Raw genomic sequence first — 141,425 nt, 5'->3', positions numbered from 1 at the left:
CAGTAAGCCAAGATTGTGCCACTGCACTCCAACCTGGGCAACAAGAGCGAGACTCAGTCTCAAAAAAAAAAAAAATTAGTGGGGCATGGTGACATGCACCTGAAGTCCTAACTACTGGGGAGGCCAAGGCGGGAGGATTGCTTAAGCCCAGGAATTTGAGGCTGCAGTGAGCTGTGGCTGTGCCTGCACTCCAGCCTTGGCGACAGAGACTCTGTCTCAAAAAAAAGTTTCGGAAGAATGTAGAGAAATTGCGACCCTCATACATTGCTAGTGCAAATGTAAAATGATAGGTACAGTCACTTTGGAAAACACCTTGGCAGTTCCTCACAAGGTGAAATATAAAGTTGCGTATGGCCCAGCAACTCCATTCCTAGGTATAGACATAGGAGAATTGGAAACATACACCCACAAAAAAACTTGTATGCAAATTTTCATAGTGGTATTATTCTTAATAGTTAAAAAGTGTTAACAACCCAAATGTCCATCGGCTGATGAATAATAGCTAAGTAAAATGTGGTATATCCTGCCGAGCGCAGTAGCTCATGCCTGTAATCCTAGCACTTTGGGAGGCCGAGGCAGGCAGATTGCCTGAGCTCAGGAGTTCAAGACCAGCCTGGGCAACACGGTGAAACCCCATCTCTACTAAAATAGAACAGAAATTAGCCGGGCACGGCGGCATGTGCCTGTAGTCCCGGCTACTCGGGAGGCTGAGGCAGGAGAACTACTTGAAGCCGGGAGGCAGAGGTTGCAGTGAGCCGAGATGGCGCCACTGCACTCCAGCCTGGGCGACAGAGGGAGACTCTGTCTCTAGAAAAAAAAAAAAAAGTGGTATATCCATATAATGGAATATTATTGGGCAGTAAAAGGAATGAAGCACTGCATATGCTACGATGAACCTTGGAAACGTGCTAAGTTAAAAAAGTCAGACATAAAGGCCACAGAGCATATGATTCTATTTACAGGAAATGTACAGAATAAGCAAATCCACTGTAGAAGAGTGGTTGCCAGGGCTGTAGGGAAGAAGAAGTTAGGGCTAACAGCTAAGGGATAAGGATTTCTTTTTGGGGGTAATGACAATGTTGTAGAATTACATAATAATGATGGTCGCACAAACTTGTGAACATACTACTGAATTGTTTGGTTAAAAGGGCCAGTTTTATGGTATGTGAATTACATCTTAATTACAAAGTTTGAAATTTTTAAACAAGAAAAAGCCATGCCCGGCCTAGCACTTCATTTTTTAAAAATCACACCTAGTTAGCTATGTTTTTTAAAAAATAGCATGCTTATTTTAAGAAAAGGTGGAAACGCCGGCTTCCCCAAGTCACCACCACCAACTTGTGAACACGTCGGGATCACAGCTCAAGGAAGGAGGATCATACCCCAGAGTTGTTTCTGTTGCTAGTGGAAACAATGTCTCTGATCCTCACGCCCTTCCACTCACAACACACACAGAAGCTGGCTGAAAAGAGGGAAAGTAATATTAGCCCTAAAAATGCCAGTCCTTCCTCTCACAGGACTGGATGTCTCAGACACCTGGCAAGAGCAGGGGTGGGCCTGGAGGAGCGTTGAGGGACAGGTGCCGGGACCTGGGGGTGCCCTGAGGTAGGGCTTAGGGGCCTAGGGGCTTAGGGGCGTGGTGTGAGGGCGTGGGCGGGGCTCAGGAGCCTCGGGCACCGGGTGGAGCTTGGAAGCCGCAGGGGCGTGGCGGGGGCGGGGCTCAGGGCCCGGGGCAAAAGGGTCGAGGAAGGGCACCGGAGCGGGGGTCAAGGCCGGGAACACAGGGGCGTGGCGGGGTGCGTGGGCGGAGCGGGGCGCGTGGGTGAGGCTCTAGGCCCAGGTCTCTGGGCTCTGTGGACAGGGATCGGGGCGCGTGGGCGGAGCTCTAAGTCCCGGTCTCAACGCGGGGACACAGGAGCGGGGTGGCGGGGCGTGTGGGCGGGGCTCAGGGCCCTGGACGGCGGGACGGGGCTGGGAGTGTAGGCGGGGCTTAAAGGCCGGGGTACAGGGGAGGGGCGGGGCGCGGCGCGTGGGCGGGGCTCAGGGCGTGGGCGGGGTTCAGGGCCCGGGGCCCAGATGGGCGGGGGAGCGGCCGGACGCGGGCGGGGCGGGCGCCTGGACGCGAGCCTAGGGCGCCTCGCTGCCCAGACGGCGGCGGCGGTGGCCGCACGCGCGGCCCGGCTTCTGTCCTCGCGGCGCTCCGGCTCCTGGCCCCCCACGCCATGCAGTCGCTCGCGCCGCCCACCGAGCTGATGCCGTCGGAGCGCGCCGTGGTGCTGCTGTCGTGCGCGCTCTCCGCGCTCGGCTCGGGCCTGCTGGTGGCCACGCACGCCCTGTGGCCCGACCTGCGCAGCCGGGCACGGCGCCTGCTGCTCTTCCTGTCGCTGGCCGACCTGCTCTCGGCCGCCTCCTACTTCTACGGAGTGCTGCAAGACTTCGCGGGCCCGTCGTGGGACTGCGTGCTGCAGGGCGCGCTGTCCACCTTCGCCAACACCAGCTCCTTCTTCTGGACCGTGGCCATTGCGCTCTACTTGTACCTCAGCATCGTCCGCGCCGCGCGCGGGCCCCGCACAGATCGCCTGCTTTGGGCCTTCCATGTCGTCAGGTGGGTGGCGGTGGCGCTGCTTTTCCGGGAGCCCCCGACACAGGCCGACCTCTCCCGGTCTTGCCCTCCCAGAGGCCGTGTCTAGGTTGGACCCTCCTACCCACAGCAAGCCGTGCCTGCTGGCGCCCCCAACGCAGTCCTGGGCCAGCGGGAGGAGGCCAGACTTGCCCGAGATTCGCTCCCGAGGGAGCCCCTCTGTGCCTGCCCCAGGGCACAGCCCCTTGAGGTAGTGGGGACAGAGTTCGCCCCCAGAGCCGGGCCCTGGTTCCTTGGACCGGACTGGGGAGGACACTCTGAGCCCCTTGTGACCTGCTTCACTGTGTCCTGGCCGTCTCTGCTGCCCATGGGGAAACAGGCTGGGAGACGAGTTAGGTAACTGTCCCGGGCTGAAGAGCCGGCAACTCCCAGTCCCACGCCACCACCCCACCCCAAGCCACAGTGAGCTTGGTGCACTCCGCCACTCCCGAGCTGCCGTGTCTCTGCTGTACAGTTTACAAAGGACTTTCCTTTTTATTCTGTCTTTGGTCGTTTCTAGCCTCAGGCCCCAGCCCCTTGTATTTCTGTTCTAGGTGATCTTGACTTCGCAGAGTTCAGCTATTCTGAGATTGAGGACAGGGGCGGAGGGCTGGTCTGGGAGTCTGGGAGTCCGCCTGGAGTCTCTCTGGGAGTGGGGAAAAGCCGAGACCTTACTCTGCGGTTCAAGCATCTTTCAAGTAAGCCTCGCTGAAGAGGGTCGGCCCTTCCCTGGGGAATGTCAGGTTTTGAAAATCTCATGGCGTCCTGTGCTGTGCTGAACTGAGGGCAGGAATCCTAGGGGTTGTTTTCCTTTTCTCCTTCTCCCAGATCAGAGCATCAGATACTGCCCTAATTATAGGTCCTTTCTATTAAAAAACTTAAGTGCCTTCCAAGGACTGCGAGCACAGTCAGCACTTTGGCAGAGACAGGTCACCTGGGTGTCACACGGCGAGGCTACAGGGCTGTAAGAGTCGCTTGACCTTCAGTTGTGCACTGAGGCCGGCTGGTCCTTGAGAAACTAAGTGACCTGCTTCTCAGCTGTACAAGTGAAAAATCTTTGCAACACATCATCCAAACCGTGGCTTAGATGCTGCAGATGGAATAGGGCCCTGCCTTGTCTTCCCGGCAGCATCCCATCTGACCCTGTCTGGGTCCCGTGATGGCTGGCTGGGTGTGGGCCCCGAGTACACGGGAGATAACGTGTGCTTGAAGGGAGTCGAGGCTGCACCTTTCTTTGCAAGAACCTGTTATCTTTCCCTTCTTGTCTTTAAAAATATTGAATACAGTATTTTTTTAAATGATAACAGAACCTGGTCCAGCTTCTGTGGAAAAGAAGGATTGCCCAGCAAACCTGAGTTGGGGGTTTTTCTGTTCGGTTCTCATTAGGGACCCTCTAGGGGGGTTTTCTGTGTTGTTCAGGAAGGGCTTCTTTGATAAAGAAGTAGGCCCAGTGTGGTGGCTTGTACCCATAATCCCAACACTTTGGGAGGCCGAGGCAGGAGGATCGCTTGAGCCCAGGAGTTCAACTGGCCAACACAGTGAGGCTTTGTCTCTACTCAAAATTAAAAAATTAGCTGGGCATGGTGGTGCATGCCTGTAATTTCAGCTACTTGTGAGGCTGAGGTGGGAGGATCGCTTGAGCCTGGGAGGTCGAGGCTGTAGTGAGCTATGACTGCAGACAGAGCAACACCCTCTCTCAAAAAAAAAAAAAGAAAAAGAAAAAAAATAAAGGAAAAAGAAAAGAAAAAACAAGCAACGTATTCATCTTGTCTGTTGAATGTGACCTGCCTGCATCTTCAAAGAAAATAAAATTACCTGTATCCAAGCTAGAGAGGGAGTTTGACAATTTATTCTCTGGAGTTCTCAGCACTCAGACTTCGCTAGTCTAAGGGAATTGGTTAAACCTGTCTAACAGGTTCATCTATTAACCTAGATCTTCCCAGACTGTATTGCCAATGACCTTACTAAGGACTGACTCTCCAGTGTATTTCTTTGGAATATTAGTTTATTGTTTGCAGGATCTATTGATGTGAGAAATATCACCTTGAGGCATAGACTACATGATTATCCACTTTTTAACCATTTCATACTACCGGAAGTCAGTCCTCTTCAAAGCTTTCAGTTTTGGAAAGTATTTTAAAATATGACAACAGAGAAGGTTGACATCCTTATTCTAATGTGCATTTAGGAATTGTTTTAAACCCACAAATATCCTGAAAAATGGACAAAGGACATACTCAAGCAAAATAGTAACAGCAGTTGATAAATATATGTCATATACCATTAATACTCAAAGCAATACAAGTTATAACAATAAGGTACCATTTCCTCATTTAATTAGAAGGAAAAAATAGTAAGGCAGGGCTGGGCACGGTGGCTCATGCCTGTAAATTCTAGCACTTTGGGAGGCCAAGGTGGGCGGATCACTTGAGGTCAGGAGTTTGAGACCAGCCTGGCCAACATGACAAAACCCCGTCTCTACCAAAATTACAAAAATTAGCTGGGCGTGGTGGTGCATGTCCCAACTACTCAGGAAGCTGAGGCAGGAGACTCGCTTGAACCTGGGAAGTGGAGGTTGCAGTGAGCCACGATCGCGCCACTGCACTCCACCCTGGGTGATAAGAGTGAGTCTCCATATCAAAAAAAAAAAAAAAAGTAAGGCAGAATACAAACATGATAAATGCCAGTTTCACTGGCATTTTTCTACAGTATTATTGATGGTGTGAATTGAAATAGTCTTTGTGGAAAGTATTTGGTTCATACCCCTTGATCCAATAATCCTATTTACCAGAGCCTAGTCTAATGAAACAATCTAAAATATGTACAAAGCTGTATGTACAAAGGTGTTTGTGAGGCACTTATGATGAGAATTTGGAAGTGACCTCAATGTCCAACAGTGGGGGAACAGGAAGTTAAGAGTCTACCCTCCCCTTCTGAAATGGTATGCAGCTCTTAGATACTGGTTTTGAATTCTGTAAGTCATTTTTTTTAATGATATGATACAATGCGAAGTGACAGAAACCATCGCTAACACTGATTACAGCCACATAAAGGCAGGAGGTTAGAGAGAATCCTGCACGTGCACAAGTTCCCAGGAGAGCACCTGCATGGCCCCCTTTACAGAGAGAGGAGGGCAGTTTAGACCTCATCCTCAGGAAATCATACTTCAGCATGAGCTGTGTCTGGCCCCTGATGTTTGCAGAGTGCCGTTCCATTCATTAGCTCGCTAATCACCAATAGCCCAACAGGGCCAGGAGTGGTAGCTCACACCTGTAATCCCAGCACTTTGGGAGGCTGAGGCAGGAGGATCACTTGAGCCCAGGAGGTTGAGGCTGCAGTGAGCCGAGACCACTACTGCACTCCAGCTGGAGTGACAGAGTGAGACCTGTCTCACAAAAAAGAAAAAGAAAAAAAAAGTAACCCAACAGAATGGATGGGTGGGGTGATTACCCTCATAGCAGATGTGATGGCCCAGGGCTACATAGCTAGTAAGGTATTGCAGGATCTGGCCAGCAGCCCACAATGCAATGGGGCTCTCTTTGTTCCCAGGCGGATCGGCAGGTCGAGAAATAATAGACACACACAAAATAGTGAAAGCTGGGTCTACGGAGGTCACCGCCTTCTGGTTCCACAGTGCCAACAATGCACTGGACATACCAGCATTTATTATTAAGTTTAGTGAGGGCGGGGGTAGGTTAGTGAGGGATTTAGGGTCATTTGATTATGAGGTGAGATGGTCACATGGGGATAAAGTAATTCTTTAACATAACATCTGTATGCAGAAGTACAGTATACAGGGATAAGAATTTACAATATAGTGTGTGCATCAGTAATTTCTAACAGCCTTAAAACAGAAACACAGTCTTTCCATAACCTATGATTAGCAAGATATTAATCAGCAGTAAGAGTTGCAGCAAAAGCTGGTTACAAACAATCCATAGCAACAGGACGTGAAGCTAGACAACCGGTTAGACCAGAAATTCTCAGAAGGGAGTATGCTGTAACCCTAAAGAGGCCTAGAAGAGCCGTGGGGTGTTTATAGGTGAGGGCGTTTATAGCCCTATCTTGTCCATATGGACAGGTGCCCCCCATATGTCCGTTTATAGGCTCTCCACAAGGGTCACATTCCATTCCCAGAGCTATGAACATCTGCTTTTCTGGGATAGGAATCTTGGTGATGTGAAACCTCCCTGACTGCACATCCATTCATAGGCTCTCTGCAGGGGGAAGCACATCACGTGCTATTGGCTCATTCTGGCAGTCCAACCTGGCATTGTCTTTACACAATCCTGCATGCAATTTTGTATTTACAATAATCAGGAGCATTTCATCTTTTATTCTGTAGCAGTAGTTTCAGGGGGTCTCCCTTCAGTAAGGGAGAGGCTCAGAGTTAGAATCTACTTCTGACCCAGTCCAAGACTCCTTTTAGGAGTCTATGTTGTCTTTTGGCTGTAACAGGTTTTAAAAACTGAGATACAATTTCAACAATAATTTATTTTTAGGCTGGGCATGGTGGCTCACGCCAGTAGTCCCAGCAGTTTGGGAGGCTGAGGTGGATGGATTACTTGAGCCCAGGAGTTTGAGACCAGCCTGGGCAACATGGCAAAATCCTGTCTCTACAAAAAATTTAAAAAACTAGCCGAGCATGGTGGTGTGTGGCTGTAGTCCCAGCTCCTCAGGAGGCTGAGATGAGAGAGAGGATCGCTTGAGCCCAGGAGACAGAGGTTGCAGTGAGCTGAGATTGTGCCATTGTACTCCAGCCTGGGTGACAGAGCAAGACCCTATCTCAAAAAAATTAAAATTAAATATATGTGTAGATATTTAAAATTAAATATATGTATAGATATTTAAAATTAAATATATAAATAATATATAAATAATATATAAATTAAATATATGTATAGATATTTAAAATTAAATATGTAAATATATAAACATATTAAATATATGTATATATTTAATTATATATATTAAATATTAAATATTAAATATATTAATAGCAACTATATATTTAATATTAAATATATATTTAAAATATATAAATATATAATATATAATATTAAATATATATTTAAAATATATAAATATATAATATATAATATTAAATATATATTTAAAATATATAAATATATAATATATAATATTAAATATATATAATGTATATATTTAAAATTAAATACATATATATTTAATATATATATATATTTATTTTTTCCTCCCCACCCAAGACAGTTTCACTCTTGTTGCCCAGGCTGGAGTACAATGGTGTCATCTCTCGGCTCACTGCAACCTCCACCTCCTGCATTCAAGTGACTCTCCTGCCTCAGCCTTCCAAGTAGCTGGGACTACAGGCATGCGCCACCATGCCCGGCTTATTTGGTATTTTTAGTAGAGATGGGGTTTCACCATGTTGCTCAGGCTGATCTCAAACTCCTGACCTCAAGTGATCCACCCACCTCAGCCTCCCAAAGTGCTGGGTTATAGGTGTGAGCCACTGCAGCCGGCCTTTATTGAGATTTTTGTCCATGGACTAACAGTGTCCCTGATAGCAAAGGAAAATCTTGGCTTGTATGTTGACTTAATTTTCATATATCTTTATTCTCCTTCCATCGGAAACAGTTCTCCCACCTTTCTTGGTGTTTTATGATACTGACATTTTTGAAGAGTTCAGGCCCATTATTTTATAGAAGGCCTCTCAATTCGGGTTTGTCTGCTGCTTCCTCATAAGTGGGTTCAGGTTGTGCATTTTTGGCAGGATATCCCAGAAACATGTTTTTCTCATTGCTTTCTACCTGGTGGCCGGCAACTTGGACGTATTCCCTTACCGGTGATGTTAACTCTCATCGCTGGGCTAAGGTGATATCTGCCAAGCTCCTGCACTGCAAGTTAACTATTTTCCCCTTTGTAGTTAAGAAGTGTCTTGCTGAGCGACATTGGTGGCTCGAAAGCCTATCACGTCTCCAGCTTTCACCCAAGGGTTTCGTGTCCACTGATTGTGACAGCATTTTGAATTTTTTGGTGGCAGTTGCTTTTTTAAGGTTGTGTGAGATACTCAGTGTTCAGGGGAAGTCCCCGTGTTTAAGGCGTCCCTTTCTACTCTGTCTTAGCTGGTGAGGCAGATGCCCCAGACGTCCTGTCTTTGACTTTCATGTGGTGTGCCTGAGTGGCTGTGTGTTTACCATGCCCACCTGAGGGAGGCCAGAGCTGCTGGGGAGGGGGTCATTTCCCCACCTCCCACATAAGGGGACCTGCCTTTCTAAGAGCGGCGCAGCCCTTCCTCCCCGCACGGTGGTGGGCGCCAGTGTGATGCCAGACCAGGGTCAGCAGGGGCGAGGTGACCACCCTCTCCACCAGGACCTCCATGGGGCCAGGCATCAGCTGTATGGCCTGTGAGCATGGGGGGCAGCTAAATGGTCGGGACAGCTCATTTAGGGGTCAGAAGGAAGAGTCCTGGCCGACCCGGTTCGCCTTGGGCATCTCTGAGTTTCTTCTGGCCCCACTGAGCTGGGGGCAGGTGTGGGTATGACTCCAGTAGGGTCTAGCCCCCGTGCCTGTCACACACACATTCATCCACCCTTTAGAGTTATAGAGGAAGCAAGAGTCTGTGACCCCCATGTTTACCATAAAAACCCTGCTCTGTGGGGAGCGGGAAGTCCCAACGTAGCAAAAAGGAAAACCTGGGCCTAGAGCTGGAAGGTTCTCAGAGTTCTCTAATTTGTTGTTTGTTTGTTTTGAGATGGAGTCTAGCTCTGTCACCCAGGCTGAAGTGGCGCGATCTCGGCTCACTGCAGCCTCCACTTCCTGGGTTCAAGCCATTCTCCTGCCTCAGCCTCCCATGTAGCTGGGAATACAGGTGTACACCACCACATCTGGCTAATTTTTTTGTATTTTTAGTAGAGACGGTGTTTTACCATGTTGGCCAGGCTGGTCTCAAACTCCTGACCTCAAATGATCCACCTGCCTCGGCCTCCCAAAGTGCTGGGATTACAGGTGTGAGCCACCACACCTGGCCGGTTTTTTTTTTTTTTTTTTTTTTTTTGAGACAGAGTCTGGCTCTGTCACCCAGGCTGGAGTGCAGTGGTGTGATCTCTATTCAGTACAGCCTCTACTTCCCAGGTTCAAGTGATTCTCCTGCCTCAGCCTCCCAAGTAGCTGGGATCACAGGCGTGTGCCACCACACCCGGCTAATTTTTGTATTTTTAGTAAAGATGGGATTTCACCATTTTGGCCAGGCTGGTCTTGAACTCCTGACCTCACGTGATCCACCCACCTCAGCCTCCCAAAGTGCTGGGATTACAGGCGTGAGCCACCGTGCCTGGCCTGGGTTCTCTAATTTGAAACGAGCTCACCATGGCACTGCAAGGACAAGCCAGTGGTAGAGTTGGCCCGTCTCCCCAGGCAGTGGCATCTGAATGGGGGATGGATGCAGTGGCCACATGAATAGTACCCCATGTCAGCCACTACTCCCGAAAATATCAATCATTGAACTGGTTTCGCTTATTTCCCCATAAAAGTTTTCCGAGGTGACTGGTGAAGGTGGCAGTGCTGCTTCCCTGTGTGCAGCACGAAGCTCATGGCAGAGGGCTGAGCACCTGCAACTTGGCAGGAGGTGTGAGAGCTCAGGCTGCCCATCCCTGAGCTGAGGGCTACAGACGGTGGCACTAGGGCATGAGTGTGCATCTGAGAGTTCCTTTAGACATTCCTCTCCCCTTCTGCAGTTAAAGCTGCAGAGTGACCTCGTGGTGGCCTGGCCCAGGGGCTGACTCCCTGAACTTCTCCCAAGTCCTGACCCTTCTGCCCCTGGAGCTGGACAATAAGTGTCCATTGTTCCCAGGGAAGAAACCTCCAGGCAGCCTCTCACCAGGCCTCACTCCCTACAGCTGGGCTTCCCCCAGCCCTGCTGTGTCCTGAGGTTTTTAAATTGGCATATTGTTGCACAAGAGTTTAGTTCTCAAAGCATTTTCTGAGTTATGTTAACATCCCCAGGTCTCATGGTACCTACACCAGGCATTGTGTTTGGCCCAGAGAAGGGGCCTGCTTGTTTTCCTCGCAGCAGGTGCCAACCCCCAGAGATCTGTAGGAAGGATGAGGTTTGGGGTGGGGAAAAGGTACAGGAATCCCAGGGTGGGAGCAGGTGATTGAACAGACCCTGCCTTGAGCCCCCTTCAGTCTAACCTCTGACCCCTTCCTGGCAGCGGGGATGGCATTCTAAGGGTCTTTGAAAACCAATGGGCCGCTTTTCAGTATAACTGTCCATTTGTGTGTGAAGTGGAGGTGTGTCTCCCTGTCTGCAAGTGCCCCCACCCTGACTCTGGTGGGGACAGGTTCCAGGAACCACACAACAGAAGATCCCCAGTTGGGCAGCGCTGGGAACTCCCAAGGACCCACTCTGAAGGGCAGGGAAGCCAAGAGCATTGCTGTCCTGGGGACAAGTGGCCTGCCTGTGGTCGTCTGACCGACACCACGACACCATGCAGGGGAATTCAGATCTGGCAGATGGTTTATTCACTGCTTGGCTAATCCCCGGCAGTATTTCCACTTCCTTTCTCTGGAGGACATTTAAAAACAAAAGGAGTTCCAAAAAGGGCTAAGCTCCTGACAAGTATGAATGGCTTTTTGTCAGTTTCTCCTCCATGAGCTGGTGGAGGGTCCCGGCCCAGCTTTGCCAATCTGGGCATTGTGGGGGTAGGGAGTTTCCAAGTCATCCCTGACCTCTGAGACTGGGGGCCCTAGGAGCTGGGATAGTACCCCCTGCCGAGACACATGTCTCTCCCGCCTAGTCTGTAGAAAGCCTCTGAGATGTTTACTCAGGCTGCCCTAACAAAGTACCACAGCCTGGGGGCTTAGGCAACAGAAATTTATTTTCTCACAGTTTTGGAGGCTGACGTGCAAGGTCCAGGTGAGGGCAGGACTGGTTCTTCCTGAGGCCTCTCTTTTTGGCATGTATATGGCCATCTTCTCCCTGGGTCTTCACTTGGTCTTCCCTTTGTAAAGATCTGTGTGCTCATCACTTCTTGTTTTTGTTGTTGTTTGTTTTTTTAAGACAGAGTCTTGGCTGGGCATCGTGGCTCACGTCTGTAATCCCAGCACTTTGGGAGGCCGAGGTGGGTGGATCACCTGAGGTCAGGAGTTCAAGACCAGTCTGGCCAACATGGTGAAACCCTGTCTCTATTAAAAATACAAAAATTAGCTAGGTGTAATGGTGGGTGCCTGTGATCCCAGCTATTTGGGAGGCTGAGGCAGGAGAATCGCTTGAACCTGGGAGGCGGAGGTTGCAATGAGCCGAGATCACGCCACTGCACTCCAGCATGGGAGACACAGAGATTCCATCTCAAAAAAAAAAAAACAACAGGGTGTCGCTCTCACCCAGGCTAGAGTGCAGTGGCACAGTCACAGCTCACTGCAGCCTCAACCTCCTGGGTTCAAGCGGTTCTCCCGCCTCAGCCTCCTGAGTAGCTGGGACTTCAGGTGTGTGCTACCACGCCTGACTTATATATATTTTTTTGTAGAGACAGGGTCTCACTCTGTTGCCCAGGCTGGTCTCAAACTCTCCTGGGCTCAAGCGATCCTTTCGCCTCCCAGAATGCTGGGATTACAGGTGTGAGCCACCATGCCAGGCCTTTCCTCTTAAGTTATGACAACAGAGTCGCATTAGCTTAGGTTCCACTCTGATGACCGCATTTTAACTTAATCACCTCTTGAAAGACCCTCTCTCTCAAATACACTCACATTCTGAGGTTCTGGGGATTAGGACTTCAACACATGAAATTTGTAGGGGACACAATTGAACCCTTAACGACCTCTGAGTGGGGAGGAAGCCAACTTGGAGTCTGGCTTTCATTTCTAGGCAAATACAAGTTGGAACTGGGGCCCAGGTACCTCTGGGAGAAGCTCGTGGTGCCCCTGCCAAATCAGAGTTACACACGAGGTGGCTGTCCCAGGCTTCCTCCATCCAGGCAGGCTCAGCGTGGCTCCTCCCAGCCTCAGATTCACAGGTTTAGAGAGGAGGGGCCTTATCGGTCACCTACTCTTAACTCACATTCCCACCTTGCACCCCCACCCAGCACCTGTCATGGCACCCCCTGAACATGGGCACTCACCTTCTCTCGGTGGAAGCTGCCTATTCAGCCCCCGGGTTTAGGATTGGGCAGGACCCCACCCATTCCTCTGGCATCTAACCACTTCTCCACCACCAGGTCCTCTTCAAGACTTTTTAACCATTTGAGGATAGCTCAAGGCCCAGCGTCTCTTTGCATGCTCCTCAGGTGACCTGGCACTGGCGCCAGCTTGCCAGTCTCAGGTTTAGAATGTGAACTGCAGATGTCCACTCACAGGCAGACAGCACCAGCCATTGGCTGTTCTGAGCCACCCACATCTGAGCAGCAGGACGACCCCTCCAACCACATGAATTTCTAGGTTGTAATCAGCTAAATCCCTTGGTCTTTTTCGTATGTGCAGTTATTAAGCCCTGTGTTGCTTGTTCTGGCTTTATTTTTTGTGGGGTGGTGGCTTCCCTTATGAAGGGGGGAAAAACTGTTAGGTGTTACATGTCAGAACTGTGTTTTTTTTGTTGTTGTTTTTTTTTTTTTTTTGCTTTTTCTTAAGACAGAGTCCCACTCTGTCGTCCAGGCTGGAGTACAGTGGCGCAATCTCGGCTTACTGCAACCTCCACCTCCCGGGTTCAAGTGATTCTCCTGCCTCAGCCTCCCCAGTAGCTGGGATTACAGGTGCCCACCACCACACCCGGCTAATTTTTTTGTATTTTTAGTAGAGATGGTGTTTCGCCATGTTAGCCAGGCTGGTCTCAAACTTCTGACTTCAGGTCATCTGCCCACCTCGGCCTCCCAAAGTGCTGGGATTACAGGCGTGAGCCACCGTGCCCGGCTACATGTCAGAACTGCAATACGCATTTCTAGAAAGCAGGATTTATGCCACACATGTGTTTGTGGAGCACCTATCAGATTTAGACTACCTGCAGCTCAGGGTGTTCCCCTGGCTGGAGAACTGCCCTGTTTATCCTTCTGAGAGTTCCAGATACACCAACTTTCTCCTTACCCTGTAGTCAGGAACCTGTGGCACTGTCATCTCCTTATCGTTTTTATCCTATGTCTGGTGGTGTCCTGGAGCCAGCTTGAGAGACCCGATTGTTACATTTTAGGGAATTTTGTGAGCTGATTGTTAGATACGATCAGTATTAAAAACTAGGTTATATTAAAAATAGAGCTGGGCATGGGGCTGCTGCCTGTAGTCCTACCTCTTTGGGAGGCTGAGACGGGAGGATCACTTGAGAAAACATAGTGAGATCCCATTTTAAAAAATAATAGACCGGGCATGGCGGCTCATGTCTGTAATCCCAGCACTTTGAGAGGCCAGGGTGAGAAGATCACTTGAAGCCAGGAGTTCAAGACCAGCCTGGGCAATAAAGCAAGACTTTGTCTCTACAAAAAGCAAAAAATAAGCCGGGCATGGTAGCATGTGTCTGTAGTACCCCCTACTCTGGAGGTTGAGAGGATTACTTGAGCCTGATATTTGGAGGCTGCAGTGAGCCATGACTATGCCACTGCACTCTAGTCTGGGCAACAGAGCAAGACCCTGTCTCTAAAATAATAATGCTTTTTTTTTTTTTTCCTCTGTCACCCAGGCTGGAGTGCAGTGGCACGATCTCGGCTCACTGCAACCTCCACCTCCCCGGTTCAATCAATTCTCCTGCCTTAGCCTCCTGAGTAGCTGGGATTACAGGCATGTGCCACTATGCCCAGATAATTTTTTTGTATTTTTAGTAGAGACGGGGTTTTACCATGTTGGTCAGGCTGGTCTCAAACTCCTGACCTCATGATCCGCCCGCCTCGGCCTCTCAAAGTGCTGGGAATAATAAAATTAAAAAAAAAAAAGCCATAAATACTCAAAGCTCATCGTGTCATAGCTGTTTTGCTCTTTACATGCTTGAGGTTGTTGCATCTATCATATCTCGTGTGGTGAAAAAATATGTATATATAATTATATTAAAAATATATATATATAATGTATATATATAATGGTGTGCTATGTGCATCTGTTCCCAACTACGTGTGTTGGTGGCTGGAAATTGGCCATGGTGGAAGTATTTACACATGGAAGTTGGCAAAGACTACAAATCAAGGCTTGATTTATTGCTTTGTTGATTGTGTAGAGCAGAGGTCAGCAAAGTTTTCCTGTAAAGTAAGTGTTTTCAGCTTTGTGGGCCATGCAGTCTCAGTTGTAACTGCTCAGCTCTGCCTGAAAGCAGCGGTAGACAATCTGTAAATGACTGGGTGTGGCTGTGTTGCAATAAAACTTTATCTAAAAAAAAAACAAACTGTGGGCCAGATTTGGCCTGAGAGCCATAGTTTGCTGGACCCCTGATCTAGACTTAAGAAAGTAATGGAGAAGACGTTAAAGGTATAGATTAAACTTAAGTGTTACTTATCTCTGAGCTTAAGAAGAGATGGCAGCTGTGTTGGGGCAGGCAGAAAACCTGCCTGTAAAGAAGAGGTAAGGAGAAGAGACAGGATCATGGAGCAGAAAAAAATTGAGGAAACAGTCTCCCAGTGTGGGGGGAAGAAAACTCATACCTGATTCAACAAAGAAGTTGCTCATGTCACCAACCAGTGACATGAGCAACCAGCATATGTCTTGTTTCCTATTTCTTCCTTATTTCATTTTCATCTCGTTAAGGGAAATGAAAGCATCAATTAACTTCATGCCGCGGAGCTCTCTCATTTGCTGATTGCATCCACAGGTTGGCAAAATCCAGGGTTTGGCTGAAATCAACAAAAGCATTCTGTGAGAATCAATTGGCTGCATGAAATGGACAATAGAGAAGGAGTATTATTATTGTATACTTTATTATTTATAAATTGTACGCTTCACATCCTGCAGGTGAAATTTATACATTTAAACGTGTGTGTGTAAACATGCATACATGCACACATGCATGCGTCTGCGTTTTTCTGGAGAGCCAGTTGTGAAATGTTCCCAGCACACCACTGTCCATGCCTGTACATGAGTCAGTCTTGCCCAGCCTGCTTTGCAGGATCATTGGACCATTCCACCCTCTCCATTCCCATCGGCTCCCTGATTCTACGTCTTACCTCCTCTCTCTCAAATACCACCCTCTGGCAGCTTCTGGCCCTCACACAGCTACTCCTTCTGTGTGTTCAAACAACCCCTCCCTGTTGATCAGGCCCACATTCTTCTATTCTTTTTTTTTTTTTTTTTTTTTTTGAGACGGAGTCTCGCTCTGTCACCCAGGCTGAAGTGCAGTGGCACAATCTCGGCTCACTGCAACCTCTGCCTCTCGGGTTCAGATGATTCTCCTGCCTCAGCCTCCTGAGTAGCTGGGATTACAGGTGTGTACTGTCACGCCTGGCTAATTTAAACCCACATTCTTAACCCTTTCAAAACCCTCTGCCTATTTGACCTTCCCTTTGGTTATTTCCCAGCACAAACTCAGTATCACAGAAGAAATCTACTGCTTTGTAGCTTTAGTACTGCAACCCTAAAGTTACAGAGTGCAGGTCCGTGTGGTCCCCTGGCTTCCCATAAGGCCTGTCGGGATGCAGGGGGAGCCCAAAGGAGTGCTGTGCCGACCGTGACCCTCCCAGCCCCAACTCAGAGGGGAATCCCCTATTTGAGTGACCCCAGCTCCAGACCAGCCTCCTGAAGGGAGACTGTTCCTACATACAGTGCTCACCACCTTCCCCGAATTCCTTAGCGGAGTCCTGCAACTGTAAAGTAACAAGGAACAGCACATTATGGCTGGAGGATTGGCGTGGTGGCACTTTAAGAGCTGCTTACTTTTTTTTTTTTTTTTTTGAGACAGAGTCTCACTTTGTCATCCAGGCTGGAGTTCAGTGGCGCAATCTCAGCTCACTGCAACCTCCACCTCCTGGATTCAAGGGATTCTCCCGCCTCAGCCTCCCACTAAGCTGGGATTACAGGGACGCACTACCACACCTGGCTAATTTTTGTATTTTTGGTAGAGACGGAGTTTCACCATGTTGGCCAGGCTGGTCTCGAACTCCTGACCTCAGGTGGTCCACGTGTCTCAGCCTCCCAAAGTCCTGGGATTCGGGCGTGAGCCACCTCGCCCAGCCTGTCATGAGTTTTAAAACAACCTTTCTTACCTTTTGTGGGTGGTGTGTGTGGTTTTTGTTTTTTGTTTGTTTTGTTTTTTGAGACAGGGTCTTGCTCTGTCACCCAGGCTGGAGTGCAGTGGCGTGATCTCGGCTCACCGCAACCTCTGCCTCCCAGGTTCAAGCAATTCTCCTGCCTCAGGCTCCCAAGTAGCTGGGATTACAGGCATGCTCCACCACGCCCAGCTAATTTTTGTACTTTTAGTAGAGACGGGGTTTCACTATGTTGGCCAGGCTGGTCTCAAACTCCTGACCCCAAGTGTTCTGCCCACCTTGGCCTCCCAAAGTGTTGGGATTACAGGCATGAGCCACCGCGCCTGGCCTTTTGTGGTCTTTTTGCTCCTGTGTCTTTGTGACTTCCAACAGGACATGCTGCCTCCTGCCACCGAGGCCACTGAGGGTGACGTGACTCTGCCATCAGCCCTCCTGCCCTTCCCTACAGAGGCCAGTGGGGACTGGAGAATGCTGCAGAGGGGATGGTTGGCCAGGGCCCCTCTGTTCTGGAAGCATCCTGCATGAGGCCTTCCCAGTCCCAGGGAACTGACTTTTCCCTCCCATCCTCATCCCTGCCCGGCCTGCTCTGCCAGCCCTGCAGCATTTGGGAGAACCCCTTGAAGCACAGTTCTCCTGGCCTCATTCTGGCCTCAGATTCACGTTGAACTCTGATCTCATAGTTATCATAGTATCATTCCTGTTTACCTAAGGCTTTGCCCTCCAGGCGCCTGACCTAGGACAGGGGTACTTGTATCTTCTTCCCAGGACAGAAACCAGACGGGCCCCACGCAGCACCAGTGTCTGCACCACAGGCCTGAACCCTGGGACAGCAGGACGTGACTCACAACAGTCACGACAGCCGCAAACACTCACATACCTGCCTGGCCATGTGTTCTGTACACACATGTATTTGTTTATTCTCATAACGACCCTACAATGACACCCCGTAGTCACTGTCGTCACCTACACTTTGCAGAGAACCTGGCGCGTTGAGGCTAAATAACTTGCCCGAGCAGGGGCAGAACTGGGACTTGGATCCAGCCCATTACAATAAAATCCAAGCCCACTACACTGAAATCCAAGCTCTTAACTACCCCACTACCTGCCTCTCTCAGGAGCCACTGTAGCCTTTGTGTACTCCACTGCTGTGTAAGGAACAGACTGGTTCAAGGACCACAGGGAAGGGGCCTACTCCTGGCTGTGTGGCTGGCTGTGGGAGAGCGCTCTAGAAAACTGAGCCTGGGCTGGACATGGTGGCTCAGGCCTATAATCCCAGCACTTTGGGAGGCTGAGGCAGGTGGATCACCTGAGGTCAGGAGTTCAATACCAGGCTGGCCAACATGGTGAAACCCTGTCTCTACTAGAAATACAAAAGTTAGCCGGGCGTGGTGGTGCACGCCTGTAATCTCAGCTACTTAGGAGGCTGAGGCAGGAGAATCGCTTGAACCCAGGAGGTGGAGGTTGCAATGAGCTGAGATTGTACCACTGCACTCCAGCCTGGGTGACAGAGCGAGACTCCGTCTCAAAGAAAGAAAAAAGAAAACTGAGCCCAACACTGCCCTTGGAGGGGCCCCTACCTGAGCTTTATGCCTTCAAAGGTCCCCGTTGACCTTTGCCAGGTTCCATTCCCCGCCATTGTGTAAGAAGTCCTCAAGGCCAAAGGGACGCACTGCCCAAAGCCCACGTTCCCCCTCCTAGAGCCTGCCGAACGTAAGCAGAACCCTGGAATTCCCCGCCCAGGCAACCCTAAGCCCCTGATGTGTGCACTCCTAAACCCAAGGGCTGACCACGGGGTGCTGATCGTTTGTGGCACATTTGCACGAGCATGGGCAGGTGTTCGCATGCTGGTGCCCAAGGCTTCCCGGAACAGAAACCAGACAGGCCTCACGCAGCACCAGTGTCTGCACCACAGGCCTGAACCCTGGGACAGCAGGACATGACTCACAACAGTCATGACAGTAGCAAACACACACCTGCCTGGCCCTGTGCTCTGTACACACATGTATACAAAACTCTTTTCTTTTTTTGAGATGGAGTCTCACTCTGTCACCCAGGCTGGAGCGCAGTGGCACAATCTCAGCTCACTGCAAACTCCACCTCCTGGGTTCAAACGATTCTCCTGCCTCAGCCTCCCAAGTAGCTGAGATTACAGGTGTGCACCACCACGCCCGGCTAATTTTTGTATTTTTAGTAGAGACAGCGTTTCACCACGTTGGCAGGCCTGGTCTCGAACTCTGTACGCACATGTATGCAAAAGAAGCTGGGCACACGCTGGGAGCTGGCTGTCCCACGTCACTCCATTCTAATGCCAGTCCCTGAAGAATTCTAAAGTACAGCCAGGCTCCCGGGGCAACACCTACCCCTTCTTATTTTCCAGGGCCACTGTGCCATCCAGACTCCGGAGAGCATCCCCTTTCTGAAGGGCGTCCTCCGTCATTTTTGCGAGGGCTGACATTGCCGGGAGCCATGGCCTGACCCTGATGCCTCTTTCTCTCCTCCTTCCTCAGTTGGGGGGTCCCGCTGGTCATCACCGTGGCAGCCGTCGCCCTGAAGAAGATTGGCTTTGACGCCTCGGACGTGTCTGTGGGCTGGTGCTGGATCGACCTGGAGGCCAAGGACCATGTCCTGTGGATGCTGCTGACGGGGAAGCTGTGGGAACTGCTGGCGTATGTGCTGCTGCCTCTGCTGTACCTCCTGGTCCGGAAGCACATCAACAGAGCGGTAGGCGCTGCCCTCAGAGCTCGGGGCCCTCTGCATGGCCCCTGTGCCCAGGTGCAAGGCCTGGCATTGAGTTTGGCCACCCGAGGGGACAGGCTGCATCTCTGGGGACAGAACCAGTGATGGGCCAGGGGGGACCAGGCACTTACTGTGCACCAGACACCATGCAACATGCTGTGTTACACGGATCGTGTGTTGGTTCCCGCTGCCCCGTTAGGAGCCGGGTCCTGTTACTCCTTTGTAGATAAGGAAATGAGGCTTAGCCGATTAAGAGCCTGTTGGGGCACAGGGCTGCTGCGGACAGGGCTGCTGTATCCTCGGTCATGGCCCTCTCCTGCCCCCTGGTGGACGGCCTGTGGTGGCTGCTTAAACTTGAGGAATTTAGCTAAAAGGTGAGGATGGACCCAAGGCTGGGCTGCCCCAGGGGAAGGGATGACTGTGGAATTTCACAATCGATGATGCAAATAACTCACCTAACTTTTCCTAGTGATTTATTATATCCTAAATGGCAGGAGTTTCCGGAATTCAGAAATGAGTAGGCTGGGCTGGCTGGAGAGCCTAGGAAAGAATGGCTTTCCTCTGACACCTTGGCCCAGTTCCTCCTTGTTCTTGCCTCCCAGTCTGCACATGTGAACTAGGGGCTTCCTCCTGGCCACAAGCAAATGCCTGCAAAAGGCCACAGATTAAGCCATTCTTTGATCCACTCAGTCACTCATTCTGTATGTTATTTTAGTTTTATTTATTTATTTATTTGTTTATTTTTGAGACAGGGTCTTGCTCTGTCACCCAGGTTGGAGTGCAGTGGCACAATCTCGGCTCAATGCAACCTCTGCCTCCCACGTTCAAGTGGTTCTCCTGCCTCAGTCTCCTGAGTAGCTGGGATAATAGGCACGTGCAACCACGCCCAGCTAATTTTGGTTCTTTTAGTAGAGTCGGGGTTTCACCATGTTGGCCAGGCTGGTCTCGAACTCTTGACCTCAAGTGATCCGCCCGCCTCAGACTCCCAAAATGCTGGGATTACAGGCATGAGCCACCGTGCCCGGCCTCATTCAGTATGTTTTTACTGAGCATCTCCTAGCACCAAAGTGCTGTATAGCATGGGAGTTTATCTTGAGGACTCAGACATGGATCCCACCCTCCTGGAGATAGGCAGAAGTGCAAGTAACTATGGGCAAAGATTCAATGTGAGGAGTGGCTGGGACAGTAAGATAGGTCCAGAGGAAATGCTCTAAATTAAGCCTTCAGGCTTGCTGGCATGAGTCCCTGTGTTTCTATTTGCCCTCTGAGTTTTCAGGGCTGAAATTGTAGGAGGGTGTGTACCCATCTTGTAGGCCATTCTGTCCACCCGGCAGCCATTTCTGAGTCAGGATGCATCTTGTGGCTGTGGCCATCTGGACACCTAATCCCCGCCCTCCACTCCCGTTGTGTCTTCTCACGTCAAGACCTTTAGTTTTCTCTTTTCTTCTTGCTTGGAAATGTAACCAGTTCTCACCCGCCCTAGACCCCGCTTCTGCCTCAGGTGGAGTCCTTGCTGGAGATGGCTGTGGGACTTCCCATTGGTCTGAAATCCTCTTTTTGGACTGGGTGCGGTAGCTCATGCCCGTAATCCCAACACTTTGGGGGACTGAGGTGGGTGGATCACTTGAGGTCAGGAGTTCCAGACCAGCGTGGCCAACATAGTGAAACCCCATCTCTACCAAAATACAAAAATTAGCTGGATGTGGTGGCACACGCCTGTAGTCCCAGTTACTCAGGAGACTGAAGCGGGAGAATCGCTTGAACCCAAGAGATGGAGGTTGCAGTGAGCTGCGATTGCGCCACTGCACTCCAGCCTGGGCGACAAAGCGAGACTCCACCTCAAAAAAATAAATAAAAATTAAAATTAAGGCTGGGCACAGTGGCTCACGCCTGTAATCCCACCACTTTGGGAGGCTGAGGCAGGTAGATCACTGGAGGTCCGGAGTTTGAGACCAGCCTGGCCAACATGGTGAAATCCCATCTGTAATAAAAATACAAAAATTAGCCGGGCGCCGTGGCAGGTGCCTGTAATCCCAGCTACTCAGGAGACTGAGGCAGGAGAATCACTTGAACCCAGGAGGCAGAAGTTGCAGTGAGCTGAGATTGCACCATTGTACTCTAGCCTGGGCCACAGAACAAGACTCCATCTAAAAAAAAAAAAAAATTAAAATTAGGGCCTGGCGCAGCGGCTCACGCCTGTAATCCCAGCACTTTGGGAGGCCAAGGTGGCTGGATCACGAGGTCAGGAGATCGAGACCATCCTGGCTAACATGGTGAAATCCCATTTCTACTAAAAATACAAAAAAATTAGCCGGGCGTGGTGGCAGGTGCCTGTAGTCACAGCTACTCGGGAGGCTGAGGAAGGAGAATGGTGTGAACCCACGAGGCGGAGCTTGCCGTGAGCCGAGATGGTGCCACTGCACTCCAGCCTGGGCAACAGAGAGACTCTGTCTCAAAAAAAAAAAAATTAGCTGGTGTGCTGGTGCATGTCTGTAGTCCCAGCTACTTGAGAGGCTGAGACAGTGAGGCAGGAGGATCACTTGAGCCTGGAAGTTCACTGTATTCCAGCCTGGGTGACAGAGTGACACCCTGTCTCAAAAAAAAGAAAAAATGAAATCATCTTTTGTCTTCTTCTAGCCTTTTATTAGTAGTCGGTCTCCTGCCCGGGTGATGGATGCCCTTCTCACCTCCTCTTCTTTTCCACTGCCCTGGAAAGTTTCCGGGACCCCTGATGAAGGCTCCTGGGCGCTCCGCCAGACCCTGCCCAGGACTCTCCTCTACAGATGCCCTTTGTGTGTCTTTCTGCCTTTCCTTTGGCAGGGCAGGAAGCCTGCGGGGCTGAGGCTGACCCCTACGGGTGACAATGGGTCCTCTTTTCCAAATCAGCAAATGTTTCAGAAAAATGGGATAGAAGTGGGCAGGGAGCTGAGAATGTGCTAGTTGCCTCTAGCTAGGAAAGAGCCAAGAATCGGTGAGCTGGGACAGGCACCGCTAGGAGCAGACGGTAGCCAAGCTAGTGGGCAGTTCCTGCAGCTGCCCCACCCTGTAGCTCCCCTACTGGTTTTGGAGGGGTGGAGCGGGACTGCCGGCTCCCTGGGCTGCTGCTAAAAGCCATAGGAGGAGGGGGAGGGGGAGGGGATGGAGGAGGGGGAGGAGGAGGAGGAGGGCGGCTCTGAGCAGGTTAGTTGCAGAAGATTGGGGGCTGAGAGATACCACGATGCACCAGTGACTCCACAAGACACCAGGTGCTGGCAGAATACCTTGGGCATCTCCCCTCCCCTGGGCCTTCAGCGTCCCAGGCACAGGACTGGCTCAAAAATGCATTTTTTGTTTTTGAGGCAGCGTCTCACTGTGTTGCCCAGGCTGGAGTGCAGTGGCTCAATCTTGGCTCACTGCAACCTCCACCTCTGGGTTCAAGCTATTCTTCCACCTCAGTCTCTTGAGTAGCTGGGATTACAGGTGTGTGCCACCACACCTGGCTAATTTTGTTTTTGTTTTTAAGGCAGAGTCTTGCTCTGTTGCCCAGGTTGGAGTGTAATGGCAAATCTCAGCTCACTGTAACCTCTGCCTCCAGGGTTCAAGCAATTCTCATGCCTCAGCCTCCCAAGTAGCTGGAACCGCAGGCGTGTGCCACCACGCCTGGATAATTTTTTTTGTATTTTTAGTAGAGACAGGTTTCACCATTTTGGCCAGCCTGGTCTTGAACTCCTGGCCTCAAGTAATCCAGACCACCTTAGCCTCTCAAAGTGCTAGAGGGATTACAGGCGTGAGCCACTGCGCCCACGCCTAGCCTAATTTTGTATTTTTAGTAGAGTCGGGGTTTCACCATGTTGGCCAGGCTGGTTTTGAACACTTGGCCTCAAGTAATCTGCCCGCCTCAGCCTCCCAAAGTGCTGGGATTACAGGTGTGAGCCACTGCGCCCGCGCCTAGCCTAATTTTGTATTTTTAATAGAGTCGGGGGTTTCACCATGTTGGCCAGGCTGGTCTTGAACACCTGGTCTCAAGTCATCTGCCTGCCTCAGCCTCCCAAAGTACTTGGACTACAGGCATGAGCCACTGCTCCTGGCCAACGCCCAGCTAATTTTTAAACTTTTTGTAGAGACAGTGTCTCACTCTGTTGCCCGAGTTACTCTCAAATTTCTGGGCTCAAGCGATCCTCCTGCCTTGACCTCCCAAAGTGCTGCAATTTCAGGCATGAGCCACCACTCCTGGCCAAAAAAAGCACATCTTCATCATGGGCGGTTTCATCTATTTTTACAAATTCAGCTTTGATCTGGAAGGAATCTCCTCCTTCCTCTCATGAAAGACATTCCCAGGAGGAAAGCCAAGGCTGGCTCAAGCTCACGTTTTTGTTCTCCTCCTGGAGAGGAGGTGGGTGGGCTGGGGGTACAGCAGGCCATCCCTGTGCAGGGAGGGGGCTTGCATTCTGGAGGGGAGGACGATGATAAGCAATTAGCCCGAGGAACAAGGGTGAATGACATCCTGGGACTGAGGGTGAGACAATCTATGGGAAACAGACTCAAATAAAGAGTGGAACGTGAGGATGGGACTATCTAGGAAGTGCCTGTGCGGTTATTTATGTATTTATTTACTTATTTATTTTTGAGCTGGAGTTTTGCTGTTGCCCAGGCTGGAGTGCAGTGGCACAATCTCGGCTCACTGCAACCTCCATCTCCCAGATTCAAGCGGTTCTCCTGCCTCAGCCTCCCAAGTAGCTGGGATTACAGGCACGTGCCACCACAACCAGCTAATATTTGTATTTTTAGTACAGATGGGGTTTCACCATGTTGGCCAGTCTGGTCTCAAACTCCTGACTTCAAGCAATCTGCCCGCCTCGGCCTCCCAAAATGCTGGGATTCCAGGCATGAGCCTTTGCGCCCGGCCTCTGTGCAGTTTAAATAGGGGTGTCAGGCTTTATCCAGATGGTGCTGCTTGAGCAAAGTCTTGAAGAGGGCGGGAGGGGGAGCCTAGGGACAGATGGAGACGGGCATTCCAGAGCAAGGGAGCAGCCAGTGCGGAGCCCTGGGGCGGGGGTGCTGCGTGTCTGCAGCATAACAAGGAGGTCGGTGTGGCTGCAGGGTTGGTCCCGCTGTGACCGTAAGGAGCGTGTGGAGTGGGGAGCGCTGAAGAGCTCCGAGTGGAGGACTCACTGGAGCAGAATCGGGTTTTCAAGCAGCCCTGCTGCTTCTGTGTTGAGAATGGACTGCAGCGGGGAGCAGGACGGGGTGGCAGAGGCGGAGGAGGGAGCCCATCCAGAGATGTGGTGACGTGGCCTGGACACGGGGGCAGTGGCAGAAGGTGGCAGAAGTACCCAGAGTCTGGATCTGTTTTGAAGTGAGAGGTGGGCACGGTGGCAGCTCATGCCTGTAATCCCAGCACTTTGAGAGGCCGAGGCAGGAGGATTGCTTGAGTTCAAGAGTTTGAGATCAGCCTGGGCAACACAGGGAGACCCTGCATCTATTTTAAACAAAAAAAGGGGGCTGCAGGACTTGCTGGGGATCGGATGTGGGCTATGAGACAAAGAAAGGGGTCCCAAGGCTTTGGCCTGGGCAGCGAGAAAGCTGTTGTTTCCATGAGCTGAGACCGGGAAAGGAGCATTGGCCTCAGGGGTCGAGATCCGTCTTCTGTCTTGGATGTGAGCTGTTTCAGATGACTTTGAGACCTCCATGTGGAGATGGGGACTGGGCAGAGGATCTAGCAGTCAGGCTTCAGGAGAAGGATCTGGGCTCCACCACACATCTCCGCTACCTCCCTGAGCTAGTTCAAGTCCCTGGGAAGACCTGGGCAGCCTGGGTGGACGTGGCGGGAGGGTGCCCATCCACTCAAGTCTGCCCTCGCTGTCCCCACACAGCACACAGCACTCTCTGAGTACCGGCCCATCCTCTCCGAGGAGCACCGCCTGCCGCGCCACTCCTCCATGGCGGACAGGAAGCTGGTGCTCATCCCGCTCATCTTCATCTGCCTCCGGGTTTGGAGCACCGTGCGGTTCGTGCTGACCCTCTGTGACTCCCCGGCGGTGCGGACGCCGGTGCTGGTGGTTCTGCATGTAGGTCTGCCCTCCCTGGCCCTTGTCATCCCTGCCCCCAGAGGAGGCACAGCCTGATTCCTTCCCGCAGCACAGTGACTGCACCCCAGTGTCGGCCAAGGCACAGCCACAGGGAGGAGCTTGGCCCCACTGTGCTGTGCCTTCCTCTCTGCCCAAGACGGGGCCTTGAAGAGAGAAGGCAGAGTGGGATCAGTGTGGTCTGGGGTGGTGAGGTGCTCACCAGTGACCTAGGAGTAGCCCCAGGAGAGTTGACTGATCCTGGGTCCTTCCCAGCCAAGAAGACCTGGAGCCCTGCTGAAGGCCCATTGCCAAGGTCATCCCAGATCAGCCATGGTGGGGAGGATGGGGGGAGGTTCTGGGGTCCACAGCACTTCCCAGCTACCCCATGTGTGTGCATGTATGCATGTGTGTATGCGTGTGTGTGTGTGTGTGTGTGTGTGTTAGCCATTTCTCTGTCTTTTTTGGGGGGGTACAGGGACAGAGTCTGGCTCTGTCACCCAGGTTGGAGTGCAGTGGTGGGATCTCGGCTCACTGCAATTTCTGCCTCCTGGGTTCAAGTGATTCTCCTGCCTCAACCTCCGTGTCGCTGGGACTACAGGCACCCACCACCACACCCAGCTAATTTTTGTATTTTCAGTAGAGACAGGGTTTCACCATGTTGGCCAGGCTGGTCTTCAACTCCTGACCTCAAGTGATCCGCCCACCTCAGCCTCCCAAAGGGCTGGGATTACAGGTGTGAGCCACCGCACCCAGCCTAGCCGTTTCTCTTAATTGGAACAGTGCGTGTGTTTCTGAGACCAACTCCAGCCCCATGCTCACAGCTCCTTTTCTCCCGGCAGGGTATCGGGAACACGTTTCAGGGAGGTGCCAACTGCATCATGTTCGTCCTCTGCACCCGCGCCGTCCGAACTCGGCTCTTCTCTCTCTGTTGCTGCTGCTGCTCTTCTCAGCCTCCCACCAAGAGCCCAGCTGGCACTCCCAAGGCTCCTGCGCCTTCCAAGCCAGCAGAATCTCAGGAATCCCAAGGGACCCCAGGGGAACTTCCAAGAACCTGAACTTTTGTCCTTTCTAGTTCTGTGCATAGGTGTTGCCTTCCTGGGGGTAGGCACTTCTGTGAGTCCCTGCTGCAGGGGCGGAAGTGCATGTCTGCTGCACCAGAAGCCCCCGCTATTGATGCTCTCAGCTCCATTAGGAGAGCAGCTGCCAGCTCAGCTTCTTCTACCTCCTAGATCCTCGGGCAGCAAGTTCCACCGGTACCAGTGTCCTGGCCCACTGGGGTGGGTGTTCATCTGCATAAGGGTAGCAATGAGATTCAGGGAAACCAGTGGTCCACGACTGCGGCCATGGTGCCTCCACCTGGTGGACCTTGGTGTCCTGAGGACCACACTGCACTGTTTACAATTTGAGGGACCTGCATCTGTGCACCTATCTTCTGTGTGATTAAATAAGCTGTCAGGGGCCCCAGAGATGTGTCCCCATCCAGACATCATGGAGCAGATTCCTGGCTGGTCAGGGTGTTAAGATTCTCTGGAGAACCCGGCTTTCCTTGGAGACTTTGCTCAACAGAGGAACCAGTTGCCATTCACCAGGTTGAAGGCTCCCCTGAGGTTGCGTGGTGACCACCGGGGTGAGCACAGCCCAGCGCAGCTGCTCAGGGACAGCAGTCTCCCCGGGCCTCCTGGCCTCTCCTTCCGTGAGCTGCTAACCCTTGCTGTAGCTTGGGTTTGAGTGTCAAGCACAGGCCCGAATCCACACTCCTGTCCCCACCTGTCAATCACTTCAGACACAGGTTCCCTCCTTCCAATTCCAAGGCTGGAACAAGGGCAGGAAGAGGTGTCTCAGGGAACCCCCAAAGATCCCACTGTCTCTCCAGCAACTTTCTTAGAATCCTCCTGTTCTTGGGGAGACCAAAGGGGGTGAGTGGGGAGGGGTTCTGGCTTATTTACTTCTTAGTTTAGTTTTTTGTAAGTAAAGTGGCCGGAGAGATGAGTAATCCAAATACGATTCCTCAGGCCGGGCACAGTGGCTCACACCTGTAACCCCAGCACTTTGGGAGGCCAAGGCGTGTGGATCACCTGAGGTCAGGAGTTCGAGACCAGCCTGGCCAACATGATGAAACCCTGTCTCTACTAAAAATACAAAAATTAGCCAGGCGTGGTGATGCATGCCTGTAATCCCAGGTCCTTGGGAGGCTGAGGCAGGAGAATTGCTTGAACCTGGGAGGCGGACGTTGCGGTGAGCCAAGACCACACCATTGCCCTCCAGCCTGGGCAACAAGAGTGAAACTCGGTCTCAAACAAACAAATACTATTCCTTCCTAAAGGTGAAGGTTTTAAGATTCAGAGTCAGCTTTTTTTTTTTTTTTTTTTTTTTTGAGAAGGAGCCTCATTCTGTCGCCCAGAGCTGGTGCGGTGGTGCGTGCCTGTAGTCCCTACTACTCAGGAGGCTGAGACGGGAGGATCCCTTGAGCCCAGGAATTTGAGGCTTCATTGAACTAGGATGGCACCACTGCCACTCCAGCCTGGGCAACAGCAGGACCCTGTCTCAAAAAAAAAAAAAAAAAGGATTCAAAAGGATTCAGCTGTTTTGGTATTCAGTTGGGGTAAGTGGCAGCATGGATCATGGAGCGATTATTTACATTTAAAAGAAAAGAATTGAAAGTAAGCACCTGTATCTCTATTTTTATTCTGTGGCTCTTCCACAAACGCTTTCGTCTTATTTCAGAAAACAGCTTCTGTGTTCAGTCACAGGAGCCACCGGCAAAGAATGGAAGTGGAAATGCTACCTCCAGGGTCTTGGTGAGAGAAAGTACAGCTTTACCTGATAGGTGATTTCCCTTGGAATCCATCAGAACTCGACAAAGCATGATTTTCTGAGCCTAGTAAAATGGTTCTGAATCAAAACCAAAGTCACGCTGTGCTGCCGATCCCTGTTTGACTCTCAAAACCAAAATCTGTATCAGGAAAGGAATAATCATTTAGCAGACTGTGTCCAAAATGCTCATTTTTGGTTTCCTGTGAAAATGGATTTCTTTTTGTTTGTTTGTTTCTTTTCTTTTTTTTTTTTTTTTGAGATGGAGTCTCACTCTATTGCCCAGGCTGGTGTGCAGTGGTGCGATTTTGACTCACTGCAACCACCACCTTCCAGGTTCAAGTGATTCTACTGCCTCCCAATCCCAAGCTGCTGGGATTACAGGCATGTGCCACCATGCTCGGCTAATTTTTTGTATTTTTAGTAGAGACGGGTTTTCACTATGTTGGCCAGGCTGGTCTCGAACTCCTGACCTCAGGTGATCCACCCACCTCAGCCTCCCAAAATGCTTTGATTGCAGGCATGAGCCACTGTGCCTGTCCAAGAAAACAGATTTCTTGATGGAAATTAGCGAGACAAACATCCCCTTAGGATTGAACAACAGCTCTGGGCTGCTCCAGGGAAAGCCACTTGGCAGAAACAGCCTCTGTAAGTGAAATCTGGATTCCCCGAAAGACATTACAACAGATCTCTGGGTATGTCTCTGGTAAAGACCCTCACTTGAGCTTCTAGAAGGGAGCAAAAATTCAGGAATTTGCTTGCTGCAAAAGAGAACATGATTTACAGGTAAAAGAGAAAAGACAATACTAGGCCACAGAGGAATAGTGTTAGAATCAACCCGGCTCAGCAGGGGCGTCTGCCATACCCAACCCAGGGCTGAGACATGGCTCCCCAAATGGGCTGGCTGTGGTCAGGAAAGGCCTGTAGAGGGAGCTGAGGGCTCAGAAAACACCCGCTCCGGGTGCCTGGGCTTAAGTTCTCGTTCCATTTATTTGATGCCACTGGCCACTCTATCTGCTTTCGTAAAACCTCCAAAAAGTTACACATCGGTTATCTCTATTCCGCTTCCTCCGCTGCCCACCTCTTGCCACAGATGAATGATCACTGTGAATGGTTGGTGACCAGGTGGGCAGGGCGGGGGCTTGTCTGAGTGCCTTAGCCCAGGCCTCTGGCCCACCGACCTCGAAAACAGCAATATCGCCTCCTTCTTAGATCCAGTTACCAAGTCAGTCTAGCTGGGTGAGTAGTGCTCAGACAGAAAGGCTGGATGGGAAGGGAGTCACATCCTAAAAGTCCAGGAGGGGGCCAGGCGCAGTGGCTCACGCCTGTAATCCCAGCACTTTGGGAGACCAAGGTGGGCAGATCACCTGAGGTCAGGAGTTTGAGACCAGCCTGGCCAACATGGTGAAACTCTGTTTCTACTAAATATACAAAAAAAAAAAAAAAAAAATAGCTGGACGTGGTTGCATGTGCCTGTAGTGCCAGCTACTCAGGAGGCTGAGGCAGGAGAATTGCTTGAACCCAGGAGGCAGAGGTTGCAGTGAGCCGAGACTGCACCACTGCACTCCAGCCTGGGTGACCGAGCGAGACGCCGTCTCAAAAAATAAAACAAGTCCAGGAGGGGCTGTTACTTCTGTTACTTCTTTTTAGTTTATTTATTTTTGTGAGGCAGGGTTTTGCTGTCTGGAGCATCACGCCCAGTCTGGAGTACAGTGAAGCAATCATGGCTCACTGCAGCCTCCACCTCCCAGGCTCAAGTGATCCTCCCACCTCAGCTCCCTGAGAAGCTGGGACCACAGGCCTGGCTCAATTTTGATTTTTTTGTAGAGACAAGGTTTTGCCATGTTGCCCAGTCAGATCTCAAACTCCTGGGCTTAAGCGAGGGGCTGTTACATCTGATCAGGGCAAAAGGGGCCGTGCTCCTTGGACACTTTGCACAGCCCCAGTGGGCTTCTTTCTCCTGTTAGTGTGGTTAATGTTCATCTGCCTGCATCCCTGAGTCACCCAAGTGTAACCTCAGCCATAACACGTACTGCAGCCGGAACAGTGTCCTCAGCTCAGCGTCCCTCTCCCATGCACTTTCTGAACTTTGGTCTTTTAACCAGGTTTATCAGCCGCTTTCTGCCTCTTTGTGCTTTTGAGGTTTTTTTGGTTTGTTTGTTCTGTTTTGTTTTTAAATAAAGATTATTATTTGGCCCAGGCTGAGGGTGCAAACAGAACTCTTCACGTGTCCACGACAAGAAAAATTGTTTTTACAAACTTCTAGTCGTGGCATCAAAAGTGTGAGGTTTTGCACCTGCAAAATTGTAATGCAAGCCCTGACTGGGTGGAAGCTGAAGTCTTGCTGTTTTAAATTAAATAAATAAATTATTTTTCTCCTATGTGTTTGGTAAACTGATTGCCTCCTGATGTGTTGTGCAGGGCGGGGAGGGGGCAGTTGCAGGACAGGTGGCTCGCATTGGCCTGTGTTGCTTTGGTTCCAGAGCCTACCATGAGGCTGAGACCTGGAGAAGACAGCTCTGCCCTTCTCTCTTGGCAAATGTAGCTAAAGAGGCAGCCGCCCTGTTAGCATAGCCAGCTTCCCCTGCATTTGCCTAATAAAGATCATGGGGGTGGAGAGATAGGGAGAGGGTATTAGAATACAGATTCCTGGGCTTTGTCCACAAAGTTGGTGCTTACCAGGGGAATGAAAGGCACTCCTATAGCAGGACCCTAGTGTAACCACCCAGTGGGTTCACCTTGCCTGCTGCCTGATAGAGCCGATGAGAATCAACAGGCCCAAGTTCCAAGCACCCATGACTTGGGGCTGAACTTGATTAAGAGAGATGCTCCAGGGCTGAGCTGCTGACCCCTTCACCCTTCATGCATGGTTGTATCACGCACATGGTGACCCGCTGCAGCTGCATCTGCAGGCCTCATGGTGGTCAGGGACTGCTGGGACACCAGGGTCTCTTCTTGGAAGGGAGCAGCCTTCCAAACGCATCTATTGGAGCTGGCTGCCTTGCTTTGTGACTTACAGGTCTGCACTGGCCATGCAGCCCCACTGATCATAGTTTTCTTGAAACTGCTCACCTTGGGAATTTTGCTGCCAAAAGCTCCTAAACTTTCTTCCACTGTCTGGATTTTGTGCAGTTAAAACTGCATTGAGGAGAATGGCTTGAATCCGGGAGGCAGAGATCGCAGTGAGCCGAGATCACGTCACTGCACTCCAGCCTGGGTGACAGGGCGAGACTCCATCTCAAAAACAAACAAAACAACAACAAAAACTGCATTGAATGGCCTCTAGAAGTGGCATCTTGAATTTGGTTATTAAGGTACAACATACACAAACTTAAGTAATACTAAAATAGCAGGCCTGGTCCTGCTTCTTCGAGGCGACCACCCTGAGGTTTGTTAACTATTCTCTCTTGCCTTTGTCTTTGCATCTCTAAACTTGATGCTATGTGCTTACCTGGGAGAAAATGGAAGCATCCCCTCCCGGCCCTCTCCTGTGACCCTCCACTCATCAACTGCCATGCGCCTTTCCCTTTCCATCTGTCTCCCCTCAGTGACCTTTTGTCACCTCTTCCCTGACCTCTTCTCCGGAGTTCTCTTCGCCTTCCTCACCCCAGCAAATGCAGCATGCATTCAGAATCCAGGCTCCATGTTCCACACTGCTCCACACCATTCCCTCTTGCCCGACCTCCTGCTTCTGCCCATATGCAGCTCACACCCCACAGGGTCACCTCCTTCTGCTCCCATAGACTTCTAAGCGGGTCTTTGGGATGCCACAGTCTCTGCAGAAACCATAAGTTCCAGGGACCACTCTACCAGGCATTTTCCCCAGAGCCTGCCAGGCTCCTGGCACAGAGTCAGGCTGTATCCAAGGGTCAGCCCAGCATGCAGCTGAGGCTTAGGCCTTGCACATAGGAAAAGCTACAGCAGGGGAAGCTTTGGGGGAAAGGTGGACCACTTTCTGAATGAAGCACGTGGGTCTAGAAACAATTACTCACCTGTTGGAGGAGAGTCCAGAATCCAGGCTCCACGAGGAAAAGGATTTGCCAGACGTGGCGGGGTCAGGACATCGTCACTAGCTAATAGCTGACGTTTCCTGAGTGCTTACCCTGTGCCAAGCCAGATATGAAGTTGCCCTTCTGTGGGCAGGATCCTGGAACCTGCACAGGTCACAGGCCCATGGAGTTGGCACTGCCTGTACATAAGACAAAGCTGGTGCTTACCAGGGAAGTGAAAGGCACTTCCATTTCAGGGCCCTAGTGTAACCGCCCAGTGGGTTCACCTTGCCCGCTGCCTAGACAAAGCCGATTTATCAAGACAGGGGAATTGCAATAGAGAAAGAGCGATTCACACAGAGCCAGCTGTGTGGGAGACCAGAGTTTTATTATTATTCCAATTGGTCTCCCAGAGCATTTGGGGATCGAGTTTTTAAAGATAATTTGGTGGATAGGGAGGGGCCAGTGAGTCACGAGTGCTGATTGGCTGGGTCAGAGATGAAATCATAGGGAGTCGAAGCTGTCCTCTTGTGCTGAGTCAGTTCCTGGGTGGGGGCCACAAGATGAGATAAGCCAGTTTATCGATCTGGGTGGTGCCAGCTGATCCATCAAGTGCAGGGTCTGCAAAATATCTCAGGCACTGACCTGAGGTTTTGCAATAGTGATGTTATGCCTAGGAGCAATTTGGGGAGGGTCAGAATCTTGAATCCTCAGCTGCATGACTGCTAAACCATCATTTCTAATCTTTTGGCTAACGAGAAGGGGGGTCTACCTTGAGAAAAGGGCTGCTATCTTCTTTTTTCTAAACTATAAACTAAGTTCCTCCCCAGGTTAGTTCAGCCCATGCCCGGGAATGAACAAGAACAGCTTGGAGGTCAGAAGGAAGGTAGAGTTGGTTAGGTCAGATCTCTTTCACCGTCTCAGTCATAATTTTGCAGTGGCAGTTTCACTAGCAGGGTCTCAGAGTAGGAGAGAACAACATTGGGGTATTTATTCTTTTTTTTTTTTTTTTGAGACGGAGTCTTGCTCTGTCGCCCAGGCTGGAGTACAGTGGTGCTATCTCGGCTCATCGCAACCTCCAACTCCCAGGTTCAAGCAATCCTCCTGCCTCAGCCTCCCTAGTAGCTGGGAGTACAGGCACACGCCACCACACCTGGCTAATTTAATTTTTATATTTTTAGTAGAGACAGGGTTTAGCCATGTTGGCCAGGCTGGTCTCGAACTCCTGACCTTGTGATCCACCTGCCTCTGCCTCCCAAAGTGCTGGGATTACAGGTGTGAGCCACCACGCCTAGTCCATATTTTTGAAGATCAAAACATATAGTTTCAGATGAGTCTTTCAGCCTCCTTGGGATTAGCAAATCATGATGTAATCCTTTCACATATGTCAGCACAGCATGATAAGGATTTGCTGGTGGCTAGTTGAATGAGTTTTGAGTCTAAGCTATCATTGGATGCCTTCCATTGAAGAGCTGATGAACCTTTCCAGGAAGTTCCTGGAGTGAACCATAAAGTTATTTGCAGCATTTGTCTTGTAGGACAAGAATCTCCTGGGCATACTGAAGTGATATTGATGAATGTAGCCATGTGTTTATCAAGTCATCTTACGGTAGACAAGCTGAGGGGATGGCTTTGATTCTCCAAGGAAAGGAGAAGCAGGTGGGTCCCAACGACCAGGTTTGTGAATGATGAGGCTCTAGAAAGAGACTGGGTTCCAACTATGGCTCCATTGTTTATTATACTTGATCTTGGCCACAAGGCCAAGAAGTGGACTCCACCATTTATCCTTTTTTTTTTTTTTTTTTTTTTGGAGATGGAGTCTCTGTCGCCCAGGCTGGAGTGCAATGGTGTGATCTTGGCCTACTGCAACCTTCACCTCCTAGGTTCAAGCGATTCTCCTGCCCCAGCCTTCCATGTAACTGAGACTATAGGCACGTGCCAACATGCCCAGCTAATTTTTGTATTTTTAGTAGAGATGGGGTTTTGCCGTGTTGGCCAGGCTTGTCTTGAACCTCTGACCTCAGGTGATCCACCTGCCTTGGCCTCCCAAAGTGCTAGGATTACAGGCATGAGCCACTGCACCTGGCCCATTATTTATCCTTGTATTACTCTGAGAAAATGTTGACCTCACTCAGCCACAGGTTCATCTAAAATGGAGTGATACTGAGGCTTAAATGAAATCTAGTGCTTCTAAAACTGCATTTGCAAAAATTATGACACTGAGAGAAATGTCTTGGATATTGGTCTTGGACTCATATAAGGCTTTGGGCCATATCTTCTAATGAATCCTGCTATTTTGTTGACAGAGCTTTAAAGTATGTTAAGGAGGTGGTTAATCCTCCTGCTCCCAACCCAGTCCCAGAGGTTATACCTAAGGTGGCCATTAAAGGAATGACTTGGATGGCCCTCCTTTTTCTAACATACTGGACGGATGGGATGGGTAAAGGCTGATTAGGAGGAACTAGGCCGATGGTGGGAGACAGAAAAACTAGGGTACAGGTTCCGGTCCAGTTGGTGGGGAGACAAAGATATGTGTTGGTGCCACACAAAAAGAATGCCTTTGTCATAAATATAGACAGAGATATGGAAAGAAAATAAGTGAATTAAAGATGGGATATTTTTTCTTTCGCGTGGTTCATTACTCCAGGTGGACAAAGAGGAGGCCAAGGAGACACACCTACTATAGTAGAGATACAGGAGGAGTATAGGAGGAGGGTTTTTTGTTTGTTTGTTTTGTTTTGTTTTTTGAGACGGAGTTTCCCTCTTGTTGCCCAGGCTGGAGGGCAATGGCGCGATCTCAGCTCACCACAACTTCTGCCTCCTGGGTTCAAGCGATTCTCCTGCCTCAGCCTCCCGAGTAGCTGGGATTACAGGCACACACCATCACGCCCAGCTAATTTTGTATTTTTAGTAGAGACAGGGTTTCTCCCTGTTGGTCAGACTGGTCTTGAACTCCCGATCTCAGGTGATCCGCCCGCCTCAGCCTCCCAAAGTGCTGGGATTACAGGCGTGAGCCACCACGCCCATCCGGAGGAGTTTTTTTTTTACACATCTAATGCAATCGGATGTTGCACCACTGATATTGAGCCACGGAAAAAGGTGAGCACTAGGGGAAGCAGAGGTTAGGCTGGGGGAGAGGCAGTAAAAGGAGCAGTTGCAGGAATGCTCCGTTCGCTTCAGGCAATACTTGGTAGTCAACCGGGTGAGTGTGATGGTCAGAGGGGTGCTTAACAATGCTAATGCAGCTGCATTAGTTAGAAGTTAAGAACCCTACAGGGAAATCTCCCCCAGAGGCTGAAAAGCAAAGTGAGGCTTGTTGTAAAAGGGGGGTGTGTTTAGTTACGGGCCCTTCAATGGGAGGGCCTTGCGGCTTAAGGCGTTGTAGGGAGTAGTAATAGGTTTGAAATAATTTGTTGGCCTGATCTGCCCTGGAAATGGGATAATTGCCAACCAGCAGGTCAGCTTTTTCCAAAAACGAAGCTCCTTTTTGGAGCTGATAGATTAGGGTTATGTTTCCTGTTAAAAGGTCATGAAGGGATGCAGGAAGGGCTGTGTACGCTGAGGAAGACAGTGGTAAGCATGTCCAGGACTCCAAAGCAAAGGAACAGCCTTGCCACAAGAGAGATTGTGTAAGGTTTATAGAGCGTTCTAGTTTGAGCAGTAAGGAGTGGTTGTATTGGTGAGGTTGATGTGATTAGGGAATTTATATTGAAAGAAACAAGCAAAAAGAGAAAAAAGTTATTTGGGTAGGAGTAAAGTCCTGGAAAACTCCTTGAAGCCATAGGTCCCATAGAACACTGAGGAGCTGATCAGGATGTACAGTGGGAGTTTCGTAAGTGTACCACTGAAGGTCTGTAGTAAGGTTGGTTAGGAAATGATGAAAGTTTGGGAGAGAAAGAGACATAAGCGACTTATGTTGACTCCTCCTCCTTTTCCTCCAGGATTTGGGTGAGGCGAAGGGAAGTTGGTCCTATGGAGATGTAAGAGAAGGCTGAAGGGGTTTTAGATTTGTTTGGTTATGTGGTGAAGGGAAGTCTGTTTTCTTTTTTTTTTTTTTTTTTTTTTGAGACTGAATCTAGCTCTTTTGCCCAGGCCGGAGTGCAGTGGCGCTATCTCGGCTCACTGCAAGCTCCGCCTCCCGGGTTCACGCCATTTTCCTGCCTCAGCCTCTCGAGTAGCTGGGACTACAGACGCCTGCCACTGCGCCCGGCTAATTTTTTGTATTTTTTTAGTAGAGACGGGGTTTCACCGTGTTAGCCAGGATGGTCTCAATCTCCTGACCTCGTGATCCGCCTGCCTGAGCCTCCCAAAGTGCTGGGATTACAGGCGTGAACCACCGCGCCCGGCGGAAGTCTGTTTTCTTGAGAGAAGTAAAATGAAACCAGCTGGGGAGTCCCTGGAGTTTTGCTGCTCTGGGTGTAGTAAGGATGACCTGGTAAGGTCCCTTCCATTTAGGTGTGAGGTGGGGATTGGGGGTAGGGCTGAGATCTTTTACTAGAACCCAGTCTCCTGGCTGTAGGAAGGGATTAGAGGAGTTGGCGATGGGTTGTGGCAAGTATTTGTCAGCGTACTCCCAAATGAAATGGTGGCTGGTATGCAGAAGAGGAGAAACGAGAGGGGTTGGTAGAGGTGGGGCTTGACCCTGAGGTGCAGCAAAAGGGGCGAGTGGTCTCCTATACATGAGTTCAAAGGGTCTGAGCATCAGAGGCTTACTTGGGAGCACCCGAATTTTTGGAAGGGCTAAAGGCAAAAGGGTAACCCAGTCTTTATGTGTCTGGAGTGAGTACCTGGTGAGGGTGTTTTTTAGAATGCCGTTCGTTTTCTCAACCTTTCCTGAAGACTGAGGTTGATAGGGGATGCATAGCTTCCAGGAGATTTGTAGGGCTCCTGCAAGTGTTTGAGTAATTTGAGAAATAGATTCAGGAACATTATCAGATTGAAAAGAAAGAGGCACCCTGAACCTGGGGATAATTTCTGTTATTAATTTGGAGGCGACAGTAGAAGCTCGTTTGTTTGTTGTGGGAAAGGCCTCAACCCATCCCGAAAAGGTATCAACCAGAACTAAAAGAAATTGAACCATTTTTACTGGGGGCATATGGGTAAAATCAATTTGCCAATCCTGTTTTGGAAGGTGTCCTCTGGCTTGGTGGGTTGGGAAAGAAGGGGGTTTGGTACTGGAGTGGGGTGAAGCTTTTTGGCAAATAGAGCATTGATGGGAAATGGCTTTTAACTCTTCTTTTATATCTGGGGTTAAGTGTGTATGGAAACTTAAGAAATGGTGTAGAGAGGAATGGCTAGTGTGGAGGAGGTTGTGAATGTCCTGTAGAAGAGTTGTTTATTCAGGGTCAGGTAGGACTAATTTGTTTTGTATGAACCAGTATGTAGGGTTTGAATTGTGCCCCTATCGTGATTAGTTGTTGTGTCTGGTGTTCTGGATAAAAAGAGGGGATGTGTTGTATAAGGGGAAATAGATATTGGGGAATTGGGTGATTGGTTGAGGCATGTTTTACCCAAGTCAGCCTCATAGTTCCCTAAAGAAATGTGGCTTTTGTCCGATTGATGTACATTGCAATGGATAACTGCAACCTTTTCTGGAAGTAGAGCTGCCGTTAATAGATCATGGATGGGTTTTCCATCAGTGATAGGGGTTCCCTGAGCCATGAGATAGCCCCACTCACTCCAAATTTGAGCATTGGAATGAATAATGTTATAGGCATATTTAGAATTGGTGTATATATTAAATTGTGTGTTTTTTGCTAGAGCTAGTGCTCTTATTAGGGCAACTAGCTATGTTTGTTGGAAGGATGTGCCCAAAGGCAAGGGAGCAGCCTCTATGACTATTCTAGGTGGGAGAAAGTGGATATTATCATGATACCCTTCAATGATGGCATACCTGGGTTTTTTGATGTGCTGCTATCTATAACCAATACGGGGCTCCTTTTATGTGAGTGGAAGTAAGGTGGTAAAACATGGTGAGAGAACTTTCTTTTTTTTTTTTTTTTTTGAGACGGAGTCTCGCTCTGTCACCCAGGCTGGAGTGCAGTGGCGCGATCTCGGCTCACTGCAAGCTCCACCTCCTGGGTTCACGCCATTCTCCTGCCTCAGCCTCTCCGAGTAGCTGGGACTACAGGCGCCCGTCACCACGCCCGGCTAATTTTTTGTATTTTTAGTAGAGACGGGGTTTCACCGTGGTCTCGATCTCCTGACCTCGTGATCCGCCCGCCTCGGCCTCCCAAAGTGCTGGGATTACAAGCGTGAGCCACCACGCCCGGCCAAGAGAGAACTTTCAATTAGATTAGGGCATGAGTGTTGGTCAAGGTTTTAAATTGGCGTTGAAGGTAAGAATGGCGGGATTGGCAGGAGGCATCATGAAGAGAGATAGAGGGTTGAAGGAGAGTTGAATATAGGGCTTGCACACGAGAGGATGAGATGGAGGTGAATGACTTGTGGCTGACCATATCTTGTAGACTGTGAGAAGGAAATACCTGAAGAGGTTCACAGAACGTGAGCTTTTGTGCATAATTATTGAAGCTGTGGCCAAAAATTGTAAGCAAAGAGGCCAGCTTTTATAAATGGGGTTCAGTTGTTTTGAAAAGTATGCCACTGGTTGGAGGCAGTTTCCCATGGGTTGGGCTAGAAGTCTAAGGGCCTGATTATGAGAACTATGTAAATATAGATGAAAAGGTCTTAGGGGGTTTGGAAGGCTTAAAGGGGGGGCCTGTAATAAGGCACGTTTTAGGTGCAAGAAAGCATGATAGAAGGTCTGGGATGGGAGTGAGTTGTTGGTCAAGATTTCCTTTAGTGTGTTAATAAAGGAGTTTAGCGATAATGGCAAAATTTGCTATCCATATTCAGAAATATCCCACTAATCCGAGGAAGGAAAGTAAGTCCCTTTTTATTTTAGGAAATGGGATTTGTTGAACATGTTGCTTTTGTGCTGACAGAATATCCTGTATATTCGGAGTTACGATTAATCCTAGGAATGAAACTTTCGGAGATGTTAATTAGGCCTTTCTTTTGGATACCTAGTACCCATTTAGCCAAAAAATTTAAAAGCTTGGTGATTTGCTGAATACAATATTTTAGGGAAGGGCTGCAAAGGAGTAAATTGTCCACATATTGAAGCAAAATGCTAGGTTGTAGAGGTAGTTGGGAGAGGTCTAATTGAAGTCTCTGACCAAAATAGTGAGGGCTGTCCCTAAACCCCTGGGGGAGGACAGTCCACGTGAGTTGTTGGGAGCAGCCTGTGTCAGGATCAGTCCAAGTGAGAGCAAAAAGATTTTGAGAGGAGGGATGTAGAGGGATAGTAAAAAAGGCATCTTTAAGGCTTAATACAGAGAAGTTGCTAGTGTTGGGAGGAATTCATGATAGGAGGGTATAGGGGTTTGGGACAACAGGATAAACAGGAACAAGAGCAGAGTTGATTTGTTGCAAATCCTGAACCAGTCTATAGGAGCCATCCCGTTTTTTAATTGGGAGAATAGGATTATTGTGGGAAGAATGGCTGGGGATTAAAATATTGGCAGCCAAAAGTTGGGAGACCCCGTAATCCATTCAGGATTGAGGGGATATTGTAGGACCACTAATATAGTGCTCAGGATTCTTCGGTGAAATTTGGATTGGAGAATGGTGGGTAGCTATTATGGAGAAGTCAGTGTTCCATACTATGGGGTTTACTTAGCTGAGGAATTTGGGATTTAAGTCTGTTTGATGTTGAATGTCTGAGGAGGGGTTCTGTTCTTGACATGATAATACATAAGAGTGGCTTTGGGGTAGGGCCAATAAATGAATGATTCCCCCTAGTTTGTGTAGAATGTCCCTCCTTAATAAAGGAGTGGGACAGTGAGGAATGACCAAAAAAGAGTGAGTGAGGGTGAGTCCCTGAAATGAGCAGTATAGTGGCAGTGTTGGTTTCTAATATGCCCTTCACGCCAACAGAAACGGATGAAATGTTCTAATGGGCCTTCATATTCAGTTAATACTGATTGGCTCACCCCAGTGTCCAAAAGAAAGGAAATAATCTTAATGGATACCGTCCAAATTACCCTGGGTTCCATGGACTCACTAGATGTGGGGGTGAAGAATCTCAGGCACCCTCATTCCTCCGTGGGCAGCACCAGCTGTGAAGAGATTTCCTCCTGTGATGGTCAGGGGGCTTCATTATGAGTGGCATCCAAACGGGGAAGGTGTTCCCATTGGGGGCAGTCCATTTTCCAGTGTCCCCAAAGACTGTAAGTTGGGCACAGTTTGGTGGGCAGCCGGGGGTTTGGCCAAGCCTTTGGCCAGTGTCCAGGGTTGCCACATCAGAAACAGACTCCCAGAGAGGTGGGGGAGTTTCCTTTTGGGTTGTTGGGAGGCTTTTGTGTAATTGACTTTTGGACAGCAGAGGCAAGCATCTGGTATTTTAAACAGAGATGCTTGTCTTTTTGAATTTTTTGTTCTTTGTCTCTGTTGTTAAAGACACGGAAGGCTGCATTTAGGAGGTCCCACCAAGATGTCTGGGGACCCTCCTCTAATTTTTATAATTTTTTCTAGATATCTGGGGCGGATTGTGAAATAAATTGGAGGTGGAGAAAAGTTTGACCTTCTCTAGATTCTGGGTCCAAATTGGTATGTTTTAGCATAGCTTCAATGAGGTGTGATAAGAAAAGGGTAGGATTTTCCTGGGGCTCTTGTGTAATTTCTCTAAGTTTTTCATAATTAGCTGCCTTATGGGCATTTTTGTCCATGCCCACAAAGAGACAGGTAATCGTGTGGTCTCTTTATCTGATGCCAGCGTCTCCCTGTTGGTAAAGTTCAGTTTGGGTCTCTACTGGGAACTGCATCATTAGCCACTGGATTTTGTATAGGGGCTTGATTATGGAGTTTATTTGCGTGTGTTTCAGCTGAATGCCAGATGCACTCCTTTTCGTCAGGAGTGAGGGTGGAGGTTAGAATTATATGAATGTCATGCCAAGTTAAAGGATTGAATTATGTGCAGGAATTTCTTGCAATAATGAGAGGAATTTTCAGAGAAAGATCCCAGACGCTGTTTGATTTGTGACAAATCAGAGATGGAGAAAAAGACATGAATGCAAGTGATACCTTTAATCCCAACCACTTTCCAGAGGGGAAGAATGGCAGGAGTGGCTTGACTGGCTGAAGTAGTTTTTGTTGTTGTTGTTGTTGTTGTTTTTGAGATGGAGTCTTGCTCTATCACCCAGGCTGGAGTGCAGTGGCACGATCTCGGCTTACTGCAACCTCTACCTCCTGGGTTGAAGCAATTCTCCTGCCTCAGCCTCCTGAGTAGCTGGGACTACAGACATCCGCCACCATGCCTGGCTAATTTTTTTGTATTTTTAGTAGAGACAGGGTTTCACTGTGTTAGCCAGGATGGTCTCAACCTCCTGACCTCATGATCCACTTGACCTCCCAAAGTGCTGGGATTACAGGCGTGAGCCACCATGCCCAGCTGAAGTAGTTTTTGAGTGGGTAACGGGTGAAGAATGCAGGGGAGAGTGGCAGTTGGCCAGATGCCGAGCCACCACCAGGGGTGGTCGGCAAACTGCAGCCACCCAAGGGGCTGGAGTAGTTTTCAAACAGGTAATAGGTGGAGAAAGAGGAGGGAGCGGGTTTGGTGGTAAAGGCTTGAGAGCAGGAGGGGCCAACTGGGTAGAGGGTTCAGGTGGGTGAGGAGTGGATGCAGAAGGTTGAGAATATGGAGGGGGTTTATCTGCAGGGTCAAAAGGGGTTTCAGAGGAGGGGTTCTGGAGGAAGGAAAAACCCAGGGAGGATTTTCATTAAGAAAAGGGATTTCATGAGGGGTGCAAGCTTGGCATAAGGAGGGTCAGGATCTAAGACAGAAGAAAGCCCGAATACAGGGAATCTCTTGCCATTTGCTCTTCCTGGTTATAAAGTCATTAAGGTCTCTGAGAATTTGAAAGTCAAAGGTGCCGTTTTCAGGCCATCAACTGTCATTATCTCATTTGTATTGGGGCCAGGCTGTGTTGTAATAAAAAAACTAAATGCTTTGGCTTTAGGTTCCCCCATAAGCCAAATGTTGGATGTTCCAGTTGGAATTGGCAAAGGGCCTCCTGGACTGGAGGCACGAGAGGAAGAGAGAGAGAGAGAAGAGGAAGGAAGAGGGAGCAAGTGCTAGACAGCGAAATACCTGTTGCGGGCAGTTGGAGGTGGATTCCTGAGATCTGAGGGTTTTGAGAGCCCACCAGAGAGTAGCCCTGGGCCGAGCCTCACAGTCCCCTTCAGATTAGTTGTCCTCTCACACAAACCACTTGAAAAGTGAAATAAGAGAAAAGACAGGGCGGGTGTCCAGAGGCTCTCAGGATCCAGGAGTTAGCTCAGGATGAGGGCTGCTGCTGCCCACTGCCTCTTGGGTTGCAAGACAGCCTCTGCCGCCAATACTCATCCTGGGTTTTGGCACCAAATGTCCAAATGTAAGACTTAAAGAAAGAAGAAAGAGGCCGGGCATGGTGGCTCACACCTGTAATCCCAGCACTTTGGGAGGCTGAGGCGGGCGGATCACAAGTTCAGGAGATCGAGACCATCCTGGCTAACACGATGAAACCCCATCTCTACTAAAAATACAAAAAATTAGCCAGGCGTGGTGGCAGGCTCCTGTAATCCCAGCTACTTGGGAGGCTGAGGCAGGAGAATGGCGAGAACCTGGGAGGCGGAGCTTGCAGTGAGCCAAGATTGCACCACTGTACTCCAGCCTGGGTGACAGAGCGAGACTGTCTCAAAAAAAAAAAAAAAAAAGAAAGAAGAAAGAAACACAAAATGTGGCTTGACAGTTAAGGACAGGTTTATTTTAGAGAAAACAAACCTGAAAGGGGCTTCTGGCCGAGTTAGGTGAGAGAGCTCTTCTCTCTTACAGACTAAGGATATTTAAGGGTTTTGAAAGAGGGGACTTATCATAGGTTCAGAATGTTTCTATGTGAAGGAAAGTTTATAGTGGGGTTGGAATGCCTCTGGTCACAGGGGAGGCTGTCTTGGGGTTGGCATGTTTCTGGTCAGAGAGGGATTTATCTTAGGGTTGGAATGTTTCTGGTTATGCTGACATTAGCCATTAGGCTGATGTTTTGGGGCTGGATTTAGGGGTTTTTTAATCAAGTGGAACTTAGGATGGTGGTGTTTGCTCAAAATGGTGATGCTCCTGCTGTGTCAAGCACCAGTACCATTTTCCATACCCTTATGATGGCATTCCACAACCAATCAATAGCACCCATTCCCTAGTCTACTGCCCACCAAACTATCTTTGAAAATCCCTAACCTCAGCCAGGCACAGTGGCTCACACCTGTAATTCCAGCACTTCGGGAGGCCAAGGTGGGTGGATTGCTTGAGGTCAGGAGTTCAAGACCAATCTGACCAACTTGGTGAAACCCTATCTGTACTAAAAAAATACAAAACTTAGCCAGGCATGGTGGTGCATGCCTGTAATCCTAGCTACTCAGGAGGCTGAGGTAGGAGAATCACTTGAACCTGGGAGGCGGAGGTTGTAGTGAGCTGAGATCGTGCCACTGCACTTTAGCCTGGGCAACAAAGTGAGACTTCATCTCAAAAAAAAAACAGAGAGAAAAAGAAAATCCCTAGCCTCTGAGCTTTCCGGGAGATTAATTTGAGTGGAAACTCCCTCTCCCTTAGGGCGTGGCTGGCCTTGCAGCAATTAAACTCTTTCTTTACTGCAATGCCATGGTTTCAGTCAATTGACTTTGTCTGTGTAGCAGGCAGGAAGAACCCATCGGGCAATTACACTTCAGGCAATGACTAAGCTAGAGAAAGTCCAGCTGTCATTATCGCTGCTAGTTAGCCTTTCTTGCATTATCCAGGTGATCATGAAGATTGAACACCCTGTCCCACCTCATATTAACTAGTTCCCTTCCTTTGTTCCCAGGGCCCCAGGCCCACCCTCAGCAGTCAACAGAGGACCTGGGAGGGAAGACTTGCTCTTGTTGGGCAGTACCTGTTAGTGAGGAAAGCATTTCCAGCAATTTCTTAGGACCATGATACCAGAGATGGGATCACACCCTTCCTCCCTTTAGCTTTTCTCCCTGGCAGACAGCAGAACCCAGGACTTTCCTGGGCCCGTTGCATCAGGGAAAGCTTCTCAAATACCAGCAGATAAAACCTTTCTGCAGCCAGCACTTCTCTTGGCCTGGAGGGGAGCAAACCTGCCCGTCCTGCACCACAACCACCCCAGTGTAAATCAAAAATAAAATTCTAAGTCGCCCTCTCCCCTCCAACCATCTGAATGAACTTCCTCCTCAGCCAGGGCTCTTAAAACTTAACCTGAGAGACTGTTTCAGGCCATAGTGGAAGTGGGGTTCGAACATGCCTCATCAAACCTCTCCAGCACCAACAGCGACACAGACTTTAAGGCTGATAAGAGGCCGGGCGCGGTGGCTCACGCTTGTAATCCCAGCACTTTGGGAGGCCGAGGTGGGCAGATCACGAGGTCAGGAGATCGAGACCATCCTGGCTAACACGGTGAAACCCCGTCTCTACTAAAAATACAAAAAATTATCCGGGCGTGGTGGCGGGCGCCTGTAGTCCCAGCTACTCGGAGAGGCTGAGGCAGGAGAATGGCGTGAACCTGGGAGGCGGAGCTTGCAGTGAGCCGAGATTGCGCCACTGCACTCCAGCCTGGGTGACAGAGCGAGACTCCATCTCAAAAAAAAAAAAAAAAAAGGCTGATAAGAAACATTTGCAACTTATTCTCTCTGAAGCCTGCTAGCTAAAAGCTTCATCTGCATGATAAAACTTTGTTCTCCACAACCTCTTATTTTACAGACATTCCTTTCTGCTTAATCCCAGGTCTTTAGACAAATTCAACCAATTGTCAACAAGAAAGTGTTTAAATTTACCTATAGCCTGGAAGAACCCTCCCCCACCTTCGAATTGTCCCGCCTTTCTGGACGAAACCAATGTATTTCTTAAATGTATTTGATTGATGTCTCATGCCTCCCTAAAATGTAGAAAAGCAAGCTGTACCCTGACCGCCTTGGGCACATGTTCTCAGGACCCCCTGAGGGCTGTGTCACAGGCCGTGGTCACTCATATTTGGCTCAGAATGAATCTCTAAAAGTATTTTACAGTTTGACTCTTTTCATCAACACCAGCACCACATTATCCCAGGAGGAAAAGCAGACGCGTGACACAGTCGGAGAGCAGGCACAGAGTGCTGTCGGCAGTCAGCCAGCGCCCACATCAACACCACGGAGAGTCCTGCGGGTGCTGTGCAAGGCCAGGGGTAAGTCAGTCCTGGTTGGGCACAGAGGCCTTGGGGCTGGGACGAATCACTGGTGCGCCGCATTCAGGAAAAGCCTAGAGCAGAACTTCTTGAACTTAAATGTGAGCTTGAACCATCAGGGATGTGGCCAAAATGCAGGTTCTGATTCAGCAGGTCTGGAGTGAAGTAGATTTTGCATTTTTCTAACCAGCTCCCAGGTGATGGGGCTGTTGCCGGTTTCCAGACCAACGGGGGCTGGAGGGTGGTCTGGTTCCAGGGTCACCAAGGGTGTGGCCGATGCTCACGTGGTGTGGCTGCCCCCATAGGGCTGCTGGCTGCCAAAGCATGTTCCTCAAGATCCCAGGTGAGATGCAAGATGTGTTATCTGGACTTGGTGCCTGATGTAGTACCAGAGTCCCTGATGTGCTGGAACATGTTCAATAGGCTGGGATGGTAGGCCAGGGGCTGATTTATAGTGTGAGCTGATTTGTGTAATGTTTCTGATGCCAGTGGGCTAGGGGAGGTCCCCAAATGCCAGTGGGACCTTAACCTCAAGCGGTGTCCAGGCTCTTGACACGTTTGCCAGAAGGAATTCAAGAACAAGTCAGAAAATAGTGAAAGTACAGAGATTTATTGCAAAGCAAAAGGTACACACTCAAGAAAGGAGAGTTCGGGCCTACTCAAGAGAGAGTTGCACCCAGCGGGGTTTGGAGCTTCCACCTTTATGGGTTTCTTTAACCAAGCGGTGGGATATTTATGAAGATTCCTGGAAAAAGGTGAGGGTTTCTCAAAATTGTGGTGTTACCTGTTTTTATGCCAAATATGGATGTCCCAGGAACTGTCATGGCACTGGTGGATGTGGGTTTAGTATGTTTTGTTTGTTTGTTTGTTTGTTTGTTTTGAGACGGAGTCTCGCTGTCGCCCAGGCTGGAGTGCAGTGGCGCCATCTCGGCTCACTGCAAGCTCCGCCTCCCGGGTTCACGCCATGCTCCTGCCTCAGCCTTCCGCGTAGCTGGGACTACAGGCGCCCACCACCTCGCCCGGCTAATTTTTTGTATTTTTAGTAGAGACGGGGTTTCACCGTGTTAGCCAGGATGGTCTAGATCTCCTGACCTTGTGATCTGCCCACCTCGGCCTCCCAAAGTGCTGGGATTACAGGCGTGAGCCACCGCGCCTGGCCGGGTTTAGTATGTTTTGTTTGTTTGTTTCTTTGTTTTGAGATGGAGTTTCACTCTTGTTGCCCAGGCTGGAGTGCAATGGTGCGATCTCGGCTCACTGCAACCTCCGCCTCCCGGGTTCAAACGATTCTTCTGCCTCAGCCTCCCGAGTAGCTGGGATTACAGGCATGTGCCAGCATGCCCTGCTAATTTTTTTGTATTATTAGCAGAGATGGGGTTTCACCATGTTGGCCAGGCTGGTCTCGAACTCCTGACCTCGGGTGATCTGCCCACCTCAACCTCCTAAAGTGCTGGGATTACAGGCATGAGCCACTGAACCCGGCAGGGTTTAGTATGTTAATGAGCACATAATGAGGTCCTACGTGAAACCTAGGTCACATCCAGCGCTATGTTGGTTCCAGTCAGCCTTAGCCAGCTTGGCCCACATCCTGTTTTCCAGGGCCCCTACTTCTGCAGCTATTTCAACAGTTTCCTTTTGCTTAGTCATGCAAAACTGCTGCCTGGAATTTTCTGTTCTCCTGCGACCACCCTGTATTATTCCTGTCTCATTTTCACCATGGCTAATTTCAAACCACTGTGGAGAAAAATGTGCGCTTTCGTGGAAAATCGCATCGCCTCAACCATACTCTTCCCGATTCAGCAGGGCCCTGCCCTTGCGTTGCCTTTGAGCTTACAGTTCTGTAAGTTGTAGATAAATGATGTCCCAGCAAAGTAGTGGTCTTTAAAACAATTTTTTTGAGACAGAGTCTTGCGGTGTTACCCAGGCTAGTATTGATTTCTTTTTTTTATTGAGGTGAAATTTACATAACATGAAATTAACAATATGAAGGTGAACAATTTGGCAGCATTTAGTATATTCACGGGGTTGCACAATTAATGAATAACTTCATCTATTTCTTCACCCCAAAAGGAAATGGTGCCCATTAGCTGTCACTTCTCATTCCCCCTGCCCCCAGCCCCTGGCAACCACCAATCTGCATTTTTTTTTTTGTCCTGTTTGCAGTATCATACACGATCATCGAACTGCTGCTAGAATGCCCACAGCTGTTACTGCAAATTCAAAACCCAGGAAAGACTTCTGGGAATTTACTTTAGGTCAGGGTTGGGCTGCCTGGTACAAGACTGCACCCACAACTGGGCAGGTTCAAAAACATAGGAGCCTTTCCCAGACCATCAATCTGCATTCTCTATGGATTTATCTATTCTGTATTTTTCATATAAATGAAATCTTACAATATGCAACCTTTTTCTGTCTGGCTTCTTTCACTCAGCATGTTTTTGAAGCTCATGTAGCACGTATCAGTACTTCTGGTTTTGTTTTTTTTTTTTTTTTTTTCCTTTTAGAGACAGGGTCTCCCTATGTTGCCAAGGCTAGACTTGAACTCCAGGACTCAAGCAATCCTCCCACCTCAGCCTCCTGAGGAGCTGGGACTAGAGGCATGCACCCCTGTGCCTGGCTCATTTCTTCTTATAGCTGTATAGTATTCCATTGTGTATGTGCCACAATTTGCCTATCTGTTCATCCACTGATGGACATTTGGGCTGTTTCTCCCTTTTGGCTATTGTAAATACTGCTGCTATGAACATATGTGTACATGTATTTGCTTGAGTACATGTTTTTCATTCTTTTTGGGTATATATCTAGGAGTAGAATTGCTAGGTCATATGGTAATTCTGTGTTTAACTTTTTGAGGAACCACCAAACTGTTTTTTCCTCAGTAGCTGAACCATTTTACATTCCCATCAGCAAGGTACAAGTGTTCTAATTTCTCCACATTCTAAGCAACACTCATTTTATTTTATTTTTTTTGAGACAGAGTCTTGCTCTGTCTCCCAGGCTGGGATGCAGTGGTGCAATCTCAGCTCACTGCAACCTCCACCTCCTGGGTTCAAGCAATTCTCGTGCCTTGGCCTCCCAAGTAGCTGGGATTACAGGTGTGCACCACCACACCTGGCTGATTTTTGTATTTTTAGTAGAGACAGGGTTTTGCCATGTTGTTCAGGCTGGTCTTGAACTCCTGGGCTAAAATGATCCACCCACCTCAGCTTCCCGAAGTGCTGGGATTATAGATGTGAGCCACCTCACCTGACCAACAACACTAGTTAATTTCCTTTTTATTATTTTAAGTATGATAGCCATCCTAATGTGTGAAGTGATACCTCATTTTGTTTTTGATTTGCATTTCTCTAGTGAGTAATGATGCCGAGTATCTTTTCATGTGCTTCTTGGTCATTTGCATATCTTCTTTGGAGAAAATAATCTACTCAAGTGTTTTGCCCATTTTGAATTTGGTTGTTTGTCTTTTGTTGTTGAGTTGTAAGAGTTCTTTATATATTCTGAATACCAGACCCTTATAAGATATATGATTTGCAAAAATTTTTCTTCTAGTCTCTTGTCTTTTTGCTTTTTTTTTTTTTTCTTTTTAAGAGAAGGAGTCTACCTCCATTGCCCAGGCTGGACTTGAATTCCTGATCTCTCCTGCCTCAGCCTCCCAAGTCGCTGGGAATATAGGCACATGCCACTGTACCCAGCTCATCTTTTTACTTTCTTGATAATGCCTTTTGAGGCACAAAAGTGTGGGTTATGTTTTGGTCGTGGTTTTTTTTGTTTGTTTGTTTGTTTTCTGAAACAAGGTCTCATGCTATTTCCCGGCCTGGAGTGCAGTGGTATGATCACAGCTCACTCCAGCTGTGACCACTCAGGCTCAAGTGTTCCTCCCACCTCAACCTCTTGAGTAGCTGGGAACAAGGGCATGTGCCACCACCCTCAGCTAATTTTTTTTGTTTGTTTATTTGTTTTTAGTATTTTTTGTAGAGATGAGGTTTCACCACATTGCCCAGGCCAGTCTTAACTCCTGAGCTCGAGTGATTCGCCTACCTTGGCCTCTGAGGTGCTGAGTTTGCAGGCGTGAGCAACCTCACCCACCACTTTTTCATTTTGATGAGGTTATTGGCAACCTGAAATAATTGAAAGGATCAGAATCCAGTTTAAAGGAGTTTATTCAAGGCCAGGCGGAGTGACTCACACCTATCATCCCAGGCAAGAGGGATTAAAGGTCCCATAAGCACATTCCTTTAAGACTCAAAATATTCCAATTTCCAACAGCTTTGATTTTGAATTATTTGTTTTCACATTATATATAAGCTGGCTCCTGCACACCACTGGATGTTATTTATGGCCTGCCTGGTCTCATTTTCTGTGATCAAAGAGAATGGTCTCATTAGGAAAGAACTTGAATAGACATTTCTCCAAAGATGTACAGATGGCCAACACGAATGTGAAAAGATACTCAACATCACTCATCATTAGGGAAATGCAAATCAAAACCACAATGAGAGATCATCTCACACCTGTTAGGATGGCTACTTCCAAAAACAACAACAACGATGACAACAACAACGACAACAACAACAACCCAGAAAATAACAAATGCTGGTGAGGACGTGGAGAAATTGAAACTCTTATGTACTGTTGGTGAGAATGTAAAATGGCGTAGCTACTGTGGAAAACAGAATGGTGATTCCTAAAAAAAATTAAAAATAGAATTATCATGTGATCCAGTGACCCACTTCTGGGTATATATCCAAAATAATTGAAAGCGGGGGCTCAGCGAGATCCTTGTACACCCATGTGCATAGCTGCATTTCCCACAATTGCCAAAGGTATTAATAGAAGCAACCTAAGTGACCTCTGACAGATAAATGGGTAAACCGGATGTGGTGTGTGCACAATGGAGTATGATCCAGCCTTAGGAAGGCAATCTTGTTCCATGTTACAACATGAAGGACTCATGAAGACATGCTCTAAGTCTTCGGAAATCAGTTACAAAAAGACAAATACTGCATGATCCTACTTACATGAGGTATCGTGAGTGCCCAAATTCGTAGAAGCAGAAAAGTAGAATGGTGGTTGCCAGGGGCTTTGCGGGGGGGGGGGGGGAAATGGGGAGTAGTTGTTTAATGGGGACGGAGTTTCAGTTTTGCAAGATGAAAAGTTTCTGGAGATCTGTTTCATAACAATGTGAATATACTTACCACAACTCAACTGGTACATAAAATGTACAGTTAAAATGGTAAGTTTTATGTTATGATGTTTTTAAAAAGAGGGGTATCGGCTGGGCGTGGTGGCTCATGCCTGTAATCCCAGCACTTTGGGAGGCCGAGGTGGGCAGATCACCTGAGGTCGGGAGTTCGAGATCAGCCTGGCCAACAGGGTGAAACCCCGTCTCTACTAAAAATTCAAAAAATTAGCTGAGCATGGTGGCTCATGTATGTAATCCCAGCTATTCGGGAGGCTGAGGCAGGAGAATTGCTTGAGCCCAGGAGGCAAAGGTTGCAGGGAGCCGAGGTCATGCCACTGTACTCCAGCCTGGGTGACAGAATGAGACTCTGTCTCAACAAAATAAACAAATAAATCAAAAATAAAAAGAGGAGTGTCTATCCAGGGTAATGTGTAACCGACAGAAGCCCCTTGGTTCCTGAAGAGCCTCTGCTGCTCCGGCTTTCACGTCTTCTGCCTATGCTTCTCCAGGAGCACGCCCTTCCTGTGCACGTGCACTCTCTGATAGGTGAGGTCAAATTCTGTTCTTGGTAAGAAAACACACAGGCACCTTGTCATGTCTCTGAAGTTTACACCCCAGGCATATCAGAGCGTGATCAACAATCTCTCTGCCTCGGGGACATCTAGTAGGAGCTTGGAAGGGAGCTCAAGTGAGGACAGAATACAGAACTGGCTCCTGAAGGAAGATAAACTTCGAAGGCGCACGTTTTCTAGACCCACCCTGCAGACTTGGGTTCCGGCAGCCAGGTGGCATGCCCAAGGTGGGGTGTGGCTTTTCACAGAAGAGGAAGAGGGAGACACCGCGCGTGGGCACTGGGGTTGGGAGGTCCTGTGTCAGCCGACTGGATGCACCCCTCTCCCTTCCCCAGATGAGATACACTGCCTGTGCCAAAAGCAAAGCAAGGGCACTGTGGGGTGGTCAGGTCCGCTCTGAATCTGTTAGTGATTCCTTCCTTATCTAAACCTGGAATGTGGGAAAAGAAAAACAGCCGAGCAGTGTGAGCCCTGCGAGGTTCGCAGAATTTATTAGGCCCAGAGAGACGTGAGTGGGAAGTTGGGTCACTTCCCCACCCATGTCCAGGGCAGCTATTTGACGACACTTTGTTCCCGATAGCTGCCTCACCCATTTTCTTCGGGGTTTTGGAATTCATGGTACAAAGAACAATGTAGAGTCGATCTACAGTTTACACGGTTTTGATGTAAATTCTTGGTAAAGAACTATCTCTTCTTTAAATGAAATGTTTTTCAATAGTTTTTGGGGATACAAGTGGTTCTTGGTTACATGGATAAATTCGTTAGGGGTAATTTCTGGGATTTGGGTGCACCCATCACCCAAGCGCTGTACACTGTACCCAATATGAAGTCTTCTGTCCCTTTCCCGCCTCCCGTCAGAGGCATTGGAACCAGAGCGACTCCATCTTGCATAGGTACCGAGTAAAGTGAGGCCGAGACCTACTGGGCTGCATTCCCAGGAGGTTTAGGCATTCTTAGTCACAGGATGAAATAAGAAGTCAACACAAGGTCACAAAAACCTTGCTGATGAAAGGGTGTGGTAAAGAAGCCACAAAAACCCACCGAACAAGATGGTGATGAAAGTGACTTCTGGTTGTCCTCATTGCTCATTATATAGTAATTATAATACATTAGCATGCTAAGAGACCTTCCCACCAGTGCCATGACAGTTTACAAATGCCATGGCAATCTCAGGAAATTACTCTATATGGCCTAAAAGTGGGAGGAGCCCTCAGTTCCAGGGAATTGTCCACCCCTTTCCCAGAAAACTAGTGGATAATCCTCCCCTTGTTTAGCAAAGAACAAGAACTAATTATAAGTATAATCAGTTGAGCAGCTCAGGCCACTGCTCTGCCTATGGAGTAGCCTTCTTTTTATTTCTTTACTTTCTTAATAAACTTGCTTTCACCTTACTCTATGGACTCACCCAAATTCCTTCTCACACGAAGTCCAAGAACCTTCTCTTGGGGTCTGGATCAGGACCAACACTCCCATTGCCCACCTCTCCCTCCCTTCTTTCCTCCTTCCCTCCGCCCCTCCCTCCCTCCCTCTCTGCCTCCCTCTCTCCCTGTTTCACCCTTGTTGCTCAGGCTAGAGTGCAATGGGATGATCTTGGCTCACTGCAACCAGGTTCAAATGATTCTCCTGCCTCAGCCTCCCGAGTAGCTGGAATTACAGGTGCCCGCCACCACACCTAGCTAATTTTTTTCTTTTTTTTGTATTTTTAGTGGAGACGGGGGTTTCACTATGTTGGCCAGGCTGGTCTCGAACTCCTGACCTCAGGCGATCCACCCACCTCAGCCTCCCAAAATGCTGGGATTACAGGCGTGAGCCACTGTGCCCAGCCTTTACTTTCTATTTTTTTTTTTTTTTTTTGAGACAGGTTTTGACTCTCTTGCCCAGGCAGGAGTGCAGTGGCCCTATCTCAGTTCACTGCAACCTCCACCTCCCAGGCTCAAACAATCCTTCCACTCCAGCCTCCCAAGTGGCTGGGACTACAGGCGTGCAGCACCATGCCTGGCTAATTTTTGTATTTTTGTAGAGATGGTATCTTACCATTTTGGCCAGACTAGTCTTGAACTCCTGAGCTCAAGTGATCTGCCTGCCTCAGCCTCCCAAAGTGCTGGGATTATAGGCATGAGCCACTGTGTCCAGCCTTCCTTTTTTCTTTTAAAAACCCACTTGTAAGGCTGGGCGTGGTGGCTCACGCCTATAATTCCAGCACTTTGGGAGGCCGAGGTGAGCGGATCACGAGGTCAGGAGTTCGAGACCAGCCTGGCCAACATGGTGAAACCCTATCTCTACTAAAAATACAAAATTAGCCAGGCGTGGTGGCAGGCACATGTAATCCCAGCCACTAGGGAGGCTGAGGCAGAAGAATTGCTTGAACCCGGGAGACGGAGGTTGCAGTGAGCTGAGATCGCGCCACTGCACTCTAGTCTGGGCAACAAGAGTGAGACTCCCAACTCAAAAAAAAGAAAAACAAAAAAAAACACCACACTTGTAACTATTGCTGATAGGAACATACATTCAGGGCAACTTGAATCTATGCTCCTGGGTTGCAGTCCTCAAACTTGGCCCAAATAAACTCTCTACTTGTATGGATTTCGCCTCAGTTTTTTACTTTAGATTAATAAATGGGTGTGGCCAAGAGCCATTTCCTCTCCCCATCAATCAAGCAAGCCAAATATAGACACCACCAGGATAGCAACCCCGTTTTGTGCGTCAAAGGCACATATAGGCATTTCTGCTATCGTGTGATATACATGTTCCTAAAGAACATGATATTCTGCCAAGTGGCACATAAAAATAACAGGGCTTAAGGGGAGAAAGGACTGGCAAGGACCATTTGAATCCTATGCAGTTTTACAATCTGAACACAAACGAGTATAAATGCAGTCTTGATAAGCACAGCAGCTAGGGCAGATCTCTACCGCCTGGGGGAACTCCTGCTTTCTCTTCTCAGATTAGGGCCTTTGGGGCTTTCACTCCTAGTTGAGCTGTTTCATCAAAATTGAAAATCCGGCCAGGTGTGGTGGCTCACACCTGTAATCCCAGCACTTTGGGAGGCTGAGGCAGTCAGATCATTTGAGGTCAGGAGACCAGCCTGGCCAACATGGTGAAACCCCGCCTCTACTAAAAATACAAAAATTAGCCAGGCATGGTGGCGTGCATCTGTAATTGCAGTTACTCAGGAGGCTGAGGCAGGAGAATCGCTTGAATCTGGGAGGTGGAGGTTGCAGTGAGCCAAGATTGTGCGACTGCACCTCAGCCTGGGCAACACAGCAGGACTCCGTCTTAAAAAAAAAAAAAAAAAGCCGGGCACTGTGGCTCACGCCTGTAATCCCAGCACTTTGGGAGGCCGAGGTGGGTGGATCACCTGAGGTCAGGAGTTCAAGACCAGCCTGACCAACATGGTGAAACCCCGTCTCTACTAAAAATACAAAAATTAGCCAGGCGTGGTGGCAGGTGCCTGTAATCCCAACTACTCGAGAGGTTGAGGCAGGAGAATCACTTGAACTTGGGAGGCTGAGGTTACAGTGAGTTGAGATCATGCCATTGCACTCCAGCCTGGGGGACAAGAGCCAGACTTCGTCTCAAAAAAAAAAAAAAAAATTGAAAATCCAATTCAGGCTATAATCAATTAAAACAAACAAATTACATATGAAAATGTCTTAAACTGTCCTCCTAACTCCACCATTTGGTTTAAGATTATTGAAAGGGTCACAGGGGAGTGACAACTGTCTGGGCCAGTGGCACGGGAGTAAAAGAATTTACCAAGACAGTTGTAGGCAGAGAAAGACAGATTTATTAGAGAAGTAGGAAAATACGTTTGCAAGGAGGCAACGGGCGGTATCAGTAGAAGAGGAGCAGACTGCAAGGAAACAAAGGCTTGCTGGGGATTTTACAGGATGGTTCTTGGGATGATGGATTACGCCACGGCTGCAGGAGCTAACCTGCCTTCTTCTGTCAGCCGGGATGTTTGATAAATTGAGGTTTGATGTTAAGTGGGAAGTTTGCGAGTTATGTGTGTTATTTGCTCAGAAGGGCTACGCTTCCTGGGACATAAACACAGACAGACCTATAACTCATCTGCTTCCTCTTTGTTTATCTGTTCTGGACCATGAAGAAAGGCAGATTTATAGCTTATTTGCTTTCTCTTTTGCTTTCCCCTGGTGCTGCCAATCTGACTCCTTTTCCCTAATTAGGACTCCACAGAAAGCTTGGAAAGCACTTCTTTTTTTGTTTTGTTTTGTTTTTTTTGAGATGGGATCTCACTCTGTTGCTCAAGCCAAGTTCTGTGGCTCAGTCACAGCTCACTGCAGCCTGAAGTTCCTGGCTCAAGCAATTCTTCTGCCTCAGCCTCTCAAGTAGCTGGGACTACAGGTGCACACCACCACACCCGGATAATTTTTGATTATTTGTAGAGATATGGTCTCACTATGTTGCCCAGGCTGGTCTCGAACTCCTGGGCTCAAGCGATCCTCCTGCCTCGGCCTCCCAAAATGCCAGGATTACAGGAGAAAGTGCTTCTTGAAATCACAAAACCAGCCCAGAGCCCTGCAGAATTTGCAGCGTTTTCTCTTTAAGGTCTTCATACATTGTGTGAAAGGAAAATAAAAAACTCAGGACCCCAATTCACTCTGCCAAAAAAGAAAAAAAAAAAATTAAGCTGAAAGCTGAGTCATGCAAGGAGCTGTCTTTCCTTTTGTTCCTAAGCAGACAGCGACAGATAAGAGGTTAAATATCTCCACAAATAGCTACTCTGTGTTCACCTCACTTTATGTAAAGTGCTGATTTACTGAGTAAGAGACAGACATGTAATTGATGATTCCTCTACTTGTACCTTTTCTCTTGTAACATGTAGATTACCATACTCTCCCTCTTTCCCCTCCAGCCAGCTTTTCTTTAAATCTTGAAGCCCTCAAAATTATCTTTGGAGAAAGGCACAGACCACAGACTGTTTCTGAGATTCTGCTTTTTTCTTCTGGGCATGTCCTTAACCTTGGCAAAATAAACTTCTAAATTGATTGAGACCTGTCTCAGATACTTTTTGGTTAACAGTTGCTAAGCCTTGCTCTTTCGTTGAGAGAATGCTTGCCCCCCTCCGCCCCACCACCACCTCAAACTATTATATGAACATGCTGTTAAGAACACAAACACAATTTATGCATTCTACTGACAGTATTCTTTTTTTTTTTTTTTAATTTTTGGAGATGGAGTTTTGCGCTGTCACCCAGGCGGGAGTGTAGTGGCTCGATCTCAGCCCACTGCAACCTCCACCACCTGGGTTCAAGCGATTCTCCCGCCTCAGCTTCCTGAGTAGCTGGGGTTACAGGCTCCCGCCACCAAGCCTGGCTAATTTTTGTATTTTTAATAGAGACCAGGTTTCACCATGTTGGCCAGTCTGGTCTTGAACTCCTGTAATCTGCCTGCCTTGGCCTCCCAAAGTGCTGGGATTACAGGCGTGAGCCACCGCACCCGGCCAGCATTCTCTTGTTTACCATCTGCAAATGAACTAACTCACAGTACAGAAGCATGTACTGAGTGAAGCAGAAGAGACTCCACCATTTGCACCACCAGAGGCTTTGGTAGAATATCTTCCCGTTTTCTGTCCTAACAGATTTTCAGGCATGCATTTAATAGTTATACCAGTGAGAAACAGTTTCAGCTGCAAGTGATGGAAAACAAAATGAAGTATTTTTCTTCCCTACTAAGTCAGGTTGGTGGTGGGGAGCTGGGATGGTGCTCCACAGGGTAAGGGGCCCCAGCTCCTCCAAGCTTGGTGCTGTGTCCTGTGGGGCTTCAATCTCAAGGCCCAAGCTGGTGGCATCTACATTCCAGGAAGCATGATGGAGAAAGAGGCAAAGCTAAGAGAGCAAAGTTTCTGGAAGCTGCCTGCCATATGGCATCTTGCATACATTGCATTAAGCGGAACTTTATGTCTGTACTGACTGCAAGAGCAATGGGGAAATGTCTTTATTTTGGGCAGCCGCAGGTCTTGCTCCCAATTCTATTCCTACAGAAGAGGCACTGACCAAATGGATTTATGGATGGGGAGGAGAAGCCATTAGCAGCCTGTACAAAAGAGGCCCATGGCAAAACTTTAAAATTCTGGAACATTCCTAGCAGAGGTGAGGCCAGTAGTGACTGAAGTCCTGATATCATTGTCTGGTCACAGAACAGCCCGGAGATGTGCCAGCCTACTTTGTGGTGTAGTGTTAACCCAATATTTTGCCCTGGTTAAATTTTTCTTATATAAGACATTTGCTTTTCATTCTGATTCAGAAAGGTAACTTTTATTTCTGTTTTACTTTTTATTTTTTTTTTGGAGACAAGAGTCTCGCTCTGTCACCCAGGCTGGAGTGTAGTGGTGTGATCTCAGCTCACTGCAACTTCCGCCTCTTGGGTTCAAGCGATTCTCCTACTTCAGCCACCCAAGTAGCTGGAATTACAGGCGCACACCACCACGACCGGCTCATTTTTTTTTTTTTTTTTTTTGTATTTTTAGTAGAAACGGGGTTTCACCATTTTGGCCAGGGTGGTCTCGAACTCCTGACCTCAAGTGATCCACTTGCCCCAGCCTCCCAAAATGCTGGGTTTACAGGCTACCACGCCTGGCCCAGTTGTGTTTTATTATAACAGTAATAGAAGTGCTCCTATTTGTTCTCCCCCATCCTGTCACCAAGTGATTGTCAATTTTCCATCCTAAATATCCCTCAAGTGTATCTACTTCTGTCTTCTCCATCCCCATACTGGTCCAAGTCACATTGTTCTTTCACCTGGGCTATGGCAAAGACCTTCCACTGCTCCTTCTCCCCACTCCCAAATCCAGCGGTCTCTTGTCCCCTCATCAGTTCACCTCTGGACAGCCAGATGGAACTTTAATATTTAATTTAATTTTTATTAAAATTAAAGTCTTGCTCTGTCACCTAGGCTGGAGTGCAGTGGCATGATCGAATTCCTGGGCTCAAGCGATCCTCTTGCCTCAGGTCTGCCAGGACCACTCCCCTCCCCCAGTCCCACCTCACCGCCGCCATCCCCGGCCGCCATCCCCGTCCTCCATCTTTGAGCCACTAGGCTTCTCACAGTCTCCCTCCCCGCCCTGCTCTTGGAGCCTGCAGGCCTCGGCCTAACGGCGGCCTGAGGCAGGGGCCTGGAGGCTGGTCCGCCCGCCACGAAGGTTGGGGGTCCCTGGCCAGAAGGAGGACCCGGGCGAGGCTGAGGGTTACTCTGGCAGAAGCTGAAGGGGACCCGGGTGAGGCTGAGGGGGACTCGGGCAAAGGCGGAGGGGAACCCGGGCTGAGGCTGGGGGGGATCTGGGCTGAGGCAGAGGGGGACCGAGGCCAAGGGGAACCCGGGCTGAGGCAGAGGCCGAGGGGGATCCGGGCTGAGGCAGAGGGGTCCTGGGCAGGGACAGGACCCAGCCGGAGCCCGCAGGCCCCCCAGGCAGAGGGACTGGCAGAGCGGCCCGCAGCCTGGCGTCATGACGGCCTCCCGCCACGCCCTCCTCCCCGCGCTCGGCTCCCTCCAGAGCGGAAGCACGGGTCGAGCGTTGGTGACGCCATGGCTGTGCTTGCGACGCCCTGTCACTGGCAGGAACCAGGTACTGCGGCCCGCAGCTCCCGGGATGATCCCCTCTGGGCCTGAGGGCCTGGCTCACTGTCCCCGCTTCCCCAGGCCGGGCCGTCAAGGCGGGGACTGGGAGTGTCTGCGTCCCCGCCAGCGACCCCTGTTTTTAGTTACCCCCTCGCCCAAAGGCAGGGAGAAGTGGAAGATCTGGGCCTAGATAGAAGCAGGTGTCATGCACTTGACATGACTGATGACTATAAACTTTGGACGATTATTTTTGGGGGGAGGGTGGGGGACGGAGATGAGTCTCGCTCTGTCGCCCAGGCTGGAGTGCAGTGATGTGATCTAGGCGCACTGCAACCTCCGCCTCCCGGGTTCCAGCTATTCTCCTGCCTCAGCCTCCCAAGTAGGTGGGATTACAGGCGTCTGCCACCATGCCTGGCTAATTTTTGTATTTTTAGTAAAGACAGGGTTTCACCATGTTGGTCAGGCTGGTCTCGAACTCCTGACTTCAGGGGATCCACCCACCTTGGCTTCCCCAGGTGCTGGGATTACAGGCGTGAGCCACCGCGCCCGGCCGGATGCTTCTTTTTGTTGGATTGCACGCCTGTACCCGTCTCCTCACTCCCCCATGGTTGATTTCCTCTCCCCACCCTACCCCTGCAATTAAAGTGCATTTTCTTTGGAAACTTTTTCTAGATCTTTGAAATAATTGGAAACCTCTGGTCTTGCTATGAGTTAGTCACAAGTCAGTGTGCTAGGACAGTGGTACGCTGAAGAAAAAGGCAGTGAAACTGGTGAAAGGGAATGCTGAGTTCTCTCTTGTGAATAGGGACCCCCCCCCACCCCGACCCCCCAACACACACACACAGACAGCCACGCTGCTAGGCTTCTCACAGTCTCCCACCCTGAGCAACCCTGGGGATTTGCTGCTAATGCAAGGAACAGTGCCTAACACAGGCTCCCAGTCTCTGCTTGTTTAAAGATGCATGAGATTCAGAATCAATCACTAAAGTAACTGGATTTACGCCACAGCAAATAGAACTGGGAGTATGTCCTGTAAAGATGAAAACCTGCGGGACTTGTGAGACTTTGGATTTTGGCCACTTGCCCTGGCGTGCCCTGTGGAAGCTGAATGAGTGCCAAGCACAGGGGGCTGACAATGGCCTGGCCTTGAGATGGCGGGACCCAGACCAGCTGCTGTGACTCACTTTCCCCGCCCTGCCTGGAAAGGGGTTCGAGGTATTTACCACCTTCCCAGCAGTGATGAATACACAGAAAGTAACATCTCTAGGTCATTCTGAGTTCCTTAAAATGGAAAATAAGAGGCCGGGCGCGATGGCTCATGCCTGTAATCCCAGCACTTTGGGAGGCCAAGGAGGGTGGATCACTTGAGGTCAGGAGTTCGAGACCAGCCTGGCCAGCGTGGCAAAACCCCGTGTTTACTAAAAATATAAAAATTAGCTGAGCGTGGTAGTGCACGCCTGTAATCCCAGCTACTCAGGAGGTGGAAGCAGGAGAATTGCTTGAACTCAGGAGGCAGAGGTTGTAGTGAGCCGAGATCATGCCACTGCACTCCAGCCTGGGACAAGAGCGAAACTCCTCCGTCTAAAAAAAAAAAAAACAAAAAAACAGAAAATGAGAAACTTTCCCCAAACAGTGTTACACAGTGACTTGGGCAAAACTGACTCTCCACCAAGAGACACTTGACTATAGTTTTCCTGGCAGGGACAGCATCTATGAGGTCTCTAGTGGCCCAATCTGTTGCCCTCGTTTTACCTGGTGTCACGTAGGGTGGATGACAGCTGTTGTTTGCCACGCGTTCCTGACAGAAATATAACCCTTCCCGTCATTCACCATGAGCCTGACTGGTAGAGACTTTAGCAATGGGGAAGTACCACAGACTGTTCCATCAGGACAGTGCTGGGCCTGCAGTCCCCAGGGGGTACCCACTTGCTTAGCCAAACCCCAGACGTTTCATTTAAAAGCAGAAGTGAAAGGAAGACCAGGTTCCTGAAAGGGTTATTCTGACTTAATCTGGCTATAAAAATGCTATTGGCTGTTATTTGGTATGACCAAAGTGCACCCAGAATGTCTTCTCTCTCCATTCAGTGCACACGTTACTTTGGCTAAAAGGAGGTGAGCGGCACTCTGCCCTTCCAGAGCAAGCATGGAGCAACAGGATCAGAGTATGAAGGAAGGGGTGAGTGTGTTGCTCAGGGAAAGGGGCCAAGAGCAGGCTTGGCTGCCAGGGCCTGTTCAGCCTTTCTGGAGAGTCGCTGCGGGGGCTTCTGGTGTTGCAGAGGGAACTCTGTGTTGGGAGGGATCGTGGTGGGGAGAGGGCGAAAGTCTTGTCCAGCAGGTGGTCTTTTATAGGGAGGAGAGAGGTTTAGAGACAAGTGCTCTGTGGAAATCATTCTATTGGAACAGTTTAAAAGATCCTGCCTTTAAAAGCAGGATCTGTAACTGAATGGAAGAGACCCAAAGGATTCATTTGTCCCAACTTGAACCAAACACGTTAGCTGCAAAATCCTTCTATGGTTGGTGAGATGTTTCGCTCTGCCTTCGTTTTGCTTTTGGCTTCAGGGCAGTTAATTTACTTTTTCAGCAAGTAACGTAGCTGAGCCGCATGAAAGCAAGATAAACTCAGAAAAGGCGTTGCTTGATTTGAATTTAGTTCAGATCTGTCACGTAGGTTTCCTGCCTTTTAGATACTGAGGCTCCCTTGTTTTAGAGATGAAAAATTTTCCTGGACTGCCATAACATAATTGCAGTTTACTTTCTAGATTCCCTTGATTAAGGAAAATGCATAATGTCAGAAAAGTAACATTGACTTATTAACACTTTATAAGAATTTGCATTTATTCATCACAATAGCCATCTGTTTATATTTGGAGTGGAGGAAGGGTGGTGCACATTTTTGCAAAACAGCATTTGTTCAGGCATGGATGTGAGACCCCTCACCATAGGCAGACTGGAAACATGCTCTGTAGCACATAGATTAAGAGTGGGTCTTGGGAGGCCGAGGTGGGTGGATCACCTGAGGTCAGGAGTTCGAGACCAGCCTGGCCAACATGGTAAAACCCCATCTCTACTAAAAATACAAAAATTAGCCAGGCATGGTGGCAGGTGCCTGTAATCCCAGCTACTCAGGAGGCTGAGGCAGGAGAATCACTTGAACCCAGGAAGCAGAGGCTGCAATGAGCTGAGATCGCACCATTGCACTCCAGCCTGGGCAACAAGAGCGAAACTTCATCTCAAAAAAAAAAAAAAAAAAAAAAAAAAGAGTGGGCCTGGGAAGTAGAAGCCCCCAGGATTCATTCCTGCTCCATCCTATTCTAGCTGTGGGACTTGGGCAAGTTCTTTAACTCTTCTGTGCCTCAGTTTTCTCATTTGTAAAATGGGAGTAATAACCATACCACCTCATAGGGTGCTGGAGCAATTAAATGAGACAATGCACGTGAAGTACCTGGCACAGAGTGAGTTCCCCGTAAATGTTACTACTTTTCTCTGTCTCTCTCTCTCTTTTTTTTTTTGACACAGAGTCTTGCTCTGTCACCCAGGCTGGAGTACAGTGGTGCGATCAAGGTTCACTGCAACCTCCACCCCCTGGGCTCAGGCGATCCTCCCACCTCAGCCTCCTGAGTAGCTGGGATTACAGGCATGCACCACCACACCCAGCTAATTTTTGTATTTTTAGTAGAGACGGGGTTTCACCATGTTGGCCAGGCTGGTCTAAAACTCCTGACTTCAGGTGATCTGCCCACCTCAGCTTCCCAAAGTGCTGGGGTTACAGGTGTGAGCCACCATGCCTGGCCATCGTAAACGTTACTACTTTTCCATCATTCTTTAGAGCTGGCTTCTCCACCTCCGCATGATTGCCATTCGCCGCTGGCTAATGCTTTGTTGTAGGGGCTGTCTTGTGTGTTACAAGATGTTTAGCAGCATCCCTGGCTCTACCTTCCAGATGCAGTAGCACCTTCCCCCAGGAGTGACAACCAATGTCCCCGAGAGGGCAGAATCAACTCCCAGCCCTCAACTGAGAGGCACTGCTTTGGAGTCTACTCAGCCCCTTTGCTTGGGTCATCTTGTTTGTCTCACAACTAAGAAAGTGTCAGACAAATCAAGTGTTATCACCTCCATTTTATAGAAAAGAAACGGAGGTGACGAGGACTTAGGTGTTTGGGGGTCAGGAAGGTCTTCTGCTGTCCAGAGAAAGGCACAACTGTCACGTTCCCCACATCCACCAAGTGCAGCTGCAGAAAGGAATGGAAACACCCCCACGTGGCAGGCCCTGAAACTGAGTCACACATTGCGAAAGGAAATGATTCAGATGGCCACATGGGAGAGGCATGGGCTGACCCCGCTGCCCGCTGCCTCAGCCCTCCAGGGAAGGAAGCCTCCTCTGGGCCAGAGGGATGAAGGTGGAGATGGGCTTCCCGCTCCTGAGAGCAGCCTGCCCCTTGGGGAGAAAGCCAGGGCGTGCTGGGCTTCCTGAAACACTCCGAAGGAAGCGATTCCAATGGTCTGTAAGAATCTGGGAAATCATTAAGTGCAGCCAAGAGTGGATGTAGGAGTCAAGGAGAAATGCGGGGGCAGGCGAAGCCTACAGAGGCTGCGCGGTCTGGAGAGGAGGGCGTCTGGCAGTGTGGAGCCAGCTCCCTGCCCCTCAGTGGTTGTGTGGCAGTGGCCTCACTGGCCTTTTCTCTTCTTTTTCTTTCTTTTTTTTTTTTTTAATTTTGAGACAGGGTCTTACTCTGTTGACCAGGCCAGAGTGCAATGATGGGATCATAGCTCACTGCGGCCCTGAAGTCCGGGGCTCCAGCAATCCTCCCACCTCAGCCTCCCGAGTAGCTGGGACTACAGGCATGTAGCACCACGCTTGGCTAATTTTGAAATATTTTGAAGAGACGGGGTCTCACTATATCCAGGCTGGTCTTGGGCTACTGGGCTCAACTGTGCCTTCTGCCTCGGCCTCCCAAAGCGCTTGGATTGTAGGCCTGAGCCACTGCACTCAGCCCTGCTTTTCTCTTATGTAGAGGGCAAACACTGACATTTATCAGATGTGCACCAAGGACTTTCTGCCAGGAAAAAAAGACTCTTGGTCTGAAAGAGAAAAATAAAATGGATTAGGAAAAAAAAAAAAAGGTACAACAAGATATTTTACAACTACATAAGAATTGAGGGCCAGTTGCAGTGGCTCTGGCCTATAATCCCATCAGTTTGGGAGGCCGAGGCAAGCGGATTGCTTGAGCCCACAAATTTGGGACCAGCCTGGGCAACATGGCAAAACTTGGTCTCTACAAAATATACAAAAATTAGCTGGGCATGGTGACCGCGCCTATAGTCCCAGCTGCTCTAGAGGCTGAGGTGGGAGGATCGCCTGAGCCTGGGAGGCAGAGGTTGCAGCGAGCAGAGATAGTGCCACTGCCACTGCACTCCAGCCTGGGTGACTCCAGCCAGAGTGAGACTGTGTCTCAAAAAAAACAAAGGATTGTTGAATAAAGTTCCCCACCTCAATAAAAAGATGCCGAAGTGCTTTGGAAAATAAAGACACATTTTTGTGGAGTGGCTCCACCAGCAACTAGTTGAGTATCCTAACTAGTTGAGCAACTAACACCCCTCTGTGCTCTCTGGGTCCTCACTGATATTCATTTGTAATTAATGGATTAATTAACCCATTTGTAACACCTACTACAGACCAGGCATGGTCCTAAGTGTTCTATACCAGTGAACTCATTTATTCCTGTGGTGGTATCATTATCCTCGAAAGTTTTTTTTTTTTTTTTTTTGAGGCAGGGTCTGGCTCTATCACCCAGGCTGGAGGGCAGTGGCACAATCACGGCTCATTGCAGCCTCCTGGGCTCAAGCGATACTCCTGCCTTATTTTTAAATTTTTTTATAGAGACGAGGTCTCACTATGTTGCCCAGGCTGGTCTCAAACTCCTGGACTCAAGCCATCCTCCTGCCTCAGCCTCCCAAAGTGCTGGGATTACAGGCATGGACCACCAGGCCAGGCCCATTATCCCCATTCTAAAGGTGAAGGAACTGAGAAGTTCAGGGAGTTGCCCAGGGCCACACAGCCCAGCAGAGCCAGGCTTCCATCCCACACTCCTGGGCTCCAGAAGCTGTGCTCCAAACCACCACAGCAGCTGATGATGCTCATCTCTCCCTGCGCCTTCCACTACCTGTTTGTGAAACTGAGTTCAACAGTGTGATAAAGTGATATAGCTTGAAGTACTGATCCTCCAGGAGCGCTGACTACTCCAGGGATGTTTGCATTCTGACTGGAGATTCCTAACAAGGAAAAGTTTTGAGCTGAAAGAATGTCTCTCTGACAACAGAAACTTCAGGATGGATTTCTAAGGGAGATGGTTTGGGCTCCCTTCCCAGTGACCTTGAATCGCACCCTGTCAGAAAGTCAGCCTTGAGGACTGTCAACCTAAAAAAAGAAATGGAAGCAAAATTAATGTAGAGAGTGTACTGGGGCCAAGATTGAGGACTGCAGCCCTGGGAAACACTGGGAAGTACTTTGGAGAGCATAGGAGAGGTTCAAGATTTTAAAGAAAAAAGGACAAACCAGGAGAGGAGTGATTACAAACGGTGTTTGTTAGGAATTCTTACTGGTTTAGAGAAATGACATTGATTTAGTGATAGGCTATACATTTTTTTTTTTTTTTTTGAGACAGAATCTTGCTTTTGTCACCTAGCCTGGAGTGCAATGGCACGATCTCGGCTCACTGCAACCTCCACCTCCTGGGTTCAGGCAGTTCTCCTGCCTCAGCCTCCCGAGTAGCTGGGATTACAGATGTGCGCCACCATGCCCGGCTAACTTTTGTATTTTTAGTAGAGATGGAGTTTCACCATGTTGTCCAGGCTGGTCTCGAACTCCTGACCTCGTGATCCGCCCACCTCAGCCTCCTACCAAAGTGCTGGGATTACAGGCGTGAGCTACTGCGCCTGGCCTACATTGTTGACTGTAGAGTATGCGTTATGGTGTCTGGTGTATGGCATTGTTAGGCTAAGTTACTACTACTTGGTGGCAACACTCAGTGTAGAGTCCACATAGCAGGCAGATGACTTAGCTCATGTGGGAATAAGATGTGACTGCTGCCGTATTTCAGTGCTTTGCTGGACCGGTCATTTAAAGGGGTGCACATCCCCCCAAAAGTTTCTTTTCTTTCTCGGGGTGGTTGTTATTACTAAAGTCTCAAAATGTTCTCTGTATTATGAAAGGCAGGAAGCTGGTTTACTGACAGCATGAGGAATGTGGTTTCTGGTTTCTCCCTGAAGCACAGCTCAGAGTCATGGCAACCTCCTTAGCCTCTAAGGAGAGCCCCTCCCGGTCACGGCTGGGGGTCACTGGAGCTTCTCATTTTAACAAGCTGGCCAGAGACCCGCACATCCTCTTTAGCCCCTCCCTTTTCCTCATGCCCTAATCCAGCCCAGTACCAAATTCTTTTTGTTCTCCCTCCTGGAAAGCAAAAAAAGAAAGAAAGAGGGCTTAAGCCTTCTTTCTACTATGTGCCTTTTAAAATGTAGTACTGCATCTTTATTGAGAATATAACTCAATACCATACAATTTCACCCCTCTAAAGTACGCAGGCCCAGGCTGGCACTGTGGCTCACACTTATAAAACCAACACTTTGGGAGGCTGAGGTGAGAGGATTGCTTGAGACCAGGAGTTCAAGACTAGCTTGGGCAACATAGCAAGACCCTGTCTCTATAAAAAATGTAAATAATAGCCTGGTGTGGTGGCTCACACCTGTAATCCCAGCACTCTAGGAGGCCAAGGCAGGTGGATCACTTGAGGTCAGGAGTTTGAGACCAGCCTGGCCAACATGGTGAAACCCCATCTCTACTAAATATACAAAAATTAGCCAGGCGTGGTGGCATGCACCTGTAATCCCAGCTATCCGGGAGGCTGAAATTGTGAGCTGCACTTACAGTGAGCTGAGATTGTGCCACTGCACTCCAGCCTGGGCGACAGAGCAAGACTCCGTCTCAAAACAACAACAACAAAAATTTAAATAAATAAAGTGTACAGGCTGGGCATGGCAGCTCACACCTGTAATACCAGCACTTTGGGAGGCTGAGGCAGGAGGATTGAGACCAGCCTGGGCAACAAAGTGAGACTCTGTCTCTACACACACACACAAAGTACATATTAATAGATAAAAGTATACAATTTATCACCAAAGTGAAATAAGCCAGGCACGGGAAGACACATGATCTCATGTGTGGAATCTGAAAAAGTTGAACTCTGTAAGTCGAACTCACAGGGTGAGAAGTGGTGTCTCATGCTGATTTTTATTTGCATTTTCCTCATGGGATATCAAGTCTTTTTAATTCACATCCTCGATAGTCCTCAAAGCTGGTACTTTTAACACCTACCATGGCCCGTTCCATTACCCAAGTGCCCATCTGCTGTCTGCTGGCCTCTGCAGTAACCCGCTCCTTGGTCTCCCTTCTGCTCTGCACGTGGCAGCTAGGGTAATTTTTTAATTTGTTATTTATTTTTTGAGACAGAGCCTTGCTCTGTTTCCCAGACTGGAGTGCAATGACGTGATCTCGGCTCACTGCAACCTCCTTCTCCTGGGTTCAAGCGATTCTCCTGCCTTAGCCTCCTTAGTAGCTGGGACTACAGGCATATGCCACCATGCCTGGCTTATTTTTGTATTTTTAGTACAGATGGGGTTTCACCATGTTGCCCAAGCTGGTCTCAAACTCCTGACCTCAAGTGATCCTCCCGCCTTGGCCTCCCAAAGTGCTGGGATTACAGGTGTGAGCCACTGCACCCAGCCTGGAGTAATTTTTTAAAAGTTCAAGTCCTTCCATCCCACTCCTCAGCTACAGAGCACATGGAGGGAACAGATGGAGTGAATATGGAGTGAACGCCCAGTCTTTTCTGTGGCCCTCACCCCGGTTTGCCCTCCTTTCCCCACGCTCCAGCCACACTGGCCAAATTCCAGATGCTCAAAGGTTCTGAGCTCCACCTGCCTCAGGCCTTTCCACATGCTGTTCTCTTTCTCTGAATCACTCTCTTCTTCTCCCTCCTCTCCTCAGTGAAATGTTGCTCCCCAGACCTCTCTTTTTAACCACTCCTGTGTTTTTCTTCTTAGTACTTACTACAGTTACAGTTTATTACATTCTCATATAGTTTCTTAATGTGTGTCTTTACCATTGACAGTAGTCTGCTGGGGGCAGTTGTCTTGCTTACCGAGGGTACTGTGCTTCCTGGAGTCCAGTTAGCTGGCCATGCTTATTTGTTTAATAAAGGTGGTTGGACCAGCAGAGTTAGTGAGAACCCACCCAGAATAACTTTGCTACTCTTAGGAGAGTGAGCTGTGATTCCTACTGCGCCCACAGAATGTGCCTGTGGCTTGAATTCAGAGAGGCAGTGAAAGAATGGAGGGTGAATTGAGTGCTCTATGCTCAAGAGACTCTATAGCCTGATCATTTAGTCGCTCTGATCTCTCCTCCATAGTCTCTCTGATCATTTTTGCTGGGATCCCATCAAAGCAGTCAGGGAGCTGGCGATCCATGGTGCCTGGCAGAACCCCCAACTCTGGGGCATGAGCCCTGGGAACCAGCCAGCTCCACCAGCTGGGCTGTGCTTGTTGACTGTGCTGCTGGCCAGAACCCCACCCCTGACCCCAAAGGACTTCAAACCTTAGGGCACTCATCAGACTGAGGGAGTGGTCAAGAGCTGCACTTGGCTGTGTGAATGAAGCTGGTTGCAGTCTCGTCTTACTGAGAAGAGAATTAGAAAAGAACTTTTTTTTTTTTTTTTGAGATAGCGTCTCATTTTGTGGCCCAGGCTGGAGTGCAGTGGTGCAGCCATAGCTCACTGCAGCCTTGAATTCCTGGGCTCAAGCGATCCTCCCACCTCAGCCTCCTGAGTAGCTGGGACCACAGGTGTGTGCCACCACACCCAGCTAATTTTTAAAATTTTTTTGGTAGAGACAGGATCTCCCTATGTTGCCCAATCTGGTCTCAAACTCCTGGGCTCAAGCGATCCTCCTACCTTAGCTTCTCAAAGTGCTGGGATTACCAGCGTTTGCCATCACACTCAGATAGAAGGGATTTTTTCTTTTTTCTTTTCTTTTTTTTTTTTGAGACAGGGTCTTGCACTGTCACCCAGGCTGGAGTGCAGTGGTGTGATCTCAGCTTACTGCAACCTCCGCCTCCCGTGCTCAAGTGATCCTTCCACCTCAGCCTCCTGAGTAGTTGGGATTATAGGTGCACATCATGCCCAGCGAATTTTTGAGTTTTTAGTAGAGACGAGGTTTCACCATGTTGCCTGGGCTGGCCGAGAACTCCTGGGCTCAAGCAGTCTACCCATCTCAACCTCCCAAAGTGCTGGGATTATAGGCATGAGCCATAGTGCCCAGAAAAGAATTTTTTAATCAACATTTTCTTCCCTTTCTTCCTCCCACCCCCACCCCTCTCTCTTCGTCTGTAACAAAATCAAGCAGTAGAACAGCTATAGGGGAGGGATTTTTGTCTGTCTTGTTTGTTCACCACTATATCCCCCACACTTAGAGCAATGCTGGTTCACATTGGGTGCCCAATATGTTGAATGATTGAATGGCTGAATAGACGAGTGAATGAATGAATACACAGAGCGAGTCAGATGGGAGGTGAGCCAAGCCTATTGTGTGTGGGGTGAGCTGTGTGTGTGTGGGGTGGGCTGTGTGTATGTGGTGTGTGTGTGGGGGTGTGTGGGCTGTATGTATGTATGTGTGGTGTATTTGTGCCTATGTGTGTGGGGGTGGGGGGTGGTGTGTATGTGTGTGGTGTGTGTGGGGTATGTGTGTGGTGTGTGTATGATGTGTGTGTGGTGTATGTATGTGTGCATATGTGTGGGGGGGTGTGTATGTGTGGGGTGTGTGTGGAGGGTGTGTGTTGTGTGTAGTGTGTATTGTGTGTGTATAGTGTGTGTTGTGTGTGTATTGTGTGTTGTGTGTGTGTGTGTGTAGTGTGTGTGTATGTGTGTGTATTTTGTGTGTGTGTGTGTGTAGTGTGTTTTTGCTCTTCACCAGGGCTCCTTGCAGATGCTGCCTTTCAGAGGTTCACTCCACCCCATCTGGGGCCCCATGACAAGGCAGGAAAGATATTGTTTCTCTCCCTATCTGGCTCCTCACTTACTTCTCTCAAGACATCCTCTTTAGGCTGGGCACAGTGGCTCATGCCTACAATCCCAGCACTTTGGGAGGCCGAGGCAGGAGGATGGCTTGAGCCCAGGAGTTTGAGACCAGCTTGGACAATATAATGAGACCCCTGTCTCTATAAAAAAATTTTTTTTAATTGCCAGGAATGATGGCATGCACCCGTAGTCCCAGCTACTCGGGAGGCTGAGGTGGGAGGATCACTTGAGCCCAGGAGGTTGAGGACACAGTGAGCTATAATAGCACCACAGCACTCCAGCCAGGGCAAGAAAGCAAGACTCTGTCTCAAAAAAAAAAAAAAAAAAAAAAGATTCTCTGTAGATTTAGATTCAGTGGGATAGTGCTCGTCTTGTCTTTGGAGGGCCGAGCATGAACCTGTGTCACCTGTGAAAGGGGGCTCTCTGGCCAGGCACAGTGGCTCATGCCTGTAATCTCAGTACTTTGGGAGGCCGAGGTGGTCAGATCATGAGGTCAGGAGATCGAGACCATCCTGGCTAACACGGTGAAACCCCGTCTCTACTAAAAAACACAAAAAATTAGCCAGGTGTGGTGGCGGGCACCTGTAGTCCCAGCTATTCGGGAGGCTGAGGCAGGAGAATGGCGTGAACCCGGGAGGCGGAGTTTGCAGTGAGCCGAGATTGCGCCACTGCACTCCAGCCTGGGTGACAGAGCAAGAATCCGTCTCAAAAAAAAAAAAAAAAAGAAAGAAATGGGGCTGTCCATCAGAGTAGATGGAAGAAGGTCCTTTGATGGCAAGTCAGAGAGCAGCGTCTCAAGCTCTCTCCAACAGCAGATTCACCTCTGCAGCTAGACATGGTTGTAATTAATCCTGGCAAACACTCTGTGAGAGAGTGTGATTGTCCTCATTTTAGAGATGAGGAAACTGAAGATCCTAGAAATTAAGCTGAAAAGTGGCAACGGGTAGATTCAAAACTGAGGCCTGTAGATTTTAAGCCCACAGCTCCTTCTTGTCATTAAAGATTGTCTGGAAGGAAATTTTCAGTGGCCCGAAATAGCCAAAAATTTCTTTTTTTCTCTTTGATTTTCTGGGAGTTTATGTTTGAGATGGTGCAAGAGCACATTTGCTACAGTTGGCAAATGCCCCACGTGGCAGGAATGTCACAGGAGCAATTCAAACATCAGCTGCAGTAGCTGCAGTGTTAGAGAAGTAGGTTTCAGCTTCTTTCTGATGCGGTGGTTCTCAAATGGAGCACTTCCCCACCCAGGGACACTTAACAATGTTGGAAGACATTTGGGTTGTCGCAGCTGGGGAGAGGGGTGCTACTGGCACCGTGTTTACAGGATGCTGTAAACATCCTGCTGTGCTCAGGACAGCCCCCATAACAAAGAATTATCAGACCCCAAGTGTCAAAAGTGCTGTGGTTGAGAAAGCCTGTCATAACCCAAGGTGGGTTGATGGTAGGTTTCAAGGAATGGAGTAGTCTCAAGACTACGGATCTTCAGATTCTGTTACATCTTTCTACGAAACTGAAGTAAAGCGGGAGGGCCCTGGAACCCTGGGGCTGCTTCCTGACCTAAGCTGTGATCTCTGCAGAGGCTGACGCTTGTGCTTGCCCTGGCAACCCTGATAGCTGCCTTTGGGTCGTCCTTCCAGTATGGGTACAACGTGGCTGCTGTCAACTCCCCAGCACTGGTAGGTCACTGTGGTGAGCAAGATGTGGGGAGGGCGTTTGGAGCAGCCCATTTCCTGGGTGGGACTGGCCAGCCTGGGGCTGTTCACGCAGTGGGTCCTGAAGCAAAGGGAGAGGGAGACACCCTCCGGACACAGCACAGACCCAAGGGAACTCGCAGACACAGGGCTCTTGGGATGAGCTAGGTCTGGATGGACACACAGTGGGCTGGGCTCCAGGGGGGGCTCAGATCTTCTGTGGCCTTGCCATTTAGAGGGAATCCGGAGGGGCCAGGGGTCTCCCAACTGATTGGAAAATTGGAGTCATCCCTTTCTGGCTGAGAAATACCCAGGGTGGTTTGCTGCTCAGAGGCTTCCCAGCCCTCCCGGTGGGTGCCCACCCTTCTCACTGCTCATGAAGCTCTGTCCTGCCTCCCATCACCCCCCGGTTAGTAAGGTTGGTCTCTGTGTGCCCGGGTTATTTTGTTGGGTGTCCTAACAGCTAATGTTCTTCCTGCAAAACCGGATCAAATTATTTTGGTGTTCTGTTTTGCTTTGTCTCCTAGCTCATGCAACAATTTTACAATGAGACTTACTATGGTAGGACCGGTGAATTCATGGAAGACTTCCCCTTGACGTTGCTCTGGTCTGTAACCGTGTCCATGTTTCCGTTCGGAGGGTTTATCGGATCCCTCCTGGTCGGCCCCTTGGTGAATAAATTTGGCAGGTAAGGGAACGTGAATTTTTAATTCCCTGAAACTCATAGACCCCCATCAGAGCTAAAATATAGGCCTAAAACTGAAATCCTTACCATGAGGCTAAGATAATAACCACTGTGGTCATTTTTCTTTTCTTTTTCTTTTTTTTTTTTAATTTTTGAGACGGAGTCTTGCTCTGTCAGCCAGGCTGGAATGCAGTAGCGCAATCTTGGCTCACCACAACCTCTGCCTCCCAGGTTCAAGCGATTCTCCTGCCTCAGCCTCCTGATCCTGGGATCACAGGTGTATACCACCATACCCGGCTAATGTATTTTTAGTAGAGACGGAGTTTCACCATGTTGGTCAAGCTGGTCTCAAACTCCTGACCTCAGGTGACCCACCTGCCTCAGCCGCCCAGAGTGCTGGGATGACAGGCGTGAGCCACTGCGCCTGGCCGGTCATTTTTATTTTCTAATGGGGTCAGAAAAGAAGACCAGACATTGACAGTGTATGGGGACCTAGGCAGGGTCTCAGGGGTTAAGAAGCAGGGGTGGCCGGGGATCTACAGGCTCTCGGGCAGACCGGGAAGGAGCCGTGTGTGCTTGTGGAGACCCAGGACTTGCTTCGGCTCATACTGCCCTTTTGCCCCCACAGTGTCATCTAGGACATCTCTCTTGTGACATCAGCCTCGTGAACAAAGGGGTCAGGGCTGTATCTTTGCCCCTATTTCTAGAAACATTAGAAATGCCATATTTTATTCCAAAAAAGTGTCCTTAAGATGTCACGCTCCCCCGTGTAAATTCCATGGACATTATGGAAGACCTAGTTAGAAACAGAATTTTAGAGGTCCCCTCGTCCAATCCCTCCAGGGATGAGGAGCACATGGGGCTGAGTGAGGTCACAGATCTAGTGAGCCCAGAGTAACCCAGACTCTGACTCCTCCTCCAGTATTTCAAGAAAAGAATCTGAGAATAAAAACACACAGCCGGGCGCGGTGGCTCACGTCTGTAATCCCAACACTTTGGGTGGCCGAGGCGGGCGGATCACCTGAGGTCAGGAGTTGGAGACCAGCCTGGCCAACATGGTGAAACTCCGTCTCTACTAAAAATACAAAAATTAGCCGGGCATGGTGGTGGGCACCTGTAACCCCCTACTCGGGAGGCTGAGGTCAGAGAATTGCTTGAGCCTGGGAAGCGGAGGTTGCAGTGAGCTAAGATCGCACCATCGCTCTCCAGCCTGGGCAACAAGAGCGAAACTCGTCTCAAAAAACAAACAAACAAAAAACACCGCCGCAGCTTTGGGATCTAACATCCTCTTGAGAGGTTAGTGTTGAACCCACAGTTTTCCATGTGGGCCCTCATGGAGCAGAACATCCCTCCAGTCAGAATCAGACCTGCGGGGCACTTCTTGAGTTAAGAGCACACCGTTTGGCCCACAGATGGAGCCGAAGGTTGCTAATTGAGCTGTCTACTTAAGAGTCTGATAAACACTATTTGGCTATTTGCCGTTTTCTTGAGTATTTGTGGGTGTTATTTATTTCTTTATTTTTTGAGGTAGAGTCTTGCTCTGACACCCAGGCTGGAGTGCAGTGGTGTGATGTTGGCTCACTGCAACCTCCACCTCCTGGATTCAAGCCATTCTCCTGCCTCAGCTTCCCAAGTAGCTGGGATTACAGGTGTCTGCCACCATGCGCAGCTAATTTTTGTATTTTTAATAGAGACAGTGTTTCACCATATTGGCCAGGCTGGTCTCAAACTCCTGGCCTCAAGTGATCCACCCACCTCAGCTTCCCAAAGTGCTGAGATGACAGAGGTGAACCACCGCGTGTGGCCAGTGTTATTTAAATAGCAACTAACTTTTATTAATGAGTTCCTATGTGCCAGGCACTATCCTGTGTTTAGAGGTACTATTACAATCCTCACTTTATTTTTATTTATTTTTGAGGTGGAGTCTCGCCCTGTCACCCAGGCTGGAGTGCAATGGTGCGATCTCAGCACACTGCAACCTCCGCCTCCCGGGTTCAAGCAATTCTCCTGCCTCAGCCTCCCAAGTAGCTGGGATTACAGGTGCATGCCACCACACCCAGCTAATTTTTTGTATCTTTATTAGAGATGGAGTTTCACCATGTTGGCCAGGCTGGTCTCAAACTCCTGACCTCGTGATCCACCCGCCTTGGCCTCCCAAAGTGCTGAGATTACAGGTGTGAGCCACCGTGCCTGGCTAATCCCCACTCCATTTTAAAGATGGGGAAATGGTGCACAGAGAGATACTGTAACTTACCCGAGATCACACAGCTGGGAGGTGGCCGGGACTCCAACCCAGCATATTTCACTTCTAAGCATGAGCAAGTAATGTGTATACTCTACTTTTGTTACTTAGAGAAAATATCTTCTTAATCTGTTGCTTTATTTTTTTAATCATACATATAGTACCTTTTTTATGCAAAATTTTAAAGTCTTCAAGTGGCCAAATTTATAGATTTTGCTTCTCAACTGGGGACACTTACAAAGCAAAAACCATAAATATGTATGTGTGAGACAGGGTCTCACTCTGTCACCCAGGTGGGAGTGCAGTGGCATGATCACAGCTCATTGCAGCCTTGAACTCCTGGGCTTAAGGGATCCTTCTGCCTCAGCCTGCTAAATAGCTGGAACTACAGGTGTGTGCCATGATGCTCAGCTCATTTTTTAGTGTTTGTAGAGACAGGGTCTCACTATATTGCTCTGGCTGGTCTCAAACTTCTGGGCTCAAGCAATCCTCCCACCTTGGCCTCCCAAAGTGCTGGGATTATAGGCACGAACCACTACGCCTAGCCTCTTCTATATTTTTAAATTTTATTTCACAATTTCATTCTTCCAGATAGATATGGTGTTTTAATTTGTATATATTAAGTGATGAGAGAGAACTAATTTTGTTTTATTTTTCCAAGTGGAAAGTCATTTGCTTTCAAATTTATCTTAGTTATTCATGTTCCTTTACTCTTCCATTTAAAATTTTAAGTCAGCTTCTCGAAATCCCTAAAGAAAGATTCTGATTGGCATTGCTCTGAATTTATAAATTAACTTGAGGAAAACTGACATCTCTACAATGTTGACCTTTCCCACTCATGAGCAAACTAGAGCTTTCCATCATCTTCAGGTCTTCTTACATGTCCTCCAATAAAGTTTCATCGTAAAGGACCAAGGATTTAGTTTTCTTTATCCTGGGAGTCACTGTGGTTCCTTGTCTGAAGTTTCATGTCTTTGTCATCAGTTCTGAGAAGTTTTCAGCCAATATCTCTACAAATATTGCCCTTCCCCGATTTTCTATATTCTTTGCTTCTAGAACTCCATGAAGTTCCTCTGTGTCTTTGAATCTCTCATATTTCCCATCTTCTTATCTCTCTTGGGTGCTTTCTAGGTAATTTCTGCAGGTCTACCTTCCTATTCATTAATTCTCTCTTCGGATGTAATAAACCTGCTATGTTTTTAATTATTTTATTTTTCATTTCAATAAGTTCTGTTTATTCGTTTTTAAAATCTACTTTCTATCATTGTTTTAGATAACTTTGTTTTATAGTTTTTTATTCTTTCCTATAGTACTTTTTAAATTTTATTTTATTTTTTATTTATTTATTTTTTTGAGACAGAGTCTTGCTCTGTCACCCAGGCTGGAGTGCAATGGCGCAATCTTGGCTCACTGCAACATCTGCCTCCTGGGTTCAAGTGATTCTACTGCCTCAGCCTCCCAAATAGCTGGGATTACAGGCACCTGCCACCAAGTCCAGCCAATTTTAGTATTTTTGGTAGACATGAGGTTTCACCATGTTGGCCAGGCTGGTCTTGAACTCCTGACCTCAAGTGATCTGCCTGCCTTGGCCTCCCAAAGTGCTGAAATTACAGGCATAAGCCACTGTGCTCTGCCTATTTAAAAAAATATATGTATAAAATATATATTTTAATATATAAATATATATATATAATAGAGTAAGACCCTATCTCAAAAAATATATTTTTAAAAATATTTTAAAAGCATATATATATACATATATATCTATATATATGTATATATATATTTTTAATAGGGTCCTACTCTGTCACCCAGGCTGGAGTGCAGTGGCGTGATTATGGCTCACTGCAGGCTCCACCTCCTGTGCTCAAGTGATCCTCCTCCTCTCTAGTAGCTGAGACTACAGGGATGGGGTCTTGCTGTGTTGCTCAGTCTGGTCTTGAACTCCTGGCCTCAAGCCATCCTCCCACCTTGGCCTCTGAAAGTGCTGAGATTACTGGCATGAGCCACCTTGTCTGCCATTAGTAGACTTTATTTTTAAAGAGCAGTTTTAAGCTCACATAATTGAGAAGAGGCTACAGAGACTTCCCATATACCCTCTCCTCCAATACATGCATAGTCTCCCCCTTTGTCAACATCTCTCACCAGAGCTGTGTATTTGTTACAAATGATGAGACCTGCATTGACATATATCATCACCCAAGGTTCATAGTGTACATTAGGGTTTACTCTTGATGTTGTGCATTCTATGGGTTTTGACAAATGCGTAATGACTTGTATCCACCATTATAGTATCATATAGAGTAGTTTCACTGCCCTAAGACTCCTCTATGCTCTGCCTGGTCATCTCCTCTCTAACTCCTGGCAACCACCGATCCTTCTACTATCTCCATAGTTTGCCTTTCCCAGGACGTCATATAGTTGGAATCACATAGTATGTAGGATTTTCTTTCTTTCTTTTTTTTTTTTTGATGCTGTATGTATTTTGAGGGTGTGTTGGAATCATCTCTGTTTATGATAGTTATATCTTCTTTGCTATTATTTCTTTTACTTTTATTTTTATTTTTTTTTACTTTATTTTTTTTAATTAATTTTTTTTGCACACAAAACAATAAACATTTTCTAAAAATACATACAAACAAAAAGATGCGTATCAAACATATTAGGAAGGTTGCACATGTGAAGTCAGGGAATAGAAATGGGGGGTGGGAATTAAAATAAATGAGAGAGGGACTTTATATGGATCAGTGATAATAACTCAATCCTCTATTTGACAAAGAAGAAGGAGAAGGAAGAGGAAGAAAAAGTAAGTGGGATAAAGGATCAGAAAGGGAGGAAAATAGAAAAAATTAGAGCATGACTCCACGGTAGACCTGTTTTGTTGTCACTGAGTTCGTTGGTTGGTTTGTCTGTTGTATTTTTCATATGTTTCGCCATGTTGGCCAGACTGGTCTCGAACTCCTAGCCTGAAGTGATCAACCCGCCTCGGCCCCCCAGAGTGCCGGGACCACAGGCGTGAGCCACCACGTCCAGCCCCCACATTGCTTCTGGCCTCCGTGGTATACCTCCCAGACGGGGCGGTCGGGCAGAGGTGCTCCCCACATCCCAGACAGGGCAGCCGGACAGAGGCGCTCCTCACTTCCCAGACGGGGCGGCCGGGCAGAGGCGCTCCTCACTTCTTCCCGGACGGGGCGGCCGGGCAGAGGCGCTCCTCACTTCTTCCCGGACGGGGCGGCCGGGCAGAGGCGCTCCTCACTTCTTCCCGGACGGGGCGGCCGGGCAAGGCGCTCCTCACTTCTTCCCGGACGGGGGCGGCGCTCCCGGGGGCGGCCGGCAAGGCGCTCCTACTTCTTCCCGGACGGGGTGGATGGGCAGAGGTGTTCCTCACTTCTTCCCAGACGGGGCGGCCGGGCAGAGGCGCTCCTCACTTCCCAGACGATGGGTGGCCGGGCAGAGGCGCTCCTCACTACCCAGACGATGGGTGGCCGGGCAGAGGCGCTCCTCACTTCCCAGACGGGGCGGCCGGGCAGAGGCGCTCCTCACTTCCCAGACGGGGCGGCCGGGCCGAGGCGCTCCTCACTTCCCAGACGAGGGTGGCCGGGCAGAGGCCTCCTCACTTCCCAGACGATGGGTGGCCGGGCAGAGGCGCTCCTCACTTCCCAGACGGGGCGGCCGGGCAGAGGCGCTCCTCACTTCCCTCTTTTACTTTATGTAATGCATATAACACCTCTGTGTTTTATGACATTTTTATCTCAAATCATATTTTGTCAGGTATTAAGACTATTACCCAACTTCCCTTTTTGTCTTTATTGGCTAAAGATTTTATGTTTTCTAACCTTCTGTCTTTCATTTTAAGGATCAATTCTTTCTTTCATGGATTTTGCCTTTGGTGTTGTATCTGAAAAGTCATCACCAAACCCAAGACTGTCTAGATTTTTTTTTTCCTACGCTATCTTCTAGGAGTTTTATAGTTTTGCATTTTATGTTTAGGTCTGTGACCACTGTGAATTAATATTTGGGAAAATTCTAAGGTTTGTGTCTAGGTTCATTTTCTTGCATATAGATGTCCAGTTGTTCCAGCACCATTTTCTTTTTGTTTTTTGTTTTTGAGACAGGGTGTCACTCTGTCACCCAGGCTGAGTGCAGTGACACAATCATAGCTTGCTGCAGCCTCAAACTTCCTAGCTCAGGCAATACTCCCGCCTCAGCCTCTCCAGTAGCTGGGACTACAGGAGCGCACCACCAGTAGTGCCCAGCTAATTTTTGATTTTTTTCTTTTTTTTTTTTTTTTTTGAGATAGAGTCTTGCTATGTCACCCAGGCTGGAGTGCAAGTGGCATAATCTCAGCTCACTGCAAACTCTGCCTCCTGAGTTCAAGCAATTCTCTAGCCTCAGTCTTCTGAGTAACTGGAATTAGAGGTGTGTGCCACCATACCCGGCTAATTTTTTTTTTTTGTATTTTTAGTAGAGGTGGGGTTTCATTGTGTTGGCCAGGCTGGTCTTGAACTCCTGGCCTCAGGTGATCCACCCGCCTTGGCCTCCCAAAGTTCTAGGATTACAGGCATGAGCCACTGCGCCTGGCCAATTTATTATTTTTTTCTAGAGATGGCATCTCACTATGTTGCCCAGGCTGGTCTGGAACTTCTGTACACAAGTGATCCTCCTACCTCAGTGTTCAAAAGTGCTGAGATTACAGGCATGAGCACTGCACCCAGCCCAGCACCATTTTTTTGAAAAGACTGCCTTTCTCCATTGTGTTCCCTTTGCTCCTTTGTCAAGGATCAGTTGAATAGACAACGTGGGTCTATTTCTGGACTCTCTGTTCTGTTCCATTGATCTATTTGTCTATTCTTTTTTTTTTTTTCTTTAGACAGAGTCTCACTGTGTCACCCAGGCTGGTGCAGTGGGGCCATCTCGGCTCACTGCAACCTCCACCTCCCAGGTTCAAGCGATTCTCATGCCTCAGCCTCCCGAGTAGCTGGGATTAGAGGTGTGCGGCTGTAGTAGAGACGACGAGGTTTCACCATGCTGACCAGGCTGGCCTTGAGCTCCTGACTTCATGTGATCCCACCCGCCTTGGCCTCTCAAAGTGCTGGGATCACAGGCGTGAGCCACCATGCCCGGCCTGTTTGTCTATTCGTTTACTAGTACCACACTGTCTTGATTACTGTAGCTTTATGGTAAGCCTTGAAGTCAGGTAATGTTGGTTCTCCAATACAGTACCATTTGGATTCCTTATTTTATGACACTAATCATTTTAAACATCTTATAGTCACAGTCTGATTCTGTTGTCTGAAGGTGTGCTGTTAGTATAAGCGGCTCTTACGTGTGGCAAGTTTCTCAGTGTTTAGGAATGCTGGAGCTCCACTCGCTAATGGCTTCGTCCATCATGAGGGTCCTCATCATGAGGGCTCCACTGTGAGAGGCGCCTCCAGAGAAGTTTGCTTTGCTTCCGTCAGGATCTCCAGGGTAGGCTTGTTCCTGACTTAAATGGGAAGGCTTTCCAAGTTTTATTAATTGTGATGTTTGATATAGGTTTTAGGTAGATTTCCTTTATCAGCTTAAAGAAGTTCCTCTATTTATAGTTTGTTAAGGCTGGTTTAAAAAAAAAATGGCTGGGCGCAGTGGCTCATGCCTATAATCTCAGCACTTTGGGAGACTGAGGTGGGCAGATCACTTGAGGCCAGGAGTTCGAGACCAGCCTGGCCAACATGGAGAAACTCCATCTCTATTACAAATACAAACGCTTAGCTGGGCGTGGGGGCATGTGCCTGTAATCCTAGCTACTTGGAAGGCTGAGGCACAAGAATCACTTCGACCTGGCAGACCGAGATTACAGTGAGCTGCCATCACTGCACTCCAGCCTGGGTGACGGAGCAAGACTCTGTCTCAAAGAAAAGAAAGGAAGAAAGAAAGTTAGGCCAACTTTTAAATAAACAAATAAAAATTTAAAAATCATAATGGTGTTAAATTTTATTGACTTCTTTTGCTGCTTCTATTGAGATAATCTGATGTTTTCCCCCAATATAATGTTTGTTTATTTATTTATTTATTTATTTATTTATTTATTTATTTTTTGAGATAGAGTCTCGCTCTGTCACCCAGGCTGAAGTGCAGTGGCACGATCTCAGCTCACTGCAATCTCCACTTCCTGGGTTCAAGCAATTCTCGTGCCTCAGCCTCCTGAGTAGCTGGGATTACGGGCACCTGCCACCACGGCCAGCTAGTTTTTGTATTTTTAGTAAAGACAGGGTTTTACCATGTTGGCCAGGCTGATCTTGAAGTCTTGACCTCAAGTGATCTGCCCACCTTGGCCTCCCAAAGTGCTGGGATTACAGGCATGAGCCCCCATGCCTGGCCCCAATAAAATCTTTAATATGGTGAAATACATTGAAATATTTTTGCATATGCTGTTGAATTTAATCTACTAAGATTTCATTTAGGATTGTGTCATCCATGTTGACATAAGTAAGATGGACCTATACTTTTATTTTCCTCTAATGTCCTTACCCAGGACAATTTTGGAGTTGGCTTTCAAGATTACACCAAAATTATAAATTAGCTAATGATTTCAAAAACCCTTTACTATATCTTAATACAGAGCCCTTTCTCTCCATTTTCACCACTGACGCCCTCTGGACTGTGGTCATTTCCATTTGCTCCCCACACTGAGAGTATTCCCACACCAGGCCATGCACTTGACCTGTATCAGTCTCAGGTCCCAGAGAGCTAAACGCACAGCAGTAAAGCCACTGCTGTAACTGCTGGGGCCTATGCAGAGGAGACACTCCAGAAACATTTCTTGAATGAATGAGTGAATTCTTCAGCAAAACTAACTGATATTTTGTCCTCTGCAGAAAAGGGGCCTTGCTGTTCAACAACATATTTTCTATCGTGCCTGCGATCTTAATGGGATGCAGCAAAGTCGCCAAGTCATTTGAGCTTATCATTATTTCCAGACTTTTGGTGGGAATATGTGCAGGTAAACAATGCTATGCTGTATTGCCATTCTGTGAGGGTCATCAAGGAGGAGGACAACAGGTTCCCAGGGACTAGAACCAATCTGTGATCTCTGAAGCGTATAGAAAGCTGTTCTTATGCCTCTACTGTGAAATAGATGCTGGAGCCCTAGCTGGTTCTCAGGTGCAGAGCTTTACTGTGATGTTTCCTACAAAGAAACATCTCTGAAAAACTGAAATGCAGAATCTTAACCTGGGAAGTGTCCTTCCAATCCAATCCTTTATCTCAATATTTTCTGAACTGCAGATCACGACCAGGTAGTGGGTGGTGATGTCTGTTTAGTGAGCAGCATTTTTTTAAAAAAACAGAATAGCTGGGTGCAGTGGCTCACACCTGCAATCCAGCTACTCTGGAAGCCGAGGTAGGAGGATCATTTGAAACCAGCCTGGGCAACACAGTGAGACCCTGTGTATTAGTCTGTTTTCACGCTGCTGTAAAGAATACTCCCCGAGACTGGGTAATTTATAAAGAAAAGAAGTCTAATCGACTTACAGTTCCCCAAGGCTGGGGAGGCCTCAGGAAACTTACAATCATGATGGAAGGGGAAGCAGACCTGTCTTACATGGCAGCAGGTGAGAGAGAGAGAGAGAGAGAGAGAGAGAGAGAGAGAAGGGAAACTGCCTTATAAAACCATCCGATCTCATGAGAACTCGGTATCACAAGAACAGCATGGGAGAACTCGCCCTCATGATCCAATCACCTCCCATCAGGTCCTCCCTTGACACATGGGGATTACAATTCGAGATGAGATTTGGGTGAGGACACAGAGCCAAACCATATCCCCCTGTCTCAAAGATAAATAAATATATATATAAATCAATAAATAAAATGGAAGAGACGGTGTTATGTGTAGTAAAGATAAGTATTGCCCCCTTTTGTTTTGGATACACATACACACACACACACACACACACACACACACACACACATATGAGAACCAGGTTGCAGTGGAAAATGTATTTCTGTACTTTTTTACTGTGGGTGAGAGTCAAAAAAGCTTGAGAAACAATCTAATGTATGAATTCCACTACCAGAAAGGTGCTAACAGTGCCACATTTTAAGTTTTATAGGGCAATTTAAAGTTTGCCAAGGGCGTCCTGAGTTCTTTTCCTGAAATGCCCACCTGCTGAGTGGGTGCTGACTCGCTGAGTCCTCTCATCTAACAACCTGGGAGGTGGTTTTTCCTAATCCCACTCTGTTGCTTCCAGGCCTAGCCTGCCAGGCTGTACAGTGGTGATTTTAGAAAACTCTCCCATAATTGCTTCACACTGAAGAGAGATGAGAGTACAGCCATGCCGGTGGCTTTCCCTGAGTTGGCATCCTTAGTAGGCAGTATTTCTCAGGGCCAGGCGGGGAGAGGCATCTAGGGTGGAAGCTTTCAGGGTCCTACAGGTGCAGAGTGGGCCCCTTGAGGGAGCCCCTCCCAGGTGCCTCACTGCCTCCCTCCAGTCACTGTCCCGACATTGCCAAGGAACTCTCATTTGTTCCTTCCAAACGCAGGGATAGGGACAAATGGATAATTTGGCTGGCTGTCCGCAAACCCCTCAGCTGGGATTAATTGGCAGTAACAGAGACATGAAAAAAAGATGAGAAGACATTTCCCAAACAGAGACTAAGTCATGCCAAAGGGAGGATGGTGAGCCCCATGGGAAACTTCACTTAGTGCTCAGCTTTCCCTGAGAGCACCTGGCTGGGTTTCTGCCATCTTTTTTTTTTTTTTTTTTTTTTGAGATGGAGTTTCCCTCTTGTCGCCCAGGCTGGAGTGCAGTGGCATGATCTTGGCTTACTGCAACCTCTGCCTCCCGGGTTCAACTGATTCTTCTACCTCAGCCTCCCGAGTAGCTGGGATTACAGGTGCCCGCCACCACACCCAGCTCATTTTTGTATTTTTGGTAGAGACGGGGTTTCACTATGTTGGCCAAACTAGTCTCAAACTCCTGACCTCAGCCTCCCAAAGTGCTGGGATTACAGATGTGAGCCACCATGCCCGGCTGGTCTCTGCCATCTTGCCCTGACCTATGGGTTTTCTCTGCAGTGGGCTCAACATTTTGAAAAATAGATGATTCCTAAAAGTTGCCAGCAGTGAGCAGGTCCAATCACTTTTCTATTGACCGTTAACAATACAGAATTGTTTCCAGCAGAGAAATATTATGCTCCAATAGATAACAAATCAGTTAAAAATCCCAGCCTTTACTCCGAAGTCAGCAGTTCTCAAAGTTTTTGGTCTCAGACCCCTTTGCACACTTGAAATTATTGAGGGCTCCAAAGAGCTTTTGCTCATGTGGGTTACATTGATCAATATTTACTGTATTAGAAATGGCAACCGAGAGACATATTAATTCATTTTTTAAAATAAGCCTATTACATGAAGAGTGGCCTCGTTTGACATTTTTGCAAATCTCTTTAATGTCTGGCTTAATAGAAGACAGCTGAATTCTCCGATGTACTTCTGGGTCAGGTCAGTTGTGATGTGGCCTGGCAGGAAGTCTCTGGAAAACTCCCATATGCTCATGAGAGAAAGAGAATGAAGAGCAAATATCATCTCAGGATTATTATGAAAATAGTTTTGATCTCACAGATACCCTTAAGAGGTCTCGGGATCCCCGGGTCCTCAGATCACGGTTTGAGAACACTGTCCATTGGGGGCATAATCCATTTGCCATCAGTTTGTCACATACCTCCAGCAAGTCAGCAAAGTGGATCATCAAGCTATGTGCTGCTTAGACACTCATTTTAAAACCACCCATATGGCCAGGTGTGGTGGCTCATGCCTGTAACACCAGCACTTTAGGAGGCTGAGGCAGTTGGATCACTTGAGGTCAGGAGTGCGAGACCAGCCTGGCCAACATGGTGAAACTCAGTCTCTACTAAAAATAAAAAAATTAGCCGGGCATGGTGGAGTAGGCCTGTAATCCCAGCTACCAGGGAGGCTAAGGCACGAGAATCGCTTGAACCCAGGATGGGAAGGTTGCAGTGAGCCAAGATCGCGCCACTGTACTCTAGCCTGGGCAACAGAGACAGGCTCTGTCTCAAAAACAAAACAAACAAACCAACACAAAAATAAAACCACCCATATGAACAAGAACCACGTTGCTCACTCTAAAATGAAATAAACAACTACCTTGACAAGGGGGGTGCCAAGACGAGTATGACTTTGACTGGAACACGCTCACAGTTCACTGATTTGTTATTAATCAACTTCTTGGCAGGAAGACTGAAGGTATTCATTGGCTCAGAGGAATTTAAACTTTTTGTTTGTTTGTTTGAGATGAACTCTTGCTTAGTTGCCCAGGCTGGAGTGCAGTGGTGCGATCTCGGCTCACTGCAAGCTCCACCTGCTAAGTTCAAGCAATTCTTGTGCCTCAGCCTCCTGAGTAGCTAGCACTACAGGCATGTGCCACCGTGCCCAGCTAATTTTTTTGTATTTTTCGTAGAGATGGGGTTTCGCCATGTTGGCTAGGCTGGTCTTGAACTCCCAGCCTCAAGTGATCCACCTGCCTCGGCCTCCCAAAATGCTGGGATTACAGGCGTGAGCTACAGTGCCCAGCAGGAGGAATTTAAACTTCAAAAGCCAGGCCAGGTGCGGTGGCTCATGCCTGTAATCCCAGCACTTTGGGAGGCTGAGGCGGGTGGATCACCTGAGGTCGGGAGTTCAGGACCAGCCTGGCCAACATGGTGAAACCCCGTCTCTACTAAAAATACAAAAATTAGCCAGGCATGGTGGCGGGCGCTTGTATTCCCAGCTATTCAGGAGGCTGAGGCAGGAGAATCACTTGAACCCAGGAGGCAGAGTTTGCAGTGAGCTGAGATTGCACCACTGCACTCCAGCCTGGGCGACAAGAGCAAAACTCCGTCTCAAAAAAAACAAAGCCACTTTGCTGTGACTCTAGTATCAGAACTGGCTGGTTGGGAGGTCCTAGTGGAGTCATTTTAAAGACAAAAATAGAGATTGCTTTCCACCAACATACAGGTAACCCCATCTCTTCACAAACCTCCTGAGGTTTGACCCTTTATTAATGTCCTTCACCAAGATGCTCTTGCCGCTAAGTGGCTCTTGTTAAGTGGTGAGGACACAGCCTCCCACTTCAGCTCCCAGGAGGCCTTCCCTTCCTCTGCAGCCCTTTGCCCTGGGCCTGTGAGGTGTCGCTCCCTCTTCCCACCTAGACATGCTAAGAGCTGCTTTAAAGACTGCCCCTCTTTGCTCTGAAAATGAGGAAGAATCAATATTAATGAACTGTGATGTCTCTTCTGAAATACTAAGCAGAGACATCTGCCGATAGAATTGCCAAGCAGGAAAACATGGCCTCAGGTACCCTCCCATCTCAGTGCTATCAAATACCCCGCCATCAACAGCAGCTCCAACCTCTGCTCACTCCAAACTCTGTTCCTGAGAGCCTCCCTTCAGAGACCCACATCCCTGAGCCTCCATTTGACTCAGGATTTGGTACCTGATAGTTGGACTCGTGAAACTTCCTCTCCATCCCCAGCCTCTGGATGTGCTTTTAGGAGAATTAAATAGGACAATATATGTGAAAATACTTTGGAAGCTGTAAAATTAAATTCTGCGTATGTTTTTTAATTGACATCAGGCAACACGTCATTCTATAAAAGAGAGTAAGTTTAACCTCTACCAGATTCCAGTATGATGGGAAAATTTACAAGTTTAAATACTGGGGATTCAGAAGTAGTCCAGGTATTACAGAAATCCCAGAAATGCAGACATTCCATAATATGTATTGACATTTTTAATGCTTATAGAGACATATAACTTGTTCTTAAAGGTGTATGAAACTATCTCTGCATTGGTTTATTTACTGTTCCTACAAGGTAAAGTTGGGGGCTAGGGGTCCTGGGCCATACACACATACACACATGCCATATATATACATACACATACACATGCCCTATACACACACACACACACACACACACCCAGGCCACATATATATATATACACACACACACACACACAGAGGCCATATATATATGTACACACACATGCCATATATATATATATATATATATATATATATATATATATATACACACACACACATACACACCAGGCCATATCCATATACACACACACAGAGGCCATACGCACATACGCATACACGCCATATGCAAATACACACACAGGCCATATATATCGCGCACGCGCACACACACACACACACACACACACACACATATATATATTTTTAGTGGAAACAGGGTTCCACTATGTTGCCCAGGCTGGTCTCAAACTCCTGGCCCCAAGTAATCTATCCTCCCCACTTAGCCTCCCCAAGTGCTGAAATTACAGGCATGAGCCATCACACCCAGCTGCCTTGCCTTTTATTAAACAGACCCTCCTCAAAAAGCAGAAACATGAGTGGGTCTAGACTCAGGCCAGGGAGTGGGGAAGGCCGTAGATCCAGTTGGCCAGTGTCCCCAGATGATACGGGCCAAAGCAAGGGCCCCTGTGCATGAGCTCCTTTGATCTGTTTCTCTTTCCTTAAAGTATAAAGGGCTAAGAATTAAAAGAGTTGTTTGCTTCCTCCTTTGCAGTTTTGAGAGAGTTCTGGCCCAAATAATGTTATTGCTAAGAATAGTATACTTGAAGACAGCTTGTCCCTGCCAGACTAATTTTTTCTGATGGTGTTTCTATTTCACCTCCTCCCAGGTGTATCTTCCAACGTGGTCCCCATGTACTTAGGGGAGCTGGCCCCTAAAAACCTGCGGGGGGCTCTCGGGGTGGTGCCCCAGCTCTTCATCACTGTTGGCATCCTTGTGGCCCAGATCTTTGGTCTTCGGAATCTCCTTGCAAACGTAGATGGTGAGTTCAGGACATCTCGGGACCACCCCCACCCCTTCACCACTACCCTTGGCCCCCTCCTTGTGTTCCAAAGCCACCGCCACAGGACAGGACTTTCTGCAGACTGGTCTCTTCTAACAGGCTGGATATCCTTGGGGGGCCCATCCTGTCCTGCGCCAGCACAGCAGGCCCTGGACAAAGGCGCGATAATGGACTGGCCAGTGTTTACTATCTAGTCCCTCTTAGGAGATGGATGAGGTGGCTTTGAGTGATTGGCTTCTCTGCCTGCTCAGCAGCTGTCCATATGGAGGCCCGTGGCATAGCAATGATAGCCACCAGTGTGCCAGGCTCTGTGCTTGGGGCGTACCCAGCATCAGTTCATAGGACCCTCCCAGCGACGCTGCTGCCTGGGGCTCGGTGATTATCCCATTTTGCAGACCAGAAAGAGAAGTACCAGGAGTCAGGGTGGCCTGGCCCCATGCGGGAGGTGGTGAGGACATCCCAGACCCTGCCTCCACCTTCCCCAAGACAACCTGGGGCCTGGCATGTGGCAGGTGCACAGACACCTGTAACCAGGGTTGTTTTTGCATGACTTTCCCTTTAAACTATCATCAGTCATCTCGTCAGCCAAAACGTAAGCCAGTTCCCACTAGGGTTCCACACACCGCCTGCAAGTCAGTCAAGTGGATCATCAAGCTCTATGCTGCTTAGACACTCTCTATAGAACGTGCTTATCGTGGACCAAGTGCCAAGTCTTTTTTAGTAACTCTTGTATTCCTCAGAACAGCCCTATGAAGCCAGGACCAGTATCATACCCATTTTACAGGTGTATCACAGGTACAGAGAGATTGGAAAACTGGTCCAAGGTCTCATGAGGATGCAGACCCCGCGGCACAGACCTGGGTCCCTGTTTAAGTGCCACATGCTCCTGCCTCTCCTTCACTGCTGCATGTGTTGGGGACACTTACGCCAAGGCGCCACGTTCTCATTAGGACCTGGGACCAGAAGTGAATAAGCCAGGTTCCTGTCTCAGGGAGCTCCATAGCAGGACTCAGAACCACACACAGCCCTCTAGGCATTTGTGAAGCTCTGCGCTTCATTTTTTCGCTTTGCCTCTAGTTTTGCCTTTGGCAGTGGCAGGGTTAATATTACCATTTCTGAATTTTCTGTAAGGGCCTCACAGCATGTGGCCCTTACAACGCTCAACACATCGTCTGTGAGATGCATCCATGCCAAGGCTTGCTCCGTGTTCACTGCAGTACCAGTGCGGCCAGCCCATGTGTCCCCTCTACGTGGAATGTTAAGGACATTCCCACTGCTTCCAGTGTCCTTGCTATAATCAGAGCTGCCGTGACCATTCCAGTTCAGGCATCCTGGTGGCCTGGCTTCTCTGGGCATAGAGCTGGGAGTGGGCAGCTGGGTCAGGCCGGGTGTGCCCAGCTCCTCCAGCCCCTGCGAGACTGTCCTCTGAAGGACACAGGGACGTTCTCGCCAGCACTTGGTATTGCCGGCCTCGTCGGTGTGGTCCGTCTGATGGGCGCAGGGGTGCGTCGCTGCTGAGCCCTGCTGCAGGTGTTTCCGGAGTGTCCACCGTCGGGAGTTGCTGTTCTTAGGGCTGGGAAAGCTGTGCCCTCCTGGAGCCTGCACCCCACTCAGGATGACGGGGCTGGGGCTGGCTCTGCAGAGGGCGCCTTCGGGGTGGTGGGGAGGCCGCTAGTGTCAGCTCGCTGCCTTCCTCCCAGGCTGGCCGATCCTGCTGGGGCTGACCGGGGTCCCCGCGGCGCTGCAGCTCGTTCTGCTGCCCTTCTTCCCCGAGAGCCCCAGGTACCTGCTGATTCAGAAGAAAGACGAAGCGGCAGCCAAGAAAGGTAAGGAGGGCTCGGGCGGGGGCGGCCTCCAGGTTCTGCCCCCCAGCCCTGGTCCGACGGTGCCGCTTCTCCCCAGCCCTACAGACGCTGCGCGGCTGGGACTCTGTGGACAGGGAGGTGGCCGAGATCCGGCAGGAGGACGAGGCAGAGAAGGCCGCGGGCTTCATCTCGGTGCTGAAGCTGTTCCGGATGCGCTCGCTGCGCTGGCAGCTGCTGTCCATCATCGTCCTTATGGGCGGCCAGCAGCTGTCGGGCGTCAACGCTGTATGGGCCGGGCTGCAGCTCAGGAGCTGGGGAGGGCTCGGGGGGCTCGGGGGGCTCGGGGTGCAGGTCCTGGGGCGCCGGGCGTGGGTCCTGGCGCCGAGGCCGCCTCCTCCGGGCAGCCGCCCAGCCCCATGCTTGCCTTGCAGATCTACTACTACGCGGACCAGATCTACCTGAGCGCCGGTGTGCCGGAGGAGCACGTGCAGTACGTGACGGCCGGCACCGGGGCCGTGAACGTGGTCATGACCTTCTGCGCCGTGAGTGTCCTGGGAGCCGCCCGCAGCCTCCACCCAAGGCCCCTCGGGCCCCCACGCCCCAACCTCGGCGCCGCCAAAAGGGCAGCCCGTGGCCCCAAAACGTGGAGGACTAGCCCCTACTACAGAAGCTCTGTGTGGGAGGTGGCCCCGCACCGGCCCCTCACACCTGGGGCTGCCGAGCCGCACCGGGCCCGGGGCCACCACCTAACGGGGATGTAGGGGTGCCTGGACCAGGCAGCGCCCACTGCTGGGTTGCTCCCAGCCCGGGGTACCTGGAGTGAGGCTCGGCCACCTCGGGATGGGAGCAGGCTCCGTGGGGGCAGCGTCTCCCCTGCATGCAGACATCTGGCCTCCCGAGGGCAGGAATCCTGAGGCTCAGGGTTGTGGGATTAGGAGGCCCTAGAGCTGAGTCTCAAGGGTGGGCAGCTGGGGTCCCGCATCACAGACACAGCCGACTTCCCGCTGGCTGCCCAAGGGCATGTCTTGCACATGTGAATGTGAGTGTGCATGCACACCTGGTCCGCCCAGCTGTCCTCACAGCTGCCCCATTGGAGGGGGCTGGAAGGAGGTGAAGCTGGGCCTTTCCCGCCTGAGCCCTGCCACCCTCCTGTAGGTGTTCGTGGTGGAGCTTCTGGGTCGGAGGCTGCTGCTGCTGCTGGGCTTCGCCATCTGCCTCACAGCCTGCTGCGTGCTCACTGCGGCTCTGGCACTACAGGTGAGGACAGGCCAGGGTCCCAGGAGCCCAGAGTTTCACCAGGAAGACCAGTGCCCCTCCCATCCTGCGCCTCCACCTGCCTTAAAAGGAAAAGAGGTCACAATGAGCTATTTTAGCAAATACAACCGGCCAGACATCTGGGGACCGTGTGTCCTGCCAGCTCATAGCCCATGTTCAGCTGATTTCCCAGTGGCTCATCGAGGTGGCATTGCTGGGGGAGGAGCCAGGTGCCATCCTCCACCCACCAGGGCAGGTTGGCCGCCCCGTGGGGTCCTGTCCTAGCTTGTCTGCTCCAGGTGAACCAACTGCTTTCTCTCCACAGGACACGGTGTCCTGGATGCCATACCTCAGCATCGTCTGTGTCATCTCCTACGTCATAGGACATGCCCTCGGGCCCAGTACGTATCCAAAGCTGGCCTCAGAGTGTCACAACCCCCTCTGATCCCAGAAGCTCCTGGCTGGAGCTCCTTAGAGATACCAGGGATGGCCAATGCAGCCTGGAAATGGCATCTCTTCCCCTGTCCACCGCAAGGGGGTGGGTGGCACATAATGAGAGTGAAATGGTAAAATAGTGGTGTGGGTAGGAACACACAGACTGTGCAGGCAGCAGAGTGGGCCTAACGGGTGGTTGCTGGCCCGCTATCCCTGTACACTGCCATTTGCCTCCTACGTGCTGCCCCACATGCCCAAGAGTCCTGGAGATGCCGCTGTCCCGGGGCCAGCTACCTGATAGGCCTGCATGACCAGGCCTGGGATTCTCGGGCCTGCTCTGCCTTCAGGGAGACTGCTCTCCTCTCCCTACAGGTCCCATACCTGCGCTGCTCATCACTGAGATCTTCCTGCAGTCCTCTCGGCCATCTGCCTTCATGGTGGGGGGCAGCGTGCACTGGCTTTCCAACTTCGCCGTGGGCTTGATCTTCCCGTTCATCCAGGTGAGTGGGGCCCGGGGCCCACGCTCACCAGATCCCCATGCAGTAGAGTGTGAGCCCGTGGGCAAACCACGTCCCACACATGTCACCTGCCCCTCTTCCCACAGGAGGGCCTCGGCCCGTACAGCTTCATTGTCTTTGCCGTGATCTGCCTCCTCACCACCATCTACATCTTCTTGATTATCCCCGAGACCAAGGCCAAGACGTTCATAGAGATCAACCAGATTTTCACCAAGATGAATAAGGTGTCCGAAGTGTACCCGGAAAAGGAGGAACTGAAAGAGCTTCCACCTGTCACTTCAGAACAGTGACTCTGGAGAGGAAGCCAACGGAGCCGGTCTGCCAGGGTCTTCCCCCTTTGGCTTATTTTTCTGACTTCTAGGTGTCTGTGAATATCCAGAAATAAAACAACTCTGATGTGGAATGCAGTCCTCATCTCCAGCCTCCCCACCCCAGTGGGAACTGTGCAAAGGGCTGCCTTGCTGTTCTTGAAGCTGGGCTGTCTTTCTCCAGGTTGGCCTGTCACCAGCCCCCAGTCAAGCAAACAGCTGGTCCTCCACTTTGCTGGTTCAGCCTCCATATGGCTCCTGGTAACATGGCTCCACCTTGCTGGGTCAACCTTTGTGTGGCTCCTGGTAACATAACAAAAACAGTTACTATAGTGGTGAGATGGAAGGAATCAAATTTTGCCAGAGAAACTAACTTGGTGGCCCTGACAGGTCTTCCGGGGCCATGGGCATTTGTTTAGAGCCAAATTCATCCCCTTACCAGATCCTTTTCCAGAAATACCTGTCTAGGAAGGTGTGATGTCAGAAACAATGACATCCAGAAAGCTGAGGAACAGGTTCCTGTGGAGACACTGAGTCAGAATTCTTCATCCTACATTATATTCTTAGTGGAAAATGGAATTGCTTCTGTGTAGTCAATAAAATGAATCTGATCACTTTTCAACAAGACGTGCTGCTGTTCTTTGAGCAAGTGGAAGGCAGGAGGAACTTCCCTGCTCCTTCAGGCAGTTTTATTTGTTTTTGGTTTTGCTTTTTTTTTGTTTTTTGAGACGGAGTCTCGCTCTGTCGCCCAGGCTGGAGTGCAATGGTGCGATCTCGGCTCACCGCAAGCTCCACCTCCCGGGTTCACACCATTCTGCTGCCTCAGCCTCCTGAGTAGCTGGGACTACAGGTGCCTGCCACCACACCTGGCTAATTTTTTTGTATTTTTAGTAGAGACTGGGTTTCACCATGTTGGCCAGGATGGTCTCGATCTCCTGACTTCATGATCCGCCCACCTTGGCCTCCCAAAGTGCTGGGATTACAGACGTGAGCCACCGTACCCGGCCACCTCAGGCAGTTTGACTGCATGAGAGTCAGTTCCTTGAGGGCAGGGGCTTGGTCGGTTTTGTTTATGCCTGAATCCCCAGCATCTCAAAGAGGGCCTCTGGAGGCTGAGGTGGGAGGATTGCTTAAGCCTGGGAAGTAAAGGTTGCAGTGAGCTGAAATTGCACCCTATACTCCAGCCTGGGCAACACAGTGAGATCCCATCTCAAAAAAATTTTTTTTAATTGGGCATGGTAACACACCTTTGGGGTCCCAGCTATTTGAGAGGCTGAAATGGGAGGATCACTTGAGCCTGGGAGGTCAAGGCTGCCCTAAGTCATGATCACATCACTGCACTCCAGCCTGCATGACAGAATGAGACCTTGTCTCAAATAAATAAATACATGTAGGATTGAGGAAGCTTCCAAATGTCCTCAGGTATGTAATGAAATCTTGAAAAGTCTTAAAATCTTGAGACTGTGGTGGGGGAGGAAGGGAGAAGGAACAGGGTCTTGATATGGTTTGGCTGTGTCCCCACCCAAATCTCATCTTGAATTGTAGCTCCCATAATTCCCATGTGTTCTGGGAGGGACCCTGTAGGAGATAATTGAATCATGGGGGCAGTTTCCCCCACAATGTTCTCATGGTAGTGGATCAGCCTCATGAGATCTGATGGTTCTATAAGAGGAAACACCTTTTGCTTGGTTCTCATTCTCTCTTGCCTGCCACCATGTAAGACATGCCTTTTGCTTTCTGGCATGATTGTGAGGCCTCCCCAGCCATGTGGAATGGTGAGTCCATTAAATCTCTTTTTCTTTACAGTTGACCCAGTCTCTGATATATCTTTATCAGCAGCATGAAAATGGACTAACACAGGTCTCTCCCCAAAAATATAGAGAGCTGGAGGCTTTTCTTAGAGATATGAATAAAGGATGCGAGTGTGAATGTATGTGCAAAAATATGGATAAAACCTTGAAAGTGCTGAATGGCCTGTGGCAAGAAGTGAGGTCTTCTCCTTGTAGTTGGGTGGCAGAGGCTGGTGGCCGAGAGAGACAACAGTGGGACTTGGGAGCACTTTTCGTGGGTATGGAATGGAGATTCCACCAGCAACAAGCTAAACCACTCACAAGCGGGCCCAGAGGAAGTAAATAGAACACTGTGGTTGAACTATCCTTGGCCTTCTGCAGCAAGGATCTGCAGCCTGGAAGGGGCACAGAAACAACCAAAGATGAAGGCTCTCAGAGCTGAGGAGGGGCCAGGTCAGAATATGAGAAGTCAAGAAACTGCAGCACCTCTAACACAGGGGAGGCTATGAAGTTCATGGTTCTAGATGTCTGCTCCCTGGGTTCAAAGCTTGGTTCTGCCACATTAATTGTGCAACTTGGGAAAGTTACTTGGCTTTTCTGTATCTCAGTTTTCTCTTCTGTTAAATGGCACTAATAATAAATGTCTCACATGTCCATTGTGAGAATTAAATGACTTCATGTTTTTGGTATTTGGATCAGGGGCATGTATTTAGTTTTCTTAGGTACTTTCAAGTGCTTGGGAATAAGCATTAATCTTGAGGACAAATAAACTCACAAATAAGATACAGTGAGAGGCCGCTCTGCATGTATACTAGGATTGAGCAATCCAGTAAATGGATGGCAGATGGTGGGGGCCATTTCTAAGTTGCAGTGGGAGGTTACAGATAAGCAGGGAGAGAGCGCGAATGATCCATGTGGTAGTAGATTACTCTCTACTCCAAGTAGACTTGGAGACCTTGGTATGAACTCACATGCAGTTTAATATAGATTCAGGCTACATATACAAATATTTATAGATACGTATCTATACATGGGTTAGTAAAATACAGCAGGAAGAGAGATGTGGGAGTATAGAAGGGAGGTGAGGAATTTGGAAAAACAGGTTTGATTTCTCCAGTTGGAGAAGATGTGATAGGAAAGTGAGGGATGGGCATTCCAGGCAACAGACAGCACAGAGAGGTGTGGAGGTGTTGGATGCTACACGTTATTTGGTCTGAAAGTGAAGCCAGAGAGGTGGCAGGGGCTGCAGGGGGGGTGGGGCAGCTATAGTGGATCCTGTGGGTCCCAGGAGCCAAGTTGAACTTCATTGTCAAGACAACTGGGGGTTATGTGATGACAGAGTTTCCAGGAGCACCTGGCATGAATGTGAAGGGGTGGGGCTTGGATAGGGAGACCAGCTGGTAAATAATGAGGACCCAGCAAAGGCAGCAGTAGTCAGAGCCGAATGTGAGGGAGCATTCAGACAGTCATTAGGATTTGGGGTCCACTCAGCAGTGAGCAGTTGGGCATCCCTGCCAGGTTTCTAATATGGGCCAATGGAGAATGGCTGGAAGAGCTGGGTGGCAGGTTTCAGGAGAAGGTCATGTATATTTTTTGGACACGTTGAGATGGAGAAGATCATGGGACACACAGAAGATATCTAGAAGGAAGGTGGCATGTGGCTCTGGAGCTCAGGGGAGCAGGGACATAGGTTTGGGGAAACCATATATCTGTTAGCACCTACTGTGTGCCAGGCATGGCTCCAGGCCCTAGGGCCAGGGTTCTGAGTGAGAGGTGCAGTGAAGAAAAGTAGATTAGCCCAAGGGGTGACAGGTGGAAAAGCAGCTGAACAGAGAGAGGAGTGGGGCTGGCTGTGGGGGGCAGCAGATGCAAATGTCTTGTGGGAGAGGGTTGGCCATGGTTCAGGGAATGATAGGAGGCAAGTGATGCTGGGGCAGAAAGGGGGTTAGGGAGGAGGAAGGAGGCACTAGGTGCCTGGGGGCACTGTGCAGACACTCAGTAGGCCCCCAAGAGCATCAGAGATTCTATTCTGAATGTGTCAGGAGGCCACTGGCTCACTTGAGCCAGAGAGTATCCTGATCTGATTTGCAATTTAAGAAATCATTCCAGCTGCTCTGGAGAAGAGTCTGAAGGAGCCCACGAGACAGCAAGGAAATCAGATCCTTACAAAAGATTCGAGAATAGGTTAAAGCCTCGCATTTGCATAAGATTGCCCCAGGTCTGCCAACCGAGAGGATGAAAGGTGAGAGGTGGGCTGGGTGTGCTGGCTTATGCCTGGAATCTCGGCACTTAGGGAGGTTGAGGTGGGAGGATTACTTAAGGCCATGAGTTCAAGACCAGCCTGGGCAACACAGTGAGACACCCCCGCCCCCCACCATCTCTACAAAAAGTAAAAATAAAAATAATTAACTGAATGTGATGATGCACACCTGTAGTCCCAGCAATACGGGTGTCTGAGGCAGGAGGATTGCTTGTGCCTAGAAGTCATGATCACACCAGTGCACTTCAGCCTGGGCAACAGAGCAAGACCTTGTCTCAAATAAATAAATGGATAACTTTTTTTTAAAGGTGGGAGATGGAGCACCATCCAACAAGGGGCACAGGAAAGCCAGCAGAGAGGACTGAGCTGCCAAGCTCTGCCATTTGCTGAGACTAGAAAAAGAGTTCCCCTTGGATTCAATGACTCAGTGACCTCAGGGAGTGCTGTCAGGGGTAGTGTGGGGGCAGAAGGTAGACTGCTAGGGTGAAGACTGCAACTGAGGCAGAAAAGAAAGAATGGGAGCTCTAGTTATTGTTCACTCTTCCTCCCTTTGCTATTCCTGCTTGAGTGGGTGTTATGTCACTTACAGAACACATACACATATATAACATAAAAAATAAGTAGACATAGGCCGGGCATGGTGGCTCACACCTGTAATCCCAGCACTTTGGGAGGCCAAGGCGGGTGGATCACGAGGTCAGGAGATCGAGACCATCCTGGCTAACAAGGTGAAACCCTGTCTTTACTAAAAATACAAAAACTAACCGGGCATGGTGGCGGGCGCCTGTAGTCCCAGCTACTCGGGAGGCTGAGGCAGGATAATGGCGTGAACCTGGGAAGTGGAGCTTGCAGTGAGCCAAGACTGTGCCACTGCACTCCAGCCTGGGCAACAGAGTGAGACTCTGTCTCAAAAAAAAAATTTTTTTTTAAATAAGTAGACATATATTGGAGGTTTGTAGGCAACATTTTCTTACTGATGGGGAGGCATGATTTTAAAAGTTTGGAGACCACTGGGTGCCAAGCTGCCTGCAAAGATCAGTGAAAGCTGAGGAGAAATGACGCTTTGGGAGAATCAGACAATGTCAGGGGATTGTGATGGCAGCAGCCACTCCAGACGGCTGCCACTGCCATCACACCAGCTGCAGCAGGGAGGTGCAGCCCAGGCTGCACATTCCATGGAGCAAACAGGAGCTCCCCGGGTGCCGCTGCAGCCACCCAAACTGCAGCTGTAGACCCTAACCTTCTGCTCCATGGAGCAGGAAGGAGGCCCCCACCGACCCCACCTCCCAATGCAGCTGCAGCCCCCAAACTGTGGCTACAGACTCAGGCATCCCCACACTCTTGGGGACCCAGGAAGGCCCCGCTGCCCTCACAGGCTTGGAAGTGCCTGCTTCTGCTGCCTGGCTTCTCCCTGCTGTCGGCGCCTACTTTGATCTCTGAGGCACTGCCAGGGCTGCATGCTCCAGAGCCATCAGGAGCTAGGGACAAGCAGGAGCCCCGCCTCTTCTGAGTTCATGGGGGTGGGAGCTCCCCAGGTGCAGCTGCAGCCTCCACCTGCGCCCCCTGCCAGGTGCAGGCCCTAGGTGTCTCTGCAGTCTGCACCTTCAGGGGCCCAGCAAGGCCTTCCCACCCCTCCCCTCTGTCCCCACAGACTTAGGGGTGTCTCCTCCCACTGCCTGGCTTCTCTCCATTCCTGGCACCCACTGCAGTCTCGGAGAGGGGTTGGGGCTGAGCCTGGGCACTGTCACAGCTCAGCTGGGTGTGCACACACCCTGGGAAGTGCTGACATGCCAGCCCCCTGCTTGACATGCCTTGGCCCCCTCTGGAATTTGGGCACTGATGAGTGTAAGAGGGGAAGCTTAAGCAGGGCTGAGGGTGGCTTGGTGCTGGCCTACAGGTGCCCCTTACTGCAAGCAACATGGGCGCCACAGACAGCTGTGGGAGGCAGACAGATTCCTGAGTGGAAGTAGACAGGTCCCTGTAAGACCCCACCTTCAGGCCAGGGAGGGCCTAAAGGCTGGGAGCTGGGCTGCCAGTCCTCCAGACTGGACTGGGGACTTGTGATGCCTTTTCTGGGCCCACCTATGGCCCCCCATGGACCAATCAGCATGGACTTCCTCCCCTTTGAGGTCCATAAAAGCCCCAGACTCAGCCAGAACAGGGCAGAGGATGGAGAGACAACAGGATGACCAGCTGCAGAGAGGAGCTACCCTCTCCAGGGCCTCCTCTCTACTGAGAGCTGAACGCTTGATGGGACAATCAGAGCTGCCTACAGAGAGGAGGTGCCTACTGTGGGTCTCCTCTGAGCTGTCCTAACACTCAATAAAGCTCCTCTTCATCTTGTTCACCCTCCACTTGTCTGCATACCTCATTCTTCCTGGATGCAGGACAAGAACTCAGGCAAAGGCCGCCACCAGCCACAGAGGTTTCTGGCCAGAAAATCGACACTTCAAAGATCAGGTAACAATGCTAAGTCCCTGGGATGGGATCAAGGTCAGGACACTTGGCAGGTGAGAGATGGAGCTGAAGAGGGTTCAGCTGAAGAAGGTTCAGACCCGTTTGCTCACCACTGTGTCCACCGTGCCTGGAACAGTGACTGACACACAGTAAGGGTTCATTCAGTGTTTTTTGAATGAATGAGTCTTCGTAAGGAGGATTTTAAATGGTTGACAGCAGAGTAAGAAAGAGTGGATCTGGGGAGGAGTTGTCAGCCTCCAGGCAACATGTTCATAACCCAAATTAGGCAGTTGGAAGGTAGGTTTGACCAGTGTTTTTCACATTTCCAGATGTCACATACCAAAATTTGGTAGACTAACATCGGGCTGCCTCTTTCCATTTTGCAAATAAAAATATTTTTAAAAAACTGGCCAGGTGCAGTGGCTCATGCCTATAATCCCAGCAGGATTGCTTGAGCCCAGGAATTTGAGACCAGCCTGAGCAACAAAGTGAGACTCTGTCTCTAATTTGCATATATATATATAATTTTAAAAAAATGAACTCCCATCACCAAAATGAGGAAACGATGTTTTAAATAAAGGGCATTTTACTATCTAGACAGGATGTAATCACGGAATAAATTTCAGTCTTTTAAATTGAATAGATTTTTCTTTGTGAAAATCTCACTCCATTGCCCTGTGTCCTGGTATTGCTTAGTGGCTTAACCACCAGGACAAAGACATCAGGAACAAGGGCAGGGCAGTGCATGGTGTACTGGCCATTTCCATTACAGAAGGGCTCTCAGAAAGCAGAGCTGAAGTTCCAATCTGGAATGTTAGACTGAGTCTTGCGCCCTTCAATCTGCTTTCTCCAGTATTATTTTTTAGTTCCTGCAGGAAGAATGAGAAAGCAGGTAGTTGGCATCCTGACACTGTCATCTGAACCTTTCCTTTCCCCTCCTACTACTCTGCAGTGAATTGAGTGCTTTTTTCCTCCGTTTTTTATGTGTTTGCTTTTTTTTTTTTTTTTTTTTTTTTTTTAGACAGGGTCTCACTCCATCACCCAGGCTAGAGTGCAATGGCACTATCTCAGCAATCTGCAAACTCCACCGCTCAGGCTCAAGCGATCCTCCCACTTCAGCTTCCCTAGTAGCTGGGACTACAGACACATGCCACCATATCCAGCTAATTTTTGTAATTTTTGTAGAGGCAGGATTTCGTCATGTTGCACAGGCTGGTCTTGAGCTCCTGAACTTAAGTGATCCACCACTCTCGGCCTCCCCAAGTGTTAGCATTACCAGCAGGAGCCACCACACCTGGCCCTAACAGTGTTTTTTGAGGGGCTGCTCTTGTCATCCTACATTCTGCACAGCACTGGGACATGCAAGTGATACATACGTGGCATCTTCTGTCTTCAGGAATTTACAATGTAGCCAGGAAGATAAACACCATGCATGCCTTTTCCCTCCTTGCACCCTTGAACTCAAAGTGGGTCACCAGAGCCATCTGTGAAAATTTGGCTAGGGTCCCTGCTCTTACCAGATGTCTTAGTTCATTCTGTGTTGCTCTAACAGAATACCACAGAGTAGGCAATTTATAAGCAACGGAAGTGTATTTGGCTCATGATTCTGGAGGCTGGGATGTCCAAGATTGAGGAGCTACATCTGGTGAGGACCTTCCTGCTGTGTCATAACATGGCAAATTCCTTTATTTTAGCCCAGTGAGACCCATGTCAGACTTATGACACATAGACCCCTAAGATAATAAATTTGTGTTGTTTTAAGCCACTACGTTTTTGGTAATTTGTTACAGCAGCCATAGAAAACTAATATAGAGATTTTGGTATTCAGAAGTGGAGTGCTGCTGTTAACACCTAAATGGTTAAAAGTATGTAAATGGCTTTAGCATTGCACAGTGAGAAGAGGCTGGGAGAATTTTTAGAAGCATGCTATAAAAAGCCTAGATTACCTTGAACAGACTGTTAGTAAAAATATGAATGTTAATGACCCTGCTGGTGAGGACTCAGAAAGGAGGGAGGAGCAGAGTGGAGAAAATGCCTATCCCTTTAGAGAATACCTACCACAGGCAGGGTGCAGTGGCTCACACCTCTAACACCAGCACTTTGGGAGGCCGCAGTGGACAGATCACTTGAGGCCAGGAGTTCAACACCAGCCTGGCCAACATGGTGAAACTCCATCTCTATTAAAAATACATGGTCAGGCAAGGTGGCTCACACTTGTAATCCCAGCATTTTGGGAGGCCGAGGAGGGTGGATCACCTGAGGTCAGGAATTTGAGACCAGCCTGGCCAATATTATAAAATCCCCTCTGTACCAAAAATACAAAAGTTAGCCAGGCGTAGTGGCGCACGCCTGTAGTCCCAGCTACTCAGGAGGCTGAGGCAGGAGAACACTTAAACCCAGGAGGCGGAGGTTGCAGTGAACCAAGGCATATGAGACCACATGCCTCTCAGCCCTAAGAGCCCCTAGCCCTGTGCCACCTCCTCCTCATGGCCACTGAACTCCAGCCTGGGTGATAGAGTGAGACTCTGTCTAAAAAAGAAAAAAAAGTGCAAAAATTAGCTGGGCATGGTGGCGCACACCTGTAATCCCAGCTACTTGGGAGGCCGAGGCATAAGAATCGCTTGAACACTGGAGGCCGGAGGCTACAGTGAGCCACAATCATGCCACTGCACTCCAGCCTGGGCAACAGAGCAAGACTTTGTCTCAAAAAAAAAAAAAAGAAAAAAAAAAAACAGAGAGAGAGAATCCCTACAACATAGTCAGGAGCAGGAGCAGGATAAAGATAAATAAGGACCTTTCATTCTCTCAGTCTTGTCATGTACCCACCTGTTACCATCCATGGGCAAACACATTTTTCCCCAGGTATCCTTTTCTTTTGAAACAGGTTCTTGCTCTGTCACCCAGGCTGGAGTGCAGTGGCGTGATCATGGCTCACTGCAGCCTCAACCTCCTATGCTCCAGTGATCCTCCTACTTCAGCCTCCCAAGTAGTTGGGACCACGGGGGCATGCCACCACGCCTAGCTGATTTTTGTATTTTTGGTAGAGATGAGGTTTCACCATGTTGCCCTGGCTGGTCTTGAACTCCTGAGCTCAAGCAATCCTCCACCCACTCAGCCTCTCATTGTGCTGGGCTTATAGGCATGAGCCACTGCACCCTGGCCTTCCCCAGGTATACTATGTGTATTCTGCTTTGATCACTTCTCTTAAAGGTCATGTTAATTAAAAAACATGTTAATGTTTCCATGTTCCTACATTTCATAATTATCCTTTGAAACAGAAGTCTGGCATTCCAATCAGTTAGCTACTCATAATTTATTCAGTCATTCTCTACTTTAAAAAAAAATGCTAGTAGAGACAATTCTGAAATAAGCACCTTTGTCCAATACTTTATTGACTTATTTAACACTATTAAGTGTAATTAGAAATAATAACTGTGTTTCTCTGAAAGTGTCTAATTTGTTCTTTCCCCCAAATGGACAATTAGTCCCAATGCGCGAGAGGAGGCATATATGAAGAACCTAGGAACACACAGAAGGAAACAGCAAACACTGGGGTCTACTTCCAGCTGGAGGGTGGGAGGAGGGAGAGGAGCAGTAAAGACAACTATTGGGAACTGGGCTTAATATCTGGGTGATGAAATAATCTGTACAACAAACCCCCGTGGCATGAGTTTACCTATGTAACAAACCTTCACATATACCCTGAACCTAAAATAAAAGTTTAAAAAAAAAAAAAAAGCCAGGCACGGTGGCTCATGCCTGTAAGCCCAGCACTCTGGGAGGCCAAGGCAGGCGGATCACTGGAGGTCAGGAGTTCTAGACCAGCCTGGCCAACATGGTGAAACCTCATCTCTTCTAAAAATACAAAAAAAAAAAAGGCCGGGCGCGGTGGCTCACGCCTGTAATCCCAGCACTTTGGGAGGCCGAGGGAGGCGGATCATGAAGTCAGGAGATCGAGGCCATCCTGGCTAACACGGTGAAACCCCATCTGTACTAAAAATACAAAAAAAAAATTAGCTGGGCGTGGTGGCAGGCACCTGTGGTCCCAGCTACTCGGGAGGCTGAGACAGGAGAATAGTGTGAACCTGGGAGGCAGAGCTTGCAGTGAGCTGAGATTGCGCCACTGCACTCCAGCCTGGGTGACAAAGCGAGACTCCGTCTCAAAAAAAAAAAAAAAAAGCTGGTGTGGTGGCACGTGCCTGTAATCCTGGCTGCTCAGGAGGCTGAGGCAGGAGAATAGCTTGAGCCCAGGAAGCGGAGGCTGCAGTGAGCCAAGATTGTGCCACTGCACTCCAGCCTGGGCAACAAAGGAAGACCCTGTCTTAAAAAAAAAAAAAAGGCATACATGGAAAAATGACACAGAAGAAGCATCCTAGATCCAGGTCACAGCCTCACTGGGTCTCTGAAAGTCCTCATGTCTACGGACCAATGTCAGGCAACGTTTTTTCTCTCTCCTTGGTGCAACTACGGAGCTTTCAGTTTGGGGCTTGGTGGGTGCAAAGATGAAATTCATGCTGTGTATGATTTGTGCACTGGCAACGTGTGTCTTATCAACATTTCCAAGGAGAATTTGCTCCTGGGGAAAGTCAGCAGGGTCCAGAGAGCAAAAGGATCATAAAGCCAGGTAGGCCCAGGGGAGAAATAGCCGGTCTTTAGGTGGCTGGCACAGAGCAGGTGTCACTTGGGAGGTAGAGCACACCTGTTCTCCCACCTGATCAAGGATGGAGAACAAAGAGGCGGGAACCCCTCCACCCATTCCATCCAGGGAGGGGGTAAGTGCCAAGACTAGGAACCTGTCACTGTCCCTCTCTCACCAGCTGTGCAGACCTGTGGAGGGAGGTGAAGGCCCTGGAATGCTTTTAGCAAGGAGCGGGTAGCGTGCTTCCCTTTCCTTCAGGATAATCAGGCCTGGGACAGCCATGTGGAGAAGCAGCTATGCTCAAACCTCGTGGCTCAGACATGGGCCAGGGTGGCTGAGTGAATGCTGGGAGAGCGGATGGTGCTGGAGATGCCTCTCTCCTTTCCACCCCTGCTCCCCTCCGCTTCCCCTACCCTTAAAGATCGAGGGGAGATGGCCTCTGAAGAATGCCCGAATCCTGCCCTTCTCTGTCTGGTTGTTCCTGGGTGTGCAGAGCTACAGGCTATGGGCAGCCAGGCAGCTAAGTGTGAGGGCTGGGGTGAGGACATGTGGCACAGGAGTGGGGTGTGGAGGGGGCAGTGGGGAGGGGGCGTGCACCAGGGCCTTGGCTCTAGGACATGGTCAGAGACCCTGCCCACCTGCTCCTCAGACTTTGGCCCTCAGGCCAGTTCCCCTCCAAGCTGCCCTGGGTGTTGTGGCAACCAAGGAAAGCCTGGCTCTGAGCACAGGGCACTGCCGGGGTTTTCCTAAGGGCCTGTTCTAGAGGCAGAGGCAAGCAGTGAGTCCCTCTGTCTGGGACGCTCTTCCCCCCGATGCTCACACGGCTGCTCCCTCTCATCCATTCTGGTCCCGGCTCAAAGGGCACCTGCTCAGAGAGGCCTTCCCTGCCCTGCCCGCCCTACTGAACACAGTGGCTCATTCCCCGCAGGCTGCTACCCCACCCATCATCCTGTTTTATTGTCCTCACAGGATTTTAGCTATTTGGAATTATCATCTTTGTCTTTCTTGGACGGGGTGGGCTCCCCTCACTAGAAAGTGAGCTTCCTAAAGGCAGTGCTTTGCTGGGCCTTTTTCCTAAAGCATCCCCTGCTTCACACTTGGCCTCCAGGGCCTAGCACAGGGCCAGGCACGTAGGAGATGCTCAGATACATCCTCAAGGAGGGAATGAATGCGTGCAGAGACCTCATGCCTCTCAGCCCCAAAAAGCCCCAGCCCTGTGCCACCTCCTCTTTTCTGGGGCACAGCCTGGGCTCCCCCATCCCCCACTTCCAGCCCAGGCTGGAGGGTGGCGGAGGCCCAGCCGCCCCACTTCCCGAGGTCCAAGCCCGCAGCGTCCCGACCTTGGACTTGTCTCCTACAGCGGCTCCAGCCCACGCTGTTGCTGGCGACACTGAGCGCGGCCTTTGGCTCAGCCTTCCAGTATGGCTACAACCTCTCTGTGGGCAACACGCCGCACAAGGTGGGCACAAGGTGGGCCAGGCAGCAGCTGACCGGGGTCGTGGGTGGAAGGTAGCCGCCATCTTCCTCCGTGGAGGCTTGCCATCTTGCCTCTAGGAGGCGCTGTCTTGCCTTTGGGAGCAGCCATCTTGCCCTAGTACTCTGGATGCCCACCCCTGGAGACCAGGGCATGGCAGGAGGTGTTTCCCCCTGGAGTGTCGTCCTTTCCAGGCACATTGGGATGCTGGGGGACCTGGATTCCCGGCCCAGTCTTTCTGGGCCTCATGTCCCACCGCTGTCATCTTGGGTAGGCCCCTTGTTGATTGGAAAGAGAATGGGGTCAAAGATTGAACTCTGTGGCATTTAGGGATTGGGGCAAAGGGGAAAAAAGGAAAAAGAGAAGGGGCCCTTGCAGGTGTGGAAGAACCTGAGGGCAGAGTGTCCCCAAAGCCTAGTAAAGGATGAGAGTCAAGGAGGGAGGGACAGCCTGTGCTGATGAGCTCAGATGAGGACTGAGAACTGACCACAGGCTTGACCTTGGTATATGTATATGCTTATGCTTGTATACATATATTAGCATGTCTACATACACTGTATTACATTTGTGTGTGTATTACGTATATGTACATATATTAGTGTACTTACAATTATTACCATGGATGGAACCTCTGAGTCAAGAAATGTACCATCACTTAATCACATTTAATGCTAACACATTCTTTATAAGGTACATCTTATTTCCATAACTGATGAGGAAATTAAGGTTTCTGGAGGTTCTATAACTTGCCTGAAGTCACACAATTAGTAAAAATATTTCCTGGGCTGGGAGCAGTGGCTCACGCCTGCAATCCCAGCACTTTGGGAGGCCGAGGTGGGTGGATCACCTGATCACCTGAAATCAGGAGTTCAAGACCAGCCTGACCAACATGGTGAAACCTCATCTCTACTAAAAATACAAAAATTAGCCGGGCATGGTGGAGGGTGTCTGTAATTCCAGCTACTAGGGAGGCTGAGACAGGAGAATCACTTGAACCCCGGAGGCAGAGGTTGCAGTGAGCCAAGATCACGCCACTGCACTCCAGCCTGGGTGACAGAGCGAGACTCCATCTCAAAAAAAAAAAAAAAAAAAAAAAAAAAAAAAGAAGAAGAAGATTTCCTATAGTGCCTCTGGCAGAGTAAGTCTCTCAAAAGTAAATTTAAAAATTCTTTTTCTTTTCTTTTCTCTCTCTTTTTTAATAGAGACAGGATCTCCCTGTGTTGGCCAGATTGGTCTTGAACTCTTGGCCTCAAGCAATCCTCCCGCCTCGGCCTCCCAAAGTGCTAGGATTACAGGTGTGAGCCACCATTCCCAGCCAAAAGTAAATTTTTTTTTTTTTGAGACAGAATCTCGCTCTGTTGCCCAGGCTGGAGTGCAGTGCTGCAATCTCGGCTCACTGCAAGCTCCGCCTCCCAGTTTCACGCCGTTCTCCTGCCTCAGCCTCCTAGTAGCTGGGACTACAGGTGCCCGCCACTGCACCCGGCCAATTTTTTGTATCTTTAGTAGAAACAGGGTTTCACCGTGTTAGCCAGGGTGGTCTCGATCTCCTGACTTCATGATCTGCCCGCCTCGGCCTCCCAAAGTGCTGGGATTACAGGCGTGAGCCACCGCGTCCGGCCAAAAGTAAATTTTTTTGCACCTGGCCAAAAGTAAATTTTTTAACAGTGAATTTATAACAATCTTTTTGTTCAGCCTAGTTTCTCATTTCAACCCATCATACAGTAGATTTTTTGATTCTCAGGTAATAGTAGGGAATCAGTGGGTTTAACTGTGTCTTATAGGTGTTAGCAGAAAAACCTCTCTGTAGGATGACAAGTGGCCACTGAGAACACTTTCTCATTTCTCATGAATTGCCCAATATTCTTAGCTGTGGATGGGGCAATGTTTTCCAGGTCTTCAAGTCATTTTACAATGAAACCTACTTTGAGCGACACGCAACATTCATGGACGGGAAGCTCATGCTGCTTCTGTGGTCTTGCACCGTCTCCATGTTTCCTCTGGGCGGCTTGTTGGGGTCATTGCTCGTGGGCCTGCTGGTTGATAGCTGTGGCAGGTAAACAGAAGGTGCACTGCTCCCACTTAAAATTCACGCTAGTAAGCCACACTGTCTCTGGGCATTTGTGCACTTGGTGGGGAGATGTGTGACCCTGAAAATCAAGAGATCTCAAGTCTAGTCTCCACTTGGCCACAGTCATCATGACCTTAAACCAGTCCCTAAATGTCTCTGGGATTTCTTTCCTAGGCAGTTGCCTGGGAAGAGCATTCCCTTCCGTCACCTGCCACAGAGGTGGTGCAGCCTTTGAGATCAAGGTTCTTGACGGTACTTAGCTTAGTGCCTTGTAAGCACTTCCAGTGGGTGTTCAGTAAATGCTTGTTTATTGGGTTTCATTCCGGGGTCAGGTGACCATGGCTCCAAGTTCTAAGAGCTGCAGCCTCTTCCCGCGTGTCCTTCTCAAGTTTGTTACTGAGGCTGGGGTCAGGCTGAGTCACGCTGCCGGCCACTGTCTCATAGATACGAGATTGTTTGGAAATGAAGACTGGGCAGGTCTTTGAACTTTGCTTGGCTTACACAGATTCACTAATCATTCTTCCTAAGCTCAGGTGCTCCAAAGATGTGACTCCACAGATAAGGAAAGACGCACAGGCCAAGGTTCCCAGGAGGGCAAAGCGTGAGCCTGGGCTCAGGGTGAGGCCTGGTGGCGTTCCCTTAGGTCAGCCCACTCATTCGGATTCACGGTCACACTTGGGCGTGGTGTGCCAGCTTAGGCAGCTTGCAGGAGTGACTGGAAGGCCCTCTAGTGAAAAGTCACTCAAAAAGCTGAGCAATTCCATTTTCGGGCATAGAAAAAGATAGTGCTGATTGAAAATTAATTATCTATTAATTAATGCAAGATTCATAGGCCCTCTTCTTGCATATACTTGATCGACAATTTGCCATACGTTATGCGCTGGAATGAAGAAACTATTCACTCTAACGTAATTATACCATAATTCAAGCTTTTTTTGGTCATCCAGACTGTGATGTTCTCAGCTAGACTGAGAGTGATTGGACCGTTCTGGAAGCCCAGTCTTGGCCTCCACTTCCTTGTCTGAACTCATTTTCCAGATGAAGAGCCTGAGTCCAGGAATGTGGTGGTGCCAGCCTTGCCCAGTGGGGTCCTGACAGCCCCAGCCTCCCCTCCTTGTCATCCGGAAGGGCTGGGAGGCCAGAGAAGGGTGGGAACGTGTCGGGGCTGCTTAGTCTTTTTGGGCCTCCTGGCTGGCTTACCCTCCCACATCAGGGTCTGGGCTCTGGTGGCTGCTCCTGAAGGCTGTGGCAGCCCCAGGGAGAGAAAAGTGGCCTGAGAACCCCGGCCTGCTTGTCTGTGGACGGCCTGGTCAGTCCTCAGTGTTGCCGACCTGGGATATTTTCATAGAGTCCTCACCGCCCACTCCCTGCTCTTGGCACCAGAACCCTGCCTTCCTGGCTTACTCACTCAGCGCACTCACTCAGGGTCCCAGCGGTCCTCAAAGATGTGTGCAAAGTGTGAGACAATCACAAAGGTAGTCCTGGGGCTGCTGACAGCTTCATCACCCCCAGACCTGTAGGGGTGTGAGGAGGGAGCACCTCCATCTGGAGGTAGAGAGAGAAGAAATAAAAAATGAATACCAGGCTGGGCACGGGGGCTTGCGCCAGTAATCCCAGCACTTTGGGAGGCTAAGGTGAGAGAATCACTTGAGGCTAAGAGTTTGAGACCAGCCAGGCCAACATGGTGAAACTCTGTCTCTACTAAAAATACAAAAATTAGCTGGGCATGGTGGCGCATGCCTGTAATCCCAGCTACTTGGGTGGCTAAGGCAAGAGAATTGCTTGAACCCGGGAGGCGGAGTGTATTATTCCATTTTCATGCTGCTGATAAACATATACCCGAGACTGGGCAATTTACAAAAGAAAGAGGTTTAATGGACTCACAGTTCCACGTGGCTGGGAAGGCCTCACAATCATGGCAGAAGGCAAAGCAGGGGCAAGTTACATCTTCCATGAATGGCAGTAGGCAAAGAGAGAGCTTGTGCAGAAACACTCTTCCTTATAAAACCATCAGACCTGGTGAGACTTATTCACTATCACGAGAACAGCACCAGAAAGACCTGCCACCAGGTCCCTCCCCACAACACGTGGGAATTTAAGATGAGATTTGGGTGAGGACACAGCCAAACCATATCACGGAGGTTTCAGTGAGCCGAGATCCCACCATTGCACCCTAGCCTGGGTGACAGAGCAAGACTCCATCTCAAAAAAAAAAAAAAAAGAGTATCAGGATGCACCAGCCAGCAACCCCACAGCTCAGGAACTCTCTGCCCTCTTTCTGGTCCACTGCCATTCTTCTCCTGTGCAAAACCCAAGCCAAAGGCAAGGGCGTGGGGGGCGCACAGGAACCACTGCTGCAAGTTGGCATAGGACCTAGAGCACAGAGTCAAGCAGATGAGTGGATCACGAAGGCAGCAGGACGCACCCGGCGTAGTGCTCTTTTTCAGGCACTCCCTCTCCTTCGCAGGCTTGTGGTTTTTCAGCCTTGGAAGGGATCTTAGAAATCATGTAGTCCCATTCTGCACCCCACTCATTGTAGGAATTCCCTGTTCAATGTTCCTGACAGTCATCGTGTCTAGTCTAGAAACCACCAGCGACAGCTTGAATACCACCAGTGATGGGAAGCTCTCTACCTCCTGGGGCAGCCCATTCTTTGCTCCTGCCCTCCCCTTTTCAGGCAGCTCCTATCGTTAGAATGCTCCCCTCCCCAACTTCTACCCCCACTGACCCCAAGTCTTCCTTCCTGGGACGTCTGCCCATTTGCCCCTTCTTCCCATCTGTCTTAATCAGCTCAGGCTGCTATAGCCACAGACTTAAACAACAGACATTTATCTTCTCACAGTTCTGCAGGATAGAAATTCAAGATCGAGGTACCAGCAGATCTGTTTCCTGGTGAGGGCCTTCTTCCTGGCTTGCAGACAGCTTTCTTCTGGCTGTGTTTTTTTTCTTTTTCTTTTTCTTTTTTTTTTTTTTCTGAGATGGAGTCTTGCTCTGTGGCTGTGGGTGGAGTGCAGTGGCACGATCTCGGCTCACTGCAACCTCTGCCTCCCGGATTCAAGTGATTCTTCTGCTTCAGCCTCCCGAGTAGGTGAGATTATAGGCATGTGCCACCATGCCTGGCTGACTTTTGTTTTTTTATTAGAGATGGGGTTTCACCATGTTGGCCAGGCTAGTCTCGAACTCCAGACCTCAAGTGATCCACCTGCCTCAGCCTCCCAAAGTGCTGGGTTTATAGGCTTGATCCACCACGCCCGGCCTGGCTGTGTCATCACAGGGCAGAAAAAGAGAGTGGTTTCTTGTATGTCTCTTCCTATCCCATCGTGAGGGTCTCACATGACCTATTCACCTCCCAGAGGTCCCTCCTCCTAATCCCATCACACTGGGGTTAAGGCCTTCAACATAGGAATTTGGGGGACACCATTCAGTCCACAGCCCCCCTGCTTCAGCTCTTTGTCAGGCACATTCCCCGCGCCTCTGTAATGACTGCCTGCAGAATAGGAGCTGGTGTTGGGAGGGCTTCCATGGCCTCCACGCACCCCTGCCCTCTGGGCTCACTGTCTTTGCAGAAAGGGGACCCTGCTGATCAACAACATCTTTGCCATCATCCCCGCCATCCTGATGGGAGTCAGCAAAGTGGCCAAGGCTTTTGAGCTGATCATCTTTTCCCGAGTGGTGCTGGGAGTCTGTGCAGGTACCTGGGGCCCAGGCTCCGGCTCAGCCTTGGGGGAAGGGTCTCTTTGGCAGAGGAGGTGTCTGGCTGGCTCTATCTGCCTCTTTTCATTTCAAGACATCCTCCCATCTGCATCCCCAGGCCCTTGCAAGCCTCATGCTTGTTTTTTCTTAATTAATTAATTAATTAATTAATTATTTTTTAGAGACAGAGCCTCACTGTGTTGCCCAGGCTGATCTCAAACTCCTGGGCTCGAGTGATCCTCCTGCCTCGGCCTCCCAAAGTCCTGGGATTACAGGTATGAGCCACTGTACCTGGCCAAGCCTCATGCTTACTAGCCCCTTCCCTTTATTTAAGGATCTTTAGAAACACACTTTCACCTTGAAGTACAAATAACCAATAAGGTTTTACAAGGTATCTTCCAAGGAAGATAGATAATTTAAACTCAGTAGTTTCTTAACTACGGTAATTTATTCTATTAATAAAAGTTAGACAAGTAATCTGTGCTTTAGAAAAATCAGAAAATAGACCAAAGCAAAAGTTTTATCGTTAAGTCCCAGGGACACACGGAGGCCGTAACAAGCGGCCCAGCCCGGCGGCTAGAAAGGAAAAGGTCTCCTCATCACATCCTGGTGATTCCCCCGTGGGGGCTGAGGATTCTGGAGGGATTTTGGCATAAGTCCAAACTAAACAGTCAAGGTTGGCCCAGCTCCATCTCCACGGAGGGGCTGACAGCATGGAGAAGCCCCGGGATTAGGAAACGGAATTGAATTGCATCTCAGGTTCCTGCATTTGCGGTTTGCCTGCCCTGATTTCTGATGTGCCCAAACCAGGCATCTCCTACAGCGCCCTTCCCATGTACCTGGGAGAACTGGCCCCCAAGAACCTGAGAGGCATGGTGGGAACAATGACCGAGGTTTTCGTCATCGTTGGAGTCTTCCTAGCACAGATCTTCAGCCTCCAGGCCATCTTGGGCAACCCGGCAGGTAACCGGCAGCCGCAGAGGTCACGCTAGGTCCAGTCTCTCGTTCGGCTGTGCCAGGTGTTACTGACGGATCGAGTCAGATGAGGCCTGAGAGGTGACTTTAGGGTCGGGTGTTGGGCAGTGTGGTGGGCAACGGGATGGGTGACGTGGTCGGGGCTGTTTTGGTGAGTGACGGGGACAAATTGTGCTTGGGAATGGGAATCAGGGGCTCGGAGGCAGGTAGGGGTTTTGCTATAAAGGGAAGGAGAGAAGTTGGGGAAGCGAGGTCAAGAGAAGAGGTTTCTTTCAAGCCGTGAAAAATGTCAGCGTAATTTGGCTGCCATAGGAATGGCCCAGTACAGAAGGAAGTTGATGCGGGGCAAGCAGGTTCGCAGCCACCATCTCTGTCACTGGGTTGCTGTTTTCTTCTGGCGGCCTCTATCTTCCCAGTGAATTAGGAGGCAAGGCCGTTGCCTGAGAGCAAGTGGGGGTCTCGGTGGAGATTTAGGAGAGAGGAGTGTGGCCCTCTAAAGGTCCGCTGAAAAATCACTGACATGAAGCGTATTGATTAATAGAAAAGGCATGCAAACGTATTTAACCAGATTCGCGGCGCCTTCAGAGTGAAGAGCCAGAGATAGAGGGGAAATCGTCCATTTTAGTCCAGGCTCAAAGAATATGGACAGCCGAGTAGAAATAGAATTGGACAAAAAGGGTCTGATCCGATGTAAATGGACTGAGTGGGGAGACCCTGTGAGGCCTGTCTGTGTAGGTTCTTCTTGGCCTCTGTGCAGCCTTCCTTCCTTCTGGGTGTGGGGCAGGACCCTCTGCAGAATGGGGGCCTCTTATGACCTACAGCCAATGGCATTGGTCAGAGATTTTCCTTCCGGCCATTTTTGTTTGTTTGTTTGTATTGTTTTGTTTTATTTGGGGGGGGGTTGTTGTTGTTGTTTTGAGACAAAGTCTCACTCTATCACCCAGGCTAGAGTGCAGTGGTGTGATCTCAGCTCACTGCAACTTCTGCTTCCTGGGTTCAAGCAATTCTCCTGCCTCAGCCTCCTGAGTAGCTGAGATTACAAGCATGTGCCACCACGCCCAGCTAATTTTGTATTTTTAGTAAAGATAGGATTTCTCCATGTTGGCCAGGATGGTCTCGAACTCCTGACCTCAGGTGATCCACCCGTATGGCCAGTTTTTACCTAGAATATTTTTAGGTTTTATGGAACTGGTTTTGGGGAAAGGGGATCCGGTTTGTATGACCTGCCCAGGAGTCCTAACTAGAGATGCTAGTTTCTAGGGTTAGCCTCGGGGGGAATGGGACTGAGACAGGGGGACAGGAGAAGGTCAGAGAAAAACTTTTGCTTCTGAGGGCGCTGCTGAGGCCTTCATTTTGGGGTATTGTTTTTAGAGCCCCAACAGGAGAAAGTGTGAGACACTCATGGAGGGTGGAGGGAAAGAGGATAAGAGGATGGACCACCAGGTGGGCCTGAATGAATGTGGCCAGCAGTAAAAGCCCACGAACCCAGTGGGGTTTCTCCTTCTTCCTTTCTCTTTCTCTCTTTCTTTCTTTCTCTCTTTTTCTCTTTCCCTTCTTTCCTTTTCCTTCCTTCCTTCCTCTCTCTTCTTTCCTTCCTTCCTTCCTTCCTTTCTTCCTTCCTTCCTCCTCCCTCCCTCTCTTCCCCCTCCCCCCTCCCTCCTTCCTTCCTTCCTTCCTTCCTTCCTTCCTTCCTGGTCTCACTCTGTCACCCAGGCTGGAGTGCAGTGGTGCAATCATAGCTCACTGCAGCCTTGACTTCCCAGGCTCAAGCGATCCTCCCGCCTCAGCTTCCCAAGTTGCTGGGACTACAGGCATGCACCACCATGCCCAGCTCTCTTTTTCTATTTTTGTTGTAGAGACAAGGGTCTCACTATGTTGTCCAGGCTGATCTCTAACTCCTGGGCTCAAGCAATCCTCCTGCCTCCGCCTCCCAAAATGAAGGGATTACAGGCATGAGCCACTGTGCCCAGCCAGGGTTTTTTGTAGACATTTCTGAATGACCCAAATTCTGCACATATTCCTTAATGGGTGGATTTGTCTTTGTGGTCCCCACAGTACCCTGAAGAGGTTCAGAGACTCAGAACCTGGTGGGTGCTCCATGAAAGATCATTAACAGTCATGATTCCTAAACTCCCAGAGCGACTGAATATTAAACTGTCAATTAGAGAGACATCAGCTTGGGAAGCCACCGTGCATGACGCTTAGCACCTGTGCCTCATTCAGCCCTCGCCGCTTCTTGCCTGAGGCTCAGAGACGTTAAAGAACTTGTCAGCTGGGTGCAGTGGCTCATGCCCAGCATTTTGGGAGGCCAAGGCAGGAGGATCATTTGAGCCCAAGAGTTCACGACCAGCCTGGGCAACATAGCAAGACCCTGTCTCTACTAAAAATTAAAAAAAAAAAAATGAGCCAGGTGCGGTAATGCACGCTTGTAGTTCCAGCCACTCAGGAGGCTGTGGTGGGAGGATCGCATGAGCCTGGGAGATTGAGGCTGCAGTGGGCTATGATTGCACCATTGTACTTCAGCTTGGCTGACAGAGCTAGACTCTGTCTCAAAAAAAAAAAGAACTTGTCCACTTCCCACCATACCAGCAGGGGTGCGAGGTGGATGGAAACCCCATTCTCTTAGCGGAATCTCAGTTCCCCTCCTTAGGCCAAGCCATCCAGAAGGAGCTCACTCAGACCCAGCGCAGGGTCTAGTCCCTGCCCTCCACGGCCCTAATGAGGCAGAGATTATCCCCTTTCCCGCTATAAAAGTAGGAACAAGACTGAGCTCATTTTCTCCGGGGTTCAAGCATTTAAATCATTGCCTGTTCTTTAGAGAAACGGTGTTCTTCCTGCAGAATAATTAATGACACGTAAATTTTTATAACTATAATGATTTCCTCCGTTTTGAATGTGGAACCCATTTGTAGGAGGACCCTGGTAAGAATGAAGTCCCCACAGTCCTTGGTTCACACATAGGAGCGTGACCTTCTAAGCACAGTGGTGGGTGGGCCAGGGGGTGCCTAGGCCCCGGGATCCTGAGTCCTTGGCTCCTTGCAGGCTGGCCGGTGCTTCTGGCACTCACAGGGGTGCCTGCCCTGCTGCAGCTGCTGACCCTGCCCTTCTTCCCCGAAAGCCCCCGCTACTCCCTGATTCAGAAAGGAGATGAAGCCACAGCGCGACAAGGTATGAAGTCGCCGGCCACTCTCCCAGGCCCTGCCCACCCCAGGGACCAGGCAGAGCCACGGTCAGGGCCAGAGTCAGGGTTGCCATAGGTCAGGGGTGAGAGCTGGGAGCTGAACGGGGTGGGGGGGTGGCAATTGGGGCACGGCCAAGGTCAGGTCAGGGAATGGTGAGCTCAGGGCCAGCATGGGGGCGTGGGGCCTGGCCTGCAGGGAGACGGCCCTCTGAGGGGGTGGTTCTGCTCTCTGCAGCTCTGAGGAGGCTGAGAGGCCACACGGACATGGAGGCCGAGCTGGAGGACATGCGTGCGGAGGCCCAGGCCGAGCACGCCGAGGGCCACCTGTCCGTGCTGCACCTCTGCGCCCTGCGGTCCCTGCGCTGGCAGCTCCTCTCCATCATCGTGCTCATGGCCGGCCAGCAGCTGTCGGGCATCAATGCGGTATGTGGGACGGTGGCCAGGCGGGGAGAAAGACGAAGCAGACCCAGGCTTCATGGATAGCAACACACAGTTCCACCCACAGAGGCCTGGCCTGGCAGTGGGGCCAGGATCAGCCCAGGCAGAGCCAGATGTCAGGAAGAAACCTCAGTCCTCTCTGCCTCCCTGCTCTGCCTCTCCCCACATGCCAGCTTCATTTTTCTCTGTTTCCCGGTCCCCAGAAGGAATGCTGCTGCCAATAGTCCTTTCCCCTCTATACAAGAGACCAGCTAGAGTGAGATGAGCTGAGGTCTCCTAGGTCCAAGCTCAGGTCACCAGGCCAGGGTTGGTAGGTCCAGCCTGGGTCAGGAGCCCACCTTGGGCCCACTTGGCTGTGATGTTTGTGGCATCGCTTTCTGCGACCATGGCTCTTTGGCTGTAACTGTATCTAACCATGGTGTGAGGGAAGGGTGGGGATCTGACAGAAGCTAAAACACTGGAGATTGGGTGGGTGACCCGGTTGCTCCAGTGGCGTGTCAGGAAGAGGTGGCCTTGGCCTCAGGGATTCATGGATGTTTAACCAGTGATCGTGGGAGGGTGGATGGCCCAGGTGGGAGCCACCAGATGTGGAATAGCACACGTGGCTTTTCGAAGGGCTGTTTGTGCCAATGTCCTTGGCACAGGGCCAGAAGACAGACTCAACCTGCAGTTGGCTTGGCCCAGAGTGAGAGGTAAGAAGTAATTCTTTGGGATCTGAGCTCTTAGAGTAGCTGAATGATGGAGGGAAAAGTGCTCTTGGAGGTCGTATGGTCCGACTCCCATTTTATAGACACCAAACCTGAGGCTCAGAGAGGGAGGAGCCGAGCCCCTGGATTCCAGGGCAGCGCCGGCCTCCACCCTGGTGTCCCGACTCCAGGTCAGGCCTCTTTTTCCTACCACCTGCTACCCCCTTCCTGTCCCAGGGTCCCCAACCCAGGCTTGCAGAACTGTATATGGCTTGAGTTGAGAAAATTAAGCGAGTGTCCTGGGTCTTCAGGCCTCTCCTGACAGCCCTGTGTTTTTGTTTAGATCAACTACTATGCGGACACCATCTACGCATCTGCGGGCGTGGAGGCCGCTCACTCCCAATACGTAACAGTGGGCTCTGGCGTCGTCAACATAGTGATGACCATCACCTCGGTGAGTGAGCAGGAGGCGTCTTTCCTGCTGGAGGGTCTCTGGCCAGGTGCCCCCAGGCAGACAGGAGCCCCACAGAGTGAACTGAGTGCTGGTGGCCCTGGTCCTGGGGTCATTTAAGGGACATGGACTTTAGGATGCACGCATACTAACTACCTGCATGACTTTGACCAGAAAACTCAAAATTCCTTCAGATCCGGGCGCAGCAGCTCACACTTGTAATCCTAGCACTTTGGAAGGCCACGGCTAGCGGATCACTTGAGGGCAGGGAGTTTGAGACCAGCCTGGCCAACATGGTGAAACCCAGTCTCTACTAAAAATACAAAAAAATTAGCCAGGTGCGGTGGCGCACACTTGTAATCCCAGCACTTTGGGAGACTGAGGCGGCTGGATCACTTGAGGTCAGGAGTTCGAGACCAGCCTGGCCAACGTGGTGAAACCCTATCTCTATTAAAAAATACAAAAATTAGCCGGGCGTGGTGGTGGGCACCTGTAATGTCAGCTACTTGGGAGGCTGAGGCAGGAGAATCACTTGAACTCGGGAGGTGGAGATTGCACTGAGCCGAGATGGCACCACTGCACTCCAGCCTGGGCAACAAGAGCGAGACTCTGTCTCAAAAACAACAACAACAACAACAACAAACCTTCAGATCCAGTTTCTTCCTTTTGTAAAAATCATTATGGTGACTGCAATACATGGTATTCAAATGCAGGTACCACTTTTTGTTGGTGCAGTATCATGATTTCAGAGTTTACTATTTAAAATCTGAGCTACTTACGCTTTGATATATATGTTGTATGAAAAAGGGCCAGATGATCACGGCATTCCTTTCCTGAGACCATTTTCAAGTTATCTTCTGATTATTTTGATTCCTATTTCTTGAGTTGCCAGTGATGGTAAACATTTTCAAGAAAGTTATCTATTATTTGTATTTTCCCCAGAGCTAGTTTAGGTTCTAGTCAACTCTCAGAAGATTTAGAAGGGCAGGGAGGGAGAAGTTAAGGAAAACAGTGGGAGAGGCTGACAGGAAAATTAAGGGAAGAGGACGGAGGTCCCCAGGTTGAAGTCTCAGCCCCTTCCTCCTGCTGGATTTCCGTGGTCCCATCCCCAGTTTTCCTCTGGGGCAGGATCCATCTTTTATCCTCAGAGTCCTCCTCCTTGGGGATAAATGACCATAACTAGGATCTGCTTCCTCATCATCCTACCTGCAGCAACCCAAGCCAGAAAAATACCCTTTCCCTCTCCCTGGAGGAACAGCATCTGGGAACCAGGCATAGAGCAGGAAATTGACAGTATTTCCCTGATTTTTGGGGTGCATTTTGCTCCCATCTGGCCCTCCTGAATGGCAGTGATAGTCTGTCTGTTGGGATGTTGGGAGGACATGAGTCAGCTAACATGAGTCAAGGGGATGTAGAGGGCCGGCTCTGGTCAGCCATTAGGGATGGAGTAGAATTGAAATGGTATTAGAAGTAGAAAAGGAGCTGAGTGCGGTGGCTCACGCCTGTAATCCCTGTACTTTGGGAGGTTGAGGCGGGCGGATCACCTGAGGTCAGGAGTTCGACACCAGCCTGGCCAACATGGTGAAACCCCATCTGTACTGAAAATACAAAAATTAGCCAGGCGTGATAGCACATGCCTGTAATCCCAGCTACTCGGGAGACTGAGGCAGGAGAATTGCTTGTACCCAGGAGGCAGAGGTTGCAGTGAGCCAGGGTTGTGCCACAGCACTCCAGCCTGGGTGACAGAGTGAGACTCCACCAAAAAAAAAAAGAAGTAGAAAGGGAAGGAAGAAGTCGAAAGAATGCTGGTCACAGGGAGTGTGGCCTGGGCTTGGATGTTGGAGAAGGAGCTGGCTGAGTGGAGGGGCCAGTCCATCAGGTGGAAAAGTGGGGAGATGAGGGGCCCTCCATGATGTGAGCCCAGATTCCAGATGGTCTCAATGTCGAGTGGAGCCCCAGAGAATAGGAGGGGGCTATTTTTATTCTTATTCTTTTTATTTATTTATCTTTTTAAACGTAGAGACAGGGTCTCACTATGTTGACCCGGCTGGTTTCGAACTCCTGAGCTCAAGCAATCCTCCTGTCTTGGCCTCCCAAAGTGCTGAGATTACAGATGTGAGCCACTGTGCCCAGTCCAGGGGCTATTTTTAAATGTAGGTTTTATTCTTATTCAGGTATGGTGAGGCCAACAGATCAGGAGGTGGCTACTGCTGGAAAGACAGTTTGTTCCTCACAGATCCCATGAGGAGGGTGCAGTCCACGCCATGCAGGGCCTGCGGGGAAGCCCCGGGGTTGGTCAGGAAGCAGAGGCATGAAGGGGAAGTGTGAGGATGAACCTTTACCGTGGTTCCCACAGAAAGGAACGGGCGAGGCAGAGTGAGCAGGTTTAGGAGTAGCTGGTGTGAATAATTTCCTCAGGCTCAGGGCCACAGGGGCTGTCCCAGCTGTCTGGCCCCTGGCCCCCAGGGTGTTAGGACAGGTGATGCTGGCCTTGAGTGTGAAAGCTCAGCAAAGGAGGACCTGGGGTGTGGGCCTGCATTGTTGGTTTGCAGATGAAAGAAGCACTCACTCCCAGACAGCAGTCTGTTTGCTATCAGTGGGGTGGGAAGGGCAGTCCCTCCAGGGCCATCAAGGTCCCAAGATGTCAAAGCATCAAACACAGAAACTAGAAAATGTGGTTATTTCAGTGGGTAGCAGGGGTGCAGGGAGCCAAGATCCAGGAGGTCTGGAAATGACCAGAACAAGGAAGGGTGGTGGTGAAGATCATGAATATCTGACCCATGTCAAATCAGCAGCCTGCATCCCACATGCAAGCAACAGGGGTAAGAAAGGGGCACCTAAAAGGTGGGGCATGGTGGCTCACGCCTGTAATCCCTCCCTCCTCCTTTGGGAGGCCGAGGCAGGAGGATCACTTGAGGTCAGGAGTTCAAGACCAGCCTGGCCAACATGGTGAAACCTCGTCTCTACGAGAAATACAAAAATTAGCCGGGCGTGGTGGCAGGTGCCTGTAATCCCAGCTACTTGGGAGGCTGAAGTAGGAGAATCACTTGAACCTGGGAGGCAGAGGTTGCAGTGAGCCGAGATCGTGCCACTGCACTCCAGCCTGGGCAGCAAGAGCAAAACTCCGTTTAAAAAAAAAGAAAGAAAAAAAAAAGAAAGAAAGGGGCACCTAAGAGGGGCCCACAAAAGGAAGTGGAGGTTCAGCCCAAGAATCGTGGGCGCCAGGCCAAGGCGGCTCCTCACCGCCCCCCTTCCCCTCCAGGCTGTCCTGGTGGAGCGGCTGGGACGGCGGCACCTCCTGCTGGCCGGCTACGGCATCTGCGGCTCTGCCTGCCTGGTGCTGACGGCGGTGCTCCTATTCCAGGTCTGACCTCATTTCCTGCCCCCTGGGTGGGGAGTCATGGTGAGGGTGGGAGGTCCCCTGACTGAACTGGGCTCGCTGCACCAAGTGGTTGGTTCTGAGTCCCACTGATGGCATGCATCCTGCCTGGAAAAGTACTTTGCAATGCCCCGTCCTGAAGTGAACGTCACAGATGGCTTCATTTACCTACACCTGCACATGCAAATAAGTAACCGGATAGATGATCCAGCTGTCATGGGAAAGAGAAACAAGGACAGTTTGCAATAACATATGTGCTTCAATGCGTAAATGCAAGGATGCCACTGCATTAGAAAACATCTACGGGCAGTGAACAGATGTGGATTAAGGAAAGACCAGAAGTCATCCCATTCAAGAGGTAGAAGGAGGCTGAGCACAGTGGCTCACTCCTGCAATGCTAGCACTTTAGGAGGCCAAGGCAAGAAGATGTATTGAACCCTAGGAAGCTCAAGGCTAGTCTGAGCAACGTGGTGAGAGCTTCCATCTCTAGAACCGGCAATGCTAGCACTTTGGGAGGCCAAGGCAGGAGGATGCATGGAGCCCTAGAAGCTCAAGACTAGTCTGAGCAACGTGGTGAGACCCCCCCATCTCTAGAAAAAATACAAAATGTTATTTGGGTGTGGTAGTGTGCACCTGTCATCCCAGCTACTCAGGGAGCTGAGGTGGGAGGATCACCTGAGCCTGGGAGGTCAAGGCTGCAGTGAGCCATGATCGCACCATTGTCCTCCAGCCTGGGAGACAGTGAGACCCTGTCCCAAAAAAACAAAACTGGGAATCATATTTCAGTAAGACTAAAACACAGTAGACCACCCCAACAAGAAGTACATCATTTTAACTTGCAGTGTTCTCAGCCTGTATATATTATCCACGTTCTACGGAAGTGATGAAAATACATGGTGTGGCATGATATATAATCTCTAAAAAGCAACCAGCATTCTGTGTCTCTGAGGCAGCCTCTCTGCTGTTGTTGCTTGTGCAGGCACCTCAGCATCATCCTGAACCCTTTCAAATGGAAAATATATCAGCAATGCAACTGCACATGAGTACTAGAATGTGTGAGGAGCTCATTCTGTCATTTAGAGCCAAGATCTTTGCTCTTTTCCTTCTTTTCCAAGCTGCCCTCTCTGCAATGACTTGTCCTTAACCACCAGGGAGTGCAGAGAGCTTCATGCAGGAAAGAGCTGGGGGATTCAGGGAATCACCAGGACGCCGGGGCCTGCAAGGAAAGCAAGGCCTGGCGAGGAACAGTGTTAGTGACGCTCATAAGTCAATTTAATTAAAGTTTCCCTTGGAAAGAACTTTCTTCTCTAATTTTAAAAACAATATGTTCTCAGCCAGACACAGTGGCTCACACCTGTAATCCCAGCTCTTTGGGAGGCCAAAGAGGGTGGATCACCTGAGGTCAGGAGTTCTAGAGCAGCCTGGCCACGTGGTGTAACCCCGTCTCTACTGAAAATACAAAAATTAGTCGGGTGTGGTGGATGCCTGTAATCCCAGTTACTCGGGAGGCTGAAGCAGGAGAATCACTTGAACCCGGGAGGCAGAGGTTGCAGTGAGCCAAGATCGCAGCACTGCTCCAGCCTAGGTGACAGAGCAAGATTCTGTCTAAAAAAAAAAAAAAATCAATATAAGTTCTTAGTAGAAGCTTTAGGGATTCTAGGAAGTGAAAAGAGGTGAGCACGACTGAGCGCCACCTGCAGAGAGACCACTGTGAGTGACACTTCTGAAACCTAGGGGCATCCCCGGTGGCTCTTTCACTCCTTCTGTCCAACCACGGGCTCTGCCTGAAAATGCACCAGCAGCTGCTCGCTTCACACCGGGTCCAGGGCGGCCCCACCAACCCAGCCAGCCTCGCTTTTGCTTGAAGTGTTGAATGGCCCCCAACCCACCTGCCTTCTCTTTCTGTTGAAAATGAATCAGATCTTGTTGCTTCTCTGCTTGGAAGCTCCCAGTGCCTCCTCTCCCGCCTCGCCATCCAGCTCTGCTGCCACCTTGTCCCTTGAGGCCGTCTCATAAGTGTGACTACAGGGTTCCCTGGGAAGTTCAGCTGGGGGTGCCCGGTTAGTTTGGCTGAAGTCTGTTGACCTGGTTTCGCATTGGCTGTTCTCCTGGCAGTTGGGAGCAGAGATGATGGTCTGCCAGCTCCACTGGTCCGGGGATCCTAGGAGTCTCCAGAGAATGGTAGAGAAAGTCTGGACCTCAGCTCACTCATGTTGACTGGGTGACTTCAGCCGTTGCTTGATCCCTGAGGGACTAAGGTTCCTCATAGTCTGTGTTCAGGGCCCTCTGTGCTCTGGTTCCGCGATTGTGGGATTGAAACAATCATATAGGCCGGGCGTAGTGGCACACGCCTCTAGTCCCAGCTACAGCAGGGGGAGGCAGGAGAATCTTGAACCCGGGAGGCAGAGGCTGCAGTGAGCCAAGACTGTGCCACTGCACTTCAGCCTGGGCGACAGAGCGAGACTCTGTCTCAAAAAAAAAAAAAAAAAAAAAAAAAAAGAAAAGAAATAATCATAGAGTCACTCAGAGGGCAGAGGAGTATCACAAAGATTAGATGAGTTAATATTTGTGATTTGTAAAGTGCAGAGAATAGCACCTGGCAGGAAAATAACTCAAATGTAGATGTCCCTCATTCTCCACGACGCTCATCAGGTGAGGCTGGAGGGAGCGCTGTGGGAGGCTAGAAGGCCTGGTTCTCACTGGCCTTCCTGTCTTGCCCACAGAGCCCTTGAGGTCCATGTAGGTGCCCAGACATCTAGGTGTGGCTCCTCCCTGGGGCAGGAAGGTGGGACCGGCAGGTGGACCCCTCCACATGTGGGGCTCCTGGCCTCAGCCCAGACAGCCCTGCCTCTCCCCACAGAACAGGGTCCCCGAGCTGTCCTACCTCGGCATCATCTGTGTCTTTGCCTACATCGCGGGACATTCCATTGGGCCCAGTGAGTACCTGCACGCCTCCCTCGCCCCGGCCATCCTGGTCCATTCCTGAGCCTGACACACAGTCGGTGCCCGACACATATTTGCTGAGTGAATGGTCCCCGTGCCCATGCGGATCTCACCCGTTCTTAGTTCTCAGCCTTGATGGCGCTCCAGGCCATGTTCATTCATTCAACCAGCCTCAGCCAGGCCAGTGCCGCACTGATCATCTGTGGCTCCCAGGAGGGCCCAGACTCAGGTCTGGCACCCAACAAGGAGATGAGCTTTTGCAGAGAGGGAGCTTGTGCCAGTCAGACTCCCCTGGGGCACCTTGGTTTATATCCATACCCTTCAGACACTCACTTTAGCCTGCAAGCCCACAGCACACCCAAGGCTCAACTGCCTTCTGCCCCCGCTGACCGCCAGCTACAGTCCCTTATTACACTGTCCCCAATGTCCTGTTGCCAGTGGCTTCGGGCCTCCACCTGGGCCCACCTGTTGGGCAGCCTGTGAGACTCCAGACTCCTTCCCCGGTGTGTCCTGAGAATTGAACCTCCTTCTCCCTGCCTGGGGAAAGACACCGTTGACTGTGAAGATTCTAATTAACGTTCCCTGAAGAATGTTCATTTTGAAAGCACTGTCCATAAATCAAAATGAAGGTATTAATTCATTCAACACCCATTGGCGGAATACCTGTTTACACTGTGCTGTGTCAGGCACATGAATGAGACCACATAGTTGTATTTAAGGGTATTTAAGAAGTGGGATTTAGGCCTGGCATGGTGGCTCATGCCTCTCATCCCAACATTTTGAGAGGTGGAGGCAGGCTGTTCACTTAAGGTCAGAAGTTTGAGACCAGCCTGGCCAACAAGGTGAAACTCCGTTTCTACTAAAAATGCAAAAATTAGCCAGGTGTGTTGGTGGGCACCTGTAGTCCCAGCTACTCAGGAGGCTGAGGCAGGAGAATCACTTGAACCCAGAGGTTGCAGTGAGCTGAGATCCACCACTGCACTCCAGGCTGGGCAAGAGAGCAAGACTCTGTCTAAAAAAAAAGGTGGGGGTGGGGGGAGATTTAGAGCAGGACGCCTTCCCAGTGTACCTCAAACCTGGAGGCAGCAGAACCTCGAAGGAAAAGTGCTAGTGTGTGTAGGAGACCTGGCCAGGTTCCAAACCATTCTGCCCCCACTGCCTATGTGTCACCTGGAGTAAGCCATGGTGCTTCTCCAAGAACAGTGGTGATCAGGTGTGCTGGGAGATGCGAGGTCAGAGCATGGGCTGATCTGACATTCAACTTAGACCTAAGGACTGTTGGCTGCTGTTGTTGTGGTGGACAGGAGGGAGGCAGGACAGATGACATCCCTTGCCAGCGTCCACTTTGAGGGCAGGGCCCTGGAGAAGGGGCCCGGGCCCCCCAAGTCACTGGGCTGCAGGAGTTTGCACTTGACATCCCAGCTTCATTCAGGGGCTTTGAATTCTTCTCCATGTCCATCCAGGGAGATCGGGCCTTTCCTTTTTTTCCTTCTTTTTTTTTTTTTTTTTTTGGAGTTGGAGTCTCACTCTGTTGCCCAGGCTGGAGCACAACCTCCATCTCCCGGGTTCACAGATTATCCTGCTTCAGCCTCCTGAGTTGCTGGGACTACAGGCACACGCCACCACGCTGGACTAATTTTCATATTTTTAGTAGAGATGGGGTTTCATCATGTTGGCCAGGCTGGTCTCGAACTCCTGACCTCCAGTGATCCATGAGACTGGACCTTTTCAATGAGGCCATTTCACCACCTAAGTAGGGGATGGGAAGCTTGGAGGAGGAGGGACAGAATCTTTTTCTTTGTGTAAAGCTACAGATATGTATATATGCAGGACCTAAACAGACACACAGTATTAAAATTTCATGGGAGTGGCGATTAGGGAACAAAAATGGCTTCAGACATTTTAGACAAGGCTTCTTAAGGAGGCGATAATGAAAAACAGTTGTCCAAGAAAAGGTGTAGCCCTCAGGCGCTGCCATACCCAGATCCGCCATAGGAGGGCGGCACTTCCCAAGCGCGGGCGGTCTCAAGTCAGAGTGACGCCAGCGCAAAGGAACCTCTTTCAGAAAGCTCTGCTGCCTGTGAGCCGGAACCCACTCACTCCCGCTGCTCCCACGAAGCTTCCCATCCATTTACTTTCTGCAAACCTTCATGGAGCGTCATTGGCCTCGAAGAAGCAGCAATGGAAATTCAATTCCAGGCTCTCCAACCAGACTTTGCAAAGTGGATCTTTACAGCTCCTGCCCTGATCACACCCTGGTTTTGTGGGTAAAGGCAGGGTTCCTTTCCAGTCCCCAATCCCAGCTGGTGCTCTTGAGGGTCCTAGGTCTGAGGCTAGAGTGGGCCGCGTCCCGCCAGCCCTGGGGGATCCCTGGGTCCTTCTCCGCCCCACCCATCCTGCTCTGCCCTCCAGGTCCTGTCCCGTCGGTGGTGAGGACCGAGATCTTCCTGCAGTCCTCCCGACGGGCAGCTTTCATGGTGGACGGGGCAGTGCACTGGCTCACCAACTTCATCGTAGGCTTCCTGTTCCCATCCATCCAGGTGAGCGAGGGCCCCTTCCCCAACCCGCTCCACCGGGCCTACAGGGAGTAAGCTGTATTCCCCTTCCGCTAAGCACATCTATGAATCCAGCAAGGTGGGGACAGGCTCTCAGACACATCCAAGGGCCCACAAACACACGTGGCCCCACTGCCTCCAAACCCTTGAAGACACCGGTTTCCCAGTTACTGAAGGATGCTCCCTTACTGACATTGTAAAGGGCTATTGCTTACAGGCTCTGGTCCGCCCAGCTCAAAGGTGGCAGAAAGCAAACAAAGCCAGAGCCAGGGTGCAGATCCCCCATCCTTCCTTCCTCTGTTTGGAAGATAAGATGGGCCACGAACTCTGCACTCTCAGCACCTTCAGGGCGCAGAGGCCATAAACCCCTATTATCAAAAGGTTAAGCAGTCTTTTTTTTTTTTTTTAGACAGGGCCTCACTCTGTCACCCAGGCTGGAATGCAGTGGTGCAACCACAGCTCATAGCAGCCTTGACCTCCCAGGCTTAAGTGATCCTCCCACCTCAGCCTCTCAAGTCGCTGGGACCACAGGCATGGGCCACCACACATGGCTATTTTCTTATTTAATTTTTTATTTTAGGGATGGGGTCTTGCTATATTGCCCAGGCTGGCCTCAAACTTCCAAAGTGCTGAGATTATAGGTGTGAGCCACAGCATCCGACCAGATTCTTTTCGATAATAGGGTGAGGGGGAACCCAATTTTCTAGCTTTTTGTGTTTTTTCTGCAAACAATCTTTAGTGATCACAATTTTCTAGCTATATCACTCCTCCAGGAGTGAAACAAAACTGGCCACAAAGCAACTCCTTTATGGACTCACAAAGGCCTCGACCAGCATGGGTTATTTGTTGTTTGTTTTGGGGTTTTTGTTTCTGTTTTTGTTTTTGTTTTTTTGAGACAGAGTCATGCTCTGTTGCCCAGGCTGGAGTGCAGTAGCACGATCTTGGCTCACTGCAACCTCTACTTCCTGGGTTCAAGCGATTCTCCTGCCTCAGCCTCCCGAGTAGCTGGGATTACAGGTGTATACCACCATGCCCAGCTAATTTTTGTATTTTTAATAGAGACAGGGTTTCATCGTGTTGGCCAGGTTGGTCTCAAACTCCTGACCTCAGGTGATCCACCTGCCTCGGCCTCCCAAAGTGCTGGGATTACAGGCGTGAGCCAACGTGCTCAGCTGGATCAGCACTGTTGTCTTTCTCTGCCCCCTCCTGTCTTTCTCGTCTCCTGGTCTAGGAGGCCATCGGTGCCTACAGTTTCATCATCTTTGCCGGAATCTGCCTCCTCACTGCGATTTACATCTACGTGGTTATTCCGGAGACCAAGGGCAAAACATTTGTGGAGATAAACCGCATTTTTGCCAAGAGAAACAGGGTGAAGCTTCCAGAGGAGAAGAAAGAAGAAACCGTTGATGCTGGGCCTCTCACACCCTCTCCTGCCAAGGAAACTTCCTTTTAGTGGCCCTGCATCTGGGGAGCCCATATTTAAGGCTTCCTTCTATGAGAATGGGCCTCCCGGCCCCAGGCTCTGGGGAGGATAATAGCACTGAGGTTTTTGTTGTTGCCCCCATTTAATTTCATTATGGATATTATTAAATACCCACAATAAGGCATATTTAGCTGAGAAGTTCCAAGGCTAGCCACTGGGGAGTGACCTGGGGGAAGGGGGCAGGCACGTGAATTTTGATTGGTTAAGGCTCGATTTTCCGATTCTACATTGGTGCCAAAATTTAAATGATGTATAGATGCACTTTTTTAAAGTAAAACTTTTCAAGTTCCACAATTGCTATGGAGACCCGAGCTGCCGTCATTGCGTCGATTAGGGAGTCCAAGGCTCTGAATGCCATTGCCTTCCTGGCGACGTGGCTTCCTTTCCCCACCCTGTGGCTGCAGGTTGCACCGTGAATCCCAGCCTGCATGCCCAGCTCTGTCCTGTCGATCACAGGGTGAAGGGGGCCAGCCCCTCCACACCTGTGGGTATTTCTCGTCAGGTAGGACGAGAGACTGAGAAAAGAAATAAGACACAAAGTATAGAGAAAGAACGGTGGGCCCAGGGGACCGGCGCTCAGCATACAGAGGACCCGCGCCGGCACTGGTCTCTGAGTTCCCTCAGTATTTATTGATCACTGTCTCTACTGTCTTGGTGAGGGGGATGTGACTATAGGGTGATGGTGGGGAGAGGGTCAGCAGGAAAACATGTGAGCAAAGGTCTCTGTGTCATAAATAAGTTTAAGGAAAGGTGCTGTGCCTCGATGTGCACGGAGGCCAGATTTGTGTTTGACTTTACACAAACATCTCAGCGCAGTAAAGAGCAGTATTGCCGTCTCACCTCCAGCCATAAGGCGGTTTTCTGCTATCTCAGTAAATAGAATGTATGGTCGGGTTTTACACCGAGACGTTCCGTCCCCAGGGACGAGCAGGAGACAGATGGCTTCCTCTTATCTCAGTTGCAAAGAGGCCTTCCTCTTTCACTAATCCTCCTCGGCACAGACCCTTTACGGGTGTCGGGCTGGGGGACGGTCAGGTCTTTCCCTTCCCACGAGGCCATATCTCAGGCTGTCTCAGTGGGGAGAAACCTTGGACAATACCCAGGCTTTCTTGGGCAGAGGTCCCTGCGGCCTTCCGCAGTGCATTGTGTCCCTGGGTACTCGACACTGGAGAATGGCAATGACTTTTACCAAGCAGACTGCCTGCAAACACATTTTTAACAGAGCACATCCTGCACAGCCCTAAATCCATTAAACCTTGAGTCAACACAGCACATGTCTCTGCGAGCACAGGGTTGGGGCTAGGGTTACAGATTAACAGCATCTCAAGGCAGAAGAATTTTTCTTAGTACAGAACAAAATGGAGTTTCTTATGTCTTCTTTCTATATAGACACAGTAACAGTCTGATCTTTCATTCTTTCCCTCACAACAGGTGCCACGGGCAAGGGAGTAAGACCATTCCCAGTCCACTCTCTCTCCTCCTCTCCCTCCGTTGGGGCGGTTGATATCTTCCTTGAAAACCAGGTGCAGGGCCGGGCGCGGTGGCTCACACCTGTAAACCCAGCACTTCGGGAGGCTGAAGCCGGTGGATCACCTGAGCTCAGGAGTTCGAGACCAGCCTGGGCAACACAGTGAAACCCCGTCTCTACTGAAAATACAAAAATTGGCCAGTGCGGTCACGTGTGCCTATAGTCCCAGCTGCTTGGGAGGCTAAAGCAGGAGAATCGCTTGAGCCCGAGAGGCAGAGGTTGCAATGAGCCATGATAATGCCACTGCATTCCAACCTGGGTGACAGAGTGAGACCCCGTCTAACAAAAACAACAAAAAAATAGCACCTGCATTCTGGCCTGACCATGTCACTCCCTGCTGGAATCCTAGGCTGACTCTATCACTCGAGATGATAAAGCTGGAACCCCATTGTCATAACGTGGGTTTCCTGCCACCACCCCAAGTACTTCCAATCCTCTGTGCCTTTCCCCCTGGCATGCTTTCATATGCCTTTCCTCCAAACGATCACAGCCCTGCCCAGCCTTCAAAACCCAGCTCAAATGAGCCTTGAGAACCTCTCCTGTCCTGTCCGGCAGGAGGTCCTCTCACCTCTGGGCTGTAGAATCACTGCGCATCTTTTTCCATTGGCAGGCTTGTCACTTTGCATATTAATTATAGGTCTACCTGTTGCCCTATAGTCTCCAAACTTAGTGGCTTAAAACAATGACAGCTATTGTGTCTCCTGGTTCCTGTGGGTCAGGAATTCAGATAGGACTTCGTGGGAATGGCTTCTCTCTGCCCTTTGACATCTGGGGCTTCAGCTGGAAGACTCAGAGGCCCAGGAGCAGAGCTGTCTAGAGGCTTCTTCCGGTTCTGATCGCTGGTGCTGGAGGGCAGCGAAACTGACACTCAGCCTGGGCTCCTCACACCTGGGGAGCTGGATTCCTGGGGGTGATGGGGCAGGGGGAGACAGAATTACACACACACACACACACACACACACACACCAAGAAAGTCACGTGCTGTTTGCTAGATGCTAGTCAGTCACTCGAGCCCACAATAGTGGCGGGGGGGGATGGTTGTGTTGAGAATTAGACCACCCCTTTTATTTTATTTATTTTTATTTATTTATTTTGAGACAGAGTCTTGCTCTGTTGCCCAGGCTGGAGTGCAGTGGCACAATCTCGGCTCACTGCAACCTCTGCCTCCCAGATTCAAGCAATTCAGCTGCCTCAGTCCCCCGAGTAGCTGGGATTACAGGTCCGCACCACCACGCCAAGCTTTTTGTATTTTTAGTAGAGATGGGGTTTCACCATGTTGGCCAGGCTGGTTTTGAACTCCCAGCCTCAGGTGATCCATCCGCCTTGGCCTCCCAGAGTGCTGGGATTACAGGCATAAGCCACCGTGCCCAGCCTAGACCACCCCTTTTAGAGACAGGGTCTCGCTCTGTTGTCCAGGCTGGAGTGCAGTGGCAATCATGACTCACTGCAGACTTGAACTTCTGGGCTCAAGCGATCCTCCCACCTCAGCCTCCCAAAGCACTGAAGATTACAGGAGTGAGCCCCCGCACCTGGCCCCTTTTGAATAGAGGAGTGTCAAAAAAAATTTGCAGAGATAGTTTAAACCCACCTCAGTATCTTTCTTTGGGTCTCACATTTTTCGCCAATTCGGTCCTTAAGTTACTTAAGGTCTTTTAGTTACACTTTGTACGTCTCTAAATTGAGGCTGATAATCTTTGCCTCACATAAATCAGGTGGAAATGCTTGGTAAGTATGAAGCATTTCACAAAGGTCAGCATTCATCTTCATGGCTGCTATTAGAAATGGATATGACAGCTGCGTCCCCTGCGTGCTCATCCCAGAGTCTCCACTGGGCCCATTCTCTGTCTGGATCTGTACAGAGCCCTGCACCAATGACTGAGTCCCCAGCAGGTCCAAGGTGTGGCTCCAGCAGGTCCTGTGGCTGAGGCAGCCCAGGTGTCTTCATCCAGGAATTCCAGGAGTCCATGTGATTCCTCCCCCGAATGAGAATGCCTCCCTCCTGGGTCACACACCCTGCTGGAGGTCTGTTCCAACAGCCTTTCCTGTGGTCCACAGAAGGGAGTGTCCAGGTCTCATAGTAACCCAGTTAGTGGTGTGAGAGCAAATCAGTGAAGAAGCCATCACCAGAGTGTGGGCTGAGTGAGCCCAGGGCCACCCAAATGCATTTGCTGCACTCTGGAGTAAAATAGAGAACGATCTGGTGGTTTTTGTAGTTGATGTGAGTGGAGAAATAGGTTCTGGGCCTGGACAAAGCTAACTGGCTTCTGCCCAGTAGAATACAGCCAGGGGACAGGATAGTAAGGGGGTGTTAGGAACACTGGAATGCCAATAAATTTGACAACTAGATGAAATGGACAAACTCCTTGAAAAACACAGAGGACCAAAGCTTGCTCAGTAAGAAATAGATAACCTGGGCTGGGTGCAGTGGCTCATGCCTGTAATCACAGCACTTTGGGGATCACTTGAGGTCAGGAGTTCGAGACCAGCCTGGCTAACATGGTGAAACCCTGTCTCTATTAAAAGTACAAAAATTAGCCAGGCAAAAAACCAAAAAAGAAATAGATAACCTGAATAGTCTTAAGTCAATTAAAGAAATTGAATGTGTAATTTAAAAACCTTCCCAGAAGGGAAGAAAACTTCAGGCCCATATGGCTTCACTGGTAAATTCTACCAAACATTTAAGGAGGACATAATACTCATTTAACACATTCTACCAGAAAAGTAAAGAGGAAGGAACACTTCTCAATTTGTTCTATGCAGCCAGAATTACTCTGATAGCAAAACGGCACTAAAGACATGACAAGAAAACTACAACCCAATATCACTCATGAGCATAGATACAAAAATTAGTAACCATATTTTAGCAAGCAGACTCCAATAATATAAGGATAATAATATATCTTAACCAAGTAGGGTTTATCTCAGGAATGCAAGATTGGCTTAATCCTCCCCAAATTGATCTATTTCAGTTAAAAACAATTTCCATCAAAATTCCAGCAGGCTGTTTTTGGCAGGGGTTGGGGAGGTGGTGGAGGATGGGGTTAGAAATTGACAAACTGATTGTATTATTTATTTGGAAATGCAAAGAAACTAGAATAACCAAAACAACTTTGAGAAAGTTGAATCTGGGGGAATAATATTAACTTGACCTCAAGGCTTATTGTAAAGCTGGAGTAATCAAAACCGTTTGTGGTATTAATGCAACAATAGTGAATAGATAATGGAACGCCAGGAAGAAACCAGAAATAGACCCACACATATAGAGACAACTGATTTTCTTATTTATTTATTTTGAGATGGAGTCTTGCTCTGTCACCCAGGCTAGAGTGTAGTGGTGTGATCTCAGCTACTGTGACCTCCACCTCCCGGGTTCAAGCAATTCTCATGCCTCAGCCTGCTGAGTAACTGGGATTGCAGTTGCCTGCCACCACACCAGGCCAATTTTTTGTATTTTTAGTAGAGACAGGGTTTCACCATGTTGGCCAGGATGGTCTTGAACTCCTGACCTCAGATGATCCACCCACCTCAGCCCCCCAAAGTGCTGGGATTACAGGTGTGAGCCACCACGCCCGGCCTCAGACAACTGATTTTCCAACAGAAGCAATTGAGTGGTGAAAAGATAGCATATCCAACAAATGTGCTGAAGCAGTTATGTCATATGCAAAAAAATCAACTCTGATTCCTACCTCACATCATATATACAAATGAACACAAACTGGAGCAGAGACCCAAATTAAAACCTTAAATTATAAAACTTCTAAATAGGAGATAAATCTTTGTGAGCTTAGGTTACACAACACACTAAAAGCACAATCCACAAAAGAAAAAATTGATAAATGGGACTTCAACAAAATTAATAAAATTTTCTATTTGAAACGTTGTTATAAGAATGAAAAGCCGCAGACAAGCACAAAAAACTTGCAAATCACATATCTGAGAAAGCACTAGTATCTAGATGTACAAATGTACAATGCATAAGAAAGTCTCAAAGCTGGCCGGGCGCAGTGGCTCATGCCTGTAATCCCAGCACTTTGGGAGGCTGAGGCAGGCAGATCACCAGGTCAGGAGTTCGAGACTAGCCTGGTCAACATGGTGAAACCCCATCTCTACTAAAAATACAAAAATTAGCCGGCCTGGTGGCAGGCACCTGTGATTCCAGCTACTCGGGAGGCTGAGGTAGGAGAATCGCTTGAACCTAGGAGGCAGAGGTTGCAGTGAGCCAAGATTGTGCCATTGCCCTCCAGCAATGAGAGCGAAACTCCGTCTCAAAAAAAAAAAAGATGCACAACATTATTAGTAATTATGTAATTCTGTAAATTAAAACCACAATGAGACACCACTGCACATCTTGTTAGGATGCCTAAAATTTAAAATACTGACTACAAGTTTTGATAAAGATGAGGGGCAACTGGAATGCGGGTCCATGCCTGGTAGAAACGTAAAATGGTCCAACCACTTCTAAAAACAGCTTGCCAGTCTGTTAAAACAGTTAAATGTACATCTACCACATGACACAGCCATTCCAATCCTAGGTATTAACCCAAAGAAACCAAAGCAGATGTCTAAACAAAGACATGTACACAAATGTTGATAGCAGCTTCATTTAGAATAGCCAAAGAATTGGAAGCACCACCGAAGTACATCAAGGTGAATGGATAAGCAAACGAGGGCCTAGCCACACAGTAGAATTGTATTCAGCAATAAAAAGGTGCGAACTATTGACACGCTCTGCAATCTGCACGAATCTCAAAGCACTTCTGCCAAGGGAAAGGAGAAAGACTCCCCGAAAGTGCCTACTCTATTATTTCAATTGTATAAAATTCCAGAAAATGTATACAAACTAATCTGCAGTAACAGAAAACAAATCAAGTGTTTCACTGGGGAAAATTTGGGGGCAATGAAATGTTTATTATCTTGCTGAGGTGATAATTTCATGAATGTGTATATATGTCAAAATATCACATGTACATTTTACATAAGAGAAAAAACTATAAAAATATTTTCTAGGCTGGGCATGGTGGTTCATGCCTGTAACCCCAGCACTTTGGGAGGCCGAGGCAGGCAGATCACTTGAGCCTGGGACTTCAAGACCAGCCTGGCTGAGATGTTGAGACCTTGTCTCTGCAAATAATCTAAAAATTGGGAGAGTGTCATAGTACATGCCTGTAGTCCCAGCTACTTGGGAGGCTGAGGCTGAAGGATCCCTTGATCTCAGGAATTTGAGGCAGCACTGAGCTATGATCACACCCCTGCACTCCAGCCTGGGCCACAAAGCAAGACTGTGTGTCTAAAAACTAAATTAATTAATTAAATAAAAAAATATATTTTTTTGAGACAGAGTTTCACTCTTTTTGCCCAGGCTGGAGTGCAGTGGCACAATCTCAGCTCACTGCAACCTCCGCCTTCTGGTTTCAAGCGATTCTCCTGCCTCAGCCTCCTGAGTAGTTGGGATTACAGGCACCTGCCACCGTGCCTGGCTAATTTTTGTATTTTTAGTAGATACAAGGTTTCACCATGTTGGCCAGGCTGGTCTCGAACTCCTGACCTTGTGATCTGCCCACCTTGGCATCCCAAAGTGCTGGGATTACAGGGGTAGGCCACCGCGCCTGGCCAAAAATTTTTTTTTTTTTTTTGAGGCGGAGTCTCGCTCTGTCGCCCAGACTGGAGTGCAGTGGCGTTATCTCTGCTCACTGCAAGCTCTGCCTCCCGGGTTCACGCCATTCTCCTGCCTCAGCCTCCCAAGTAGCTGGGACTACAGGTGCCCACCACCATGCCCGGCTAATTTTTTGTGTTTTTAGTAGAGACAGGGTTTCACAGTGCTAGCCAGGATGGTCTCGATCTCCTGACCTCGTGATCCACCCGCCTCGGCCTCCCAAAGTTCTGGGATTACAGGCGTGAGCCACCACACCTGGCCAATATTTTTAAAATACATGCAGGTAAGCCATACTGTCTTTTGGCGTTTGTGCACCTGGTGGGGAGACGTGTGACCTTGAAAATCAGGAGATCTGGCCAGGCGTGGTGGCTCACACGTGTAATCCCAGCACTTTGGGAGGCTGAGGCAGGTGAATCACCTGAGGTCAGAAGTTCGAGACCAGCCTGGGCAACATGATGAAACCCCATCTCTGCTAAAAATGTAAAAAATAGCTGGGCATGGTGTTGAGCCCCTGTAATCCCAGCTACTTGGGAGGCTGAGGTGGGAGAATCGCTTGAACCCAGGAGGCAGAGGCTGCAGTGAGCCGAGATCGTGCTACTGCACTCCAGCCTGGGCGATGGAGCAAGACTCCATCTCAAAACAAAACAAAACAAAACAAAACAAAAAGAAAAGAAAATCAGGAGATCTGAAGTGTAGTCTCCGCTTGGCCACAGTCATCATGACCTTAAACTAGTCCCTAAATGTCTGTGGGATTTCTTTCCTAGGCAGTTGCCTGGGAAGAGCATTCCCTTCCGTCACCTGCCACAGAGGTGGTGCAGTCTTTGAGATCAAGGTTCTTGATGGTACTTAGCTTAGTGCCTTGTAAGCACTTCCAGTGGGTGTTCAGTAAATGCTTGTTTATTGGGTTTCATTCCGGGGTCAGGTGGCCATGGCTCCAAGTTCTAAGAGCTGCAGCCTCTGCCCGTGTGTCTTTGCCAGAGTTTGTTACTGAGGCTGGGGTCAGGCTGAGTCACGCTGCCGGCCACTGTCTCATAGATACGAGATTGTTTGGAAATGAAGACTGGGCAGGTCTTTGAACTTTGCTTGGCTTACACAGATTCACTAATCATTCTTCCTAAGCCCAGGTGCTCCAAAGACGTGACTCCACAGATAAGGAAAGACGCACAGGCCAAGGTTCCCAGGAGGGCAAAGCGTGAGCCTGGGCTCAGGGTGAGGCCTGGTGGCGTTCCCTTAGGTCAGCCCACTCATTCGGATTCACGGTTACACTTGGGCGTGGTGTGCCAGGTTAGGCAGCTTGCAGGAGTGACTGGAAGGCCCTCTAGTGAAAAGTCACTCAAAAAACCAAAGCAATTCCGTTTTCAGGCATAGAAAAAGATAGTGCTGATTGAAAATTCAGTATCTATTAATTAATGCAAGATTCATAGGCCCTCTTCTTGCAAATAACTTGGTCAACAATTAATTTGCCATAACTTGTACCCTTGAATAAAGAGAACATTCTCTGGGTGGCCGGGCGCTGTGGCTCATGCCTATAATCCCAGCACTTTGGGAGGCGGAGGCAGGTGGATCACAAGGTCAGGAGATTGAGACCATCCTGGCCAACACGGTGAAACCCCGTCTCTAATAAAATACAAAAAAATTAGCCGGGCATGGTGATGCACACCTGTAGTCACAGCTACTCGGAAGGCTGAGGCAGGGGAATCACTTGAACCTGGGAGGCGGAGGTTACAGTGAGCCGAGAACGTGCCACTGCACTCCAGCCTGGGCGACGGAGCGAGACTCTGTCTCTAAATAAATAAATAAAGTCATGTTTTTATAGAATACTTTTATTTCACATACCAAAATTTAAAATAATTCCTTAATATCATCTAATAGCCCCACCATATTCAAATAACTACAGTGGCCCGAAAATGTTTCTGTGATTGCTTCTGTCAGACACCAGGAGATGCCACTGAGGTTTTAGTTAAGGGTTCGTTTGTTTGTTTTTATGCCCTTTTTAAATTGCAGCCATGTGGATTCGAACCCTAAAGCCAAGGAAGGACAAGCTGGTGCTTACAAATGCTCAAAGGCTACCTTTCTCCCCTGATATGGTTAGGCTGTGTTCCTACCCAAATCTCATCTTGAATTCCCACACGTTGTGGGAAGGACCTGGTGGAGGTAATTGAATCATGGGGGCAGGTCTTTCCCAGGCTATTCTCATAATAGTGAATACGTCTCATGAGATCTGATGGTTTTAAAAAGAGGATTTCCCCTGCACAAGCTCTCTCTCTTTGCCTGCCGACATCCATGTAAGACGTGACTTGCTCCTCCTTGCCTTCCACCATGATTGTGGGGCTTCCCCAGCCACATGGAACTGTGAGTCAAATTAAACCTCTTTCTTTTGTAAGTTGCCCAGTCTCAGGTATGTCTTTATCAGCAGCGTCCTTTACCCAGATCTGCAACCTGATGTCAGGTTTCCTTGCCATCTCCCTTTATTGGGTGGGCTTCTTTCCTAATCTTTTACCCATGGTACTCTCTTCAGGGTCCTGCTTCAGAGAGTGCATCTCTATGCCAGTCCTCCTGGGTGGCTGGGCTGCAAGACTGGAATCCTGGAGCTTCTGGGACCCACTCAGGGGATTGGTCACCTGAGGGCAAGGCCCACAGGCAGCATGTGCAGAGCCGAGACAGGATGACCACACTTCTGGTGCCACACTCTGGATCCTGGGCTCCGGCTGTACTGGAAGCCAGGCCTCCCCTGGATTCTTCTGGCAGGTGAAACAATGGGTTCCCTGTGTTGCTAAAACCTGTGTGTTCTGGATTTTCTGTCTCTGAAAACAAAGGACTGGAATAAAATAGTTCATTAGAGAACAAAGCAGTGGGAAGGTAGGGATGGTTAATGAGCACAAAAAAAGAGAAAGAAAGAAAGAAAGAAAAAGAAAGAAAGAGAGAGAGAGAGAAAGAAAGAAAGAAAGAAAGAGAAAAAGAAAGAAAGAAAGAGTGGGCCAGGTGCTGTGACTCACGCCTGTAATCCCCACACTTTCAGAGGCCAAGGCAGGAGGATTGCTTGAGCCCAGGAGTTTGAGACTAGCCTGGGCAACATAGCAAGACCCCCATCTCTACAAAAAATATATATTAAATTAGTTGGGTGTGGTGGCACGTGCCTGTAGTCCCAGCTACCCAGAAGGCTAAGGTGGGAGGATCGCCTGAGCCCAGGAGGTTGAGTGCAGTTCATGCCACTGCACATTAGCCTGGGCAACAGAGCAAGACCTGCCTCAAAAAAAAAAAAAAAAAAAAAGATGGCTGTGACCCCAGCTTGGATAATGGGCTGGAATAGACAAATGTAGAGAGAAGCAAGTGTGGAAGGAAGCAGACAAGTTAGCAGGCCACTTCCATAGACCAGGGAAGAGGTACTGGTGGCTTGAAGACAGAGGGATAGTGGAAAAATGGAGGTCACTAGAGATTGTTGAGACTACAATTGACAGACGTTTAGGAAGTGAGATCAATGGGGCTCAATAATGGACTGGAGAGTGGGTGATGGGGAGGGAGAGGTTACAAATGTTTGCTGGTTTTTACATCCTTCATTGGATGGATGGTGGTAACACTTACTGAATCTGGGGTCACAAGGAAAGTACCAGGCTTTTTGGGGAAACCATGCATTTAGTTTTGTGCATGTTGTGTTTGAGTCCCCCCACATTCTGGGGTGGGACCTGATTGGGCTCCTTGATCACATCTATCCTGGAAAACAATCCTTGTAGCCAACAGGTTGTGGCACACTGACACATCCCACTCAAAACACATGGACTGAGAACTGGGGAGGACGAAGAGCAGCCGCTGTGTCTCACAGAGATCTGGGAGAAAAGAGTGTCCCAGGTTAGGATTTGGGTGTTCTTGGCATCCTCAGTGCCATTGAAATGCCAACTTGATCAAATCTCCACATCCCAAAGGTGCTACTTCTGCTCTTTCAACCTGTCTTTAGTGCTCTTAGCCTTGGGTTCTGCATTAATATTTATGTTGGCTGGGCACAGGGGCTCACGCCTGTAATCCCAGCACCTTGGGAGGCCGAAGTGGGCGGATCACTTGAGGTCAGGAGTTCGAGGCCAGCGTGGCCAACAATGGTGAAACCCCTTCTCTACTAAAAATACAAAAATTAGCCAGACGTGGTAGCGTGCACCTGTAGTTCCAGCTACTCGGGAGGCTGAGGCAGGAGAATTGGTTGAACCCAGGAGGTGGAGGTTGCAATGAGCTGAGATCGTGCCACTGCACTCTAGCCTGGGCAACAGTTGCATTTGCATTAACCTCTCTGTTGTCTTATCTTTTTTATTTTTGCTTTGTATTGTTGTAGTAGTTGTTTTGGAGACTGGGTCTCACTCTGCCACCCAGGCTGGAGTGGAGTGGTGCAGTCATGACTCACTGCAGCCTCCAACTTCTGTGCTCAAGCCATCCTCCTGCCTCAGCCTCCTGAGTAGCTGGGATTACAGGCACACACTACCATTTTTTACAGAGACAGGGTCTCACTATGTTGCCCAGGCTGGTCTTAAACTACTGGCCTCAACAGATCTTCCTGCCTCAGCCTCCTAAAGTGCTGGGATTACAGGCATGAGCCACCACACCCAGCTTGTCTTATGTTTTAGCTATGTCCTAGTTTTTTATTCTTTGATCCCATCTGAGAATATTTGCCCTTGAATAGCAGAGTTTAATCCATTCTTATGTCTTACAATTGATGTTTGTTCTTCTGCATCTTATTTTATGCTTTGTTTCTTATATGTTCTTGCTATTTTTGAATTTTTCTTTTCTTTTGCTATATTGATTAACTTTGCTTAATTTTTATATCCATGATTTGAGGTTTTACATTCTATTTTTATTTTATTAATAGTGCCTACAGGCTGGGCATTGTGGCTTACACCTGTCATCCCAACACTTTGGGAGGCCAAGGCAGGAGGATCACTTGAGGTCAGGAGTTCGAGACCAGCCTGGGCAACATGGTGAAACCCTGTCTCTACAAAAAATACAAAATTTAGCTGGGCATGGTGCCTGGGCTGTCCCTGTAGTCCCAGCTACTCTGGAGGCTGAAGTGATTGAGCCTGGGAGGCGGAGGTTGCAGTGAGCCGAGATTGTGCCATTGTACCCCAGCCTAGGTGACAGAGCCAAACTCTGTCTCAAAAAAAAGAAAAAAAATTGCCTACAGAGCCCTGGAGACCCTTGCTGGTACTTAGAAATCCCCAGTATGGCTCCCTCTTCCTGTGATGGGGGGCCCACACGTTGACCATTGCACTCAAGCTCCCAGAGCCAGCCCTGCCTCTCCCCAGGGAGTCCAGAGGTTCCAGAGCCAGCCCTTCCTCTCCCCAGGGAGCACAGTCCCTAAGCTGGCTGACCCTGACGTCCCATGTCATTGCCTACATGGAGGGACACTCCTCTGTGTCCCTTCTCCACCCCCACCATCCTCCCGGGGACAGGTGGGCTGATGCCCCAGCAAATCCGCAGCTCCCAGCAGTTCTCAGATGCAGCCACATGGCCCACTGGGCTCTGCAAACACTTGGTTTCGCATCGAGGTCCTGGCCTACCCCAGATGAAACAGTGACTCAGCCAACAGCCTCAGGCCTCCCTCAGTCAGCTGCCTCTAATATTCCTTTCCTCCTTATCAAATCCACCATCAGAAACCCAAAAGAAAGGCATCACAATGAAACTACTTGCTGTTGTTTAATTCACACTAAGATTTAATTAAGTGATAATGCTTCATCAATTAACTTTCCCTGTAGTGTTTTTATTTTCAAAGAGAAGCTTATAGGCCATAAAGGATTTTTCTTTTCTTTTTTTTTTTTTTTTTTTTTTTGGAGACATAGTCTCGTTCTGTCACCCAGGTGGAGTGTAGTGGTGTGATAGCTCACTGCAACCTCAGCCTCCAAGGTGAAAGTGATTCTCCTGCCTCAGCCTCTTGAGTAGCTGGGATTATAGGCACCTGCCACCACGCCTGGCTAATTTTTGTATTTTAGTAGAGATGGGGTTTCATCATGTTGGCCAGGCTGGTCTCAAACTCCTGAGCTCAGGCGACCCACCTGCCTTGGCCTCCCAAGGATTACAGGCGTGAGCCACCGTGCCCGACCATCTGGATCTTTGCCTCTAAGACGTACAGAAGCAGGCGTCTCTCAGGGCCCCTCTCAAAGAGAGGTCAACGCTTGAGCAGCACCCCCGAGCCTGGTGCCGTCTGGGGCCTCTCTCAGCCTCCACCCACAGGAGCTCATTATACTGTCAGGGGAGGGTGGGAAGCTCTGACACAGAGACTGCGGGGGCATTTGCCCCACGTTTGGAAGATGCTGGGGTCCTGACACCCTCCAACTCAGCCCTGGGGCCTGCCTTGGTAGAGCTGAGACTGCCTGGAGCCACCTGGAAAATGCACCCCGCTCTCCACCTCTTGCTGACCTGTCCCATAGGCCAGCTCCAGGGGTCTGAGGGCTCAATGAGAGCGCAGGAATTGGAGCTGGGTCCCAGCATCCCACTGAGAGGCTGTGTCAGGGTATACTGTCTCCTCCCAGCATCCTTGTCAGGACGGGGAGATAGCAAAGCCTGTCCCTGAGGCTCCAACAAAATCAAAGGCATGCTGTCTTGGTTGGGAACTGTGTATATGTGAAGAGCAGAAATGCAACCAAGGCCTGCAGGGAATTTCTGTGGAAGTCAAGGGCAGGAAGTACAGCCCGGTCCAGCAGTCATCAGCAGGTCATCGTCCACCACCGCCGCCACGCTGACCCCCCTCGGAAGCCCAGAGGTCGTCCTCTGCTTCTCTCCAGCCCTGCATCCTTCTCCCTGGACAGCGGCTTTCCTGCGAAGGGCTTAGTGCCTGCTCCGCAGCGTACACTTACGTGAGTTTCAGGGTGACCAGGTGCCAATCGTGGTCCCCTCTGCACGGGCTTGGCATTCAGATGTCACTTACTGAGGCCTGAGAGGGGGCACCTGAGTGACCGCTGGCCCACCGTCCCTTCAGCTGTGGGTGGGGTGGGGGACCCCCATCATCCAGGTGTGAGGGTGCTTGGAAATTCCTTAAGCAGTGCATTGAGGAAACAGGGACCAACATCCCCATGTCCAGAGCCCCCCACATCCCACTGGAACAGTCCAGAGACATGCAATCTGCCCTTTGTCCTTGATATGCTATTAACTTACCTGGAGACCTCTATAGATCTTCTGTACCTCAGTTTACCAATATGAAAAATGGGAGGAGGGGATGGACTGGATGATCTCTGAGAGGTCTCGGGGCACAGCCCCTGCTGTCCTCACAGAGGCCACTGGAGGGCAGCACCTCCTCCGTCGGGGCTGCTGGTTCTGCTTGGCCCCTCTAATCTGTTCAAGAAACTTCCTTGCTTTAGGTTTTGGGGTTTTTTTGTTTTTGTTTACAAAATGGCACCAACACAGAAGGTCTTTCAGAGAATTTCTGGCACTGGTGAGAGGAACACCCACTGCCGGCACCATGGAACAGCTAACGGGCTGTTTCTAAGGGATGTTTTGTTTCTCAAAACTTTTACTGAGCAACATGAATTGACAGGAACCAATATTGGAACATCAAGATCCCAGGTCCCACTAGGGTCTTCCCAGCTTCTGCCCCCCAGGAGCAGTTGCTCAGTGACTTCCTTCCTACTGACAACGTGGTTTTGTGGCTGTTTAAAGAACACAATTCTTTCTGCTGTCCCTGGGAGAGGATGCCCCATTGTGGCTGGGGGTCCACACGTGCTCTCCAGCTTCTAGGTTTGTAGAAAACAAAATTGGCCTCAGCAATGTAGTTTATAAAGTGAATGTTAGCCCAAAAGTAATAGTACTGGGAGGTCTTTTATTTCTTCTTGGGTTTGTTTTTAGTTTTAGTTTTGTTGGTTTTGTTTTTTGTTTTTGTTTTTTTTTTTTTTTTGAGTCAGAGTCTCGCTCTGTCACCTAGGCTGGAGTACAGTGGGACGATCTCAGCTCACTGCA

At 49.4% G+C, this 141,425-nt stretch overlaps 3 protein-coding genes and 1 non-coding gene across 6 annotated transcripts; 3 read left to right on the top strand and 1 right to left on the bottom strand.

The window, feature by feature from the left end:
* Nucleotides 1-2,084: 2,084 nt before the first annotated feature.
* GPR157 (G protein-coupled receptor 157) lies at nt 2,085-30,742 on the top strand. Of its 2 annotated transcripts, XM_003274323.4 has the most exons (4): nt 2,085-2,605; nt 19,275-19,488; nt 25,356-25,550; nt 26,390-30,742. In XM_003274323.4, exons 1-4 carry the CDS (start codon nt 2,223-2,225, stop codon nt 26,603-26,605), a joined length of 1,008 nt encoding a protein of 335 aa, XP_003274371.2. In that variant the 5' UTR covers nt 2,085-2,222; the 3' UTR covers nt 26,606-30,742. The 2 variants fall into 2 exon arrangements, with proteins under 2 accessions (XP_003274371.2, XP_012353834.1); XM_012498380.2 differs by lacking the exon at nt 25,356-25,550 and having other exon boundaries at nt 2,131-2,605; nt 26,390-27,588.
* A 14,700-nt stretch (nt 30,743-45,442) lies between these two features.
* SLC2A5 (solute carrier family 2 member 5) lies at nt 45,443-92,471 on the top strand. 2 transcript variants are annotated; one of them, XM_030805411.1, is made up of 13 exons: nt 45,443-45,597; nt 61,012-61,102; nt 71,627-71,725; nt 72,268-72,428; nt 81,525-81,649; nt 87,353-87,505; nt 89,227-89,352; nt 89,429-89,616; nt 89,763-89,873; nt 90,487-90,588; nt 90,911-90,986; nt 91,393-91,520; nt 91,625-92,471. In XM_030805411.1, exons 2-13 carry the CDS (start codon nt 61,070-61,072, stop codon nt 91,826-91,828), a joined length of 1,506 nt encoding a protein of 501 aa, XP_030661271.1. In that variant the 5' UTR covers nt 45,443-45,597; nt 61,012-61,069; the 3' UTR covers nt 91,829-92,471. The 2 variants fall into 2 exon arrangements, with proteins under 2 accessions (XP_030661271.1, XP_030661272.1); XM_030805412.1 differs by lacking the exon at nt 45,443-45,597 and adding an exon at nt 58,376-58,585.
* LOC115833115 lies at nt 47,746-47,928 on the bottom strand. The gene has a single exon (XR_004028556.1).
* A 10,603-nt stretch (nt 92,472-103,074) lies between the features above and the next one.
* On the top strand, nt 103,075-126,288 carry SLC2A7 (solute carrier family 2 member 7). The gene is made up of 12 exons (XM_030805409.1): nt 103,075-103,125; nt 104,353-104,451; nt 106,359-106,519; nt 110,101-110,225; nt 111,038-111,190; nt 114,245-114,370; nt 114,619-114,806; nt 115,851-115,961; nt 119,221-119,322; nt 122,198-122,273; nt 124,693-124,820; nt 126,067-126,288. The coding sequence occupies exons 1-12, from the start codon at nt 103,075-103,077 to the stop codon at nt 126,286-126,288; spliced, it is 1,542 nt and encodes a 513-aa protein (XP_030661269.1).
* Nucleotides 126,289-141,425: the final 15,137 nt, after the last annotated feature.

This window comes from Nomascus leucogenys, chromosome 24 (genome assembly GCF_006542625.1).
Source record: "Nomascus leucogenys isolate Asia chromosome 24, Asia_NLE_v1, whole genome shotgun sequence".
Classification (NCBI taxonomy): domain Eukaryota; kingdom Metazoa; phylum Chordata; class Mammalia; order Primates; family Hylobatidae; genus Nomascus; species Nomascus leucogenys.
Note: the sequence above shows the minus strand (reverse complement) of the source record. Positions and strands in the feature narration are given on the sequence as shown.

Coding starts and splice junctions, on each gene's coding strand:
- GPR157 (XM_003274323.4), top strand. CDS start 2,223: ATGCAGTCGCTCGCGCCGCCCACCGAGCTGATGCCGTCGGAGCGCGCC. Junction 19,489..25,355: donor GGAAGCACATCAACAGAGCG/GTAGGCGCTGCC, acceptor GTCCCCACACAG/CACACAGCACTCTCTGAGTA. Junction 25,551..26,389: donor CGGTGCTGGTGGTTCTGCAT/GTAGGTCTGCCC, acceptor TTCTCCCGGCAG/GGTATCGGGAACACGTTTCA.
- SLC2A5 (XM_030805411.1), top strand. CDS start 61,070: ATGGAGCAACAGGATCAGAGTATGAAGGAAGGG. Junction 71,726..72,267: donor CTGTCAACTCCCCAGCACTG/GTAGGTCACTGT, acceptor TTTGTCTCCTAG/CTCATGCAACAATTTTACAA. Junction 87,506..89,226: donor TCTCCTTGCAAACGTAGATG/GTGAGTTCAGGA, acceptor CCTTCCTCCCAG/GCTGGCCGATCCTGCTGGGG.
- SLC2A7 (XM_030805409.1), top strand. CDS start 103,075: ATGGAGAACAAAGAGGCGGGAACCCCTCCACCCATTCCATCCAGGGAG. Junction 114,807..115,850: donor AGCTGTCGGGCATCAATGCG/GTATGTGGGACG, acceptor GTTTTTGTTTAG/ATCAACTACTATGCGGACAC. Junction 122,274..124,692: donor GGGACATTCCATTGGGCCCA/GTGAGTACCTGC, acceptor TCTGCCCTCCAG/GTCCTGTCCCGTCGGTGGTG.